General features: G+C 43.7%; 5 protein-coding genes and 1 non-coding gene across 14 annotated transcripts; 2 read left to right on the forward strand and 4 right to left on the reverse strand.

Annotated features, from left to right (window-relative positions):
- Positions 1 to 35,873: 35,873 nt before the first annotated feature.
- Positions 35,874 to 37,404, reverse strand: cenpx (centromere protein X). Of its 2 annotated transcripts, XR_004206798.1 has the most exons (6): positions 37,297 to 37,404; positions 36,977 to 37,028; positions 36,779 to 36,832; positions 36,405 to 36,493; positions 36,230 to 36,299; positions 35,874 to 36,128 (listed from the first exon to the last, which is right to left on the reverse strand). XR_004206798.1 is itself a non-coding variant. In XM_031813831.1 (5 exons), exons 1-5 carry the CDS (start codon positions 37,330 to 37,332, stop codon positions 36,285 to 36,287), a joined length of 246 nt encoding a protein of 81 aa, XP_031669691.1. In that variant the 5' UTR covers positions 37,333 to 37,404; the 3' UTR covers positions 35,874 to 36,284. The 2 variants fall into 2 exon arrangements, 1 of the variants encoding a protein (XP_031669691.1); XM_031813831.1 differs by having other exon boundaries at positions 35,874 to 36,299.
- A 6,981-nt stretch (positions 37,405 to 44,385) lies between these two features.
- LOC109876673 (heterogeneous nuclear ribonucleoproteins A2/B1) lies at positions 44,386 to 47,339 on the reverse strand. 2 transcript variants are annotated; one of them, XM_020469059.2, is made up of 5 exons: positions 46,821 to 47,339; positions 46,447 to 46,532; positions 46,023 to 46,118; positions 45,488 to 45,643; positions 44,386 to 45,183 (listed from the first exon to the last, which is right to left on the reverse strand). In XM_020469059.2, exons 1-5 carry the CDS (start codon positions 46,843 to 46,845, stop codon positions 45,109 to 45,111), a joined length of 438 nt encoding a protein of 145 aa, XP_020324648.2. In that variant the 5' UTR covers positions 46,846 to 47,339; the 3' UTR covers positions 44,386 to 45,108. The 2 variants fall into 2 exon arrangements, with proteins under 2 accessions (XP_020324648.2, XP_020324651.2); XM_020469062.2 differs by having other exon boundaries at positions 44,386 to 44,889; positions 46,821 to 47,330.
- Positions 47,340 to 48,391: 1,052 nt separating this feature from the next.
- LOC109876672 (transmembrane channel-like protein 6) lies at positions 48,392 to 92,580 on the reverse strand. Of its 3 annotated transcripts, XM_031813785.1 has the most exons (21): positions 92,501 to 92,580; positions 88,990 to 89,098; positions 86,549 to 86,655; positions 85,451 to 85,594; positions 84,496 to 84,651; positions 82,748 to 82,856; positions 82,491 to 82,566; positions 82,076 to 82,333; positions 81,487 to 81,689; positions 80,947 to 81,091; positions 79,999 to 80,145; positions 73,746 to 73,918; positions 69,611 to 69,701; positions 54,095 to 54,192; positions 52,209 to 52,304; positions 51,952 to 52,027; positions 51,407 to 51,540; positions 50,913 to 51,089; positions 50,681 to 50,759; positions 50,477 to 50,575; positions 48,392 to 49,985 (listed from the first exon to the last, which is right to left on the reverse strand). In XM_031813785.1, the coding sequence occupies exons 2-21, from the start codon at positions 89,040 to 89,042 to the stop codon at positions 49,980 to 49,982; spliced, it is 2,427 nt and encodes an 808-aa protein (XP_031669645.1). In that variant the 5' UTR covers positions 89,043 to 89,098; positions 92,501 to 92,580; the 3' UTR covers positions 48,392 to 49,979. The 3 variants fall into 3 exon arrangements, with proteins under 3 accessions (XP_031669645.1, XP_031669646.1, XP_031669647.1); XM_031813786.1 differs by lacking the exon at positions 88,990 to 89,098 and having other exon boundaries at positions 92,501 to 92,576; XM_031813787.1 differs by lacking the exons at positions 86,549 to 86,655; positions 88,990 to 89,098; positions 92,501 to 92,580 and adding an exon at positions 85,723 to 85,778.
- A 1,182-nt stretch (positions 92,581 to 93,762) lies between these two features.
- LOC116359894 (synaptogyrin-2) lies at positions 93,763 to 99,838 on the forward strand. 2 transcript variants are annotated; one of them, XM_031813816.1, is made up of 4 exons: positions 93,763 to 93,996; positions 96,324 to 96,561; positions 96,904 to 97,040; positions 97,731 to 99,838. In XM_031813816.1, the coding sequence occupies exons 1-4, from the start codon at positions 93,898 to 93,900 to the stop codon at positions 97,944 to 97,946; spliced, it is 690 nt and encodes a 229-aa protein (XP_031669676.1). In that variant the 5' UTR covers positions 93,763 to 93,897; the 3' UTR covers positions 97,947 to 99,838. The 2 variants fall into 2 exon arrangements, with proteins under 2 accessions (XP_031669676.1, XP_031669677.1); XM_031813817.1 differs by having other exon boundaries at positions 93,782 to 93,996; positions 96,324 to 96,441.
- Positions 99,839 to 100,497: 659 nt separating this feature from the next.
- cant1a (calcium activated nucleotidase 1a) lies at positions 100,498 to 113,198 on the forward strand. 4 transcript variants are annotated; one of them, XM_031813802.1, is made up of 4 exons: positions 100,498 to 100,628; positions 108,798 to 109,460; positions 110,479 to 110,682; positions 110,834 to 113,198. In XM_031813802.1, the coding sequence occupies exons 2-4, from the start codon at positions 108,809 to 108,811 to the stop codon at positions 111,202 to 111,204; spliced, it is 1,227 nt and encodes a 408-aa protein (XP_031669662.1). In that variant the 5' UTR covers positions 100,498 to 100,628; positions 108,798 to 108,808; the 3' UTR covers positions 111,205 to 113,198. The 4 variants fall into 4 exon arrangements, with proteins under 4 accessions (XP_031669662.1, XP_031669661.1, XP_031669664.1 ...); XM_031813801.1 differs by lacking the exon at positions 100,498 to 100,628 and adding an exon at positions 106,267 to 106,428; XM_031813804.1 differs by lacking the exon at positions 100,498 to 100,628 and adding an exon at positions 107,331 to 108,249.
- An 8,244-nt stretch (positions 113,199 to 121,442) lies between these two features.
- Positions 121,443 to 121,596, reverse strand: LOC116360031 (5.8S ribosomal RNA). Its single transcript, XR_004206873.1, has one exon. It is a non-coding gene; the product is annotated as a 5.8S ribosomal RNA (ribosomal RNA).
- Between the last annotated feature and the right edge of the window lie 3,609 nt (positions 121,597 to 125,205).

Genomic DNA, 125,205 nt, shown 5'->3' on the forward strand with positions numbered 1-125,205 from the left:
TCACCTCAAACCAAACCATCAAACCACTTTTTCCATCATCCACCACTAAAAAGGCTATCGTTACTCACGAATTCCTCTCTGAGACGTCTATGTTTACTTTGACAATTAATCGACGTATGCCCTTAACCAAATCATTCTTCATTTGAGATATCCACAACTCAGGTCTCCCTCCTGTCTGTCTGTCTCTCTCTCTGTGTTCGTCAGAGTTCCATATGCAGGGGTTTGGCAGGTTTTGATTAAAAGACGGTAACATTTCCCCCCTAACCTCACAGAAGATAAAATAAGTAAGGGGGTGTGTCTGAACATTTGTGCTCCGTTGTATTCTCTTCATTAGTGTATACATATAATCCCATCACTGTGCAGCATGTCTCTGCTGAGTGCTGTGGCCTTTGGAAGGGCCTTCATCCACACCAGAAAATAGAAAACAGCAGTGCACTTTAGAGGTCCTAAAACGAAAACACATTCCTGTTGCCTTGCATTATCACTCCTACGATTAAGATAATCGCTACTTGTTTTATTAACAGTTTGTTGGTATACTGTATGACACGATACAAACCAGTCCATGTACAGACCAGACATATAGTCGGATGGGTTTTTACCATATGGTTCCATTGCCCATACCTCTGTTTCTATAGAGCACCATGTCCCTCCACATGTTTTTGTTTTCAAACTATAAATATTCCCTTTCAACTTTATATTGAAGTCTCATGATCCGGCAGCTATTGTCTCCCCAGCACTCATCCCTCGTCCTCCCATCCATCCATCCCCTCATCCATCTAACCACCCCTTCCCTTCCATCCCACCCAGCTTTACACACCACTGGTTAAGATCACTGTGCCAGAGGGTCAGAGCTTTATGAAGCCATTGGTGGGCAGGATCAGTACTGGTGGGAGGAGGGCTAGTCTTGTGCCTTGGGGACACCTGGCCTTTTCTCTTGGGTCACTCAGTCATGGCCTGGCCCTATCCCTCTTGCCAGAATCAGGATGCAGGATATTGGTTGTATCCCATTGATTTCCTGTTCTGAGTCTCCTCAGACCATGGAGTGTAAAATTGTAATATCCACCCAAGATTTTGGTGTAGCTGGTCATCCAATGGATGAAAGCAGTGTGTCCAGCTTATAGTCACTTCCTGTGGGTGAATTAAAAAAATATTTTATTTGATTCCTCACGTTTTCTCTCGTTGCTTCCTCAAATCCTCAGAGGGAAGCATTGGTGATGTTCTCCTTTGATGTTCTCATCCAATGCTTTCTTCACTTCCCTCTCTCTTTCCTCTCTCTTTCCTCTCATCCCTCTCTCTTTCCTTAATTCCCTCTCTCTTTCCTCAACCCCCTCTCTCTTTCCTCACATCCCTCTCTCTTTCCTTAATTTCCTCTCTCTTTCCTCAACCCCCTCTCTCTTTCCTCACATCCCTCTCCTTCCTCAATTCCCTCTCTCTTTCCTCACATCCCTCTCTCTTTCCTCACATCCCTCTCTCTTTCCTCACATCCCTCTCTCTTTCCTTAATTCCCTCTCTCTTTCCTTAATTCCCTCTCTCTTTCCTTAATTCCCTCTCTCTTTCCTCAACTCCCTCTCTCTTTCCTCACATCCCTCTCTCTTTCCTCACATCCCTCCCTCTTTCCTCACATCCCTCTCTCTTTCCTCACTTCCCTCTCTCTTTCCTCAACCCCCTCTCTCTTTCCTCACATCCCTCTCTCTTTCCTCAATTCCCTCTCTCTTTCCTTAATTCCCTCTCTCTTTCCTTAATTCCCTCTCTCTTTCCTCAACTCCCTCTCTTTCCTCAACTCCCTCTCTTTCCTCAATTCCCTCTCTCTTTCCTCACATCCCTCTCTCTTTCCTCACATCCCTCTCTCTTTCCTTAATTCCCTCTCTCTTTCCTCAACTCCCTCTCTCTTTCCTCAACTCCCTCTCTTTCCTCAATTCCCTCTCTCTTTCCTCACATCCCTCTCTCTTTCCTCACATCCCTCTCTCTTTCCTCACATCCCTCTCTCTTTCCTCACATCCCTCTCTCTTTCCTCACATCCCTCTCTCTTTCCTTAATTCCCTCTCTCTTTCCTCAACTCCCTCTCTTTCCTCAATTCCCTCTCTCTTTCCTCACATCCCTCTCTCTTTCCTCACATCCCTCTCTCTTTCCTTAATTCCCTCTCTCTTTCCTCAACTCCCTCTCTCTTTCCTCAACTCCCTCTCTTTCCTCAATTCCCTCTCTCTTTCCTCACATCCCTCTCTCTTTCCTCACATCCCTCTCTCTTTCCTTAATTCCCTCTCTCTTTCCTTAATTCCCTCTCTCTTTCCTCAACTCCCTCTCTTTCCTCAACTCCCTCTCTTTCCTCAATTCCCTCTCTCTTTCCTCACATCCCTCTCTCTTTCCTCACATCCCTCTCTCTTTCCTTAATTCCCCCTCTCTTTCCTTAATTCCCTCTCTCTTTCCTCAATTCCCTCTCTCTTTCCTCCCTTCCCTCTCTCTTTCCTCAACTCCCTCTCTCTTTCCTCAATTCCCTCACTCTTTCCTTAATTCCCTCTCTCTTTCCTTAATTCCCTCTCTCTTTCCTCAACTCCCTCTCTCTTTCCTCACTTCCCTCTCTCTTTCCTCACTTCCCTCTCTCTTTCCTTAATTCCCTCTCTCTTTCCTTAATTCCCTCTCTCTTTCCTTAATTCCCTCTCTCTTTCCTCAACTCCCTCTCTCTTTCCTCACTTCCCTCTCCCTTTCCTCACTTCCCTCTCTCTTTCCTTAATTCCCTCTCTCTTTCCTTACTTCCCTCTCTCTTTCCTCAACTCCCTCTCTCTTTCCTCAACTCCCTCTCTCTTTCCTCACATCCCTCTCTCTTTCCTCACTTCCCTCTCTCTTTCTTCAACGCCCTCTCTTTCCTCACATCCCTCTCTCTTTCCTTAATTCCCTCTCTTTCCTCAACTCCCTCTCTCTTTCCGCAACTCCCTCTCTCTTTCCTCAACTCCCTCTCTCTTTCCTCAACTCCCTCTCTTTCCTCAATTCCCTCTCTCTTTCCTCACATCCCTCTCTCTTTCCTCACATCCCTCTCTCTTTCCTTAATTCCCTCTCTCTTTCCTCACTTCCCTCTCTCTTTCCTCAACTCCCTCTCTCTTTCCTCAACTCCCCCTCTCTCTCCTCACATCCCTCTCTCTTTCCTCACATCCCTCTCTCTTTCCTCACTTCCCTCTCTCTTTCCTCAACCCCCTCTCTTTCCTCACATCCCTCTCTCTTTCCTTAATTCCCTCTCTTTCCTCAACTCCCTCTCTCTTTCCGCAACTCCCTCTCTCTTTCCTCAACTCCCTCTCTTTCCTCAATTCCCTCTCTCTTTCCTCACATCCCTCTCTCTTTCCTCACATCCCTCTCTCTTTCCTCACATTCCTCTCTCTTTCCTCAATTCCTTCTCTCTTTCCTCAATTCCTTCTCTCTTTCCTCAATTCCTTCTCTCTTTCCTCAATTCCCTTTCTCTTTCCTCCCTTCCCTCTCTCTTTCCTCGCTTCCGCCTCTCTTTCCTCAATTCCCTCTCTCTTTCCTCGCTTCGCTCTCTCTTTCCTCAATTCCTTCTCTCTTTCCTCAATTCCTTCTCTATTCCTTCTCTCTTTCCTCAATTCCTTTTCTCTTTCCTCAATTCCCTCTCTTTCCTACCTTCCCTCTCTCTTTCCTCAACTCCCTCTCTCTTTCCTCAATTCCCTCTCTCTTTCTTTGCTTCGCTCTCTCTTTCCTCAATTCCTTCTCTCTTTCCTCAATTCCTTCTCTCTTTCCTCAATTCCTTCTCTCTTTCCTCAATTCCTTCTCTCTTTCCTCACTTCCCTCTCTTTCCTCACTTCCCGCTCTCTTTCCTCACTTCCCTCTCTCTTCTCTCGCTTCCCTCTGTCATTTTGAGACGGAGGCAAGGAGAGAGGAAGTAAGAATTCAAGGAAAATACTTTCGAGATTCACCCCCAGTTCATCCTGGTGGAAGTGGCACCAGCGTTCTTCAGAAGTCAGCACAGTGCATATATTGGGACATACATGCTACAACAGACATCACACAAAGATGACATGATACATGTATGGTGTACATATTAGGACATACGCGTGTTCTTCATCTGGAGGACCTCAGAGGAATGATTTTGTTCCAACGCTCGTCAATGTCTGGCTTGGTGCTCTTTTGGTCACCTCTCTCTGAATGTCTCTCCGACTGTCTCTCTCTCTCTATCTCTCTCTCTCTCTCTCTCACACAAAACACTACAGTAAGACACCACTGCTGCAAGCCTGACAGACACACACACACAATGGCCTAAAAAAATGAGAAAGCGCTTGTTCAGTCAACAGCCCTCCTAGTCTGATACCATAAAATCCTCCATAAATCAAATTGAAAGGTGGCCTTTCTCTCTTCCCTCTCCTGTCTTCTCTCTCTACATCTCATGGTCTTTGTCTCAGTATGTTGTTAGATGTGTTTTCCATCGTAGGGGGGAGCGATTGAAGTGGTCTCAGAACAAGCGGTACTTTTGTTTTATGTACAAAAAGGTAAGCGCACAGGCGGCTCTTTTGAAGGCCTTCGCAAATTTATCGTTGTTTTTCCAGGGGAGACGTTTTTTAAATTACAGCTCGTTGAGATTGGATCTGCTCTGTTGCTGTTCTTGGAGGGGGTTTACATTTTGAGTCTGGACATGAGTGGCTAAGCACTCGGAGAAGGAGAGAGTGTTAGAGCATGATGGAGTACCGTGCATGCAACCTAATGGAAGGTCAGAACCTCACTTCAACTCTGTCTGTCTCTCTCTCTCTCTGTCTCTGTTTCTCTGTCTCTCGCTCTGCCTCTCTCTGCCTCCCCTGCTCTCTTCCTCTCCACCCCCCTCTCTCTCCACCCCTCTCTCTCTCCACCTCTCTCTCCACCTCTCTCTCTCTCTCTCTCTCTCTCTCTCTCTCTCAAAGAGAAGTCATTCATGTCAACAGTTCCAGAATAACAGGCCATAGTGTTGCCAGCCAGTCACATTACACTCTGCTGTTTAACCTCTTTGGTACAAGTGGGACGGTAGTGTCCCACCTCGGCAACAGCCAGTGAACTTGCAGGGCGTCAAATTCAAAACAACAGAAATCCCATGATTTAAATTCCTCAAACATACAAGTATTTTACACCATTTTAAAGATAAACTTCTTGTAAATCCAGCCACAGTGTCCGATTTCAAAAAAGCTTTACGGTGAAAGCACACCAAACGATTATGTTAGGTCAGCACCTAGTCACAGAAAACCATACAGCCATTTTCCAGCCAAGGAGAGGGCTCATAAAGTCAGAAATAGTGATTAAATGAATCACTAACCTTTGATGATCTTCATCAGATGGCACACACAGGACTTCATGTTACACAATAAATGTGTGTTTTGTTCGATAAAGTTAATCTTTATGTCCAAGAGCCTCATTTGAAATTAGTGTGTTGTGTTCAGAAATACATTGTCTCAAACAAACATCTGGTGAAAGTGCAGAGAGCCACATCAAATAACCGAAATAATAATCATAAACATTGATAAAAGATACAAGTGTTAAACATACGAATACAGATAAACTTCTTCTTTACTTCTCTAGGGTAGGGGGAATTTTGGAATTCTTCTACTAAGGCCCAGAAGATAGGATATGCATATAATTAGTGGATTTGGATAGAAAGCACTCTAAAGTTTCCAAAACTGTTAAAATAATGTCTGTGAGTCTAACAGAATTGATTTGGCAGAATTGATTTAGATTTTTTGTTGTTGTTGTAGTATTCTATTCAATGCCAATACAGTATCCATTGACTTAGGACTCAAATCGCAGTTCCTATGCCTTCCACTAGATGTCAACCGTCTTTAGAAATGGTTTCAGGCTTGTATTCTTACAAATGAGGGAGTAAGAGCAGTCTGAATTTTATTTATTTATTTATTTTACCTTTATTTAACCAGGTAGGCAAGTTGAGAACAAGTTCTCATTTACAATTGCGACCTGGCCAAGATAAAGCAAAGCAGTTCGACAGATAAAACGACACAGAGTTACACATGGAGTAAAAACAAACATACAGTCAATAATGCAGTATAAACAAGTCTATATACAATGTGAGCAAATGAGGTGAGAAGGGAGGTAAAGGCAAAAAAGGCCATGATGGCAAAGTAAATACAATATAGCAAGTAAAATACTGGAATGGTAGTTTTGCAATGGAAGAATGTGCAAAGTAGAAATAAAAATAATGGGGTGCAAAGGAGCAAAATAAATAAATAAATTAAAATTAAATACAGTTGGGAAAGAGGTAGTTGTTTGGGCTAAATTATAGGTGGGCTATGTACAGGTGCAGTAATCTGTGAGCTGCTCTGACAGTTGGTGCTTAAAGCTAGTGAGGGAGATAAGTGTTTCCAGTTTCAGAGATTTTTGTAGTTCGTTCCAGTCATTGGCAACAGAGAACTGGAAGGAGAGGCGTCCAAAGAAAGAATTGGTTTTGGGGGTGACTAGAGAGATATACCTGCTGGAGCGTGTGCTACAGGTGGGAGATGCTATGGTGACCAGCGAGCTGAGATAAGGGGGGACTTTACCTAGCAGGGTCTTGTAGATGACATGGAGCCAGTGGGTTTGGCGACGAGTATGAAGCGAGGGCCAGCCAACGAGAGCGTACAGGTCACAATGGTGGGTAGTATATGGTGCTTTGGTGATAAAACGGATTGCACTGTGATAGACTGCATCCAATTTGTTGAGTAGGGTATTGGAGGCTATTTTGTAAATGACATCGCCAAAGTCGAGGATTGGTAGGATGGTCAGTTTTACAAGGGTATGTTTGGCAGCATGAGTGAAGGATGCTTTGTTGCGAAATAGGAAGCCAATTCTAGATTTAACTTTGGATTGGAGATGTTTGATATGGGTCTGGAAGGAGAGTTTACGGTCTAATCAGACACCTAAGTATTTGTAGTTGTCCACGTATTCTAAGTCAGAGCCGTCCAGAGTAGTGATGTTGGACAGGCGGGTAGGTGCAGGTAGCGATCGGTTGAAGAGCATGCATTTAGTTTTACTTGTATTTAAGAGCAATTGGAGGCCACGGAAGGAGAGTTGTATGGCATTGAAGCTTGCCTGGAGGGTTGTTAACACAGTGTCCAAAGAAGGGCCGGAAGTATACAGAATGGTGTCGTCTGCGTAGAGGTGGATCAGAGACTCACCAGCAGCAAGAGCGACCTCATTGATGTATACAGAGAAGAGAGTCGGTCCAAGAATTGAACCCTGTGGCACCCCCATAGAGACTGCCAGAGGTCCGGACAGCAGACCCTCCGATTTGACACACTGAACTCTATCAGAGAAGTAGTTGGTGAACCAGGCGAGGCAATCATTTGAGAAACCAAGGCTGTCGAGTCTGCCGATGAGGATATGGTGATTGACAGAGTCGAAAGCCTTGGCCAGATCAATGAATACGGCTGCACAGTAATGTTTCTTATCGATGGCGGTTAAGATATCGTTTAGGACCTTGAGCGTGGCTGAGGTGCACCCATGACCAGCTCTGAAACCAGATTGCATAGCAGAGAAGGTATGGTGAGATTCGAAATGGTCGGTAATCTGTTTGTTGACTTGGCTTTCGAAGACCTTAGAAAGGCACGGTAGGATAGATATAGGTCTGTAGCAGTTTGGGTCAAGAGTGTCCCCCCCTTTGAAGAGGGGGATGACCGCAGCTGCTTTCCAATCTTTGGGAATCTCAGACGACACGAAAGAGAGGTTGAACAGGCTAGTAATAGGGGTGGCAACAATTTCGGCAGATAATTTTAGAAAGAAAGGGTCCAGATTGTCTAGCCCGGCTGATTTGTAGGGGTCCAGATTTTGCAGCTCTTTCAGAACATCAGCTGAATGGATTTGGGAGAAGGAGAAATGGGGAAGGCTTGGGCGAGTTGCTGTTGGGGGTGCAGTGCTGTTGTCCGGGGTAGGAGTAGCCAGGTGGAAAACATGGCCAGCCGTAGAAAAATGCTTATTGAAATTCTCAATTATGGTGGATTTATCAGTGGTGACAGTGTTTCCTATCTTCAGTGCAGTGGGCAGCTGGGAGGAGGTGTTCTTATTCTCCATGGACTTTACAGTGTCCCAGAACTTTTTTGAGTTAGTGTTGCAGGAAGCAAATTTCTGCTTGAAAAAGCTAGCCTTGGCTTTTCTAACTGCCTGTGTATAATGGTTTCTAGCTTCCCTGAGCAGCTGCATATCACGGGGGCTGTTCGATGCTAATGCAGAACGCCATAGGATGTTTTTGTGTTGGTTAAGGGCAGTCAGGTCTGGGGAGAACCAAGGGCTATATCTGTTCCTGGTTCTAAATTTCTTGAATGGGGCATGTTTATTTAAGATGGTTAGGAAGGCATTTAAAAAAAATATCCAGGCATCCTCTACTGACGGGATGAGATCAATATCCTTCCAGGATACCCCGGCCAGGTCGATTAGAAAGGCCTGCTCGCAGAAGTGTTTCAGGGAGCGTTTTACAGTGATGAGGCAATGAGGCAGTGATCGCTGAGATCTTGGTTGAAGACAGCAGAGGTGTATTTAGAGGGGAAGTTGGTTAGGATCAAATCAAATCAAATCAAATTTATTTATATAGCCCTTCGTACATCAGCTGATATCTCAAAGTGCTGTACAGAAACCCAGCCTAAAACCCCAAACAGCAAGCAATGCAGGTGTAGAAGCACCTGATGATGATATCTATGAGGGATGATATCTATGAGGGTGCCCGTGTTTAAGGCTTTGGGGAGGTACCTGGTAGGTTCATTGATAATTTGTGTGAGATTGAGGGCATCAAGTTTAGATTGTAGGATGGCTGGGGTGTTAAGCATGTTCCAGTTTAGGTCGCCTAGCAGCACGAACTCTGAAGATAGATGGGGGGCAATCAGTTCACATATGGTGTCCAGAGCACAGCTGGGGGCAGAGGGTGGTCTATAGCAGGTGGCAACGGTGAGAGACTTGTTTTTAGAGAGGTGGATTTTTAAAAGTAGAAGTTCAAATTGTTTGGGTACAGACCTGGATAGTAGGACAGAACTCTGCAGGCTATCTTTGCAGTAGATTGCAACACCGCCCCCTTTGGCAGTTCTATCTTGTCTGAAAATGTTGTAGTTTGGAATTAAAATGTCTGAATTTTTGGTGGTCTTCCTAAGCCAGGATTCAGACACAGCTAGAACATCCGGGTTGGCAGAGTGTGCTAAAGCAGTGAATAGAACAAACTTAGGGAGGAGGCTTCTAATGTTAACATGCATGAAACCAAGGCTATTACGGTTACAGAAGTCGTCAAAAGAGAGCGCCTGGGGAATAGGAGTGGAGCTAGGCACTGCAGGGCCTGGATTCACCTCTACATCGCCAGAGGAATATAGGAGGAGTAGAATAAGGGTACGGCTGAGTGGACCCTGCTGTGTCACAGAGCTTTTTCATGCGCGCGGCCAGAGAGAGTGCCTTTCATGTTTACCTATTATATTGACAACGTTATTGTCCAGTTGAAATATTATCGATTATTTAGGCTAAAAACAACCTGAGGATTGAATATAAACATTGATTGACATGTTTCTATGAACCTTACGGATACAATTTTGATTTTTTTTTTATCTGCCTGTTGTGACTGCATTTGAGCCTATGGATTACTGAAGAAAACGCGCAACAAAACTGAGGTTTTCGGATATAAAGAGAGACTTTATCGAACAAAAGGAACATTTATTGAATAAATTAATGTCTTCTGAGTGCAAACATATGAAGATCATCAAATGTAAGTGATTAATTTTATCTCTATTTCTGACTTGTGTAACTCTTCTACTTGGCTGGTTACTGTTTGTAATAATTTGTCTGCTGGGCTATGTTCTCAAATAATTGTAAGGTATGCTTTCACCGTAAAGCATTTTTAAAAATCTGACACCGTGATTGGTTTCATAAGAAGTTAATCTTTAAACGAATGTAAAATAGTTGTATCTTTTATGAATTTTTATAATGAGTATTTCTGTCATTGAATTTGGCGCTCTGCAATCTCACTGGATGCTGGCCAGGTGCCACATACCCTAGAGGGGTTAATGCAACCGCTGTGTCAGATTTCAAAAATGCTTTACAGCGAATGCACACTTTGCGATTATGTTAGGTCCGCTCCTAGCCACAAAAACCCGTACAGCCATTTTCCAACCAAGGAGAGTGTCACAAAAGTCAGAAATAGCATTAAAATTAATCACTTACCTTCGATGATCTTCATCTGGTGGCACTCCAAGGTCTCCATGTTAGACAACAAATGTTCGTTTTGTTCGATAAAGTTCATCTTTATGTCCAAATACCTCCGTTTTGTTGGTGTGTTTTGTTCAGCAATCCAAAGACACAATGTGCCCTCTCCAAACCAAGACAAAAAAATTTAAAAAGTACAATAAAAGATAGTAGAAACATGTCCAACGATGTTTAAAATCAATCCTCATGTTGTTTTTGTCATAAATAATTTAAAAAATATTTCAACCGGACAAAAGCTTCGTCAATGGAAAAGGTAAACAAGAAATGCGCGCTCCCGAATACGTGCTTGGTTCATGGATGGAAATTTCCACTGTCCTCTCATTGAAAGCGGTGTATCTCCCTCATTTTTCAGAGTAAAAGCCTGAAATAATGCTTAAAGACTGGTCACATGTTGAGGAAGCCATAGAGCTCGTGAACTGGGTCCTAAGTCTTTGTATGGTGGATAGGCTTTCAATGGAAAAACTGCCTTTCAAAATAATAGTACTTCCTGGTTGGATTTTCCTCGGGTTTTCGCCTGCCATATCAGTTCTGTTATAATCACAGACATTATTTTAACAGTTTTGGAAACTTTAGTGTTTTCTATCCAAATCTACAAATTATATGCATATCCTAGCTTATGGGCCTGAGTAGCAGGCAGTTTAATTTAGGCACGCTTTTCATCCAAAATTCCGAATGCCGCCCCCTACCCTAGAGAAATTAAGTCTCAACACTTTAACGCTTAAAAGTTCAAATAAACTCTGGTTTATTTCCACTAAGGGTTTTATGACATCAGCCGGCGTGTATTCACAGTTCTTGGTCCTCCTTATACAGGACAAGGCCAAGCAGCAGCTGTGTACTGTATGCTGCAGGCAGTGTCCCTCCTTGGCCAGCTCCAGTTGTGATGTCTCTGTGATGTGAGAGTGTTGCGCCGTGCTTTCTGAGCCACGTGTGTAATAACCACCCTCTTCTCCTCCAGGTCAACCTGTTTCCAGCAGCTCTGGTTTATTTCCACTCTGATGTCAAGACAGATTGGTAAATCACCTCGCTCTATTCCCTCTTTGTTTCATTCGATTTCCTGCCAAGGAGGGAGACCAAAAGAGGCTTGAATTGCCTCTCCCTTCCTCCCTCCCCATGAGAAAGAAAGTTTGCCCTTAAATCGGCTACCCTGCTGCTCTTCCTATTGACCCTAGCTTGGGTTTCACTACTGCTCCTTTCCTCTGTTGCGTTGGCTTGATTTGAACGGGGCAGTATAACAGGTGCACTTTCATGTCTGGTGGTGAATGTTAGAAGCTTGTCAATCTGTCCCATCCTACACAGCTCAATTCAACGTGTGTTTATCGATGTATTTTATGTTTGAAGAGACACTATAAAATAGTACTTTATGTGTATGTTATGGGTTTCATTTATTTCCCATGTATAAATGAAGGGTTTGGATGACCCTATATCTCCTACATAATATAAATATACTATCCCTATATATATACTATCCCTACTACTATCCCTACTATCCCTATCCCTACTACTATCCCTACTATCCCTATCCCTACTACTATCCCTTTCTATATATTCTATAATCTATATCTCATATAATCTATATCTTCTATAATCTATATATTTTATTATCTATATCTTTTATCATCTATATATTTAATAATCTATATCTCTTATAATCTATTTCTCCTATAATCTATATATTCTATAATCTATATCTTCTATCATATATGTCTTCTATAATCTCTATCTCCTATAATCTATATATTCTATCATCTATACATTCTATAATATATATCTTCTATCATCTATATTTTCTATAATTTATATCTCCTATAATTTATATCTCCTATAATCTATATATTCGAGAATCTATATCTCCCATAATCTATATCTTCTGTCATCTATATTTGAAATAATATCTTTATATAATCTACATCTGCTATAATCTATATAGTCTATACTTTCAATATTTATAATAATAATCTACATGTCCTATAATCTACATCTCCTATAATCAACATCTCCTATAATCTATATGTCCTATAAATTACACCGAGTGTACAAACATTAGGAACACCTTCCTAATATTGAGTTGCACCCCCTTTCCCCTCAGAATAGCCTCAATTCATTGGGGCATGGACTCTACAAGGTGCCGAAAGCGTTTCACAAGGATGCTGGCCCATGTTGACTCCAATGCTTCCCACAGTTGTGTGAAGTTGGCTGGATGTCCTTTGGGTAGTGGACAATTCTTGATATACACAGGAAACTGTTGAGCGTGAAAAACCTAGCAGCTTTGCAGTTCTTGACCTGTGCGCCTAGCACCTACTACCATACCCGGCTCAATGGCACTTAAATCTTTGGTCTTACCCATTCACCCTGAGCGGCACACATACACAATCCATGTCTCAAGGCTTAAACATCCTTCTTTAATCTGTCTCCTCCCCTTCATCTACACTGATTGATGTGGATTGACATCAATAAGGGATCATAGCTTTCACCTGGTCAGTCTATGTCATGGAAAGAGCAGGTGTTCCAAATGTTTTGAACAGTCATTGTATCTCTCCTATAATCTCTATCTCCTATCTCCCAGTGATATACCATGATTATGCTCCCGAATGGCTCAGCGGCCTAAGGCACTGCATCTCAGTGCAAGATGCATCACTACAGTCCCTGGTTCGATTCGTCCGGGTTTGGCCGGGGTAGGCCGTCATTGTAAATAATAATTTGTTCTTAACGGACTTGCCTATTTAAATAAAGGTTAAATAATATATTTAAAAAAATTATTATACTGTAGCAGTACAACTATGTGGTTAGGTTTTGGTAAGCGTAATAGGCACACGGGTACATCACATCTAGCTGTTCTCATTCAGGTGATGTGTTTCTGTTTCACCCAGCCTGGTACCTCAAATTGTGTCTGTTGGACTCCAGGGTCTCTGTTCTACGGGCAAAAGAGGCCATCACTGGGTGGGTCAATCAATCAATCAAAATGATTTATAAAGCCATGTTTGCATCAGCAGTTGTCACAGGTGTGCTTTTACAGTACATGTCATCCTGGGTCCCTCACACCATACACACACCTCTACCAATTGTCCCATGTCACCCCACTCCTTCACACCCTCCACTGGGTCTCAGTTGAAGCTCGCATCCAGTTCAAGACCCTGGTGCTTGCCTATGGAGCAGCAAGGGTCCGCCTCTCCCTACCTTCAGTCTATGGTCAAACCCTAAACCCCAACCCGAGCACTTTGTCCTGCCACCTCTGGCCCTTCCAGCCAGTGCTTCATTTAAACAGGATCCGTCAACTCTCCGTTCTGGACTGTTTCGTTCTGGAACCCGTTTGCCAGGATCCGGAACCTCTCCATTCTGGACTGTTTCGTTCTGGAACCCGTTTGCCAGGATCCGGAACCTCTCAGTTCTGGACTGTTTCGTTCTGGAACCCGTTTGCCAGGATCCGGAACCTCTCAGTTCTGGACTGTTTCGTTCTGGAACCCGTTTGCCAGGATCCGGAACCTCTCAGTTCTGGACTGTTTCGTTCTGGAACCCGTTTGCCAGGATCCGGAACCTCTCGTGGCATGAACAAAAATTGTCACGGTTTGTAATTTAAAAATTATAATAAAAGCAATTTTTCAATGTGAAAATCTGTCTGATATTCTAAGAATTGATAAGTGTTGGGCCGGCCCAGCTTTACGGTTTGCTCAACATTGTAGCCTACAGACTATAGACCAATGGGTGGCCATTGCTGTGGTGAGAGAGAGAAGTGTGCCTGTATCTCTCACAGAACTAGAATGAGATTCACCTTCTATGATCTCTCTCCCTCTCCCTGCTCTGATAGACATGAGCCTGCAACTCTAACCTCTCCAGCGTTGCACTTCGTCATTCATTTCCTTAAAGAATCATAGCCACGGGAAAGGTGCCGCAGCACCCCTGATAAATTCAAATACATTTTCCAAAGTTACAGAATTACTACTGTCTGTTGAGAAATACATGCTACTATTCTGAATACACCAGGTGTAGGCCTATAAATTAGTTACAGAGGATAAATAGCTTCATCTAAAAAAAATAAAGCCTGGCTGTGGATTGTGTGTAGCCCAATCGAAAGGCAAGCCTACAGTTGTGAACACGCTGAAAATCTGTCAGTGAAGAGCATAAATAAGAATTTGTTCTTAATAACTTCTTATGGCTGGGGGGCAGTATTGAGTAGCTTGGATGAATAAGGTGCCCAGGGGTGCCCAGAGTAAACTGCCTGCTCCTCAGTCCCAGTTGCTAATATATGCATATTCAAAACTTGAAAAAAAAAATTTCAAGTTACAGTGGGATATTGGTAATCTTCAACTTCCTAAGGCTTCCGCTAGATGTCAACCGTCATTAGAAACTTATTTGATGCTTTCTACTGTGAAGTGGGGCCGAATGAGGTGATTGAGTCAGAGGTCTGGCAGCAGTCACGAGCTGGTCATGCGCATTTCACATGAGCGGTATCTCCCTCTTTGATTTTCTGAAGACAAAGGAATTCTCCGGTAGGAATATTATTGAAGATTTATGATAAAAATAACCTAAAGATTGATTCCATACATTGTTTGACAAGTTTCTACGGTCTGTAACGGAACTTTTTGACATTTCGTCTGCAACTAGTGAACGCGCTTTGTGAGTTTTGATTTGTTTACCAAACACGCCAACAAAAGTAGCTATTTGGACATAAATGATGGACATTATCAAATGTAAAAATCAAACATTTATTGTGGAACTGGGATTCCTGGGAGTGCATGCTGATGAAGATCATCAAAGGTATGTGAATATTTATATATATGTATTTGTTCTCTGAGCGCTCTTCTCAGATTATAGCATGGTTTGCTTTTTCCGTAAAGCTTTTTTGAAATCTGACACAGCGGTTGCATTAAGGAGAGGTATATCTTTAATTCCATGTATAACACTTGAATTTTCATCAAATTTATGATGAGTATTTCTGTAAATTGATGTGGCTCTCTGCAAATTGACCGGATGTTTTTGGAACTACTGAACATAACTCGCCTAATGTATACTGCGAATTTTTTAAATATAAATGTGAATTCTACCGAACAAAACATACATGTATTGTGTAACATGAAGTCCTATGAGTGTCATCTGATGAAGATCATCAAAGGTTAGTGATTCATTCTATCTCTATTTCTGCTTTGTGACTCCACTCTTTGGCTGGAAAAAGGTCTGTGTGTGTTTTTGTGACTTGGCTCTGAACTAACATAATCGTTTGTGGTGCTTTCGCTGTAAAGCCTATCTGAAATCGGACACTGTGGTGGGATTAACAACAAGATTACCTTTGAAATTGTATAAGATACATGTATGTTTGAGGAATTTTAATTATGAGATTTCTGTTGTTTTGAATTTGGCGCCCTGCACTTTCACTGGCTGTTGTACTATCGATCCTGTTAATGGGATTTCAGCCCTAAGAAGTTTTTAACTGACTTGCCTAGTTAAATAAAGGTTAAATTTAAACAAAGAAAGAAATACACATGGTGATACATACAGGTGATGATCGTGCAGTGTGTTCATGCATTAAAGGTAGACAGCGATATGACGTAGATGCAGAAAGTAAACAACATAGAGCGTCATTTGCTGCAACAACTGAGAGCATTGAAGCGTGAGGCTCAACTTCTCCACTGTTTTCGTGCCCTGGCTACCAAGCGAACCCGTGCACATGCGCAGATACTGTGTGTGACTGTGCTAGAGCGAAGTCTTGCGTCTCGCTCATCTCAATATGTGCAGTGCTGCTTGTGTCAATGTCATTTCGCTGAGACTACCTTTAATGCAAACATCCACAACATTAATTGCTCTCAGGCATCTGCAATGTTTCCCCTATAAACCTGAACCCTGATATAGAGCTGGCATGTTACTCTAGTCAGGCATCCTGGTCTCAGCATTTCGTATCAGTATTATTATTATTATTATTTGTTTACTATGTTACGTCTAGTCTATGAGACCAGGCTGAGTCAGGGGGGAAACTTTGATTTGAAGAAATATTGTAAAAGCCTGAAAGCACGGCATGACATTTTCCAATAGTGATAGACATCTGTCAGTCAGCTTCAAGCCATGTTTCCTTTTGCCCCTGAAATGAAAAGAGTGAGATATGACTGTTGTTTTGAACCATTCTTCTGGACACAGCATTCACAACATTCTGCTTGAAATCATTGTTTGAAAGCCCCGCCCACACTTTAAGAACCACCTTCACCCAATCATGATTGGTCCAAATGAACCAGTGATGGAAAATGTTTCTCAAAATGTGTCCTCCCTACTGACCACTACCCTGGTCCTGGTGTCTCTGACAGGTGGAGTGCTCAGACTAGGGTTCATATTCACAAGACATCTCAGTGTAGGAGTGCTGATCTAGGATCAGTTTGGCTTTTTATATAAAAATGAACAAGATCATAGATGACCAGCAGAAGAGGACTGGCCACCCCTCAGAGCCTGGTTCCTCTCTAGGTTTCTTCCTAGGTTCCTGCCTTTACTAGGGAGTTTTTCCTAGCCACCGTGCTTCCTCATCTGCATTGCTTGCTGTTTGGGGTTTTAGTCTGGGTTTCTGTATAGCACTTTGTGACATCGGCTAATGTAAAAAGGGCATTATAAATACATTTGATTAAATTTGATTGATTACATAGACGCTCGTTCTGTTCCTTCTTTGAACACACGACACAGTGGGATTACTGCAGTGCGTTTGTAGAACTCACCACACAGGAAACCCTGAATGACACCACCACAACACTATGGTGTGACCTCTGACCCTTAAACCCCTGCTCTCTGACCTCTCCTGCAATCTCACATCAGCCCTCCTTGTCCACATGAAAGCTGTCCTAATGACTCACCACCAGGGCTAATCTAGAGTTCCGGTGCCCCCCCCATCTCCCCCTCACCTCTCCACCCCCTTCATCCCCCCGTCAGCTCCACTTTGAAACCACATCACCTCTCACCCCCCCTCATCTCCCCCTAACCTTTAAACTGTAGCTGCACCATCCCACATTATTGGGATCCCATCACCTCTCCACCTCCCTCACCTCTCCAACCCTTCATCTCTCCACACCCTTATCTCCCCCTCATCTCCCCCTCATCTCCCCTTCACCTCTCCCTCATCTCTCCACTCCCTTATCTCCCCCTCATCTCTCCACCCCCCTCATCTCCCCCTGACCTCTCCAACCCGTCACCTCTCCCTCATCTCTCCACTCCCTTATCTCCCCCTCATCTCCCCCTCATCTCCCCCTGACCTCTCCAACCCGTCACCTCTCCCTCATCTCTCCACTCCCTTATCTCCCCCTCATCTCCCCCTGACCTCTCCAACCCGTCACCTCTCCCTTATCTCTCCACTCCCTTATCTCCCCCTCATCTCCCCCTGACCTCTCCAACCCGTCACCTCTCCCTTATCTCTCCACTCCCTTATCTCCCCCTCATCTCCCCCTCATCTCCCCCTGACCTCTCCAACCCTTCACCTCTCCCTCATCTCTCCACTCCCTTATCTCCCCCTCATCTCCCCCTGACCTCTCCAACCCGTCACCTCTCCCTTATCTCTCCACTCCCTTATCTCCCCCTCATCTCCCCCTGACCTCTCCAACCCGTCACCTCTCCCTTATCTCTCCACTCCCTTATCTCCCCCTCATCTCCCCTCATCTCCCCCTGACCTCTCCAACCCTTCACCTCTCCCTCATCTCTCCACTCCCTTATCTCCCCCTCATCTCCCCCTGACCTCTCCACCCCCCTCATCTCTCCACTCCCTTATCTCCCCCTCACCTCTCCACCCCCCTCATCTCCCCCTCACCTCTCCAACCCTTCACCTCTCCCTCATCTCTCCACTCCCTTATCTCCCCCTCACCTCTCCACCCCTTCACCCCTCCCCCTCATCTCTCCACCTCATCCCCCCACCTCATCCCCCTGGGGCGGCAGGGTGGCCTAGTGGTTAGAGCGTTGGACTAGTAACCGGAAGATTGCAAGTTCAAATCCCCAAGCTGACAAGGTACAAATCTGTTGTTCTGCCCCTGAACAGGCAGTTAACCCACTGTTCCTAGGCCGTCATTGAAAATAAGAATTTGTTCTTAACTGACTTGCCTAATTAAATAAAGGTAAAATATATATATTTTTTAAATACCTCTCCATCCTCTCGTCTCTCCACCCCCTTATCTCCCCCTCACCTCTCCACCCCTTCATCTCTCCACCCCCTTATCTCCCCCTCACCTCTCCACCCCCTCATCTCTCCACCCCCTCATCCCTCCTCACCTCTCCACCCCCTCATCTCTCCAACCTCTCATCCTCCTCATCTCTCCAACCTCTCCAACCCCTCATCTCTCCACCCCCTCATCCCCCTTATCTCTCCACCACTGTGGAGGAGACCGTAAAGAACTGATTCTGAACCTCTTGTGTTGTTGGACAGATCATTTCACTCAGGTTTGTTTGGCGCATTACGAATTCTGTGAATATACTTATCTTAGTCCAGCAGATTGGTGATAACTTTGAAGTGTATGAAACAAAATGAATTAATTCTGTCTGTGGGCTTGTCTGCCTCATGTGAATTGGGCCGGACAATGTCTTACGATCTTGAAAAGTAAATGAAGAGTGAAAATTCTCAAATGTATTTCCTTATTTAAAGTTGTGTTTAGCCCTAGTCTCTGTTGCCACTGCTAGCCAAAGCCAAATTCCATTATGTCAGTGGAAGCAAGTGTGTGACCTGCTCCCATTCACCAATCTGCTGGACCATTCACAGAATTCACAGAATTCATAATGCGCCAAACAAACCTGAGTGAAATGATCTGTCCAACAACACAAGAGGTTCAGAATCAGTTCTTTACGGTCTCCTCCACAGTGGTGGAGAAATGAGGGGGTGGAACAATGGAGAATTGAGCTGCACCATCCCACATTATTGGGACAGTAGATCCCTAATATGTTACCGTAGTAGTAGCCCTTAGACTAGTCCTTCACTTACTGGTCCAGTGAACAGCAGCCACGCGCAGGGGATAACCATGACACCTGTGGATGCCAATCCTCTCCGCAGCCTAACCAAAGGCCAAACATCACACTGTGTCTGCCCCCCTGGCAGCTAAAGACATTTCGGTCATTACTTGCTCCTTTCGAAATATCATCAAACGTTTCCCCTGCTCATATTCCCAGCCCGCTGTAAGCCTGATAGACAGGTACCCAGAGGGCCCATGCAGCACTATTTTTATTTCAGGCCCTTTGATCGTTCCTAAAAATAGGTTGATCCGCTGACCTCGGGTCCCGCAGGGCCAATCAGCTCGTTTGGAGTACGACTTGATCCCCCCCCCCCCCCCCACCCCCCCCCCCCCCCCCCCCCCCCCCCCCCACCCCCCCCCCCCCCCCACACCCCTTTTGACGTCATTTTAGACTACGCAGCACTTTATTATTAGAGGGAGGCTTCCCGACATTAATTGAATGGTCTGCTCCCATTCAGTTTGGGCACCATGTGTGTTATGTAAGTGGATTTACTCTTGTTATCGTCGACCTGTACCCTGACCATGCAGACCACAGTACTGTGTGTGTGTGTGTGTGTGTGTGTGTGTGTGCACGCCAGTTCGCAGTACAGTGTATGTGCAGTGTCTACGATAGAATCCATGGCTCCCGAAATAGCCCCAGTCCTCCACCTAATTGTCCATCCCTCCTCCTTCTGCTCCCCTCTTTCCCTCCTCTGCTGCATGCCAAGGTCGCTGACCCCATCATCCACCTCACTGGTTCCGGAAGAGTCCTTTCCGCCCCCTGCGTCGTCCAAAACCCCAGCCAATAGGGAGGGCACAGCAGCAGCCCATCCCCGGCCCAGGCCTAACAGCAAAGCGCCAAAACCAGTTAGGAGTGATCCCAGGCCGGCCCAGCCCAAGTAGCTCAAACTGCCAGGTATGTTCTAATCAGAACCACCCAGTGGGCCCAGTGGCTCCCTAACAAAGCCTGGCCTCAGGATGAGGGTCCTTCAGAGAGGCTCCGTCCGGGGCCCCTTGAACCCCCCACTGTGTTTGTGTCACGGCCGTGGAAACTGCAGGCAGAGCACACCGTCTGGGTATTTACATTCAGTGCACACACGCTAGGGCTAGGGTACACCCTCTCTCCTCAACACTAGGGTTAGGGTACACCTTCTCTCCTCAACACTAAGGTAGGGTACACCCTCTCTCCTCAACACTAGGTTAGGGTACACCCTCTCTCCTCAACACTAGGGTTAGGGTACACCCTCTCTCCTCAACACTAGGGTTAGGGTACACCCTCTCTCCTCAACACTAGGGTTAGGGTACACCCTCTCTCCTCAACACTAGGGTTAGGGTACACCCTCTCTCCTCAACACTAGGGTTAGGGTACACCCTCTCTCCTCAACACTAGGGTTAGGGTACACCCTCTCTCCTCAACACTAGGGTAGGGTATACCCTCTCTCCTCAACACTAGGGTTAGGGTACACCCTCTCTCCTCAACACTAGGGTTAGGGTACACCCTCTCTCCTCAACACTAGGGTTAGGGTACACCCTCTCTCCTCAACACTAGGGTAGGGTACACCCTCTCTCCTCAACCCTAGGGTTAGGGTACACCCTCTCTCCTCAACAGTAGGGTTAGGGTACACCCTCTCTCCTCAACAGTAGGGTTAGGGTACACCCTCTCCTCAACACTAGGGTTAGGGTACACCCTCTCTCCTCAACACTAGGGTTAGGGTACACCCTCTCTCCTCAACACTAGGGTAGGGTAGACCCTCTCTCCTCAACAGTAGGGTTAGGGTACACCCTCTCTCCTCAACACTAGGGTTAGGGTACCCTCTCTCTCCTCAACAGTAGGGTAGGGTACACCCTCTCTCCTCAACACTAGGGTTAGGGTACACCCTCTCTCCTCAACACTAGGGTTAGGGTACACCCTCTCTCCTCAACACTAGGGTTAGGGTACACCCTCTCTCCTCAACACTAGGGTTAGGGTACACCCTCTCTCCTCAACCCTAGGGTTAGGGTACACCCTCTCTCCTCAACACTAGGGTAGGGTACACCCTCTCTCCTCAACACTAGGGTTAGGGTACCCTCTCTCTCCTCAACAGTAGGGTAGGGTACACCCTCTCTCCTCAACACTAGGGTTAGGGTACCCTCTCTCTCCTCAACAGTAGGGTAGGGTACACCCTCTCTCCTCAACACTAGGGTTAGGGTACACCCTCTCTCCTCAACACTAGGGTTAGGGTACACCCTCTCTCCTCAACACTAGGGTTAGGGTACACCCTCTCTCCTCAACACTAGGGTTAGGGTACACCCTCTCTCCTCAACAGTAGGGTTAGGGTACACCCTCTCTCCTCAACACTAGGGTTAGGGTACACCCTCTCTCCTCAACACTAGGGTTAGGGTACACCCTCTCTCCTCAACACTAGGGTTAGGGTACACCCTCTCTCCTCAACACTAGGGTTAGGGTACACCCTCTCTCCTCAACCCTAGGGTTAGGGTACACCCTCTCTCCTCAACACTAGGGTAGGGTACACCCTCTCTCCTCAACACTAGGGTTAGGGTACCCTCTCTCTACCCAACAGTAGGGTAGGGTACACCCTCTCTCCTCAACACTAGGGTTAGGGTACCCTCTCTCTCCTCAACAGTAGGGTAGGGTACACCCTCTCTCCTCAACACTAGGGTTAGGGTACACACTCTCTCCTCAACACTAGGGTTAGGGTACACCCTCTCTCCTCAACACTAGGGTTAGGGTACACCCTCTCTCCTCAACACTAGGGTTAGGGTACACCCTCTCTCCTCAACAGTAGGGTTAGGGTACACCCTCTCTCCTCAACACTAGGGTTAGGGTACACCCTCTCTCCTCAACACTAGGGTTAGGGTACACCCTCTCTCCTCAACACTAGGGTTAGGGTACACCCTCTCTCCTCAACACTAGGGTTAGGGTACACCCTCTCTCCTCAACACTAGGGTTAGGGTACACCCTCTCTCCTCAACACTAGGGTTAGGGTACACCCTCTCTCCTCAACACTAGGGTTAGGGTACACCCTCTCTCCTCAACATTAGGGTTAGGGTACACCCTCTCTCCTCAACACTAGGGTTAGGGTACACCCTCTCTCCTCAACCCTAGGGTTAGGGTACACCCTCTCTCCTCAACACTAGGGTAGGGTACACCCTCTCTCCTCAACACTAGGGTTAGGGTACCCTCTCTCTCCTCAACAGTAGGGTAGGGTACACCCTCTCTCCTCAACACTAGGGTTAGGGTACACCCTCTCTCCTCAACACTAGGGTTAGGGTACACCCTCTCTCCTCAACACTAGGATTAGGGTACACCCTCTCTCCTCAACACTAGGGTTAGGGTACACCCTCTCTCCTCAACAGTAGGGTTAGGGTACACCCTCTCTCCTCAACACTAGGGTTAGGGTACACCCTCTCTCCTCGAGACATACAAGCTAGGGCATGTTAGGGCCATACGCAAATGTCCATGCGACTGTGTACAGTATGTATGAAGTGTACACATGTTTGTTATACAGTGTTGTTCATGTTTGTGAGTAGCTTATGTGTTTGTAAGTCTTCATGATTTGTGATTGACTGTTAGCATGTATTGCTAGTGTTTATGAAAATCCTACACACTATGAATGTTTATATTTTGAAATGGAAAAATACTCCATGTTTTATGTGCCTCCTAAACTGTATGTGGTACATCCAGTGGTTCAGCTACAGTACTGTTACAGCAGGCCAAACAGTCTGAGACAGAATCCTACAGGGTGTAGAACTGTAGCTCAAACTTATAGTCTGGGCCTGAGAAGAAAATTGTTGGAGGAGTGAAGACATAATATTGGGAGGCTGAGTCATCGTGGGCTCAAACAGAACGCTGGAAACCGGTGGGGGGGGGGGGGTCCTGACGTACCCTCAAAGGGACAATAAAGTGATGCTGACGTCCAGACTCACTCCACCCTAAAAACTGACATGATCCTGACCTCAAAGGGACAACACAGATTGATGCTGAAATCCAGACTCACTCCACCCTAAAAAAGGGTGGAGTGAGCCAAGGCCCAACTCCATCACCCACTGTCACCACCACTATTATCACCAACGACACCTGTCGTTGATAGCCTTAGATTTGTGCATGCTGGCATAGGGTGTTACCATTATTCTCTCAATGTGTTTTTATTTGCTGTTGTTTACAGAAAATGAGTGTTACTATCAAATTGTGTGTGTGTGTGTGTCAAACCTTGGTTACAGTGTAGATTCTGTTTTGTGTGTTTCCTTTCAGGTAAGACAAGAGAAGACTAGCAGTCCAAGCATTAGAGTACATCACGATGAATATGAAGGAGACAACCTTAACTCAGAACCAGAACATACAGCATCACACATCAGAAGAACTTTCCAAGTTTCTCATCACTGACCTCAACCCTTTTAACACAGTCAGAATGACTACCTTAATGATACGAAGGACAACATATTGTAGTGACCTCAACCATTGTAATTTCTGACTCTGTTGAAACAATATCAAGCCTACCTTAATGAATGACATCAACCCTTCCGTGTAGAATGACATCAACCCTTCCTTGTTGAATGACATCAACCCTTCCTTGTTGAATGACATCAACCCTTCCTTAATGAATGACATCAACAGTACCTTAATGAATGACATCAACCCTTCCTTAATGAATGACATCAACAGTACCTTAATGAATGACATCAACAGTACCTTAATGAATGACATCAACAGTACCTTAATGAATGACATCAACAGTACCTTAATGAATGACATCAACAGTACCTTAATGAATGACATCAACAGTACCTTAATTAATGACATCAACCCTACCTTACTGAATGACATCAACAGTACCTTAATGAATGACATCAACCCTACCTTAATGAATGACATCAACTCTACCTTACTGAATGACATCAACAGTACCTTAATGAATGACATCAACAGTACCTTAATGAATGACATCAACAGTACCTTACTGAATGACATCAACAGTACCTTACTGAATGACATAAACCCTACCTTACTGAATGACATCAACCCTACCTTACTGAATGACATCAACCCTACTTTAATGAATGACATCAACAGTACCTTAATGAATGACATCAAATCTACCTTGCTGAATGACATCAACTCTACCTTACTGAATGACATAATACCTACCTTACTGAACGACATCAACCCTACCTTATTGAATGACATCAACAGTACCTAAATGAATGATATCAACCCTACATTACTGAATGACATTAACCTTACCTTACTGAATGACATCAATCCTTCCTTAATGAATGACATCAACCCTTCCTTAATGAATGACATCAAGCCTCCCTTACTGAATGACATCAACAATACCCTAATGAATGACATCATATCTACCTTACTGAATGACATCATACCTACCTTACTGAATGACATCATGCCTACCTTACTGAATGACATCAACAGTACCTTACTGAATGACATCAACCCTACCTTACTGAATGACATCAACAGTACCTAAATGAATTATATCAACCCTACATTACTGAATGACATTAACCCTTCCTTAATGAATGACATCAAGCCAACATCACTGAATGACATCAACCTTACCTTACTGAATGACATCAACAATACCCTAATGAATGACATCATATCTACCTTACTGAATGACATCATACCTACCTTACTGAATGACATCATGCCTACCTTACTGAATGACATCAACAGTACCTTACTGAATGACATCAACAGTACCTTAATGAATGACATCAAACCTACCTTACTGAATGACATCAACCCTACCTTAATGAATGACATCAACAGTACCTTAATGAATGACATCAACAGTACCTTAATGAACGACATCAACCCTACCTTAATGGATGACATCAACTCTACCTTAATGAATGACATCAACAGTACCTTAATGAATGACATCAAACCTACCTTACTGAATGACATCAACAGTACCTTAATGAATGACATCAACCCTTCCTTGTTGAATGACATCAACCCTTCCTTAATGAATGACATCAACAGTACCATACTGAATAACATCAACCCTTCCTTACTGAATGACATCAACAGTACCTTAATGAATGACATCAACAGTACCTTAATGAATGACGCCAACCCTACCTTAATGAATGATATCAACAGTACCTTAATGAATGACATCAATCCTTCCTTACTGAATGACATCAACAGTACCTTAATGAATGACATCAACTCTACCTTGCTGAATGACATAAACCCTACCTTAATGAATGGCACTGCTTCTCAGTGCAAGAGGTGTCACTGCATTACCTGATTTGAATTCAGGCTGCATCACATCCGGCCATAATTGGGAGTCACATAGGGCACAATTGGCCCAGCGTCGCCCGGGTTCGGCCAGGGTAGGCTGTCATTGTAAATAAGAATTTGTTCTTAACTCACTTGCCTAGTTAAATAAAGGTTAAATAAAAATGATAAAATATAACTTAATAAATGACATCAACCCTACCTTAATGATACAAAGGACAACATATTGTAGCGACCTCAACCCAATGCCTAACAACCTCATCAAGAGGCTCGGATATCTTGGCGTGACAGCTAAGGTGTTGAGTTGACAGTTGCTGAACCTGGGTTTGTATCTTGGTCGGGCTACCCCCACATTCGCTATAATATTTATTTGGTTATTATCATAGATATTGGATTTTGAGTACGTTATTCTGGAAAAAGCTTATTGAAATTCCTGTCTTTAAAGGCCCCTCTTGGGCCGGAGAAGAGGCCCCCAAACATAGCAGTCTGACATTATCTCACTTAATATATATATCTCTCTCTGTCTCTCTTTCTCTACTTGTTTGTGTAGAGAACAGAGCTCGAGGAGAGGCCAGGCATGGCTACTGCTGCTTCCATAACGTCAGTACAGATCATGACGACCACCATCACACTAATAGCCACAGCCACGAGCAGGGCCTTTATCCCACGTGTGTCCAAGAGCAGTCATCGGGATTGGAGACGGATCAGTGCGTGTCTCCTGGTAAAAGCCTCCTTGCTCCGGAGCTTCTCCAATGCGTCTGGAATGGGCTGTGTCTCAAATGGCACCACCTTATTCCCTACGTAGTGCACTACTTTTGACCAGGGCCCAGTAGTGCACTGTGGAGGAAAGGGTGCCATTTGGGATACAGACATGGGCTGTCGACACTCCCTAGCCTTTAATGTACGATCTTGAAAACCTTCAACTCATTACTCTCTTCCACGATCCTCCCCAGTCTCGTCCTAACTGCTTTCAGATGTTTAGTAATGCTGCCTTCAGATGTCATTAGTTCCACTAAGATGCAGAAGGAGAAAAGTGGTGGGGTAGCACCACTACTTCACTACCATTACAGAGATCTTCCAAGAACACTTCAGTGGAGATTTGCAATAGTACTCAGTATTGGAGGTTGACTACAGTTAATGTTAATGCATCTCAAACATCTCTGGACAGTAGGCACAATCATTATATCAAAGGGAACTGTAAAGTTAACTGTCTCTGTGGAATCATGTCTTCTCATATAATACACACATTGTGAATTGACATCTTTATGATTAGTTACAGTATATTTGTGGCAATTGTAATGCAATACTTTGAAATTGTTCAGTTTGTTACACATTAGGAAACTAAATCAATAGTTTTACATATGCAGTGCATTGGGAAAGTACTCAGATCCCTTGACTTTTCCCACATTTTGTTACGTTACAGACTTATTCCGAGTGGCTATAGAGTTACTCCCAGCGTCTGCCGACGTAACTCCCTCCGTTGTGCCCTCAACCGGCCTTGGCCGGACGTCGGAGCAGACGCTTCTACTAGCCCCGGCCCTGCTAACTTTGAACGCCGTGTCTCCTGCTGGCTAGCGTAGCAACGACTACCCAACGGCTTCCCTGTTTCATCTATTGCTGTTCACTGGACCCTATGATCACTTGGCTACATAGCTGATGCCTGCTGGACTGTTCATTAATCACGGTACTCCATTTAGTTTATTTTTTGTTTATCTGTCGGCCCCAGCCTCGAACTCAGGTCCTGTGTGTAGTTAACTGACACTCTCTGCCCATTGATCGCCATTTTACCTGTTGTTGTTGTCTTAACTGATTAGCTGTTGTTGTCTTACCCGTTGTCTTAGCTAGCTCTCCCAATCAACACCTGTGATTGCCTTATGCCTCGCTTCATGTCTCTCAAATGTCAACATGCCTTGTATACTGTGGTTTAAGATAGTTATCATTGCTTTAGTTTACTGCGGAGCCCCTAGTCCCACTCAACATGCCCCAGATACCTCCTTTGTCCCACCTCCCACACATGCGGTGACCTCACCCAGCTTGACTAGTGCATCCAGAGATGCAATCTCTCTTATCGTCACTCAATGCCTGGGCTTACCTCCACTGTTCCCACACCCCTGTCTGTACATTATGCCCTGAATCTATCCTACCATGCCCAGAAATCTACTCCTTTTATTCTCTTTCCCCAATGCACTAGATGACCAGTTTTGATATCCTTTAGCCATACCCTCATCCTACTCCTCCTTTGTTCCTCAGATGATGTGGAGGTAAACCCAGATCCTGCGTGTCCCCATGCACTCATTTGTTGACTTCTGTAGCCCAAAAAGCCTTGGCTTCATGCATGTTAACATCAGAAGCCTCCTCCCTAAGTTTTTTTTACTCACTGCTTTAGCACACTCCTCCAACCCTGATGTCCTTTCCGTGTCTGAATCCTGGCTTAGGAAGGCCACCAAAAATTCTGAGATTTCCATCCCCAACTACAACATTTTCCGTCAAGATACAACTGCCAAAGGGGGAGGAGTTGCAATATACTGCAGAGATAGCCTGCAAAGGTCTGTGATACTTTCCAGGTCTATGCCCAAACAGTTCGAGGTTCTAATTTAAAAAATTAATCTCTCCTGAAATAAGTCTCTCACTGTTTCCACCTGTTATATACCCCCCTCAGCTCTCAGCTGTGCCCTGGACACCATATGTGAATTGATTGCCCCCCATCTATCTTCAGAGTTCGTTCTGTTAGGTGACCTAAACTGGCTTAATACCCCAGCAGTCCTACAATCTAAGCTAGATGCCCTCAATCTCACACAAATTATCAAGGAACACACCAGATACAACCCTAAATCCGTAAACATGGGCCCCCTCATAGATATTATCCTGACCAACTTGCCTTCCAAATACACCTTCGCTGTTTTCAATTAGGATCTCAGCGATCACTGCCTCATTGCCTGCATCTGCTATGGGTCCACGGTCAAACGACCACCCCTCATCACTGTCAAACGCTCCCTAAAACACTTCTGCGAGCAGGCCTTTCTAATCGACCTGACCCGGGTATCCTGGAAGGATATTGACCTCATCCCGTCAGTCGAGGATGCCTGGTCGTTCTTTAAATGTAATTTCCTTACCATCTTAAATAAGCATGCCCCTTTCAAAAAATGTAGAACTAAGAACAGATATAGCCCTTGGTTCACTCCAGACCTGACTACACTCGCATCGAATAGTCCCAGCAATACACAACTTTTCAGGGAAGTTAGGAACCAATACACACAGTCGGTCAGGAAAGCAAAGGCTAGCTTTTTCAAACAGAAATGTGCATCCTGTAGCTCTACTTCCAAAAAGCTGTGGGACGCTGTAAAGTCCATGGAGAATAAGAGCACCTCATCCCAGCTGCCCACTGCACTGAGGCTAGGAAACACTGTCACCACCAATAAATCCACGATAATCGAGAATTTCAATAAGCATTCATTTACGGCTGGCCATGCTTTCCTCCTGGCTAGCCCAAAAAAGGCCAACAACTCCGCAGCCCCGCAGCTACCTGCCCAAGCCTCCCCAGCTTCTCCTTCACCCAAATCCAGATAGCAGATGTTCTGAAAGAGCTACAAAACCTGGACCCGTACAAATCAGCTGGGCTAGACAATCTGGACCCTCTCTTTGTAAAATAATCTGCCGCCATTGTTGCATCTACTATTACCAGTTTGTTCAAACTCTCTTTCATATCGTCCGAGATCCCTAAAGATTGGAAAGCTGCCGTGGTCATCCCCCTCTTCAAAGGGGGTGACACTCTAGACCCAAACTGTTACAGAACTATATCCATCCTGCCCTGCCTTTCTAAAGTCTTCGAAAGCCAAGTTAATAAACAGATCACTGACCATTTAAAATCCCACCGTACCTTCTCCACTGTGCAATCCGGTTTCTGAGCTGGTCAACCACGCTCAATGTACTAAACGATATCATAACCGCCACCGATAAAAGACAGTACTGTGCAGCCGTCTTCATCAACCTGGCCAAGGCTTTCGACTCTGTAAATCACCGTATTCTTATCGGCAGACTCAACAGCCTTGGTTTCTAAAATGACTGCCTCGCCTGGTTCACCAGCTACTTCTCAGACAGAGTTCAGTGTGTCAAATCGGAGGGCCTGTTGCCCAGACCTCTGGCAGTCTCTATGAGGGTACCGCAGGGTTCAATTATCGGGCCGACTCTTTTCTCTGTATATATCAACGATGTCGCTCTTGCTGCGGGTGATTTCCCTGATCCACCTCTACGCAGACGACACCATTCTGTTTACATCTGGACCTTCTTTGGACACTGTGTTAACTTATTCGGGATAGGGGGCAGTATTCGGAAGTTCGGGTGACTGAGGTGCCCAAAGTAAACTGCCAGTTACTCAGGCCCAGAAGCTAGGATATGCATATAATGGTATTGGATAGAAAACACTCTGAAGTTTCTGAAACGGTTAAAATAATGTCTGTGAGTGTAACAGAACTGATATGGCCGGTGTAAACCCGAGGAGAATCCATCTGGAATCTTTTTTTTTAGTTGTCTGCCCATTAAAATGCTTGTTTATGGGGAAATCAAAGGAATATCTCCCAGATTGCAGTTCCTAGGGCTTCCACTAGATGTCAACAGTCTTTAGAAAGACTTTCAGGCTTGTTTTTTTTCAAATGAGCTAGAATTTGTAGTTTTTCTATGTGGCTTTCATTTTGACTGTAGTCTTGTGGCGTGCATTAACAAGCTGGATTAACAAGAAGTTAAGCTTTTAAACAATGTAAGATACTGATATTTTCATGAATGTTTAATATTACGATTTTTGTATTTTAAATTTCGTTAGCGCCCCACCTATCCCAAAAAGGTTTTAACAAACATCCAAACGAGCTTCAATGCCATACAACACTCCTTCCGTGGCCTCCAACTCCTCTTAAACGCTAGTAAAACTCAATGCATGCTTTTCAACCGTTCGCCGCCCGCACCCACCTAGCATAACTAATCTGGATGGTTCTGACTTAATTAATATGTGGACAACTACAAATACGTAGGTGTCTGGCTAGACTGTATACTCTCCTTCCAGACTCATATTAAACATCTCCAATCCAAAATTAAATCTAGAATCGTCATCCTATTTCACAACAAAGCCTCCTTCACTCACGCCACCAAACGTACCCTCGTAAAACTTACTATCCTACTGATCCTCGACTTCGGCGATGTCATTTACAAAATAGCCTCCAACACCCTACTCGGCAAACTGGATGCAGTCTATCACAGTGCCCTCCGTTTTGTCACCAAAACTCCATATACCACCCACTACTGCGACCTGTATGCTCTCGTCGGCTGGCCCTCGCTACATATTCGTCACCAGACCCACTGGCTCCAGGTCATCTATAAGTATTTGCTAGGTAAAGCTCTGCCTTATCTCACCTCACTGGTCATGATAACAACACCCACCCATAGCACGCACTCCAGCAGGTATATCTCACTGGTCATCCCCAAAGCCAACACCTTCTTTGGCCGCCTTTCCTTCCAGTTCTCTGCTGCCAATGAAGGGAACGAATTGCAAAAATTACTGAAGCTGAAGACTTATATTTCCCTCACTAACTTTAAACATCAGCTCTCTGAGCAGCTAACCGTTCGCTACAGCTGTACATAACCCATCTGTAAATAGCCCATCCAATCTACCTACCTCATCCCCATATTATTTTTATTTACTTTTCTGCTCTTTTGCACACCCGTATTTCTACTTGCACACTCCAGTGTTAATCTGCTCTATTGTAATTACTTCGCTACGATGGCATATTTATTGCCTTACTCCTCATTTGCACACATTATATAGACTTTCTTTTTTTCTATTGTGTTATTGACTGTACGGTTGTTTATTCTATGTGTAACTCTGTGTTGAGGTTTGTGTCGCACTGCTTTGCTTTATCTTGGCCAGGTCGCAGTTGTAAATGAGAACTTGTTCTCAACTAGCCTACCTGGTTAAATAAAGGTGTTCTCAACTAGCCTACCTGGTTAAATAAAGGTGTTCTCAACTGGCCTACCTGGTTAAATAAAGGTGAAATAAAATAATACTATTCTAAAAGGTTTGCAGAAATGTTTGCAATTAAAGGAATAAGTGGTTTTGGGCTGATTTTTTTTCCTTTGACTAATCAATCAGGTACAAGGAAGGAGTGAAAACCAACAGACACTGCCTTCCATGGAATGAGTTGGACACCTGCACTTTAGGAGAATTGTCACCTATACCTACCAAAATGTGTGGCTGACCCTTTTCATAGTTTAGTTTAGTCTCTGCTGTGTGGTGCACTGCAGACATACACTCAATAAACACATCACTTTTAGGTTGCTAAGGAAAAATGGTTCCATAAATGTGCAGTGCTGGACATGGAATTGTCTAGATCTAATTCACTACCTAAATGGGGCTGGGTCATGTTATGTTCTGTTAATTACTGATGCCCCTTTAAGAATGGTCATGCCCAGTGTTGTTCTGTTATTCTGGTACTAACTTGTTTTAGTAAATGTGAAGCTCCAGTTCAACTCCTGGTATTCAGAGTCTTTCTTATTATATAAATAAGTAATAAGAGCTAAGACACTACAGGTCAAATGCCAGGTGTTGTATCCTTGAGCACCCAGCAGGGCTAGCTATGTCTCAAATCCCCCCACTTTACATCCAGCTGTATATGTTAGCAGCAGTTGTAAGCCCAGTGAGTCATTCATCAGCTCCATAAATAAAGTGTGAGGTGCTGTACAGCTATGCTGACTCACAGTGAAACCATGCTGGCTAGGGCCTGTCCCAAATGGCACCCTATAAAGCTCTCTCAGGTTAGAATAACCCAGTCATCAGACACTCTCAGGTTAGAATAACCCACAGTCATCAGGCTCTCTCAGGTTAGAATAACCCACAGTCATCAGGCTCTCTCAGGTTAGAATAACCCAGTCATCAGTCTCTCTCAGGTTAGAATAACCCACAGTCATCAGGCTCTCAGGTTAGAATAACCCACAGTCATCAGACTCTCTCAGGGTAAAATAACCCAGTCATCAGGCTCTCTCAGGGTAAAATAACCCAGTCATCAGGCTCTCTCAGGTTAGAATAACCCAGTCATCAGGCTCTCAGGTTAGAATAACCCAGTCATCAGACACTCTCAGGTTAGAATAACCCACAGTCATCAGGCTCTCTCAGGTTAGAATAACCCACAGTCATCAGGCTCTCTCAGGTTAGAATAACCCAGTCATCAGTCTCTCTCAGGTTAGAATAACCCACAGTCATCAGGCTCTCAGGTTAGAATAACCCACAGTCATCAGACTCTCTCAGGGTAAAATAACCCAGTCATCAGGCTATCTCAGGTTAGAATAACCCAGTCATCAGACTCTCTCAGGGTAAAATAACCCAGTCATCAGGCTCTCTCAGGTTAGAATAACCCACAGTCATCAGGCTCTCAGGTTAGAATAACCCAGTCATCAGACTCTCTCAGGGTAAAATAACCCAGTCATCAGGCTCTCTCAGGTTAGAATAACCCAGTCATCAGACTCTCTCAGGTTAGAATAACCCAGTCATCAGGCTCTCTCAGGTTAGAATAACCCAGTCATCAGTCTCTCTCAGGTTAGAATAACCCACAGTCATCAGGCTCTCAGGTTAGAATAACCCACAGTCATCAGACTCTCTCAGGGTAAAATAACCCAGTCATCAGGCTCTCTCAGGTTAGAATAACCCAGTCATCAGTCTCTCTCAGGTTAGAATAACCCACAGTCATCAGGCTCTCAGGTTAGAATAACCCACAGTCATCAGACTCTCTCAGGGTAAAATAACCCAGTCATCAGGCTCTCTCAGGTTAGAATAACCCACAGTCATCAGACTCTCTCAGGGTAAAATAACCCAGTCATCAGGCTCTCTCAGGTTAGAATAACCCAGTCATCAGGCTCTCAGGTTAGAATAACCCAGTCATCAGACACTCTCAGGTTAGAATAACCCACAGTCATCAGGCTCTCTCAGGTTAGAATAACCCACAGTCATCAGGCTCTCTCAGGTTAGAATAACCCAGTCATCAGTCTCTCTCAGGTTAGAATAACCCACAGTCATCAGGCTCTCAGGTTAGAATAACCCACAGTCATCAGACTCTCTCAGGGTAAAATAACCCAGTCATCAGGCTATCTCAGGTTAGAATAACCCAGTCATCAGACTCTCTCAGGGTAAAATAACCCAGTCATCAGGCTCTCTCAGGTTAGAATAACCCACAGTCATCAGGCTCTCTCAGGGTAAAATAACCCAGTCATCAGGCTCTCTCAGGTTAGAATAACCCAGTCATCAGACTCTCTCAAGGTAAAATACCCCCCCCCCCCCCCCCCCCCCATGCCTAATTTATTTACCATCACAATTACACCCTGCTCTTCCCCTGTGGGCCATGTTCCAATTCCTTCTGTTTTGCTTCTTCTTTTCAAATGGAAGATCTATGCGTGTGGTCTCTGCAATGGTTTGGCTGACACACACACAGAGAGACAAAAACACACTCATGCACGCACACTCCATTCAACTTTCCTCTGGCCTGTACCTCGAAGTCCCATTCCTCCCCTCCCTTCCTAACTAAACATCGCAGGACAGCAGAAGGGACCTTCAAAGGGTCTGGAGGGGGTACTCCTTTTTTCCTGCCACTTGTCATCATCCAAGGGCCTGGCTGCTCCCCTTATTACTCTAATTGCTTCCAACTGCTCCAGGAGCCTTTGATGGGGGGGGGGGGGGGCGAAGCCAGCCAGAGAGCATGCTGCAACCACCTGTTGTTGCAGAGCCAGACACAGGTGGGCTGTAGTGTGGCGGTGCTGTATAGAAGAGGACTGCACCACTGGGGTGTATTCATTTATGCTAAACTTTCTGGGGTGAAGGTTCCCAAAAACATAAAGATCATCTTTAGAGCTAAGATCATCTGAATTCTATTGATATGCAATGTACAAACAATGACCTTAATGCATAAGACAATCATATCTGTTCTACATAGAATCTATCTAAATGTTCTGTGATGTTTCTTAGTCCTGAACATGGCCCCTGGTTTCTGTTTCTATTGTATTAAATATATATAAACATATTCAGTACACTCCGTAATTATTGTTGTTTTGGCTTTGTACTCCAGCACTCTGAATTTGAAATGATACAATGACTACGAGGTTAAAGTGCAGACTGTCAGCTTTAATTTGAGGGTATTTTCCACATTAATGTGGATGATACCATGATTACGGATAGTCCTGAATTAATAGTGAATAATGAGTGAGAAAGCTGCACAAATATCACAACCCCCCCAAAAGTGCTAACCTGCCATTATTGTAATGGTGTCGTATTATTATTGTTAGCATTTTTGGGGGTTATGATATTTGTGCAGCTTTCTCACTCATTATTCATGATTAATTCAGGACTATACGTAATCATGGTATCATCCACATTAATGTGGAATGAAAGCTGACAGTCTGCACTTTAACCTCATTACTCAGGATTCATTCAGGACCATTGCATAATCATGGTCACAACCATTAAAGTTTTAATAAACATTCTATTCTTATTTACAATTAAAGGGACTCCAAATTGACACAATACATTGTTTACCATTCACTTCTAATGGGCAGAAAATGAATCTGAAACAACCAAAACTAACAAATGCATCCAACAAGTTAGTCACAAGCTTTTGCTCCCCTACAAAAAGGGGAACTATGTACAAAAACCACTGTCATTTAAAGCGGCCCGTCTGCACCTTAACCATTAAAGCAGCCCATCTGCACCTTAACCATTAAAGCGGCCCGTCTGCACCTTAACCATTAAAGCGGCCCGTGTGAACCTTAACCATTAAAGCGGCCCGTCTGCACCTTAACCATTAAAGCAGGCCGTCTGCACCTTAACCATTAAAGCAGGCCGTCTGCACCTAAACCATTAAAGCAGGCCGTCTGCACCTTAACCATTAAAGCAGGCCGTCTGCACCTTAACCATTAAAGCAGGCCGTCTGCACCTTAACCATTAAAGCGGCCCGTCTGCACCTTAACCATTAAAGCGGCCCGTCTGCACCTTAACCATTAAAGCGGCCCGTCTGCATCTTAACCATTAAAGCGGCCCGTCTGCATCTTAACCATTAAAGCGGCCCGTGTGCACCTTAACCATTAAAGCGGCCCGTCTGCACCTTAACCATTAAAGCGGCCCGTCTGCACCTTAACCATTAAAGCGGCCCGTCTGCACCTTAACCATTAAAGCGGCCCGTCCGCACCTTAACCATTAAAGCGGCCCGTCTGCACCTTAACCATTAAAGCAGGCCGTCTGCACCTAAACCATTAAAGCAGGCCGTCTGCACCTTAACCATTGTATAATTTCAAATCCAAAGTGATGTCCCAATAAGGTCACCGTATATGTTTTATGGTCAAACACCTGATCCTCCCCCAATGCTGCTGGAGTACTAGGTGTGAATTCCTATCACACAACTGATTACAATAAAACGCTTTTAGGTTTACAATACATGTTTCCCCAAGGAAATAGGTGTCACAGACTGATGTAATAAATAAAAAAAGCACGCAACAACTTTTATTAGTTAGCAATGGTTTCAAATCATTTCAAACAACAAACGAAGGCAAAACCACAGAGCAAAATGTACAGAGTTCGAGAGACCGTGTGCAATGTAACTGAAATAAAGGACTAATTACAATAGAATATCCTAAATGGGCTGAATGTAGGACCGGTGGAAGGGATCCCTCCCTCTCTCCAACCAAGGTGCATGAATTAAGAAGAAGTAGATTCAGACACTCTTGGAGGACAATAGAAGTAAATAAAGTGCTTCTTTACGTTTACAAACAAAACAGAAGCCTTTTTCTTTACTTCCATTGTCCTCCAAGAGTTGGTCAATCTCTCGAATTCTGAATTGAGGACTGGATAGCTCTCTGGCGCCATCTTCTGGCCTGAAGTCATACTAGAAATCCAACAGCTGGGGAAGAAATGAAATATGTTATGACTGTTGATTCTTATACTGTCATTCCTTGACAATAATAGGAGAGGATATTTAATAGAATTCATGGGTATATTTACACACCAGTTGAGGCAGGATCTTCTCAAAGTGTTCTATGTCCATTCGGTCACAGTCCTCTGCCTCAGCCTGTTTTATCGTTCTTTGTGCAGCTTCTGAGAAACAAAGAGTCAGAGTCTGTATTCCTAAAGCAACTCGGAGTAAAGACTGCTGATCTAGGCACAGTTTTGCATTCAGCATTTTAGATCATAATGAATACGATTATATGGATAGGGGGACACATCTGATCCTAGATCAGTATTCCTACTCTAAGATGCTTTACGAATCCTGATATCTTCATCTCATATTGAAGTTATATAAAACACCATCATCTCAGCCTGTATAAACACCTCCATTGATTTCCATGTACATTACAGCCACAATCAATCGTTTGAACTTACCTTGAACAAACACATGTAGCATCTCTGCCATAAGGAGGACAGCATCGGCACCGACTTGAGAAAAACAAAGAAACAAAGGTCAAAATGCGATGACTTAGTTAACAGCCTACAACTGCTGCTTCATTTGACTAAACATGATCAGGTCCAACTCCTTTCCAGGATAGTTACATTAAACAACTCCACTAGCTAGCAACTCGCCTTTAGTTTTCTCGTCCTTGAAGAAGCTTGACAGGACTTTGCTTACTGTCTCCTAAAAAGAAAGAGAAAACCCATGATTCTGAATAACAGTATGCACGATAACAGCACGTTAAAGTTACTGTAGTGAACTGCTTCCAAAAACAACTGCCAGTGTTGTCAGAAGTATCCAGTAGGCTGATGATTTAGCGCGCTACCCCGCTGAATTAGCTCCATACAGTCTGCTCAGTCTAATTTGAAAATGTGGCTTGTGATCTTGCTTTAGTCGGAATTATGTGACTCACAACATATAACAATTAATAGTATTGGCTACTTTCTCTTACCTTTTTGAATGTGACTTCCGCGCTGCTTTCCGCCATTTTCAGTTTTTGTCGATCAACGCGCTCTCAGCAGTGATTGGCTGCATCGAGTCCGTGATTATTTACGTAAAACGCATCGCGCAACGCTTCTATTCCAAAGGAAAAATAGTACCAAATAGAAATGTGGAAAATAGTAAATGTCTTAAGAAAATGTGTGTGCTTGCTAGTTTAAAGTGCATTTACAGTGTTAACAGATGAAACTATCCAAGCAGAAGATAAATCTCCTTCAACCAAACTCAATATCACTTTTGAAATACAATAGCCTATTTTTATTTATTTTTATAAATAGCCTATTAACTTTTCGACAAGTTAACAAATGACATGTTGGATTAACGTCTCCAACTCAACCAACAATAAAAGTTAAAGAATGCTATTAGTGGCTCAGATGGAACTATCCATGCAGTAGACACATCTCTTTTATATGTTGATATGTGGTTGCCTTGTCAACCAAACACAATTCAATAATACTTTTGTAATACAGTAAAGAGCCTAAAGTTAAGGCTATCTTCCAAACTAATGAGTAACACACCCATAGTTATTGTAACTATACATTTCTTCTTATGTAATCATATAAAGCGTGCAGGTTGAAGATAGCATACATACTGTAGGTCGTTGAAGGTTTGTGGGGATCTTCACAAATGTGAAAAAAATCTGTGGAAATTTCAAATGGCATTGATCACGTGCACTTTTAATGTCATTTCAACTGCAATCCAGGTCATTTGGTTCTGCTAATAAATGAAGCACAGTGATAACACATTAATCTGTTGTATAAATAAACTAAATATAATTGAAATTCCCATTTGAACTTTGCTGTGGTTTTAAATGGTTGAAAGCGCAGTGATAGATATTTGGTTGACAACTAAACCAAAAATCAGACATTGTTTTTCCATTGGAATTTTGTTGTGCTTTTAGATGGTTGAAAGCATAGTGATGCAACATTGGAAATTCAACCCATTTTTAGCTGTCCTTTTGAGTGGGTAATCGCATTGATTAACGTCTCAACCCAATACTACCCAATTATCCACATTGAAAATATGTGGTGATACCAGTGGGATACAGAGGTGAGTGTGTTTCAGTGTGTGTGTGTGTGTGTGTCACAGCAGCGGTTTTACCAGGTAGGTGTGACAGGGTTTGAATTTGATGTTTGCCCTTGACACCTCTTCTGACAGGTGAACCTTGTAGTGAAATATCTTCATATCCACCTTCAGAGACACAGAAAAGTCACAGGGTTAGAGGAGAGAGAAATAAAAGATGATAGAGAGAGAGAGAGAGAGAGAGAGAGAGAGATAAAAAAAGAGGTGAGGGATGGTTGAGTTTCATTTTACAGCCAGTAGGGGGTACAATGTCTCTACTCCTGTAAAGTTATAAAATAATCCACAAGACAGCTTTCCCAAGGACAACCAGTCAGATAAACATGCTGTATTAGAGGCAGGGAATTACACTGGCCAAAGAGATCACAGCAATCACAGCCACCAATTATCATACACCATCTAAAATATACACAGGAATCTAATTGTTTCTTGTTGTATTTGTTGCAAATTCATCAACTCAAAGTTCTCTCAAAGTCCAAACTATTTTTTGTATGTAGCCTAGTTTTAATGTAGGCCCATGAAGCACTGTTGGCTGACTGGTAAGATATTTTGAGGATATTATAGCCTAGTGAAAATGGAATTCATTAGCTAATAACCCGCTAATTGTGTTGACTGGTGAATATCCCATGCATGCTGCGCTAAACAACCAGACAAGCAAATGACTGCTATAGTGGAGTTTCAGCACCATGGACATAGGTCAATCAATTCCCCTCTAATCTGACTACAGTTAGACCTGTGCTCTCGCTTTTATTAGTAAATGTCTATTTCCTATTGTAGAGGAGAGTGGGGTAAGTCAAGCAACGTTTTTTGCATTCAGCATCACCCCATCAAGGGAAACATAGTATTCTTTCTAACAAATATATTTGCATATTTTTCAGGATGATGTGTATCCCTGGAAATAATCAGAATTCATGTAAATATTACAGTTTTGAAAACATAGCTTGTTAAAAAAAACTTCTTGTGGCACAAAATACCCCTTACCCAGGGAAAATTGAGCTGCGGGACAGGGTAAATTAAGCTGCTTACTTGGTGAAAATCTGTTTTTAGGACACAATGTAAAAACGGAGCGCTGGAGCTCATCTGAGCGGTTGGGTTCTCTTTGATGTTTGAGTTTGAGTTTATTTTTATTTTTACAGGGACAGTGCACATTAATCAACATTTCAGTAAAAGTGCCGGTTTTAGCCAACCGGCTCATTTTCAACCGCAGTCCCTGGGCAGGTTATTAAAAACAATTACAATATAGACAATAGCAACATAGAACAAGCAAGACATAGCATACAGACAGAGCAACATAGGACAAGCAAGACGTAGCATACAGACAGAGCAGCATAAAACAAAAAGCAGCAAGACAAAATTCATAAAAGCAACAAAGTGTTTCCACACCTCACAAGCTACAGACAACAGACAACATGGAGTGGCAACACACAGCTAGGGACCATGTTCACAAATCTGATTGACCTTTAGCCATGTCTTCAAGCATTTTGTGAAAGTGTGATATGTGGTGCAGTTATGTGTGTCTGATGGCAGTGTATTCCAGACATGGGAAGCTCTCACAGAGAATGCAGATTTACTAAAGGTGCTTTTCCTTAGGGGAACTATACAGTCACCTCTCATGGCAGACCTTGTGGATCTGCTGCCATATGTCTGGGTTTTCTGTTTAACAAAAATATTGAGTGCAGGGGGAGCCAGGCCATTGAGGATCTTGAATACAAGACATGCGTCTTGTATATATTGTTATGTTATATTGATATGTTAAATAAATGTGTAATTCGTGATTCCGTCGAACCTACACATGAACCTGTTTTTAATTGGTTTTGTTTATTGTATATTAGCTGTGTTCTCCTTCACTTTAACCAGGCAAAAAATTGAGAATCTTGAATGATTAAGGTTTTATACTAATGGTGAAGGAGAAATAAAACATGTAAACTGTTATAGACTTGTTTATTTTGCCACTCAACCCAAACTTTAACAACCTGTATGTGTGTTAGGCAGAGCACCCCATGCTCTTTAACAACCCGTATGTGTGTTAGGCAGAGCACCCCATGCTCTTTAACAACCTGTATGTGTGTTAGGCAGAGCACCCCATGCTCTTTAACAACCTGTATGTGTGTTAGGCAGAGCACCCCATGCTCTTTAACAACCTGTATGTGTGTTAGGCAGAGCACCCCATGCTCTTTAACAACCTGTATGTGTGTTAGGCAGAGCACCCCATGCTCTTTAACAACCCGTATGTGTGTTAGGCAGAGCACCCCATGCTCTTTAACAACCTGTATGTGTGTTAGGCAGAGCACCCCATGCTCTTTAACAACCTGTATGTGTGTTAGGCAGAGCACCCCATGCTCTTTAACAACCTGTATGTGTGTTAGGCAGAGCACCCCATGCTCTTGTATAAACCTGGGGTGGCGTAGTGTGGCAGTTTGACTTATGCATTTGGTGTTCTTTCAAATTAGCCAACAGTGGCATTTTCTGATGTTTTCAACGTGATTCTTCTTTGCTTTCACCACAAATGGGAAGAGAACAAAAACATCTCTGCATGAACCAGAGAGCGCACATTGTTCCAAAAAAATCTGGCTCTGCCCAAGTACACACAGGTGTGAAGAACTACATGTTAAGCTGTATCGGCCCTTACCCAGAATCACCAACCCACATTTTTAATGATCATGGTCACAGTATGGATAAGGTCCACGTGGGGCAAAATACATTGATCCTTAGTGGTTTTGGAACACTCAGCATTTCATTAAAACAAACTAGCAACATCTGAAAGCTAGTATGCCCTTTTAACCAAAGCAGTAGAGCAGAGCTTCATATTTCACTACCTAACCAGTTTGTCCAGAACCCATAGCCTATGAAAACCCAATTAGTACCATGAGCATACCACCGTGCATCCTGCTGCTGGCTTGCCTATGAAGCCAAGCAGGGTCTTTCCTGGTCGGTCCCTGGATGCGCTGAAAGTGGTGTTGGAGGGCCAGTAGGGGGCACTCTTCCTTCTAGTCTTAAGATCAACATCCCAATGCTCCAGGGGAAGTGATGGGGACATTTCCCTGCGTAGGAGGCTCTCTTTCGGATGAGACGTTAACGTGTGACCTTACTCTCTGTCACTACATATCCCATGGCACTTATCGTAAGAGTAGGAGTGTTAACGTCCTGGCTAAATCCGGGCGGCAGGTAGCCTAGCGGTTAAGAACGTTGGGCCAGTAACTGAAAGGTTGCTGGTTTGAATCCCTGAGGTGATATCTGTTGATGTGCCCTTGAGCAAGGCACTTAACCCTATTTGCCCCTGTTCTGGATAAGAGCATCTGCTAACATGTACATTTACATCATGGCACACCTAACCTTCCCCACATTTCTAATTGGCATGTATCACTCCTCACCTCTCCAGCTGTGGTGAGCGTTTTGGCACAAATGATTGTCATCATCTGGAAAGGCACTACATAAATGTTGGGCCCTGTAAAATCAGTATTTTTTTTGTTGTTGCCTGATTCCAATTAGTCTTAATTCCAAATTCCGTTTCCTCCATTTTGTTTAAGGTTTCCGTTCTCACGTTTTTTTCCTTCAGTTTATCAAGAAAAAAACAACAAGAAAACAACATTTTAATAGAAGACAACTAAATTGGACATGGTCCAAGCACACCAAGAGAGTCGTTAAGAGGGCACGACAAAACCCATCCCCCCTCAGGAGACTGAAAATATTTGTCATGGGTCCTCAGATCCTCAAAAGGTTCTACAGCTGTACCAGAGAGCAATGGTTGCATCACTGGCTGGTATGGCAACTGCTCGGCCTCAATCCACAAGGGTAGTGCGAACGGCCCAGTACATCAACGGGGCCAAGCTTCCTGTCATCCAGGACCTCTATACCAGATGGTGTCAGAGGAAGGCCCTAAAAATTGTCAAAGACTCCAGCCACCCTAGTCATAGACTGTTCTCTCTGTTAGGTCCAAGAGGCTTCTAAACAGCTTCTACACCCAAGCCATAAGACTCCTAAACATCTAATGAAATGTCTACCCAGACTATTTTCATTCCCCCCCATTCTACACCACTGCTACTCTCTGTTGCCACCTATGCATAGTCACTTCAATAACTCCTACATGTACATACTACCTCAACTTACCGGTACCCCCCTGTATATAGTCTCGCTATTATTATTTTACTGCTGCTCTTTAATTACTTGTTACTGTTATTTCTTATCTGTATTTTTTTTAACTGCATTGTTGGTGAGGGGCTCATAAATAAACATTTCACTGAAAGGACTACACCTGTTGTATCCGGCGCATGTGACTAATACAATTTGATGTTCTGAAGTCCAAAGCAAAACAACATCAAGAGACCACTTTTGAGGTCTGGATTTCTTTTGCAAATGTTTGATTTTGGGGTGTATTTACCCTTTAATTCCAGTGTGCACCTACAGTAGCAAGAGGCAGTTTAGAAGTGTTTTTGTAGTGCAGACGTGATGGCAGAGTTTGCTAAACAAATACCCACTGATTGATTAGTAAGGTAAGCATAGGCTACTTTGTAGTTAACATCTAATTGCAAAGGTTTATGGGAAAGCCTTTCCATCTACCAGAACACTTTTCATTAGAATCCTCACTAACAGCTACACAAAGTGGCAGGCTTGCGCACCACACATACAGACAAGGAATTCAAATCAAATCAAATGTTATTGGTCACATACACATGGTTAGCAGATGTTATTGTGAAATTCTTGTGCTTCTAGTTACGACAGTGAAGCAATATCTGCAATAACAAGTAATCTAACAATTCCACAACAACTACCTTATGCACACAAATGTAAATAAAGGAATGGAATGAGAATATGTAAATATATGGATGAGCGATGACAGAGCGGCATACGCAAGACGCAATAGATGGTATAAAATACAGTATATACACATATGAGATGAGTAATGCAAGAGATGTAAACATTAAAGTGCCATTATTAAAGTGACTAGTGATCCATTTAAAAGTGGCGAATGATATCGAGTCTGCAGGTAGGCAGCAGCCTCTATTTGCTAGTGATGGCTGTTTAACAGTCTGGTGGCCTTGAGAAATAGCTTATGTCTCCCAGTCCCAGCTGTGATGCACCTGTACTGACCCCGCCTTCTGGATGGTAGCGGGGGGAACAGGCAGTAGCTCGGGTGGTTGTTGTCTTTGATGATCTTTTTGGCAAACCTGTGATATCGGGTGCTGTAGGTGGTGTCCTGGAGGGCAGGTAGTTTTCCCCTGGTAATGCATTGTACAGACCGCACCACCCTCTGGAGAGCCCTGCGGTTATGGGCGGTGCAGTTGCCATACTAGGCGGTGATACAGCCAGACAGGATGCTCTCAATTGTGCATCTGTAAAAGTTTGTGAGGGTTTTAGGTGACAAGCAACATTTCTTCAGCCTCCTGAGGTTGAAGAGGTGCTGTTGCGCCTTCTCACCCCACTGTCTGTGTGCATGGACCATTTCAGTTTGTCCGTGATGTGTACGCAGAAGAACTTTAAAAAACGTTACACCTTCTCCACTGTGGTACCGTCGACCCAGGGCCTCAAGCTTAATGACGGGCTTGTAGAGTACTATGGTGTTGAATGCTGAGCTGTAGTCAATGAACAGCATTCTTACATAGGTATTCCTCTTGTCCAGATTGGATAGGGCAGTGTGATGGCGATTGCAAGTATCATTGCCCTCTAGAAGTTTGCAGAAAATATGAATCATTGATGCATTGTGTTCATGACTTATGACATGATAAACGTGGGCAAATGTATTACATTTTCAATAGGCTACATTTTGTTGATACTTACTAAGTTATAACCACTGGGTGGCAGGGTAGCTTAGTTGTTAGAGCGTTGGACTAGTAACTGGAAGTTTGTAAGTTCAAACCCCCGAGCTGACAAACCCCACTGTTCCTAGGCAGTCATTGAAAATAAGAATTTGCTAACTGACTTGCCTAGTTAAATAAAGGTAAAATAAAAGATATACATTTTTGAACATTGTTAAATTCTGCTTTAATGTCTGGATTCCGTCAGCATATCGCAGATTTACAGGGCCCTATAAATGTAATCAATCAATCATTACTACTATTGCTGTCACGATCATAAATACTTATAGAAAACACATTCTCTTTAGGAAATGTCCCTTTCTAGTAATATCTTCGGTTATTCTACTAAAAGTTAACGCAACATAGGCCTTATAATGTTCACAACATTGAAAACAATTGGCATTTCATTACAAATCAGTAAATCAAGGTACATAAGACATCTGAAAACAGTTTGTTACAATCAAACCAAATCATAGAAAAAAAATTAAAATCTACATTTACTTTCAACAAATAATCCATGTATCCCATCCAAAATTGCTTAAAAAATAATAACGTAGGTACAGTATCATCCGGCTTCTGATACATTCGAGGAGATGCTCAATTGATGAACAGACCCATAGTCACGTCTGCGGATAGACCTGGCTGGGATGACCTCAACCTTCTGGGTCATCCATCTATATGAAAGATTAGATTTTAGCATGGTAAAAGAGTTGCAAAAACAGTGACTCGTAACTTCTGTTGGACTCTTGCATATGACTTTAGACTTGACTCTGTGTTTTAATAGTCAAGTATTGAATCAAAGTATATACATTTTCAAACAAATTGACCTTTGACCTAGAAGAGTCTAACCTGCAACGCAATGTTACCCTGCATGGATCAGAACACACATCTGTTTATGAAGAGAGAGACTTGAGATTTGACTCAGACTCGCCCTGCTGAGACTTAAGACTTGACTGGTGCTGAAAGACCTGTGACCCAGACAGTGACATATGGATAAGACTGGCTGCATGTGCTGGATAAAAGCAACCTACACACAACCATGTCAACACAGCACTCATTAAAACATGTTTCCAATGTGTAATCACAACAACAACAAGTCAGTGGATTGAAGTGAAAAAATATGATATTCTCTTATGTTGATGACTTTTTGTAAATCCAATCAGTTTTCCACATTGATTCAACATGATCGTATTTACTTTATTGGTTGATATGACATAGAAACATTGCTGATTCATTCAACAAGTCTTTGCCTAATGCTCTGTTTTGATTTACCTTCAGACTGACAACTCTCTTGGCCTCCACTTCCATGCCTCCTATATAGTGAGGACCCGCCCAGTCTGCCGTATCTGCCTCCTCCTCAGAGGAAAAACTCACGTATCCCAACGCACTGGCACTCTTTGAGTCAGAGTCCTGTGGACTCTTCTTGATCTGTTTTCAAAGGACGGACCATTACCATAACCAATAAAAACACCAATAATCCAAGATAATAAAGTTGTTTTAAAGGGGTCAATCTGTAATAGCTACATCCATTTATGGACTTTTAAATTACTGATATACAGCCATTGACTCTTGAGGAATATAACTTATAAATACCTTGTGAGATTAGTTCAACTGTCTTACTGTCTTGTCCCATTAGAATGCAAAATATAAGCTTGTTTTACTCCACTGACTGCAGTGTAAAAAAAAGGTGGAGGGGTGGATGCTATGTTGTTTAAAACTACAGATTGCCCCTTTAAAAAAGGTATGGTTTAGGCCTTATCCACGTGAGGCTAATATTACAATAATTGATATGACTTAATCAGCCTACCGTGCATGCTGTAATGCTGCCCCACTGTCGGAAGTAAGCTTGTAGGATTCCTTCATTTACGTTAGTGCTGAGATCCTTAATGACAAGCCCGTGATCCTGTCCAACAGATAAAAATATGAATGGCATCATTTTGTATTTTAAAATGTTATCATGGTAAAGTAACTATATTGTGTGTCTGTAATAGGAATACTATGAAAAATACACTACATCCATTCATAGGCAGATATCATACAGATATCGAACCTTAATTTGATAACCCTGTTGTTGCAACAAATCAAAGACTTGATTTGGCATAACTAAAAAATGTCCATTAATTATAATCCACATTTCCTGTTGCTGCAGGATTATTTTCCTGCTGTGACAAACTGGTCAAATGAAGATCCTGTGTGTTTTAGGATGGTCAGAAAAACAAGTGTTTGTTTACCAGTTTGTACTTTTTGGCCAAAGCGGTCCTGTGTTTTTTAGGGAGAAATATGTACACTCTCCTTTGAGGCTCCATTTTCTCCATAACTAGAGGGAAACAGAATAAATCAAAATTTCATTTCATTTGACCCTGTGAAATGCTGTAGTCTTTGGATATTTGCTTCAGACAAAAACAAAAAACAAAAATCGATCAGTGTAACTTATTCTATGCTTTATAAAATATATTTAAAAAAATGTATCAGTCATAATTAACTTAACCTGTTCGAGCAAGATACAACTAATATTTCCAGAGTAGACTTTATTTTCTGCAATAAAAAGGTCAAAATGTGATCTTTCACTAGTAGTATAATGATATATATATATTGTCTTACATACCAACAGAGGTCGTAGAGATGTACATCCACCTGTTTGTTTGGTAGCACTAAGAGCATTGCATAGGAAAACCCATCATAAGATATAACTCAACAGGTGGATTCGGGGTGGGTACAAGGTTTCTCTTCCTGCTTCACAAGAAGATGATGCAATCCTACTCTTGGCTTTCTACAAGTTCCATGTGACTCATCCTGCAGCATAACTCACATATTACTGGATTGAGTTCCACAGAAATTTCTGAGTAAATGGGCATTGTTCACCCCTCCTTCCCTTTGTGATATGTCGCCTCCTAGCAATGAATGTTAAGTAACAATCTAGGCAATGATGCGGGTCATCTTGGGGTCATGATAGGGGCTGCACAAAATGATTGATGTATTCTAATAATTGATAATGCTTATATTGTGTTAATAGAAGGGGAAGGGCTATAAGACCCTCCCCCACTACATTTATAGGGTCCTGGACCACAGATTAGCAATATATGCATTATAAGGTTTAACTTCTTATGGCTGGGGCAGGGTAGAGTAGCTTGGATGAATAAGGTGCCCAGAGTAAACGGCCTGCTCCTCAGTCCCAGTTGCTAATATATGCATATTAGTACATTTGGATAGAAAACACTCTGAAGTTTCTAAAACTGTTTAAATGATGTGAGTATAACATAACTCATATGTCAGGCAAAAATAATATGGCGGATATCTTTTTGGGTTGTTTGGTCTGAGTGCCGTACTCAGATTATTGCATGGTATGCATTTTCCGTAAAGTTTTTTGGAAATCTGACACAGCGGTTGCTGTGAGAAGTTTATGTAAAAAGAAGTTGCTGTGAGAAGTTTATCTACAGTTCTATGTATAATAGTTGTATCTCTTAATGTTTATTATGAGTATTTCTGTAAATTGATGTGGCTCTCTGAAAAATCACCGCATGTTTTGGAACTACTGAACATAACACGCCAATGTAAAATGAGATTTTTGGATATAAATATGCACTGTATCGAACAAAACATACATGTATTGTGTAACATGAAGTCCTATGAGTCATCTGATGAAGATCAAAGGTTAGTGATTAATTTTATTTCTGCTTTTTGTTACTCCTCTTTGGCTGGAAAAATGGCTGTGTTTTTCTGTGACTTGGTGGTGACCTAACAATCGTTTGTGGTGCTTTCGCTGTAAAGTCTTTTTGAAATCAGACACTGTGGCTGGATTAATGAGAATTTTATCTTTAAAATAGTGTAAAATACTTGTATGCTTGAGGAATTTTAATGAGATTTTTGTTTTGAATTTTGCGCCCTGCACTTTCACTGGCTGTTGGCGGGGTGGGACGCTACAGTCCCACATTTCCCAGAGAGGTTAAACTGATTAATCATGTAACTGTAATTAACTAGGAAGTAGGGGCGCCAAGGAAAATATTCAGATTACAAAATTATAATTTTCCAAATATAACTTTTAGATATTTTAATATCTGATCAATCAGTCTTGATTAATTAATCATTATTTACCTCATGTTAGTCTCATTCCAAACGTCGTAAATTGTTGGTTATCTACATGAACCCAGTCTTCACTATGAGTCATCCATACATCAATTGTCTTAAAATATTTATTTACTAAGTAATTCACAGAAATGCATAAACAAACAGTAGATAGTTACAAGGAAATAACGGAGGTTCCCTAGTGGGATAAACCGGTATTGCAGCTTGGTGGACAAAAAGGAAAGTGGGGGTCAACTGAGACGAGAGACTACAAAGTTAAATATTATAACAATTGAAATGCTAATCCTTTGCACATGAACGCTCACTTATTCGGGAACAATTGCAATCAATATATATATTTACGCTCAGTGTGTCGTCTTGATCTCTGTTAAAAAGTTTGTTTCTGTTGGAGAGTATGTCCGCCTTCTCTCTCTCTGTTGTGGTTAGAATGGATAGTTCAGAGTGACATTCATGTCGTTATAGGGCAGATGTTTCGGCGGTTGTCGGTCTTCGTGTTCAATGATACCGATTTCCTAGCTGCAGACTAGTAATTAATATCAAAGACGTGTTCTTATTCTGTCGGTATCGATAGTCTATGAGTTTAATGACGTGGGATGGTTAAAAGATTCAGCAGTCTGGTCTCAAACCTTGGCCCTCTCGTTATCGAGGTAAACTGGTCTGCAACCTTTGTCCTCTCGTAAGTTAGAGAAATAGGGTTTGTTGAGAATTCTCAAGGAGGGGGTTTTATTCGGAAGAGCAGAAAAAGGCTGTCTCATGATGCCAGGTCCCAACTGTGTTCATGGGGGCGTGCAGTGACTTAAGTGAAACTTTAAACAGAAATACAATTCTCTCACATTACATAGCATCCCACAAATAGTTTAATCTTTCCTCATTCATCCTGTACAGCAATTAGATGCAAGCCTCATAACTGAGGCTATTATATAAACAGCGCTATGGTAATGTGGCCGTATTGTCTCCCATGAGTTTCACAAAATTGTACCAAACGGACCAATTCATAGTTGGATTCTTCACCGATCTTTTATACGTTCTCCAGAACATAAATGTTGTTCGGACCTCAAGTTCTGTGAGGTGGAAGAAATTCCTTTGTTCTCTCTATGAAAACTCACTCTGTCTTTATACTGTGGCCATGAGGAGATAATCTCCTCCAGGAATTTACAACCTCTCTCTGACCACAGCAGCCTGGGTGTAGGAGACAGGGGGGTAGGGGGATGGTGCATAGAAAAGGGCTGGTGCAGAGGGAGGGGTGCTCGCTGTACCCAAAGACTGCAACGTCATGACAAACAGTAACTCAGTAAAATCGTTGCATGTTGCGTTTATATTTTTGTTCAGTATACATTGAAGCTTGAAAGCGGTGACAGGCAGCCTAGATACAATAAATATATATTAACAAAAGGCAAATTAAACAGTTATACTACCATACTAGTATAAAACACACCTCGGATGGTCTTGAATATATATCAGTCTCAGTTACTTTACATTCCAATAGTCTTGAACACATATCAGTCATAGTTACATTCTACAAGAAATGTCTCAATGTCCTTCACCACACACATTACTCCACTTTGAGTTCACTTTAACTGGTTGATAGCAGCCAAATATCCTTGATGTGATGAGAGTCGAAAATTTAACATGCAGCATCCAATGAATACTCTGGAATAATTTAATCTTCCACTAAAACATATTAAACCTGAAATGACATAAGGGAAACCAATGTAATATTTGACAGAAATGACCTGAATCTGTTTAGACTAACACATCAACCTGAATCTGTGTTTGCAGGACAAGACAGATCTGTCAGAAGACAACACCATGGTTTTGGTACAGACTAATCACAGCAGCAGCTCTTGGAGGTCATACAACAGGGTCATGTTCATTAGGTACCAAACAGAAGAAAGCACACAGACAGGGAGGGCCTACCTGGACTTCCTTTTCTGTTGCTGAACATTTTAAATTTTCTGTTGCTGAACATTTTAATTTTCTGTTGCTGAACATTTTAATTTTCTGTTGCTGAACATTTTAATTTTCTGTTGCTGAACATTTTAATTTTCTGTTGCTGAACATTTTAATTTTCTGTTGCTGAACATTTTAATTTTCTGTTGCTGAACATTTTAATTTTCTGTTGCTGAACATTTTCCTGTTGCGTACGCTAATGAACACGGCGCAGTCAGGGTCACTCACCTCACTGCCCTGTGGCCTGGAGGAAGGGGACAGTGGATACTGCCTCTTCTCATGGATGGCCTGCAGACTAGTAATTAAGAACTTCTTGTCCTTCCCCTCCTGGTGATGAAAAATAACAGATGAGTAACCATCAACACACAGATCGATCTTAGTAAGAATATTAAATGAAACAGAAGTGTTTTGTCTATACATTTACACACACACATTTTCTATTTGCTTCTGTAGCAGACTGATTGTTTTCCTTTGGCCGTCTAAAACTTGGGTGTGAATGTAAATGACCATTCTGAAAAAGAGAGAGGAAAAATTAACTGCCAGGTAGGTGAACATAACATACACTGTACTGTTAGTGGCTTTGCATAATAGTGTCAGCCAAACGGCACACAACAAGAAATATCCAGAGCAGTCCAAAGAATGTCCTTGTTGGATGCTGACTCACAGAAAGACACCTGCCAACAGGAACAGGAAGAGGGGGTTCTCCACCAAGCAGTGGTGTACCCAGTTGAGCCAGGCCAGCTTGTGGTTGGTACTCTTCAGCTCCTGGGCCCACTGTTTGCCTGAGTGGAACATGAAGGGGAGGTTCCTGAAAGGACCACAGCCAGAGGAGGGCTTAATCCTATGGGTGGAGGCAAAGGGAAGAGTGGAAGAAACATTTGGACCACAACATCCTTTTCATACTGCAGTGTCAACCTGAAGTGTACTGTTCTGGCTGAAATATATTTTCTGTTCATGTTGTCCTTCCCAGGATAATTCCAGAGATGTGTACTTTTCAAGGGATGTTACATAGCAACAGACTCAAAAGTGAAAAGGTGCATGTACTGTATGCATGCATACTTGCGCCTACATTGGTACAGGTTGATATATTTGTGTGTGTGTGTGTGTGTGTGTGTGTGTGTGTCAGACACCGCTCATGTGTGTGTTGGACAGACTCACGTCAATATGGTGTAGGTCACAGACACGATGGCCCCGAGGAAAGAGGGGAAACACAGCAGAGAGATGAAGAGGGTGCTCATCTGACTGGCTCTCCACGGCTTCCTGGATGCCTGGCAGTTCACCAGTAGACTGCTCTGAGGGAGAAAAGCAACAAGAGAGTTCACCAGTAGACTGCTCTGAGGAGGGCAAACAGCAACAAAAGAAGAAAGACTAATGAGTCTAACACCGCTGGGGTTTCCACTGAGTGCGATAGCTGGCAACAAAATGGCGGATCCTATTCATTTTCAATTGAAGGAAGTGCCTCGGGTCAAAGTGAACAAGGTCATAGAAGGCAGGCGAACAGGGCATGAGCGGGTGGGAATTAAGTTGGGGACCATACGTTTCTGGACGGGACCTTTACTTACCTAATCGTTTGTCAACACTTTTTGGGCCTCTGGTTATGACAAGTGCAGAGTTTGGACATGATAGTTTGACCTCTTTTAAGGAGTGTACCACTGTCACTGAAATAGTCACACTGGTTGAGCTCTGAGCTGGGACCTACCTACCTTTTTCATATGGAACAACAACAACAGCTTGAGGATCTGCACAGCTGGCAGTAAAGGAGTGAAGAGCAAGCCTAGCCTGTGGGAAAAGATGACAGAGAAGGAGACATAAATACCACAGAAACCTCTGACATTATCATCAAAAGAAAGAGACGTCCCAGGGCTGACGGCACCTGCAGCATCTAACGAAGCATGACAAAACAATTATGTCACAGAGATACGAGGTGAGACGACTCATGGCATGCCAACAGGCATTTTACCAGGTGAGGGTTTGCCCATAGATGAGCTCGAGTACGTTACGGGCGATATCAAACACTGGCTTCCTCCTTCTCCTCAGCACTCCTTGAGAAAACCGCCTATGGGGGGAAACAGAGTGGAGTATCAGTACATTTTACAGGAATTCTAAACATGTTCAGCAGGTCTGCCACGTACAACTTCTATTAAAAAAAAGGTATACTTATTTACACATTTCCATTTCACAAATACACTTTGGAAGTTACAACTTGAACATACTATACAGAATGACTGCTAATATGACAAGAACAGAAATACAAATATTACAAAAACCTGTATTGGTTACTGTTTAGCTGTCTGGCTAATGAAGGTAATGGACTCTTGAACCATCCTTCAAAAGACTGTAGAACACAGTCAACATTAAAATAGTAGTGTTAGTACATCTCACAGTGAATGTGAAACAAACAAAATGCTCAAGCAGTTCTGGCACTCACAACTTCACGACCGACTTCCTCACAAATTACCCAGAGAGCATGTCAGCACAGTGAAAATAGAATACCAGTTACATTGCACATGAATTATCTACACAAACATCTTCAAAATATGCTCAGCTGGTTAGTCACTCAAATATTTCCAGATAGAATCTCCAAAGAGCAAGTAGAGCGAATATGAAAATAGTAGAATACACAGTACCAGTCAAAAGTTTAGACACACTCATTCTAAACCTACTCATTCAAGGATTTTTCTTTATTTTTACTAATTTTCTACATTGCATAATAATAGTGAAGCCATAACTATGAAATAACACATATGGAATCATACAGTAATCAAAAAAGTGTTTTAGATTCTTCGAAGCAGCCACCCTTTTTCTTGACAGCTTTGCACACTCTTGGTATTCTCTCAACCAGCTTCACCTGGAATGCTTTTCCAACAGTCCTGAAGGTGTTCCCACATATGCTGAGCACTTGTTGGCTGCTTTTCCTTCACTCTACGGTCCAACTCATCCCAAACCATCTCAATTGGGTTGAGGTTGGGTGATTGTGGAGTCCAGATCATCTGATGCAGCACTCCATCACTCTCCTCCTTGGCCAAATAGCCCTTACACAGCCTAGAGGTGTGTTGGATCATTGTCCCACTAAGTGTAAACCAGATGGGATAGTATATCGCTGCAGAATGCTGTGGTAGCAATGCTGTTTAAGTTTATTTGGGCTGCAATTTCTGAGGCTGGTAACTCTATTGAACTTATTCTCTGCAGCAGAGGTAACTCTGGGTCTTCCATTCCTGTGGCGGTCCTCATGAGAGCCAGTTTCATCATAGCGCTTGATTGTTTTTGCGACTGCACTTGAAGAAACTTTCAAAGTTCTTGAAATGTTCCGGATTGACTGACCTTAATGTCTTAAAGAGTAATGGACTGTCGTTTCTCTTTGCTTATTTGAGCTGTTTTTGCAATAATATGGACTTGGTATTTTACCAAATAGGGCTATCTTCTGTATACGTCCCCCTACCTTGTCACAACACAACTGATTGGCTCAAACACACTAAGAAAATAAATGACAGAACTTTTTAATTGAAATGCATTCCAGATGACGACATATAGAATGCCAAGAGTATGCAAAGCTGTCATCAAGGCAAAGGGTATCTACTTTGAAGAACCTCAAATATATTTAGATTTGTTTAACATTTTTTGGGTTACTACACGATTCCATATGTGTTATTGCATTGTTTTGATGTCTTCACTCTTATTCTACAATGTAGAAAATAGTCAAAATAAAGAAAAACGTGTCCAAAGTGGTAGGCGTGTCCAAACTTTTGACTGGTACTGTAGGTTAACACATACAAATCTCCACAACATGGGGTTAGAGGGGAGTGTCAGTACATCTTACAGGAATTATTACCATAAAACACTTCTTACTTCCAAATAAATTCTCCGAAGACTGTGTAGAGAGCCGTGAATATGAAATCCACGAGCAGGAAACGATACAGCTCCTGACCAACAAAGCTCTCCCAGCACTGTAGAGACAGACCAAGATACCAAAGTCAAAATATACTACATTACAACAACTGTGGTGGGAACTCATTAACATCTGAAGAGAGTCTATACTATCCCAAATATGGGAACTCATTTTGTGGGAGAGCAAAATTGCTCCACTTGCAAGGCCTACTAGGGGGGGTCCAAAATAAGGGAGGGTTTTCCAACACATTTTTTTAAAGTGCTTTGGGGAGGGTTATGCATTTAAAAACATTTTTGTATTGGGCACAGGGGAGGGTAGTGTGTTTTATATATGTGTTGTATTGGGCACAGGGGAGGGTAGTGTGTGTTATATATATATGTTGTATTGGGCACAGGGGAGGGTAGTGTGTTATATATATGTGTTGTATTGGGCACAGGGGAGGGTAGTGTGTTTTATATATATATGTTGTATTGGGCACAGGGGAGGGTAGTGTGTTTTATATATGTGTTGTATTGGGCACAGGGGAGGGTAGTGTGTGTTTTATATATGTGTTGTATTGGGCACAGGGGAGGGTAGTGTGTTATATATATATATATATGTGTTGTATTGGGCACAGGGGAGGGTAGTGTGTGTTATATATATATGTTGTATTGGGCACAGGGGAGGGTAGTGTGTTATATATATATATGTTGTATTGGGCACAGGGGAGGGTAGTGTGTTATATATATATATATATGTGTTGTATTGGGCACAGGGGAGGGTAGTGTGTTTATATATATGTTGTATTGGGCACAGGGGAGGGTAGTGTGTGTGTTATATATATGTTGTATTGGGCACAGGGGAGGGTAGTGTGTTATATATATATATATATATATATATGTTGTATTGGGCACAGGGGAGGGTAGTGTGTTTATATATATGTTGTATTGGGCACAGGGGAGGGTAGTGTGTTTTATATATATATGTTGTATTGGGCACAGGGGAGGGTAGTGTGTGTGTTATATATATGTTGTATTGGGCACAGGGGAGGGTAGTGTGTTATATATATATATATATGTGTTGTATTGGGCACAGGGGAGGGTAGTATGTTATATATATATATATATATATATGTTGTATTGGGCACAGGGGAGGGTAGTGTGTGTTATATATATATGTTGTATTGGGCACAGGGGAGGGTAGTGTGTTATATATATATATATATATATATATGTTGTATTGGGCACAGGGGAGGGTAGTGTGTGTTATATATATATATATGTTGTATTGGGCACAGGGGAGGGTAGTGTGTGTTATATATATATGTTGTATTGGGCACAGGGGAGGGTAGTGTGTGTTATATATATATGTTGTATTGGGCACAGGGGAGGGTAGTGTGTTATATATATATATATATGTTGTATTGGGCACAGGGGAGGGTAGTGTGTTATATATATATATGTTGTATTGGGCACAGGGGAGGGTAGTGTGTGTTATATATATATATGTTGTATTGGGCACAGGGGAGGGTAGTGTGTTATATATATATATATATATGTTGTATTGGGCACAGGGGAGGGTAGTGTGTGTTATATATATATATGTTGTATTGGGCACAGGGGAGGGTAGTGTGTGTTATATATATATGTTGTATTGGGCACAGGGGAGGGTAGTGTGTTATATATATATATATATATATATGTTGTATTGGGCACAGGGGAGGGTAGTGTGTTATATATATATATATATATGTTGTATTGGGCACAGGGGAGGGTAGTGTGTTATATATATATATATGTTGTATTGGGCACAGGGGAGGGTAGTGTGTTATATATATATATATGTTGTATTGGGCACAGGGGAGGGTAGTGCGTTATATATATATATGTTGTATTGGGCACAGGGGAGGGTAGTGTGTTATATATATATATGTTGTATTGGGCACAGGGGAGGGTAGTGTGTGTTATATATATATATATGTTGTATTGGGCACAGGGGAGGGTAGTGTGTTATATATATATGTGTTGTATTGGGCACAGGGGAGGGTAGTGTGTTATATATATATATATATATATATGTGTTGTATTGGGCACAGGGGAGGGTAGTGTGTTATATATATATATATATATATATATATGTGTTGTATTGGGCACAGGGGAGGGTAGTGTGTTATATATATATATGTTGTATTGGGCACAGGGGAGGGTAGTGTGTTATATATATATGTTGTATTGGGCACAGGGGAGGGTAGTGTGTGTTTTATATATATGTTGTATTGGGCACAGGGGAGGGTAGTGTGTGTTATATATATATATGTTGTATTGGGCACAGGGGAGGGTAGTGTGTTATATATATATATGTTGTATTGGGCACAGGGGAGGGTAGTGTGTGTTTTATATATATGTTGTATTGGGCACAGGGGAGGGTAGTGTGTGTGTTATATATATATGTTGTATTGGGCACAGGGGAGGGTAGTGTGTGTTATATATATATATGTTGTATTGGGCACAGGGGAGGGTAGTGTGTTATATATATATATGTGTTGTATTGGGCACAGGGGAGGGTAGTGTGTTTTATATATATGTTGTATTGGGCACAGGGGAGGGTAGTGTGTGTTATATATATGTTGTATTGGGCACAGGGGAGGGTAGTGTGTGTTTTATATATATATGTTGTATTGGGCACAGGGGAGGGTAGTGTGTGTTATATATATATGTGTTGTATTGGGCACAGGGGAGGGTAGTGTGTTATATATATGTGTTGTATTGGGCACAGGGGAGGGTAGTGTGTGTTTTATATATATATGTTGTATTGGGCACAGGGGAGGGTAGTGTGTGTTTTATATATATATGTTGTATTGGGCACAGGGGAGGGTAGTGTGTGTTATATATATATATATATATATGTTGTATTGGGCACAGGGGAGGGTAGTGTGTTATATATATATATATGTTGTATTGGGCACAGGGGAGGGTAGTGTGTGTTTTATATATATGTTGTATTGGGCACAGGGGAGGGTAGTGTGTTATATATATATATATATGTGTTGTATTGGGCACAGGGGAGGGTAGTGTGTTTTATATATATGTGTTGTATTGGGCACAGGGGAGGGTAGTGTGTTTTATATATGTGTTGTATTGGGCACAGGGGAGGGTAGTGTGTTATATATATATATATATATATGTTGTATTGGGCACAGGGGAGGGTAGTGTGTTATATATATATATATGTGTTGTATTGGGCACAGGGGAGGGTAGTGTGTTTTATATATATGTGTTGTATTGGGCACAGGGGAGGGTAGTGTGTTTTATATATGTGTTGTATTGGGCACAGGGGAGGGTAGTGTGTTTTATATATATGTGTTGTATTGGGCACAGGGGAGGGTAGTGTGTTATATATATATATATGTTGTATTGGGCACAGGGGAGGGTAGTGTGTGTTTTATATATATGTTGTATTGGGCACAGGGGAGGGTAGTGTGTTATATATATATATATGTGTTGTATTGGGCACAGGGGAGGGTAGTGTGTTTTATATATGTGTTGTATTGGGCACAGGGGAGGGTAGTGTGTGTTTTATATATATATGTTGTATTGGGCACAGGGGAGGGTAGTGTGTTATATATATATATGTTGTATTGGGCACAGGGGAGGGTAGTGTGTTATATATATATATGTTGTATTGGGCACAGGGGAGGGTAGTGTGTTATATATATATATATGTGTTGTATTGGGCACAGGGGAGGGTAGTGTGTGTGTTATATATATGTGTTGTATTGGGCACAGGGGAGGGTAGTGTGTGTGTTATATATATGTTGTATTGGGCACAGGGGAGGGTAGTGTGTTATATATATATATATATGTTGTATTGGGCACAGGGGAGGGTAGTGTGTGTTATATATATATATGTTGTATTGGGCACAGGGGAGGGTAGTGTGTGTGTTATATATATGTTGTATTGGGCACAGGGGAGGGTAGTGTGTTATATATATATATATATATGTTGTATTGGGCACAGGGGAGGGTAGTGTGTGTTATATATATATGTTGTATTGGGCACAGGGGAGGGTAGTGTGTTATATATATATATATGTGTTGTATTGGGCACAGGGGAGGGTAGTGTGTTATATATATATATGTGTTGTATTGGGCACAGGGGAGGGTAGTGTGTTATATATATATATATGTTGTATTGGGCACAGGGGAGGGTAGTGTGTGTTATATATATGTTGTATTGGGCACAGGGGAGGGTAGTGTGTTTTATATATATGTTGTATTGGGCACAGGGGAGGGTAGTGTGTGTTATATATATATGTTGTATTGGGCACAGGGGAGGGTAGTGTGTGTTATATATATATGTGTTGTATTGGGCACAGGGGAGGGTAGTGTGTGTTTTATATATATATGTTGTATTGGGCACAGGGGAGGGTAGTGTGTTATATATATATATATATATGTGTTGTATTGGGCACAGGGGAGGGTAGTGTGTGTGTTATATATATGTTGTATTGGGCACAGGGGAGGGTAGTGTGTTATATATATATATATGTTGTATTGGGCACAGGGGAGGGTAGTGTGTGTTATATATATATGTTGTATTGGGCACAGGGGAGGGTAGTGTGTGTGTTATATATATGTTGTATTGGGCACAGGGGAGGGTAGTGTGTTATATATATATATATGTTGTATTGGGCACAGGGGAGGGTAGTGTGTGTTATATATATATGTTGTATTGGGCACAGGGGAGGGTAGTGTGTTATATATATATATATATGTGTTGTATTGGGCACAGGGGAGGGTAGTGTGTTATATATATATATATGTGTTGTATTGGGCACAGGGGAGGGTAGTGTGTTATATATATATATGTTGTATTGGGCACAGGGGAGGGTAGTGTGTTATATATATATATGTTGTATTGGGCACAGGGGAGGGTAGTGTGTGTTATATATATATGTTGTATTGGGCACAGGGGAGGGTAGTGTGTGTTATATATATATGTTGTATTGGGCACAGGGGAGGGTAGTGTGTTTTATATATATGTTGTATTGGGCACAGGGGAGGGTAGTGTGTTATATATATATATATATGTTGTATTGGGCACAGGGGAGGGTAGTGTGTTATATATATATATGTTGTATTGGGCACAGGGGAGGGTAGTGTGTGTTATATATATATATATGTTGTATTGGGCACAGGGGAGGGTAGTGTGTTATATATATATGTTGTATTGGGCACAGGGGAGGGTAGTGTGTTATATATATATATATGTGTTGTATTGGGCACAGGGGAGGGTAGTGTGTGTTATATATATATATATGTGTTGTATTGGGCACAGGGGAGGGTAGTGTGTGTTATATATATATGTTGTATTGGGCACAGGGGAGGGTAGTGTGTGTTATATATATATGTTGTATTGGGCACAGGGGAGGGTAGTGTGTGTTATATATATATGTTGTATTGGGCACAGGGGAGGGTAGTGTGTTTTATATATATGTTGTATTGGGCACAGGGGAGGGTAGTGTGTGTTATATATATATATATGTTGTATTGGGCACAGGGGAGGGTAGTGTGTGTTTTATATATGTGTTGTATTGGGCACAGGGGAGGGTAGTGTGTGTGTTATATATATATATATATGTGTTGTATTGGGCACAGGGGAGGGTAGTGTGTGTTTTATATATGTGTTGTATTGGGCACAGGGGAGGGTAGTGTGTGTGTTATATATATATATGTGTTGTATTGGGCACAGGGGAGGGTAGTGTGTTATATATATATGTTGTATTGGGCACAGGGGAGGGTAGTGTGTGTTATATATATATGTTGTATTGGGCACAGGGGAGGGTAGTGTGTGTTATATATATGTTGTATTGGGCACAGGGGAGGGTAGTGTGTTATATATATATGTTGTATTGGGCACAGGGGAGGGTAGTGTGTTATATATATATGTTGTATTGGGCACAGGGGAGGGTAGTGTGTTATATATATGTTGTATTGGGCACAGGGGAGGGTAGTGTGTTTTATATATATGTGTTGTATTGGGCACAGGGGAGGGTAGTGTGTGTGTTATATATATGTGTTGTATTGGGCACAGGGGAGGGTAGTGTGTGTTTTATATATATGTTGTATTGGGCACAGGGGAGGGTAGTGTGTTATATATATGTTGTATTGGGCACAGGGGAGGGTAGTGTGTGTTATATATATGTTGTATTGGGCACAGGGGAGGGTAGTGTGTTATATATATGTGTTGTATTGGGCACAGGGGAGGGTAGTGTGTTATATATATGTGTTGTATTGGGCACAGGGGAGGGTAGTGTGTTATATATATGTGTTGTATTGGGCACAGGGGAGGGTAGTGTGTGTTATATATATGTTGTATTGGGCACAGGGGAGGGTAGTGTGTGTTTTATATATATGTTGTATTGGGCACAGGGGAGGGTAGTGTGTTATATATATATATATATATATGTTGTATTGGGCACAGGGGAGGGTAGTGTGTTATATATATATATATATATGTTGTATTGGGCACAGGGGAGGGTAGTGTGTGTTATATATATATGTTGTATTGGGCACAGGGGAGGGTAGTGTGTGTTATATATATATGTTGTATTGGGCACAGGGGAGGGTAGTGTGTGTTATATATATATGTTGTATTGGGCACAGGGGAGGGTAGTGTGTGTTATATATATATGTTGTATTGGGCACAGGGGAGGGTAGTGTGTGTTATATATATATGTTGTATTGGGCACAGGGGAGGGTAGTGTGTGTTATATATATATGTGTATTGGGCACAGGGGAGGGTAGTGTGTGTTTTATATATATATGTGTTGTATTGGGCACAGGGGAGGGTAGTGTGTGTTATATATATATGTTGTATTGGGCACAGGGGAGGGTAGTGTGTGTTATATATATATGTTGTATTGGGCACAGGGGAGGGTAGTGTGTTTTATATATATATATATGTTGTATTGGGCACAGGGGAGGGTAGTGTGTGTTATATATATATATGTTGTATTGGGCACAGGGGAGGGTAGTGTGTGTTATATATATATATGTTGTATTGGGCACAGGGGAGGGTAGTGTGTGTTTATATATATATATGTGTTGTATTGGGCACAGGGGAGGGTAGTGTGTGTTATATATATGTGTTGTATTGGGCACAGGGGAGGGTAGTGTGTGTTATATATATGTGTTGTATTGGGCACAGGGGAGGGTAGTGTGTGTTATATATATATGTTGTATTGGGCACAGGGGAGGGTAGTGTGTGTTTTATATATATATATATGTTGTATTGGGCACAGGGGAGGGTAGTGTGTGTTATATATATGTGTTGTATTGGGCACAGGGGAGGGTAGTGTGTGTTATATATATGTGTTGTATTGGGCACAGGGGAGGGTAGTGTGTGTTATATATATATGTTGTATTGGGCACAGGGGAGGGTAGTGTGTGTTTTATATATATATATATGTTGTATTGGGCACAGGGGAGGGTAGTGTGTGTTATATATATGTGTTGTATTGGGCACAGGGGAGGGTAGTGTGTGTTTTATATATATATATATGTTGTATTGGGCACAGGGGAGGGTAGTGTGTGTTATATATATATGTTGTATTGGGCACAGGGGAGGGTAGTGTGTTATATATATATATATATGTTGTATTGGGCACAGGGGAGGGTAGTGTGTTATATATATATATATATGTTGTATTGGGCACAGGGGAGGGTAGTGTGTGTTTTATATATATATATATATGTTGTATTGGGCACAGGGGAGGGTAGTGTGTGTTATATATATATATGTTGTATTGGGCACAGGGGAGGGTAGTGTGTTATATATATATATATATGTTGTATTGGGCACAGGGGAGGGTAGTGTTTATATATATATATGTGTTGTATTGGGCACAGGGGAGGGTAGTGTGTGTTATATATATATGTTGTATTGGGCACAGGGGAGGGTAGTGTGTTTTATATATATATATGTTGTATTGGGCACAGGGGAGGGTAGTGTGTTTTATATATATATATGTTGGTATTGGGCACAGGGGAGGGTAGTGTGTTTTATATATATATATGTTTGTATTGGGCACAGGGGGAGGGTAGTGTGTGTTATATATATATATATGTGTTGTATTGGGCACAGGGGAGGGTAGTGTGTGTTATATATATATATATATGTGTTGTATTGGGCACAGGGGAGGGTAGTGTGTGTTATATATATATAATGTGTTGTATTGGGCACAGGGGAGGGTAGTGTGTGTTATATATATATATATGTGTTGTATTGGGCACAGGGGAGGGTAGTGTGTGTTATATATATATATATATGTGTTGTATTGGGCACAGGGGAGGGTAGTGTGGTGTTATATATATATATATATGTGTTGTATTGGGCACAGGGGAAGGGTAGTGTGTTATATATATATGTTGTATTGGGCACAGGGGAGGGTAGTGTGTTATATATATGTTGTATTGGGCACAGGGGAGGGTAGTGTGTGTTATATATATATATATATGTTGTATTGGGCACAGGGGAGGGTAGTGTGTGTTTTATATATATATGTGTTTGTATTGGGCACAGGGGAAGGGTAGTGTGTTATATATATATGTTGTATTGGGCACAGGGGAGGGTAGTGTGTGTTATATATATATGTTGTATTGGGCACAGGGGAGGGTAGTGTGTGTTTTATATATATATGTGTTGTATTGGGCACAGGGGAGGGTAGTGTGTTATATATATATGTTGTATTGGGCACAGGGGAGGGTAGTGTGTTATATATATATGTTGTATTGGGCACAGGGGAGGGTAGTGTGTGTTATATATATATGTTGTATTGGGCACAGGGGAGGGTAGTGTGTGTTATATATATATGTTGTATTGGGCACAGGGGAGGGTAGTGTGTGTTTTATATATATGTTGTATTGGGCACAGGGGAGGGTAGTGTGTGTTATATATATATGTGTTGTATTGGGCACAGGGGAGGGTAGTGTGTGTTATATATATATGTTGTATTGGGCACAGGGGAGGGTAGTGTGTGTTTTATATATATGTTGTATTGGGCACAGGGGAGGGTAGTGTGTTTTATATATATATATATATGTTGTATTGGGCACAGGGGAGGGTAGTGTGTTATATATATATGTGTTGTATTGGGCACAGGGGAGGGTAGTGTGTTATATATATATATATGTTGTATTGGGCACAGGGGAGGGTAGTGTGTTATATATATATATATGTTGTATTGGGCACAGGGGAGGGTAGTGTGTGTTATATATATATATGTTGTATTGGGCACAGGGGAGGGTAGTGTGTGTTATATATATATATGTTGTATTGGGCACAGGGGAGGGTAGTGTGTTATATATATATATGTGTTGTATTGGGCACAGGGGAGGGTAGTGTGTGTTATATATATATGTTGTATTGGGCACAGGGGAGGGTAGTGTGTGTTATATATATATGTTGTATTGGGCACAGGGGAGGGTAGTGTGTTATATATATATATATATATATGTGTTGTATTGGGCACAGGGGAGGGTAGTGTGTGTTATATATATATATATATGTGTTGTATTGGGCACAGGGGAGGGTAGTGTGTGTTATATATATATATATGTGTTGTATTGGGCACAGGGGAGGGTAGTGTGTGTTATATATATATATATATATGTGTTGTATTGGGCACAGGGGAGGGTAGTGTGTGTTATATATATGTGTTGTATTGGGCACAGGGGAGGGTAGTGTGTGTTTTATATATATGTTGTATTGGGCACAGGGGAGGGTAGTGTGTGTGTTATATATATGTTGTATTGGGCACAGGGGAGGGTAGTGTGTGTTATATATATATGTTGTATTGGGCACAGGGGAGGGTAGTGTGTGTTATATATATATGTTGTATTGGGCACAGGGGAGGGTAGTGTGTGTTATATATATATGTTGTATTGGGCACAGGGGAGGGTAGTGTGTGTTATATATATATGTTGTATTGGGCACAGGGGAGGGTAGTGTGTGTTATATATATATGTTGTATTGGGCACAGGGGAGGGTAGTGTGTGTTATATATATATGTTGTATTGGGCACAGGGGAGGGTAGTGTGTGTTATATATATATGTTGTATTGGGCACAGGGGAGGGTAGTGTGTGTTATATATATATGTTGTATTGGGCACAGGGGAGGGTAGTGTGTGTTTTATATATATATGTGTTGTATTGGGCACAGGGGAGGGTAGTGTGTGTTATATATATATGTTGTATTGGGCACAGGGGAGGGTAGTGTGTGTTATATATATATGTTGTATTGGGCACAGGGGAGGGTAGTGTGTTTTATATATATATATGTTGTATTGGGCACAGGGGAGGGTAGTGTGTGTTATATATATATATATGTTGTATTGGGCACAGGGGAGGGTAGTGTGTGTTATATATATATATGTTGTATTGGGCACAGGGGAGGGTAGTGTGTTTTATATATATATATGTTGTATTGGGCACAGGGGAGGGTAGTGTGTGTTTTATATATATGTTGTATTGGGCACAGGGGAGGGTAGTGTGTTTTATATATATATATGTTGTATTGGGCACAGGGGAGGGTAGTGTGTGTTATATATATATATATGTTGTATTGGGCACAGGGGAGGGTAGTGTGTGTTTTATATATATGTTGTATTGGGCACAGGGGAGGGTAGTGTGTGTGTTTTATATATATATATATGTTGTATTGGGCACAGGGGAGGGTAGTGTGTGTTATATATATGTGTTGTATTGGGCACAGGGGAGGGTAGTGTGTGTTATATATATATGTGTTGTATTGGGCACAGGGGAGGGTAGTGTGTGTTATATATATATATATGTGTTGTATTGGGCACAGGGGAGGGTAGTGTGTTATATATATATATATATATATATGTTGTATTGGGCACAGGGGAGGGTAGTGTGTTATATATATATATATATGTTGTATTGGGCACAGGGGAGGGTAGTGTGTTATATATATATATGTGTTGTATTGGGCACAGGGGAGGGTAGTGTGTTTTATATATATATATGTTGTATTGGGCACAGGGGAGGGTAGTGTGTGTTATATATATATATATATGTGTTGTATTGGGCACAGGGGAGGGTAGTGTGTGTTATATATATATATATATATGTGTTGTATTGGGCACAGGGGAGGGTAGTGTGTGTTATATATATATATATGTGTTGTATTGGGCACAGGGGAGGGTAGTGTGTGTTATATATATATATATGTGTTGTATTGGGCACAGGGGAGGGTAGTGTGTGTTATATATATATATATGTGTTGTATTGGGCACAGGGGAGGGTAGTGTGTGTTATATATATATATGTGTTGTATTGGGCACAGGGGAGGGTAGTGTGTGTTATATATATATATATGTGTTGTATTGGGCACAGGGGAGGGTAGTGTGTGTTATATATATATATATGTGTTGTATTGGGCACAGGGGAGGGTAGTGTGTGTTATATATATATATATATATGTGTTGTATTGGGCACAGGGGAGGGTAGTGTGTGTTATATATATATATATATGTGTTGTATTGGGCACAGGGGAGGGTAGTGTGTGTTATATATATATATATATGTGTTGTATTGGGCACAGGGGAGGGTAGTGTGTGTTATATATATATATATGTGTTGTATTGGGCACAGGGGAGGGTAGTGTGTGTTATATATATATATATATGTTGTATTGGGCACAGGGGAGGGTAGTGTGTTTTATATATATATATGTTGTATTGGGCACAGGGGAGGGTAGTGTGTTATATATATATATGTTGTATTGGGCACAGGGGAGGGTAGTGTGTTATATATATATATGTGTTGTATTGGGCACAGGGGAGGGTTAGTGTGTGTTTTATATATATGTTGTATTGGGCACAGGGGAGGGTAGTGTGTGTTTTATATATATGTTGTATTGGGCACAGGGGAGGGTAGTGTGTGTTTTATATATATATATGTTGTATTGGGCACAGGGGAGGGTAGTGTGTGTTATATATATATGTTGTATTGGGCACAGGGGAGGGTAGTGTGTGTTATATATATATATGTTGTATTGGGCACAGGGGAGGGTAGTGTGTTTTATATATATGTTGTATTGGGCACAGGGGAGGGTAGTGTGTTATATATATATATGTTGTATTGGGCACAGGGGAGGGTAGTGTGTGTTATATATATGTGTTGTATTGGGCACAGGGGAGGGTAGTGTGTGTTATATATATGTGTTGTATTGGGCACAGGGGAGGGTAGTGTGTGTTATATATATGTGTTGTATTGGGCACAGGGGAGGGTAGTGTGTGTTATATATATGTGTTGTATTGGGCACAGGGGAGGGTAGTGTGTTTTATATATATGTTGTATTGGGCACAGGGGAGGGTAGTGTGTTTATATATATATTGTATTGGGCACAGGGGAGGGTAGTGTGTGTTATATATATGTGTTGTATTGGGCACAGGGGAGGGTAGTGTGTTGTTTTCCACTGGTTTACATTTGTCTTTTGCAAGTTTTATAATATAATTTCTTCCATCCTTGCCAAATATCCTCATGCAAGCAGATGAGCCTCCCCTATGTCAAGGAGTTTTGGTACTTCCCTTATGCACTAGGCTTTTCTGAGCTCTATCCACCATTCAGTGATAAGTTGTAGTTGGATCGTATGTCCATATCTGCAATAGGCAATCATACCACACATAAAAGCATTAACAGCTGCATACATTTTCAATATGAATCCAGAAGAACAAAAAGGAATAGCTGATATGCACCAGGCCTCTCTGCTGCCTCGTTGCGCGTGAAAGAACAGTGAAGCCATGAAACAGGTCACCTATTGATCTTGTTATTAAGGGAATGATTAATAGAATGATCCCACCTACACTACAACACAATGAATAATTGCATAATTTTTTTCCAGTGAGTACCTCATTCTACTCTAGGCTGCAGTGAATTTGTACAGTAACTTGAATAATGGAACAAAAGCCCTGTGATTTGAATGTTTAAGTGGGCATCCAGCCAGAATGGGTTGTGCCAGCTCTGCGCTCGAGACCCCCAGTGCGCCTTCAAGGCCCGCCCCACGCCTCCTGTGTGTCTCCTCAGCCTGGTGAGTCCTGTGCCCAGGAAGAAGCCTCCAGCGACGATCCATGGCACGGAGCCTGCAGCGACGATCCATGGCACGGAGCCTCCAGTCCGGGGCCCGCAGAGAGGTTGCCCAGTCCGGGGCCCGCAGAGAGGTTGCCCAGTCCGGGGCCCGCAGAGAGGTTGCCCAGTCCGGGGCCCGCAGAGAGGTTGCCCAGTCCGGGGCCCGCAGAGAGGTTGCCCAGTCCGGGGCCCGCAGAGAGGTTGCCCAGTCCGGGGCCCGCAGAGAGGTTGCCCAGTCCGGGGCCCGCAGAGAGGGTCCTCACACCAGAGGCGTCACCAAAGCGGGGTGAGCCAGAGGTGGAGCGGGTTCTAGGTCCCGCACCAGAGCCGCCACCGTGGATAGATGCCCACCCAGACCCTCCCCTATAGGTTCAGGTTTTGCAGCCGGAGTCCACACCTTTGGAGGGGGGTAAGGTCACGCCCTGACCTTAGAGAGCCTTTTTTATGTCTCTTTTTGGTTTGGCCAGGGTGTGATTTGGGTGGGCATTCTATGTCCTTTATTTCTATGATTTGTGTTTCTGTGTTAGCCGGGTATGGTTCTCAATCAGGGACAGCTGTCTAACGTGGTCTCTGATTGAGTATCATACTTAGGTAGCCCTTTTCCCTCCTTTTAGTGTGGGTAGTTGACTTTGTTAGTGGCACTATAGCCCTCTTAAGCTTCACGATCGTTTTGTATTGTTTGTTTTGTTGGCGACATTAGAAATAAAGTAATGTACACTCACCACGCTGCGCTGCGCTTTGGTCCACTTATTCGTTCCAGGAAGACGGCCGTGACAATAGGCGTACGGAGGCCCATTATCAGCAGCTATCACTCCTGTGTTCCAATGGCACGTTGCGTTAGCTAATCCAAGGTTATCATTTTAAAATGCTAATTGATCATTAGAAAACCCTTTTGCAATTATGTTAGCACAGCTGAAACCTGTTGATCTGATTAAAGAAGCAGTAAAACGGGCCTTCTTTAGACTAGTTGAGTATTTGGAACATCAGCATTTGTGGGTTCGATTACAGGCTCATAATGGCCAGAAACAAATAACTTTCTTCTGAAACACGTCAGTCTATTCTTGTTCTGAGAAATGATGGCTATTCCATGTGAGATATTGCCAAGAAACTGGAGATCTCGTACAACGCTGTGTACTACTCCCTTCACAGAACAGTGCAAACTGGCACTAACCAGAATAGAAAGAGTGGGAGGCCCCGGTGCACAACTGAGCAAGAGGACAAGTACATTAGAGTGCCTAGTTTGAGAAACAGATACCTCACAAGTCCTCAACTGGCAGCTTCATTAAATAGTACCAGCAAAACACCCGTCTCAACGTCAACAGTGAAGAGACAACTCCGGGATGCTGGCCTTCTAGGCAGAGTTGGAAAGAAAAAGCCATATCTCAGACTGGCCAATAAAAATAAAAGATGAAGATGGGCAAAAGAACACAGACACTGGACAGAGGAACTCTGCCTAGAAGGCCAGCATCCCGGAGCTGCCTCTTCACTGTTGAAGTTGAGACTGGTGTTTTGCGGGTACTATTCAATGAAGTGACTTGTGACAAAAAAAATATCTATCAATCCAAACAGTGCAGCGGCCATTTGACAAATGGAAAGAGACATTGTTACAAAACACCAAAATGATTAATGACAGTCAGAGACTGTCAACACACACCTTCATACTGGCTAGGCCTACAAGGTAGGGAGGGATGTGTTTCCAGTTGTCAGTCTATTTGTTGTGGTGCTGAAAACGCTAATCATGATATTGAGGTGCTTGGAATTGGTATGTTTTGTTTATTGGTTGTGTGGTGCATTGGGACAGAAACCTGTTGGTGGAAAATGTGTCACATATTTGACATAGTTATACATATGGCATTAAAATGTATATCTGATTTCCCCCTAGCTGATCATTGTCTGCATCCGGCAATGATTGTAGAGTAATGAAACAGGCAGGGAGAGTGAGCTCCTCTGTGGTGGTCGGCCAACCCTCAACCTGCACAGCATCAATCGTGCCACAAAAGCTGAAGTGGCAAAGTTGATATCCATGTTAATAAACAGTGTTGCTACAGTTATCTGTGGTCGTAAACATTATTTTTGAGTTAATTCTATGAGGGGGGAGGGGGTGCAATTTATTTTAGTGAAAAGGGGGGTGTCATGTGTAAATAGTTAAGCTGAGAAGGGAGGTACATTTTTTGTATGACACCTTGAGTTGGACCAGCCTCCCCAGTAAATATAGAACTGTCCCCTACTACTACTTTGGGCCATAAATTCTTAGCTACTAATGTTTCAATGAAAGGGGACCTTAATTTGAAGGTGACATCTTGTTTTATGACAGACAGCATAGTGACAAGTATCAGGTGTCTTACCTGCAGACCATGTTGCTCTGGTTCAGCTGCAATTTTCCCCAGCCAATGGTAGCACAGTACACCAAGAATGCTCACCTTCAGCAGTAGGTTCCTGTATAAAAACAGGATGTACATTATCAAGTGTCTCAGAGTAAGAGTGCTGATTTAAGGTCAGTTTAGCCCAGCCATACTGAAATGGAGGACCGTGGTCCGGACTTAGTCAGGCTTTCAACTTGCTGCTGTTGAGTTATAATAGAATGCACAAGGTGCAATTTGGAAATGTCTAAGTGCATGGACAGTTTTCTTCTTATGTCATTCACGGACTGACCTACAGCTATTTACAACTGACAAATGTTCCGTTGTTAAACTACTAGCCCATGTAAGCTAGACACAGTGCATTCAGAAAGTATTCAGACCCCTTGACTTTTTACACTTTGTTACGAATTTATTCTAAAAATGGATTAAATGAATAAATCTCGTCAATTTACACACAATACCCAATAATGACAAAGTGAAAACAAGTTTTTACATAAATAATTTGAATTCGAAATTGAGCTCAGGTGCTTCCTGTTTCCATTGATCATCCTTGAGATGTTTCTAAAACTTGATTGGAGTCCACCTGTGTTAAAGAGTCTATATAAGGTCCCACAGTTGGCAGTGCATGTCAGAGCAAAAACCAAGCCATGAGGTTATAAGAATTATCTGTAGAGCCGTGAGACAGGATTGTGTTGAGGAACAGATCTGGGGAAGGGTACCAAAAAAATGTCTGCAGCATTGAAGGTCCGCAAGAACACAGTGGCCTCCATCATTCTTAAAAGGAAGGAGTTTGGAGTTCTTCTGTGGAGATGGGAAAACCTTCCAGAAGGACAACCATCGCTCCAGCACTCCACCAATCCGGCCTTTATGGTAGAGAGGCCAGACGGAAGCCATTCCTCTGTAAAAAAGGCACATGACAGTCCGCTTGGAGTCTGCCAAAAGGCTCTCAGACCATGAGAAACAACATTCTCTGGTCTGATGAAACCAAGAGTGAACTCTTTGGCCTGAATGAGAAGTTTCACGTCGGGAGGAAACCAGGCACCATCCCTACGGTGAAGTATGGTGGTGGCAGCATCATGCTATGGGGATGTTTTTCAGCAGCAGGAACTAGTCAGGATCAAGGGAAAGATGAACGGTGCAAAGAACAGAGAGATCCTTGATGAAAACCTCCTCCAGACCGCTCAGGACTTCAGACTGGGGTGAAGGTTCACTTTCCAACAGGACAACAAACCTAAGCACACAGCCAAGACAATGCAAGAGTGGATTCAGGACATCTTGAACCTGATCGAACATCTCTGGAGAGACCTGAAAATAACTGTGCAGCAACGCTCCCCATCCAACCTGACAGAGCTTGAGAGGATCTGCAGAGAAGGGAGAATCTCCCCAAATACAGGTGTGCCAAGCAGAAGAATCAAAGCTGTAATTACTGCCAAAGCTGCTTCAACAAAGTACTGAGTAAAGAGTCTGAATACTTATGTAAATCTGATATTTCAGTTTACATTTTTTATACATTTCAAACAAATTCTAGAAACCTGTTTTTGCTTTGTCATTATGGGGTATTGTGTGTAGATTGAGGAGGGAAAAACAATTGAATCAATTTTAGAATAAGGCTGTAACGTAACAAAAAGTCAAGGGGTCTGAATACTTTCCGAATGCACTGTAGGTAAGTTAGGCTAACCAGCTACATGTCAGCTAGATAACTGGTTAGCCTAATTTACCTATCTAAATCTTGCAGTTATCGTGGCTGGATTACGTGCCCAGGGCCCCCCATTGATTTTGTTGAGTCACTCAGGTATCATTTGAACACACATTAGACATGTAGAATTGCAGGAAATTGGCTTTACAAACAGCAACATTTTCTCTCTGCCAACAAGAGAGGTTTGAACAGTTTGGGGTCGCACTGTGAGGGGGTTTGTCACTACGGCAACAACTGACAATATCCATCCACTGGTTTAGCCTTTCAGATCACAAATAATAAGATTATATTTACAGGGAGGAGCTGAACCTAGATCAGCACTTCTACTTTGAGAAGCTTGATACATGGCTCCAGATATTGTTAGAGGAAGGAACATTTGGTGAGTTTGTTAGGGCACGCGTTTTAAAAACGTTTTGCAACGTACAGCAAATATGAGCATTTCTTATTGGACAAGACCAAGTAGTCCCTCTGTTTCAGTTCATATCCTTCCGTTTGATGCCTAATGAACATGACCCTGCTGTACTACTGTGGCCATTGGATGGAGAGCTTTATTACACACACCCACACACCCTCCTATTGGGCCTCTGTTAACCACTTTGATAGGAGCAGCTAAAATGGTTTACTCTGAAGTTATGGTATCTGTAGTATACTTTTGTGAAGGGCTCCATCCCTTTGTTGGTGCATTGACAACACCCTCCCATTTGTACTTCTTGTTTACACATGGAGGGAGCATACTAGCTCACTAACTGTTGTCCAAACCAGTTGTTAGCCCTCTTTGCCTAAGCTGTTGATGGTTTCTTTGTTGCTATCCCTAGTTTTGCTTAGCCCTGTTTATTTGCCAATATCCAACATGTATTTGATCAATTTCACCTCCTGTGGTTGAAAAATAAAATAAATAAAAAAAACGTTCCCAGTTTTCCAATAGATTTTTACGTCTTCCACTTCTGTATTTCATCACTATTGACCATAGTAACCCACACCTTGAGTATCACCCTGTATGGTCCACCACGGTCTCTTATTAGCACCATAAGCTGAAGCGGGTCCTCCCTAACTGTCTTCCCCCTGCCCTATATGAAACTTGTCCAGTCCCTTTGATCATTTTGAAGGCCGAAATGTCAATATTTTAAACTTGCCTAATAAAACTAAGAATTTTGAGTGGTGAGCCAATGGTGTTTACTCATTTTTAGGTTGCACCTTGACTCACGTTGGTTGAGCACACTCTACGCCTTTCCAAATTCTCTTTTTTTTTATATGGTGAAAAGTAAACAAGACTCAATGGTAGTGTCTGTGTGAAACATCTTGTGATTGTGTTATGGGCTCATGTACAGAGGGCGGCAGGGTAGCCTAGTGGTTAGAGCGTTGGACTAGTAACCGGAAGGTTGCAAGTTCAAATCCCAGAGCTGACAAGGTACAAATCTGTCATTCTGCCCCTGAACAGGCAGTTAACCCACTGTTCCTAGGCCATCATTGAAAATAAGAATTATTTTAAATAATCGTTAAATAAAAAAGGTAAAAAAACAAACAGGAGAGTTAACTTGACCACCGAAATAACCCCCCACTTAACTCAAGACGAAACGTCACAAGACATTCAGAATACCTCCCATTAGTTTCCGCTGTGCACCATGTGCAGGCTCACTTGTTGGATTGGCTTTCTGTCCACGTAGGAGCCAACAAAATGTTCCCTGTGCTACTTGATTACTGGGGAAAGATGCATACATTTCAACGTTTGTTGCATGCTTTGAATTAAAAAGGGAAATTACACTCGACAGTAGTTTTTCTGTAGTCTAATGTCAAGATTTGTCCACATTCCACACTACCGGTTGTATAGAGCTATCAGTATGCTTCAACCCCAAAATTGTTTTAAAATGTAACCTTTATTTAACTAGGTAAGTCAGTTAAGAACAAATTCTTATATTCAATGACGGCCTACACCGGCCAAACCCGGACGATGCTGGGCCAATTGTGCGCCGCCCTATGGGACTCCCAATCATACCCGGTTGTGATACAGCCTGGAATCGAACCAGGGTGTCTGTAGTGACGCCTCAAGCACTGAGATGCCGTGCCTTAGACCGCTCTGCCACTCGGGAGCCCGTTAATGTCACAATCCAAAATTAAATATAGGCTAAGCAACATGTCATTTACATATTTCCATTCATATTGAAATGTGACATTAGCTTTGGTAAGATAATTCACCAACTTAATTTGTTGGACAACCAGGGTTGTCATTTTCACCAAAATTGGCTGTTTTTCCAGAAATCCCAGTTGGAAGATTCCCAGAATCAGGAGGGAATAAGCAGGAGATCCAGAATCCTTCAACCAGGATTTCTGGGAAAAATGTTGGAACTCTGGAACTTACCACAATGCTAATGTACTAATATGTGTCAAACACTGAACATCTCTGAACGCAGTTCTAGTCGTATTTACCTGAAGATGGAAACATAGAGACGTACAATGGGCGAGTTGAAGTTCTCCATCCAAGACACGAGGTTGAAGAGACCAGGGAGGAGGAGGTTCCCACAGGACACAACCCCAGGCAGAGCCAGCAGACGAGCCTCATGCAGCACACTGACCTCCCCCTCTGCATCCTCAAGTCTCCTCTGGTCACATTGAAGGAAAAACATTCAACAAAGGACTGTTGTCAAGAAGAGAGAGAGGAACAAAATACCAGGGGTGTTGCATAGGCCTACAGTAGTGACCAGGGGTGTTGCATAGGCCTACAGTAGTGACCAGGGGTGTTGCATAGGCCTACAGTAGAGACCAGGGGTGTTGCATAGGCCTACAGTAGAGACCAGGGGTGTTGCATAGGCCTACAGTAGTGACTAGGGGTGTTGCATAGGCCTACAGTAGTGACTAGGGGTGTTGCATAGGCCTACAGTAGAGACCAGGGGTGTTGCATAGGCCTACAGTAGAGACCAGGGGTGTTGCATAGGCCTACAGTAGAGACCAGGAGTATTGCATAGGCCTACAGTAGAGACCAGGAGTGTTGCATAGGCCTACAGTAGTGTTGCATAGGCCTACAGTAGTGTTGCATAGGCCTGAAGTAGAGACCAGGGGTATTGCATAGGCCTACAGTAGAGACCAGGGGTATTGCATAGGCCTACAGTAGTATTGCATAGGCCTACAGTAGTATTGCATAGGCCTACAGTAGTATTGCATAGGCCTACAGTAGTATTGCATAGGCCTACAGTAGTATTGCATAGGCCTACAGTAGAGACCAGGGGTGTTGCATAGGCCTACAGTAGAGACCAGGGGTATTGCATAGGCCTACAGTAGAGACCAGGGGTATTGCATAGGCCTACAGTAGAGACCAGGAGTGTTGCATAGGCCTACGGTAGAGACCAGGGGTGTTGCATAGGCCTACAGTAGAGACCAGGGGTGTTGCATAGGCCTACAGTAGAGACCAGGAGTGTTGCATAGGCCTACAGTAGAGACCAGGAGTGTTGCATAGGCCTACAGTAGAGACCAGGAGTGTTGCATAGGCCTACAGTAGAGACCAGGGGTGTTGCATAGGCCTACAGTAGTGTTGCATAGGCCTACAGTAGAGACCAGGGGTGTTGCATAGGCCTACAGTAGTGTTGCATAGGCCTACAGTAGAGACCAGGGGTGTTGCATAGGCCTACAGTAGAGACCAGGAGTGTTGCATAGGCCTACAGTAGAGACCAGGGGTGTTGCATAGGCCTACAGTAGAGACCAGGGGTGTTGCATAGGCCTACAGTAGAGACCAGGGGTGTTGCATAGGCCTACAGTAGTGTTGCATAGGCCTACAGTAGTGTTGCATAGGCCTACAGTAGAGACCAGGGGTGTTGCATAGGCCTACAGTAGAGACCAGGGGTGTTGCATAGGCCTACAGTAGAGACCAGGAGTGTTGCATAGGCCTACAGTAGAGACCAGGGGTGTTGCATAGGCCTACAGTAGAGACCAGGGGTGTTGCATAAGCCTACAGTAGTATTGCATAGGCCTACAGTAGTATTGCATAGGCCTACAGTAGTATTGCATAGGCCTACAGTAGAGACCAGGGGTGTTGCATAGGCCTACAGTAGTGTTGCATAGGCCTACAGTAGTGTTGCATAGGCCTACAGTAGAGACCAGGGGTGTTGCATAGGCCTACAGTAGAGACCAGGGGTGTTGCATAGGCCTACAGTAGAGACCAGGAGTGTTGCATAGGCCTACAGTAGAGACCAGGGGTGTTGCATAGGCCTACAGTAGAGACCAGGGGTGTTGCATAAGCCTACAGTAGTATTGCATAGGCCTACAGTAGTATTGCATAGGCCTACAGTAGTATTGCATAGGCCTACAGTAGAGACCAGGAGTGTTGCATAGGCCTACAGTAGAGACCAGGGGTGTTGCATAGGCCTACAGTAGAGACCAGGAGTGTTGCATAGGCCTACAGTAGAGACCAGGGGTGTTGCATAGGCCTACAGTAGAGACCAGGAGTGTTGCATAGGCCTACAGTAGTATTGCATAGGCCTACAGTAGAGACCAGGAGTGTTGCATAGGCCTACAGTAGAGACCAGGAGTGTTGCATAGGCCTACAGTAGAGACCAGGAGTGTTGCATAGGCCTACAGTAGAGACCAGGGGTGTTGCATAGGCCTACAGTAGAGACCAGGAGTGTTGCATAGGCCCACAGTAGTATTGCATAGGCCTACAGTAGAGACCAGGGGTGTTGCATAGGCCTACAGTAGAGACCAGGAGTGTTGCATAGGCCTACAGTAGAGACCAGGGGTGTTGCATAGGCCTACAGTAGTATTGCATAGGCCTACAGTAGAGACCAGGGGTGTTGCATAAGCCTACAGTAGAGACCAGGGGTGTTGCATAAGCCTACAGTAGAGACCAGGGGTGTTGCATAAGCCTACAGTAGAGACCAGGGGTGTTGCATAAGCCTACAGTAGAGACCAGGGGTGTTGCATAAGCCTACAGTAGAGACCAGGGGAGTTGCATAAGCCTACAGTAGAGACCAGGGGAGTTGCATAAGCCTAGAGTAGAGACCAGGGGTGTTGCATAGGCCTACAGTAGAGACCAGGGGTGTTGCATAGGCCTACAGTAGAGACCAGGGGTGTTGCATAGGCCTACAGTAGAGACCAGGAGTATTGCATAGGCCTACAGTAGAGACCAGGAGTGTTGCATAGGCCTACAGTAGTGTTGCATAGGTCTACAGTAGAGACCAGCAGTGTTGCATAGGCCTACAGTAGAGACCAGGGTTGTTGCATAGGCCTACAGTAGAGACCAGGGGTGTTGCATAGGCCTACAGTAGAGACCAGGGGTATTGCATAGGCCTACAGTAGAGACCAGGAGTGTTGCATAGGCCTACAGTAGTGTTGCATAGGCCTACAGTAGTGTTGCATAGGCCTACAGTAGTGTTGCATAGGCCTACAGTAGTGTTGCATAGGCCTGAAGTAGAGACCAGGAGTGTTGCATAGGCCTACAGTAGAGACCAGGGGTGTTGCATAGGCCTACAGTAGAGACCAGGAGTGTTGCATAGGCCTACAGTAGAGACCAGGGGTGTTGCATAGGCCTACAGTAGAGACCAGGAGTGTTGCATAGGCCTACAGTAGTATTGCATAGGCCTACAGTAGAGACCAGGAGTGTTGCATAGGCCTACAGTAGAGACCAGGGGTGTTGCATAGGCCTACAGTAGAGACCAGGGGTGTTGCATAGGCCTACAGTAGAGACCAGGAGTGTTGCATAGGCCTACAGTAGAGACCAGGGGTGTTGCATAGGCCTACAGTAGAGACCAGGAGTGTTGCATAGGCCCACAGTAGTATTGCATAGGCCTACAGTAGAGACCAGGGGTGTTGCATAAGCCTACAGTAGAGACCAGGGGTGTTGCATAAGCCTACAGTAGAGACCAGGGGTGTTGCATAAGCCTACAGTAGAGACCAGGGGTGTTGCATAAGCCTACAGTAGAGACCAGGGGAGTTGCATAAGCCTACAGTAGAGACCAGGGGAGTTGCATAAGCCTACAGTAGAGACCAGGGGTGTTGCATAGGCCTACAGTAGAGACACGGGGTGTTGCATAGGCCTACAGTAGAGACACGGGGTGTTGCATAGGCCTACAGTAGAGACCAGGGGTGTTGCATAGGCCTACAGTAGAGACCAGGGGTGTTGCATAGGCCTACAGTAGAGACCAGGGGTGTTGCATAGGCCTACAGTAGAGACCAGGAGTATTGCATAGGCCTACAGTAGAGACCAGGAGTGTTGCATAGGCCTACAGTAGTGTTGCATAGGCCTACAGTAGTGTTGCATAGGTCTACAGTAGAGACCAGCAGTGTTGCATAGGCCTACAGTAGAGACCAGGGTTGTTGCATAGGCCTACAGTAGAGACCAGGGGTGTTGCATAGGCCTACAGTAGAGACCAGGGGTGTTGCATAGGCCTACAGTAGAGACCAGGGGTGTTGCATAGGCCTACAGTAGAGACCAGGAGTGTTGCATAGGCCTACAGTAGAGACCAGGGGTGTTGCATAGGCCTACAGTAGAGACCAGGGGTGTTGCATAGGCCTACAGTAGTATTGCATAGGCCTACAGTAGAGACCAGGGGTGTTGCATAAGCCTACAGTAGAGACCAGGGGTGTTGCATAAGCCTACAGTAGAGACCAGGGGTGTTGCATAAGCCTACAGTAGAGACCAGGGGTGTTGCATAAGCCTACAGTAGAGACCAGGGGAGTTGCATAAGCCTAGAGTAGAGACCAGGGGAGTTGCATAAGCCTAGAGTAGAGACCAGGGGTGTTGCATAGGCCTACAGTAGAGACCAGGGGTGTTGCATAGGCCTACAGTAGAGACCAGGGGTGTTGCATAGGCCTACAGTAGAGACCAGGGGTGTTGCATAGGCCTACAGTAGAGACCAGGGGTGTTGCATAGGCCTACAGTAGAGACCAGGAGTATTGCATAGGCCTACAGTAGAGACCAGGAGTGTTGCATAGGCCTACAGTAGTGTTGCATAGGCCTACAGTAGTGTTGCATAGGCCTACAGTAGTGTTGCATAGGTCTACAGTAGAGACCAGCAGTGTTGCATAGGCCTACAGTAGAGACCAGGGTTGTTGCATAGGCCTACAGTAGAGACCAGGGGTGTTGCATAGGCCTACAGTAGAGACCAGAGGTGTTGCATAGACCTACAGTAGAGACCAGGGGTATTGCATAGGCCTACAGTAGAGACCAGGAGTGTTGCATAGGCCTACAGTAGTGTTGCATAGGCCTACAGTAGTGTTGCATAGGCCTACAGTAGTGTTGCATAGGCCTACAGTAGTGTTGCATAGGCCTACAGTAGTGTTGCATAGGCCTACAGTAGTGTTGCATAGGCCTACAGTAGTGTTGCATAGGCCTGAAGTAGAGACCAGGGGTATTGCATAGGCCTACAGTAGAGACCAGGGGTATTGCATAGGCCTACAGTAGTATTGCATAGGCCTACAGTAGTATTGCATAGGCCTACAGTAGTATTGCATAGGCCTACAGTAGAGACCAGGGGTGTTGCATAGGCCTACAGTAGAGACCAGGGGTGTTGCATAGGCCTACAGTAGAGACCAGGGGTGTTGCATAGGCCTACAGTAGACACCAGGGGTGTTGCATAGGCCTACAGTAGAGACCAGGGGTGTTGCATAGGCCTACAGTAGAGACCAGGGGTATTGCATAGGCCTACAGTAGAGACCAGGGGTGCTGGAGGCGTTATCCGTTGGGCACAATGTTCAGTTCTTTGTTGCTATGAATATTAGTTGGGTGGGCAGTGGATGCAGATCAGTCTTCTCAACTCCTATGGTCATTGTCAAACGTACAACCATAGGAGTTGGCTATACAGAACAAACAGATCTGTGACCTGGCTATAGAAACACTGCAGTGCAGACAGACATTAAGGTAAGAACAAGCAAGGCTCTACATCGCAGACTATAGTCTGGTCCTCCCAGATCTGTTTGTGTTATTTGGCATGACAAAGTCCATAGGAGTGGGCTATACACCACAGATCTGGGACCAGGCTTCTGACCTACTCCAACATTGAGAATGTTGCATTCCCTTCGAGTAGGCCCCGAGACATCTCCCCATCTTGTTTTGCAGGCAACAACATGTCTTAAGATGCTTTCTGATTTCACAATGTGATTTCCTCTGTTGACTCACCAAAGTATAATTCTGCAACAAACAAAAAACGTTCCTGTCTGATTCTCAGAGAAACTCAAAAAACCTTATCCCCAAAAACTGTGGCAATACTTGAAAGTAAAGTGGCGATAGTCCTCTTCCAATATCCACCCACTAACTTACTTAGAAGGAAGTTATGTATTGCCAATATCCACCCACTAATTTTCTACTTAAAAAGGAAGTTGTGGTATGCTAGAAAATGGGAAGGTACCTAATGGGCTGGTGTGCCAGCAGCAGTGGGTTAGTGACAGAGTAAGCTCTCTCTCCTTCCTTGGTAAAGGCTCATCTATCTACCTTTGAGAGAGCAGCCACAAGAAACTCTGGCAGTAATACCCCTATTGTGCAAACCTGAACCATGCTGGTCCGTATAGCCCATTTTCTTTCCACATTGTCCTCTCCAGCACAGTTCCAGAAGCTATAGAGGATGCCTAACCAGGCCAGTGCAGTACAGCTCATGCTTGGCTCAGCAGTATGAAAAAGGTGCAACAGTTTAGCTGGGGTTGGATTTGCATAGCGTTCTATGGTGTGATACGAGCCCCCCCACACACACACACTAACCAGGTGCATGTACTTGGCAAAGCAGTGGATGCCGAGTGCACAGAAGAAGGTGCTCCCCAGAGAAATGCTCCATGCTAGCAGGTGCACCGCCATCCCAGACAGCCTGCCCTTCTCCTCCTCTCCGCCTTTCACCTCTGATAACAGCTCCTGGAAAGAACGAAGAGAGTTTATTTATTTATTCAACAAGGACAGTACACAATAACCAACAATACAGCTCATTTTCATCAGTAGCCAAACAGTGTTTGTGAATGTAGAGTCAGTGAAACTACTGAAAAATAACTTCCCCAGTCAGTATTTTAATCTGCGTCATAATGTAGTTCCTTGTAGCTAACTTAGTCTTATTTGTACATCTTAAAATGGTTGCATATTCTTGTTCATTTTCTGTTGACACTAGAAAGCTACATTCTTGCCCATAGGCATGCTACACCACAAATACCAGCTAGAACAGTTGTCCTTTAGATACTGTAGATATGCAGATCTATCCGAGGCAAATTGACTGACGGATGGGCGGCGGCCTTCAGCCTCTGACTTAGCATAGAATATGAGCTTGATCAGGCCTCTATCTGTTCTATTTTGTTTGTTATAGTCTACGCAGGATTTTGCTCCTGCCCATCACTAACATTCCTGATTCAAATGATTAGCAAATAAATCATGGCTCATCACACCTAAAACAAATGGTCAGTGAATCATGGACCACATTTGGCTGAATAAGGTGTATTAGTGATGGACTTGTGCAAAAACTTGAACACCTGTTGACGTTAGTTCTACAGCACTAGAGTTGGAAACCCCTGGGTCGTGTTCATTAGGCACAAAATGGAATAAACAGACTGAAACAGGGAGGGACTACCTGGATTTGTCCAATAAGAAATGCATATTTGAGTTTTTGGGCTGGAATTGTATTTACATTTTTTCATTGTGAGCCCTAATGAACATGATCCTGTCCCGTACCTTGAGCTGGGTGGTGATGTTCTCCGACTGCATCCTGACAGACATCTTCTTGCTGACTTTGAAATCCCAGGAGCAGAAGACCTTTATGGCCATGTTTCCCTGAGACTTGAACACACGGAAACTCCTCCCAAAGGACTTGGACATGCTAAGACAAGTACAATGAAAACATTTTATTATTCCCATGAAAGACCAACAAGGAGAAAAACGTCAAAGATCTGTCCTGCCAACTCTTATGGGCATTTTCACACCAACACGGACCATAGCAGTTGGCTGTAGAGCACAAACAGATCTTGGACCAGGCTAACAAAGAGATTCCAAATGAGTAGATCAGGGTCATATTCATGTTATGATCAATGGTTGCGTTTACAGGTAGCCCAATTCTGATATTTTGCTGGTAATTGGTCTTTTGACCAATCAGATCAGATCTTTTGCCAATAATTGGGCAAAATATCAGAATTGGACTGCCTGTGTGAACGTAGCTTAAAAATGATAATCTGATCCTATATCAGCACTTGAAAAGGTTTGAGAGGGTTGTTCAACCTGTAAACGAGGACGATGCCGGTGATAAAGAATGTTATGCCGATGGTGAAGCAGTAGGCTAAGGGAATGTTGTAGGCCATCATGTGAGGGTCACTGGTGGTACCGCAGCCAGTCCCAGCGGTGGCTTCATCTGGTCTACAACTGGTGTTGATGGTGGAGTTGGTGTAGTAGCCATAAAACATTAGAGAGTTCGAGAGATAACCCTGAAAAGGAAGAGAGGTGATGTGGTTTCAGAAACAGACTGACAACACTGATGTAGTGTTTTGATATAGAAGTGCTCTTGCAGGTGCTTTACATTTGTATGGGTGGGCATTGCATTGTGACTTAGCTAGGTATGTCAGCAGCAGTTGTTTTATTGGCATAGGCTGGATTTACACTCCACTAGGTGTACTCTGTAGAGGCTCAACAACCACGTCGTGCTTTCACCGCACACAGCAGAGATTTTGGTACATGCCAGAAATTGTAACTTAACCAATCAGTGACATTTCGCTGGACGATCAGTGAAGTTTAAACTTTAGAGTGAATCACATTAAGGTCAAAACCTTGTGGATGAACATAATCAACCAATCAATCATAAACCTCATCTTACTGTGCCGGTGAACAGCTCCAGGCCTGTGACTCTGTGGGAGCTGGGGGTGTGAAGGGGCGGGTAGATGGCCTGGGGGAGGACCAGGAACAGACCGTTGATGAGGAAGAGAAAGACGTTGAAGAGCAGAAGAGTCCTGATGAAGAGAAAGTAGGAGAGCACACCAGTGCCAAAGCGGCCACCCAGCCTCTTCAAAGCCACCTGCCACAACTGCAGGGAACTGAGGATGAAGAGACATCCGAACCAGATGTGACACAAAGCCTGTGGACACAGGACGCAGAGTAACTTTCATGCCTAACATCTCTGTGCAGAGATTAACGTCAGGAATGGAGCACTTTCCTCAGATTTGACATCTGAATGATAGTTGTGAAATTGCCAACAGCATGTTTTATGCTCGTGATAGCTTGGTTATACTCACTCGCTTAAGGAGGCTACAGCAGGGAACCTGGCTGCTCAAGAGGGACTGTCCAACTTTGTCACTGAATACAAGTTTCCTAAGGAGAGATGTTGACTGTAAAAGGGGTCTTTGAAGATTCAGCAATGATGAGAGAGAAGGGTTTAAGTAGCTTTGGTGTAATTTGTTTGTCAAATTTTACATTGGCATCATGTAAAGCAAATGGTGTCCTGGAACAATTAAGATAATCAATTAAACAATGAAGAGAATATGGCACACACCTCAGTTTAGTCTTCTCAGCCAGACTAAGGGGCGTGGCACGCAGCAGACGCACACGGTCACCGGCCGACAGACTCTGAAGATTGTTGACCAGCTCCTGTCTCTTGGTCTCTGTAATCCACACAAAGTTAAAAGGATACCATAAAACTTCAATTTAATAGTCCAGGCATTTATTTGCTTCAATCACTGAACACAACCACAAATAAGAGACCGGCTTGTATTTGCCTGGCTATTAAGAGAGCATGCAACTGGCATGCTGACTGCAGAAATGTCCAACAGAGCGGTTGCCAGATAATTTTATGTTCATTTCTCTACCATAAGCCACCTCCAACATTGTTTTAGAGAATTTGTCAGTAGGTCCAACAGGCCTCAACCACAGATCACATGTAACCACAAAAGCCCAGGACCTCCACATCCGGCTTCTTCATCTGCGGAATGAAACTGGTCTCATCTGAGACCGGCCACACCGACAGCCGATGAAACTGTGGGTTTGCACAACCAAAAAATTTCTGCACAAACTGTCAGAAAATGTCTCAGGGAAGCTCATCTGTGTGCTAGTTGTCCTCACCAGGGTCTTGACCAGACTGCAGTTTGGCATCGTAACAGACTTCAGTGGACTAATGCTCACCTTCGATGGCCACTCGCATGCTGGAGAAGTGTGCTCTTTACAGATGTATCCCGGTTTCAACAGTACCAGGCAGATGGCAGATGAGGGAAAGAGTTTTGTTGATTTCAACGTTGTGAACAGAGTGCCCCATGGTCGCGGTGGGGCTATGGTATGGGCAGACATAAGCTATGGACAACAAACACAATTGCATTTTAATCGATGGCAATTTGAATGCACAGAGATATTGTGACGGGATTCTGAGGCCCATTGTCGTGCCATTCATCCATCACCTCACGTATCAGCATGATAATGCACAGCCCCATATCGCATGGATCTGTACACAATTCCTGGAAGCTGTACATGTCCCAATTGTTCCATGGCCTGCATACTCAGACATTTCACCCATTGAGCATGTTTGGGATGCTCTGGATTGACATGTACGACAGTGTGTTCCAGCTCCCGCCAATATCCAGCAACTTCGCAGTCATTGAAGAGTGGGACAACATTCCACAGGCCACAGTCAGCAGCCTGATCAACTCTATGTGAAGGAGATGTGTCACGCTGCATGATGCAAGTGGTTGTCACACCAGATACTGACTGGTTTTCTGAGCCACGCCACTACCTTTTTTTTAAGGTATAGGTTACCAACAAATCTGTAACTAACAAAAAAAATGTGTTTGATACCATTCCACTTATTCCGCTCCGCCAATACCGCCACAAACCTACCGTGGTTCCCAGTCATGTGAAATCCATAGATTAGGGCCGAATTAAATGGATTTCAATTGACTGATTTCTTTATATGAACTGTTACTCAGTGAAACCTTTGAAATTGCTGCATGTTGATTTATATTTTTGTTCAGTATAACATTTTCTAACCAAACCTTGATATCTTTAACTTTTAACAGCGGAGTCATTCTTGTTGGTACAGCCCATCTCAGCAGAGCACACAAAACAGACACTGACTCCCAGCGGAGGGACAGTCAGGGAATGTTCACTCTGTTCAAAGGTTGATCTAAAACTGTCTGGTTTCAAATGCCATACACATTGTCCTGTGTCTGTAGTGAGGGTGGTAGAAGGCCCCTCAAAGCTGGTGAAAGACTATTGCCTTCAGGGGTGGATGGTGAAGTGGGTTTGGGGATTCACCTTCCTCACAGACATCCTCAGAGTCTGCCTCGATCCCATAGCCACGGATACTAGGTCTGGAGGAGAGGGAAACGTCTTGGGTCTGGCGGTGGTACCTGCGCAGCTGAGTAGAACGGATGTTGCACTGGGAGATGATTTCAAGACGACTCTGCTGCCCTGAGTGAGGAGAGACCATTTCCTGAGGTTTAAAAGGAGGAAGTTTACATTTACTACCTGGGTGTATTCACTAGGAACCAAACGGGAAAAAAAAAAATGGCCAAAACATTTGTCTAACCTGAACTTGTCCAATAAGTATTCTGTTGCACAGCATACATGGTTCGCTACGGTGTGCACTAATGAATACACCCCAGCAGTTTATTCAAATGTCAACCACTTGTGAGGTCAGTGGCTTTTGCGTAGGTCATATTCTCCTCCAGTAGTTTTCTGAAACTTCTGACACAGTAAGACAAGAGACAGGAAACTCATCTAATGACTACTTCATGTTCTTAGACCCCCCATTTGACCATCCACATAGATGTAGATTTCCAAACCATTGTACATATTTAAAATGTGTGTGGTGCGTTTACACTTATCCAAAGCGACTTACAGTAGTGAGTGAATACGTTTTCATACTGATTCCCGGTAGGAATCGAACACACAACCCTGTGTGCTATGCTCTACCAACTGAGCCACATGGGTAACAGGGCAGATACAAGAGGAACTGCAACATTTTTGTATGCTCTCAAAATATCACCCATAGTCTCTTTATGAGTCACAAAAGCCTTTGACCTGGGTCTTGTTCATTAGAGCACAACGTGGCAAAACCATTTTCAACAAACGAAAACAAGCATTTATTTGAACAAATTCGGGAAGTACCGCAAGGTTTCAAGCCGTTTTCTTCCCTTCTGTGTCTATTAAAAACAACCCTGAGGTTTCCCCTTAACAAATCGGCTTGTGACTGAAAGGATGGTCTCACCGATGCTGCGACTGGGCATGGAGGACAGGACCCTCAGGGTGGTGGTAGACCAGCGCTTCCTGACCAGAAGGTTGGTCTGTATGGATTCCTCACTCCTCTCATCTGCCCGCTCTCTGACATCACTCATCTGGCTGGCCAGCCTATCTGTGGGGAACATATGATTGAATATGTTACAGTTTTCTTCCGTCGAAGGAGAGTCGGACCAAAATGCAGCGTGGTTAATAATATACATCTTTAATAGACGAATAAACACGATCGATACAAAAACGTACGTGAAAACCGAAACAGCCTAAACTGGCACAAACTAACACAGAGACAGGAACAATCACCCACTAAACACTCAAAGAATATGGCTGCCTAAATATGGTTCCCAATCAGAGACAACGAGAATCACCTGCCTCTGATTGAGAACCGCCTCAGGCAACCATAGACTTTGCTAGAACACCCCACTAAGCCACAATCCCAAAACCTACGAAAAACCCCAATACACAAACACACCACATACAAAACCCATGTCCCCCCCTGGCCTGACCAAATAAATAAAGAAAACACAAAATACTAAGACAGGGCGTGACAGAATATGATTAATCAGATGATAAAATATATTCAGTAAGACACACTGTAGTGGCCTTGGTCGTGTTCATTAGGGCATGCAATGGAAAATTATTATATTATTATGTTTCAACTGCAAACATTTCTTATTGAACAAGTCCAAGTAGCCTCTCCTTGTTTCATTCAGTTTTGTTACATTTGGTGCCTAATGAACATGACCCTGGTGGTAGTCTGCTTGTGCTTTATCCAACTCCTCTGTGTATTATGTTCTTTGTCATACATGTAGGCATGGCAATGATAAAGACACGTTGGCTACAGCACAGTATGGGACCAGTCTAACACTGTTATGGATGTAGTGGTTATCAGAGGGAGTTCGAAGATATCAGTCCTCACCTCAATGAGCATATCAGTTCACTGGAAAACATTCACTTGTAACAAACTGGCTACGTCCTAAAAGGCAACCGATTGCCCACATAGTGCACTACTTTTGACCAGGGCCCATAGGGAATAGGGTGCCACTTGGGATACAACCACATATAGAAGTACCTCTGCCTTCTGTTGTAAGGACCTCCATTTCCAGGGTTTCACGACTGCCACTCTCCAGACCTGTTCCCTTCATAGAGTCCTGGGCCGTATCATCACCCCTAAGACTCCTGGTGAACGTTGAGCAATGGAATAGAAGAGGTTTATACCAGACAGAGGGCTATGGTACACGTGCATGCATCAACAGACGGCTGTACAGATGAATGGACAGATACTTGTAAATGTGTAAACAAATTCACACACACACAGCAGTGTTATTCTAGTGGTTAGAGCGTTGGGCCAGTAACCGGAAGGTTGCTGGATCGAATCCCCGAGCTGACAAGGTAAAAATCTGTCATTCTGCCCCTGAGCAAGACAGTTCACCCACTATTCCCCCGCACCTCTCTGATTCAGAGGGGTTGGGGTAAATGCGGAAGACACATTTAAGTTGGACAACTGACTAGGTATCCACCTTTCCCTTATTCTTGGTTTTATCTACATATAAAAACACATTCAATATGAATTATGCAACGATTGAGGAAGAAATAGCCAGTGCTTGTCGATGTTATGATTTCCTATTCTCAGGACAATGATTAATCGAACAAAAGGCTCCAATGTGGCCAAGGCAACTGGGGTCACTGGAACATATCCAAAAGAGAGAAACAGACCAGAGGACAAATAACTGCTTCTAAATGCTAGTAAAACTAAGCACATGCTCTTCAACCGATCGCTGCCCGCACCCGCCCGCCTGACTAGCATCACTACTCTAGACGGTTCTGACTTAGAATATGTGGACAACTACAAATACCTAGGAGTCTGGTTAGACTGTAAACTGTCCTTCCACTCACATTAAACATCTCCAATCCAAAATTAAATCTAGAATCTGCTTCCTATTTCGCAAACAAACACCTCCTTCACTCATTCTGCCAAACATACCCTCATAAAACTGACGATACTACAGATCCTTGACTTCGGCGATGTCATTTACAAAATAGCCCCCAACACTCTACTCAGTAAATTGGATGGAGCCTATCATAGTGCCAACCGTTTTGTCACCAAAGCCCCATATACTACCCACCACTGCGACCTGTACGCTCTCGTTGGCTGGCCCTCACTACATATCCGCCGCCAAACCCACTGGCTCCAGGTCATCTACAAGGCTCTGCTAGGTAAAGCCCCGCCTTATCTCAGCTCACTGATCACCATAGCAACACCAAACTGTAGCACGCACTCCAGCAGGTATATCTCACTGGTCATCCCCAAAGTCAACATTTACGTTGGCCACCTTTCCTTCCAGTTCTCTGCTACCAATGACTGGAATGAATTGCAAAAATCTCTGAAACTGGAGTCTTACATCTTCCTCTCGAACTTTAAGAATCAGCTGTCAGAGCAGCTTACCGATCACTGTACCTGTTCACAGCCAATCTGTAAATAGCACACCCAACTACCTCATCCCCATATTATTACTTACCCTCTTGCACCCCAGTATCTCTACTTGCACATCATCATCTTTACATCTATCACTCTAGTATTAATGCTAAATTGTGATCATTTTGCCTATATGGCCTATTTATTGCCTACCTCCCTAATCTTCTACATTTGCACGCACTGCACATAGATTCTTCTATTATTTTTTTCTATTGTGTTATTGACTGTACGTTTGTTTATGTGTAAATCTGTGTTGTTTTTGTCGCACTGCTTTGCTTTATCTTGGCCAGGTTGTAAAAGAGAACTTGTTTTCAACTGGCCTACATGGTTAAATAAAAGGTGAAATAAAAATAAAATAAATAAATAGAAAATCATTTCTGTAAAATAAATTCTGTGTACACTTTAACTACTAAAACCACGTATAACGTATGTAGAACAGATAATGGAGCTATATATCTTAAATAAGATTGTCTTTGAGAACTAACATTCACTAAACAAACACTAGACAGTCTGGGAGAAACTAAAATTCCTAAATGTCACTGCAATAAAGAAGCACTTTTTTTTTATCAACTTCCACTGTCCTCCAAAAGCTCTTTGCTTCAGTTTGCTCCTCAAATCAACCTTGGTTAGAGAGCGGCAGTGTTCCCTTCCCTTACAACCAGACAGTAGTTGGACAGCGATAAAGGAGCTTTTGAATGGGATGTTTAGACCTTGACTAATCTCACGTGAACAGACTGCATAAACATAAATGGTACCATCATCCAGTATCTGACCAAATTACGCAATAATGTTGTTCCGGGTTAACTGAGATTAAACCTTGACCTATTCCAAACTAATGATGTCCTATGCACCAACTATGTACAACCAGACAGAGAGAGTGTTTGTGAAACTAGAACTAACAACGAGGAACAACAATGCACACACAATAATGCAGTATCTCCTGCAGAATATGCAACTGTGGACAGACATGGGCTACAAAACACAGCTCTACTTTAACATCCCGCCTAACAGAGAGATGAGAGTAAAGAGCAACTTACTCTAATTCAAGCTCCATTATAGGTCTCAGATTGAAGTCCACACTGTATGCCATCCTCCTGGTCTTCACTCTGCGGGGCCACACCTGTCTGTCTGTATCATGGACTTACCCTTTTCCAATCACAGACAGAAGCATAGGGGAGCACACCAAGAAGAAAGGATTGGTGGAACAGAGGTACTGTTGCGTTATATACTGTAGTTAGTGCATCGTCCCAGTCTTGTCTTCCAGTTCCCAGGAGAGGGAGCTATTAGGAGCTCTTAGTGGGTGGGTTTAGGAGTTAGGACTTTGTCTGACCAACTTACACTCTCAACTCATTATCTACCAAACCCAAAATATGAAGAAGAAAAAAAAGACTGACGGAAGGGTTGTTTCACAATCAAAAGAAGACTATAGGGGAAGTGGTCCCTCCCACAGACCAGTAGTGTACTGCTTCCTCCATCCTCCATCCTCCCAAAGATCCTTATCACAGGCAATGTGCCATGTTCACATGTTATCAGGAACCTCCCACAGACCAGTAGTGTACTGCTTCCTCCGTCCTCCATCCTCCCAAAGACCCTTATCACAGGCAATGTGCCATGTTCACATGTTATCAGGAACCTCCCACAGACCACTAGTGTACTGCTTCCTCCGTCCTCCATCCTCCCAAAGACCCTTATCACAGGCAATGTGCCATGTTCACATGTTATCAGGAACCTCCCACAGACCACTAGTGTACTGCTTCCTCCATCCTCCATCCTCCCAAAGATCCTTATCACAGGCAATGTGCCATGTTCACATGTTATCAGGAACCTCCCACAGACCACTAGTGTACTGCTTCCTCCGTCCTCCATCCTCCCAAAGACCCTTATCACAGGCAATGTGCCATGTTCACATGTTATCAGGAACCTCCCACAGACCACTAGTGTACTGCTTCCTCCGTCCTCCATCCTCCCAAAGACCCTTATCACAGGCAATGTGCCATGTTCACATGTTATCAGGAACCTCCCACAGACCACTAGTGTACTGCTTCCTCCGTCCTCCATCCTCCCAAAGACCCTTATCACAGGCAATGTGCCATGTTCACATGTTATCAGGAACCTCCCACAGACCACTAGTGTACTGCTTCCTCCGTCCTCCATCCTCCCAAAGATCCTTATCACAGGCAATGTGCCATGTTCACATGTTATCAGGAACCTCCCACAGACCACTAGTGTACTGCTTCCTCCGTCCTCCATCCTCCCAAAGACCCTTATCACAGGCAATGTGCCATGTTCACATGTTATCAGGAACCTCCCACAGACCACTAGTGTACTCCTTCCTCCGTCCTCCATCCTCCCAAAGACCCTTATCACAGGCAATGTGCCATGTTCACATGTTATCAGGAACCTCCCACAGACCACTAGTGTACTGCTTCCTCCGTCCTCCATCCTCCCAAAGATCCTTATCACAGGCAATGTGCCATGTTCACATGTTATCAGGAACCTCCCACAGACCACTAGTGTACTGCTTCCTCCGTCCTCCATCCTCCCAAAGACCCTTATCACAGGCAATGTGCCATGTTCACATGTTATCAGGAACCTCCCACAGACCACTAGTGTACTGCTTCCTCCGTCCTCCCAAAGACCCTTATCACAGGCAATGTGCCATGTTCACATGTTATCAGGAACCTCCCACAGACCACTAGTGTACTGCTTCCTCCGTCCTCCATCCTCCCAAAGACCCTTATCACAGGCAATGTGCCATGTTCACATGTTATCAGGAACCTCCCACAGACCACTAGTGTACTGCTTCCTCCGTCCTCCATCCTCCCAAAGATCCTTATCACAGGCAATGTGCCATGTTCACATGTTATCAGGAACCTCCCACAGACCACTAGTGTACTGCTTCCTCCGTCCTCCATCCTCCCAAAGATCCTTATCACAGGCAATGTGCCATGTTCACATGTTATCAGGAACCTCCCACAGACCACTAGTGTACTGCTTCCTCCGTCCTCCATCCTCCCAAAGACCCTTATCACAGGCAATGTGCCATGTTCACATGTTATCAGGAACCTCCCACAGACCACTAGTGTACTGCTTCCTCCGTCCTCCATCCTCCCAAAGATCCTTATCACAGGCAATGTGCCATGTTCACATGTTATCAGGAACCTCCCACAGACCACTAGTGTACTGCTTCCTCCGTCCTCCATCCTCCCAAAGACCCTTATCACAGGCAATGTGCCATGTTCACATGTTATCAGGAACCTCCCACAGACCACTAGTGTACTCCTTCCTCCGTCCTCCATCCTCCCAAAGACCCTTATCACAGGCAATGTGCCATGTTCACATGTTATCAGGAACCTCCCACAGACCACTAGTGTACTGCTTCCTCCGTCCTCCATCCTCCCAAAGATCCTTATCACAGGCAATGTGCCATGTTCACATGTTATCAGGAACCTCCCACAGACCACTAGTGTACTGCTTCCTCCGTCCTCCATCCTCCCAAAGATCCTTATCACAGGCAATGTGCCATGTTCACATGTTATCAGGAACCTCCCACAGACCACTAGTGTACTGCTTCCTCCGTCCTCCATCCTCCCAAAGACCCTTATCACAGGCAATGTGCCATGTTCACATGTTATCAGGAACCTCCCACAGACCACTAGTGTACTGCTTCCTCCGTCCTCCATCCTCCCAAAGATCCTTATCACAGGCAATGTGCCATGTTCACATGTTATCAGGAACTTCTTCAACAGGAAATGAGAGGAACTTGTGGAGGTTAAAGAAAATAAAAACAATCAAGGACTAACCATCCATTATATCAACATTATTGTTGTAAGCATACATTGTTTACATTTAATTCATTTACAAACAGAGTAAAACAAGCTTTCGGGTTCTGACGGGGTAGTACAGTTGAGCTCAGCCCATGAGGCATTTAAGTTCTATTCTGCAAAAATGGATGTAGAAATTGCTTACTGCCCCTTTAAGCTCCCTCTTGGATCTAGTTGAGTTCATTTTACGAAAGAAAAACAACAACACAGTATGTATATTTCTAATAACTCGTTTCTGGAATACCTTTGGATTTTATATAAAGCTATCCAACAAAATGTATTAAATAAATTCATCCAGAGTTTCTAAGTGATTGACAGCAGTGGAGGCTGGTGGGAGGAGCTATAAGATGACAGCTCATTGTAATGGCTGGAATGGAATCATTGAAACAGTATGAAACATATGGAAACCTCATGTTTGACTCCGTTCCAATAACTCCATTCCAGCCATTACACAGAGCCCGTCCTCCTATAACTGTTCCCAACAGCCTCCACTAATTAACAGCTGTGAATTGATTCAATGTGTTAGTTCCATTTCCACAGGTTTCCAGATGGAAACACAATAGAAACAACACCAGTCAATACACTAAACTTCTTAATCATTATTCATAGTCAGTAGCCTATGACTTAGCAAAACTGCATATGTATTGTAACTGCAAAAAGTAACTTCAAATTGAATAGGTTGATGTATAAGACTTGCATTATCGATGTATGTTCTACCCCTCACCATTTCTGAAGACTTCATTTTTTCAAGACTGCCATGCACAGCCCCAAATCACCAATCAACTTTCAGCTCGAGCGGCTTTCTCTGGCGCAGACTCAACCAATGAAATACATTCTCCTCATTAGAGGTGTGTTCATTATGCGAAAAGTTTCAAAAACGTTAATAAAATATTTCCAAATGAATGTCAAGTTTATTCTAGACAGTTTGAATACATTTTGTAAGTCAATGTAACATTCTAATTGCAATCCTGCATTACAGTGGTGCACAACTAAAATGCATTGGCACATCACTAAAGAATAAAATGAAGTGAATATATCATTCATAATAAGCTGTCTGTCTCTCACAGCAGGAATCCCTTGTGTGCTACTGCTGCCCTCTAGTGGTAAACCTACATTATGAATGGAGTTTAGTGGAATATGATAGCAGTTGTTTGAGACGATATTAATTAGAGAATCTAAAATATTGAAGTGAATAACAGTGATATGCAGACCTCACAACAACACCAATAAATGTTTTCTATTTGGTGGTCAATATGCAATGTTTTCATGTCCAAAGCACATTACACAGCCTGTGTCCCAATCAAAAGGCAGCATCCTTGCTGATTGGGAGGCCAGTCGAGGCTGCTGGGGGAAGAACGGACCATAATAATGTCTGGAACGGAGCAAATGGAATGGCATCAAACATATGGAAACCATGGAAACCATGTGTTGGATGTATTTGATACCATTCCACCAATTCTGCTCCAGCCATTACCATGAGCCTGTCCTCCACAATTAAGGTGCCACCAACCTCCTGTGGATGCCACCATCATTAGCCTATGGACGGTGGTTGTTCCTAGGGGTATCATTGCAAATACTGCCTTGATGATGAGCTATAGCCTTGACAATAACGATGAATTATATATTATACACTATAGCCAGAATGATATTTTATCTTGCTCTCTTCCACACCATAATGTCAGCCACTAGGCTACATACGCCTATCTATTCTCAAAGCTTGTGAAAATGAAGTTGATAACAAGTTAATAAAGATACAAGCCATTGTGTACACAATGGGGTGTGTGTAAGGGGACACAGACACATAGAGAGAGGATAGATGCTTATTTATTTTGTACAAACCCTTTGAAAATGTGTGATAATGTGACAATACTGAACACTATGGTCAAAAGGTCACTGTGAGAGTAGCAGTACGCCCATTTATTTGAAGCAATTCTTAGTCCTATGAAGAAAAAAAATCATAGAGATGACGTGGTCATTGTCCGGGGCGGTTCTTTAACTTTTCAGGAAATGAGAGTGAAAACAAAACCACAGATCTGCAACTTCACAAATGAGACCTGCGCATAGTCATTTTCTAGCTGAAGTTGGGACATATTAATCGGCATAAAAATATATATATATAAAATGGAATCTGGCGCCTATGGGGCCTCGCTGGCCGGAGGTGACTTCGATTTTATGAGCTTTGTTAAACAACCTCAAACCATAGTCCGCATCTTGAGCTGGGTGAGTGATTTACTCTAGGTTGACAGCCAGCTAAGCGTGTTATCTTTGGAAACTTTTGAAGTAGCTAACGTTAGCTAGTTAGCAACCATAGCTAGCGGTCTGTTTAACTACAGTGCACATCACCGTTGTATTTTCTTTTTATGGAAAAGCTTTGCGCATTAAGGCAAGAAGACAACATGAAAGAGTTGTTGACCTGTTTTCTAGTTTGTGATGTTGTGGAAAAGTTGCGAATGACACTTGGCTAATGCTAGCTAACAGGTTATCCAGCTGTGTTCTAGTAGGGAACTTTTACTCGTGACCAGTTTAGCTGTGTCAACCAAACTAAGCGTTTTGCCAACTGTTGATGATGATAGTTGTAAGCCTGCCAACGGCCAGCTTTTGAGCTACAGATGTTAGTAGCTTGCTGCTGTGACTTTAGCTCGCTGGCATGACGTGGAAGAGGTTTGTTTAGCTACTATCTGATCAACTGTCAGTCTGACAGATCCACCACACCACACGGTCATCCCATCAACTTCCGTACCCCTGTAAAAGTTCTGCAAGGATAGCTGTGATGACAATTTGTTTGCATACAACTATCTATATTATTATAAGATGGACAATATGTTTAGTTTAATGGGGTAAAACATGTTCATTGATGTTGCATTACACTTCAATGTCAAGAAGAGATCTTGGATGCACTGAGCTAGCTAACCAAAAGCTGAAGCCCTTGTGGAAAAGTCCCATTGGATACCAATCGGAAATCATCACGGGATACAGGTCATGGGGCCCCAGTTTGGTTGTTTTCACTTAAAAACCCCAATGGGGTGACCGAGGAGCAAGCTCAACGCAACTTGCAACTGCTCAGTTCACTTGCCCCAGGCAACCCAAAAAATTGACCCAGAAAAAAGATACATTTATTTTTTGTGTCTCTGTTTCACAATTTTCCTTCAATTCAGCAAGTGGCTGATGTGTCTCACCGGAGAAAGCATCCCATCGAGTGAAACAGGCTACACATACAGGAGACAGAGGAGCACTATCTATCTGATGCTGTCTGGTCAAAAGGAGCATGACATTGTTGCCGCCTGTAGCATTGAATGCAAGGGAAGCCAGCAAGCATTTGGCTTCCCTTGATACAAATAAAATAATAACCAATCAGCGTTGCGCTAAACTGAGTGAGCCCACACATTTCACCCACGCACTGCTATAGCTGTCCAAAGGGTTTCAATGGGAACTCCAATAGAATGCACATTTTGTGGTTGATAGAGTAGCGGGTGGGTGTGGGCTGTCCACATCCACTACAGGTCGGCTTCATAAGGCTGTCCACATCCACTACAGGTCGGCTTCATAAGGCTGTCCACATCCACTACAGGTCGGCTTCATAAGGCTGTCCACATCCACTACAGGTCGGCTTCATAAGGCTGTCCACATCCACTACAGGTCGGCTTCATAAGGCTGTCCACATCCACTACAGGTCGGCTTCATAAGGCTGTCCACATCCAATACAGGTCGACTTCATAAGGCTGTCCACATCCACTACAGGTCGGCTTCATAAGGCTGTCCACATCCACTACAGGTCGGCTTCATAAGGCTGTCCACATCCACTACAGGTCGGCTTCATAAGGCTGTCCACATCCAATACAGGTCGACTTCATAAGGCTGTCCACATCCACTACAGGTCGGCTTCATAAGGCTGTCCACATCCACTACAGGCCGGCTTCATAAGGCTGTCCACATCCACTACAGGCCGGCTTCATAAGGCTGTCCACATCCACTACAGGTCGGCTTCATAAGGCTGTCCACATCCACTACAGGCCGGCTTCATAAGGCTGTCCACATCCACTACGGGTCGGCTTCATAAGGCTGTCCACATCCACTACGGGTCGGCTTCATAAGGCTGTCCACATCCACTACAGGTCGGCTACATAAGGCTGTCCACATCCACTACGGGTCAACCCCTGAAATCATACCAAACATACACAATGGCTTGAAAGTTAAGCATTTCACTGTACTTGTGCATGTGACAATAAAACTTGAAAACACTCCCCTTGAAGTTATCCTCTACCGTTACGCCTCCCTCCAGACATATTACCTTTCATTTTTCTTTTCCCAGGACGTACTGTATGTCCTCGTGATTGGTTACAGGTTGTCTAACACTGTGCTACACCTGTCTTCTATGATAACAGGCCTATGTGATAATATGATAACAGGCCTATGTGATAATATGATAACAGGCCTATGTGATAATATGATAACAGTCTTCTATGATAACAGGCCTATGTGATAATATGATAACAGGCCTATGTGACGGACCCCAAGGTGTTCTAACCGACATGTTGTTGTCTCTTCAGATCTTTTCCATAGTGGTGTTTGCCACCATCACTGGAGAAGGCTATGTCAACCCTTCACTCCTGCCTGACACCAAATGCATGTTCAACAGGAATGACAGCGCATGCGGCTTCGGAGTGGGTATCGGAATTTTGTCCTTTCTCGCCTGCGTGGTCTTCATCATACTGGATGCCTACTTCCCTCAGATCAGCAACGGCAAAGAGAGGAAGAACATTGTCACTGTTGACTTGGTCTTCTCTGGTTAGGGGAAAACATTTGTTTTCTGATACTCCAATGCTAAATCTGTAAGGCTGTAGTTTGGCACCCAGAACTGACACTTATGGACAGATTTTTCAATGATAATCTTGGCAACACTTGAATAGCTTCCTTACAATGCATTACAAGCAGGTTTATAATGCCTTATGCCATATGCACAATTCACTATACTTGACAAGTTAGGTACTAAAGGTGCACTGCTTATAAACATCTATAACTACACTCATAGTGTAGTTGCTCATATGGTGTTATGAATGCCCTTATAATGTATTAGGAAGAGGGAATTCGTAGGAAATGTTACCATAAACTTTACTTTCCCTCTGTCAGGAGTGTGGACGTTGTTCTGGTTCATCTGCTTCTGTGTCCTGGCCAATCAGTGGTCTCACACCACTGAAGTAGCAGGCATCCCTGTCGATGCCGCCCGAGCCGTAGTGGCCTTCTCCTTCTTCTCCATTGTCACTTGGGTGAGTCAGTCTTTCTCTCTCTCTCTCTCTCTTTTTTGTCTCTTTCTTTCTCTCAACTGGCATGTAACTATTTGAAACTGCTAGCTGCAGCTGGTCTGAGCGGTCGACAGTGAATGCCCTAACCCGCTAGTAATTAATGCTGATTGTTAGTGTTCTGACTTGCTACAGGCTGTCAGGCAAGAACAAGGCAGATGTGTCCTTTTCCAGAGATGTTTTATCTCTTGGTCACCACCACACAGCTACACACACACACACACACACATAGAAGTAATCTTTGTGGTTCTATAAGGAAAGGAGAATACATATTAACATATTAACTCTGATAATGCAGCTATATAATATGACATGTATATAGATAGTGTAGCATAGCATTTCAGACCCATATTCACATATAACTACAGATGGGGAGAGGCTAATCACTGATGAGGCTGCCAGTCAGGATTCATGGCTCTGTCTCTTGTCCAGCTAGAGGTTTTCTAAATCAAGTGTGCAAGCGCCAGCGCACCAGACATTCTAGAATCTTCTACTTATCATACACATAACACTCTCTGGCAGTAATTGTAACATGCACATAATGCTCTACATCTGCATTGCTTGCTGTTTGGGGTTTTAGGCTGGGTTTCTGTATAAGCACTTTGACACGTGTTATGGGATTTTTAAAAACGTATTTACCAATATTTCCTCTCACAGGCTCTATTGACTACATTTGCTTATACAAGATATCGCCAAGGAGTGAGTGACCTTGACCAGGGCTACACAGACCCAGCCAAAGACTACAGCACTCCTTACCCATCCACCTCTGCCTATCCCCCGTACCCCACCAGTGGGCCAGAGGGCTACCAGCAGTCCCCTTTCACCCCCCAAAACCAAGAGGATCCAGCACCATACCAGCACCCGTCTTACTGAGGGACTGGACCATTGACCAGATTTGGGGGGGTGGGTTGAGTTTTTAAGTTGCCATTGGTGCCTGTAGCCTGGTCCCAGATCTGTTTGTGCTGTCTTGCCAACTCCTACGGTCATGCCAAACACAAAAAGATCTGGGACCAGGCTATGTTGCCTCAGCTATGTGGACTGATCTCAGCACTCCACTGGTCCTCTCCTTTCACCTAACTGTTTAAGTCTTAGCTGGTGTTGCGCTTACATGATGAAGGGTGTGTTGACATGATTTCAGTTGGTATTCATATTGTAGTTTAGGTTGTGAATGGATATTTTGCTGCATTTTTATACATACAACTAGAGTGCCTGAGCTGAGCTTCAGGTAGAATCTAAGGAAAACTGTTACTAGGGTAAAACCTAGAATGCCATGGAAAAATATGAGATTCAGAGTGCCATGACCACTTGAGGTAACTGCCATATGTTCTTTCTGTTGTTCTCTGCACTGTTTGTCTTGTAACATATGTAATGCAGTCATGTGGACACTGAAGTTCAGATCAAACCACTAAAATATATGTCGCTGGGAACATTGCTTTGTATTGCAATTAATGAGGCTATGCTATGCTATGCTATGCTATGCTATGTTATGCTATGCTATGCTATGGACACACTGTATTTTTCTATGCTGCCTAATCCAGTTATATGGTATAGTGCCTATACAAATACCTTTTGATAATTTCAATGTATTTCAACGTTATAGCAAGCCCAGGATATCAGAACGTATTGCCATATATCTAGAAATCAAATGTATTGCTAAATTATTGACAAACGAAGATTGTTTTTGTTTTTCTCTGCAAACCCATACTTTTATTTGTCCCAATAATGGGTGCACTGTCTGAAAAATGCTACCTTTAACGACTACTGTATATCAGTGCTTTTAAAAACCACCACTGAACTCACTCAGAGCCTATTTCCTGTACCCAGTTTAAACCTACTTCTGGACTGAAACTCACGCTTAATGGAAAAGCTCCATTGCAAGTAGATTTTTGTCCAGGAATAGGTTTCTTAATCTTGGTCTGGGAAACCAGCCGTACATTTTTGGGGGGTAAATTGGATAATACGTTATCTTTCTGTCATGTGAATGTCATTTGTAGTACATGCTCCCAAGTCATGTTAACCCTTTCATTTGATCTTTTTTATTGTAGTTTCAAACAAGTCTGTAATATAGTTGGTAAACGAGGGTGTGTGTTTAGTATCAGGAACGCCCTCTCCTCAACTTCTTTGTCTCCTACCTTCATCTATTCTGAACGTGCCTGGGAACGGTTTTATTCAGTTCTTGTCCATGACACACACCTTTTCAGACAAACTCATATCAGAATTCTCATAGATGAGTTTAACAAAATACCATCTAGTAGGTAATATATACAGTATATTGAATTGTAATGGTAATGGTATTGAAAGAAAATGAGTAGGCTGCCAGTACGTTTCAATAAACTAGTGAACTATTAACAAAATATCTTTACAAAATAATACATATGGGAGCAGTCAGCATACTACATTAGGACACACAACTGCAATGTGTTTTGACTACTAGTCTTCCTCAGGCAGCGTTGTGATATTAGATTGAAAATTGTTTTGTAAATGACCTATGCCTTTTAACCCTCCTGGGCATGACAATGACTTCCATACAGTACCAGAGTAAGAACCTTCATCAAAAACGACATATGGTCCTGCCTTTGTTCTTGGTATATCTTTGGTACAAGCTCATTTATTTACGTTCTCTCTGATGAAGTGATCTCACCAATTATTATGCCCTCTGTCTTGGGTTTCAAGATTGCTTTGCAGTCTGTTGCACAAAGTGCCTTATAAAAGCCTACTACACCACCAACCGAACCTTTGCCAAATAAAGGCTTTTCCTGTTTGGAGACTGGCCCTTTTTTTTAAGAAGGGTGTATTCCAAAGGCAAATATTTGAGCAGCCGCTAAGTAGCGAGAGTAAAGGAGCCGGTGAAAAGTAGACAAGGTTTACAACTATAACTAGTAACGCTATTTGTGCTCTCCCTCTCTGGGTGGGCCCTGTGTGTCACCTCTAGTTATTATGTTTCACATTGGACGCGGAGCTTACTGAAAACACAGACATTGTGCAACATAAACATCCCATGACTCTTGTCAATTTTTCAATGTATGCCAATGCCAGGAACCTTTCACTACTAACATAGTGTGTGGTATTTGAAGTCTAGCACCGTCACTGCTATCATGGACATGAGCTTGTTCGACATTGCATGCGATTAAATTACCGACTGACTGATCTACAAGAAACCTTGCATCATAAATAACTACTGATCAGTCAGTCACTCTTTACCCTGATACATTACGTTTTTTTTATCCTCTCGAACACGGCAAATGATTTCAGATGTGCTGTTGCACCTGCATTGCAATAAAAGTCACATATTAGATATGTTTCAACGTTGCAAACAACAAACAGTTTACGCAAGCAGCGCATAGTAATCCAGAATACTTTTCAATTCGTAGGCTAGGTAGATTTCGTTGCCTGGGCGGGACTTATTTTATACTGTCACTGAACAAGGAAGTAGCCCATGGTTTCCCCAATGATGCAAACGATGGAGACTGAACACTGTAGCCTAGATTTAAACGAAGCGGTGTTGTCGCCAATCAAACCATTATCGGACTGTTATTTGGCGGCATATCACTTGTAGTGAGTATCGTTCTAACATTATTTGTAACAGTTGCGCATCCATGAAGCTTCGTGTCGCCTTTATTTAATATTATCCGACAATTCTAGAGCATATCCTAGTTAAACGGGAGCACTCATATGTTGTCACATGTACTTCCCCTTTTCATGTTCGAATTAGGCCTACTCACTAATCTGTCAGTAGTGTGATGATGGGGGCTCGAGTTGGCATGTTTTAAAATGCACTATAGATATATACATAAAGGTATGTGGACACCTTCAAATTAGTGGATTCGGCTATTTCAGTCATACCCGCTGCTGACAGGTGTATATAACATTGGCAGTTGATTGGCCTTACTGAAGAGCTCAGTGACTTTCAACTTGCACCGTCATAGGATGCAACCTTTCCAACAAGTCAGTTGTCAAATTTCTGCCCTGTCAGAGCTGCCCCTGTCAACTGTAAGTGCTGTTACTGTGAAGTGGAAACATCTAGGAGCATGGAGCAGCTGAAAGTAGTATTTTTAAGCACATAGCGTGTAAAAAATAGTCTGTCCTGGTTACAAAACTCCACACCAAGTTCCAAACTGCCTATGGAAGTGTAACAGTATAACTTTAGACCGTCCCCTCGCCCATACCCGGGCGCGAACCAGGGACTCTCTGCATACATCAACAACAGTCACCCTCCACAAAAGCCGCGGAGCAGCCCTTGCAGAGCAAGGGGAACTACTACTTCAAGGTCTCAGAGCAAGTGATGTCACCGATTGAAACGCTATTTAGCGCGCACTGCTAACTAAGCTAGCCGTTTCACATCCGTTACAGAAGCAATGTCAGCACAATAACTGTTAGTCAGGAGCTTCATGGATTGGGTTTCCATGGCCGAGCAGACGCACACAAGCCTAAGATCACCATGTGCAATGCCAAGTGTCAGCTGGAGTGGTGTAAAGCTCACCGCCATTGGACGCTTCACCATCTGGCAGTCCGAAGGACAAATCTGGGTCAGGAGAACACGAACTCAACCCCATTGAACACCTTTGGGATGAATTGGAACTCTGACTGCGAGCCAGGCCTAAGTGCCCGACCTCACTAATGCTCTTGTGGGTGAATAGAAGCAAGTCCCCGCAGCAATGTTCCAACATCTAGTGGAAAGCCTTCCCAGAAGAGTGGAGGCTGTTATAACAGCAATGTTCCAACATCTAGTGGAAAGCCTTCCCAGAAGAGTGGAGGCTGTTATAACAGCAATGTTCCAACATCTAGTGGAAAGCCTTCCCAGAAGAGTGGAGGCTGTTATAGCAGCAAAGGGGGGACCTACAGGCGCAATGCCAGTGGAAGTCTGCCAGTCTAACACTGCTGTAAAACCCATTATAAACCAACCACATGATCACACAGCACTGTAGGTAGAAGCAGTATCTAGTCTTGTCATTTATAACTGCAGGAATGTAAAAGACAAGGTCATACATCAGTAGGAAGATAGGCCTACTTTGAATAGTGACTGCTTGTATGTGAATATTGTCATTCAACACCATTTATCTACAGCAGAACATATTCAAAACAATTAAAATGCATAAACTATTGCAATCAGACCTATTATAGTGACCTTAACCTGTCACCTAGTAGTCTCTAGACAGCTGGGATGCCTCCCACAATGTTGCTACCCGAGGTTAATCACCTGGCAACATTGTCAAGAGGTTCGGATCTCTTGGCCTAACAGCTAAATTATTGAGTAGCTGGACCCGAGTTTGAGTCCCGGTCAGGGCTACCCCTGAATTTGCTAGCAGCAGGTACCATGACATGGTATGCTCAGTTGAAAGACCGAAAACAGTTAGTCTATGCTCATTCTGCAACCCCTGCCCAACAGCAGTCACTGTGAACCATTTATTGTCTTGACACACATGTCCTTTAATGACATATAAACTTTGTAGCGCCAAAGTCCATTATATGGGGCGGCAGGGTAGCCTAGTGGTCAGAGCGTTGGAGCCTAGTGGTTAGAGCGTTGGACTAGTAGCCGTTCATATCCCCGAGCTGACAAGGTAGAATTCTGTCGTTTTGCCACTGAACAGGCAGTTAACCCACTGTTCCTAGGCCGTCATTGAAAATAAGAATTTGTTCTTAACTGACTTGCCTAGTTAAATAAAGGTAAAATAAATATATGGCTGTTGAAGACCGTTTCTGCAGATGTTGCCTTTCTTTGAAAATGTGCTAAGAGACAGTGGTTTACAATTAAAACCGATATCTGCGTGTAACTAACTTTCTCCTTTGCTTTATCCTGACATGGATGAAATTCTAAAAATCATATTTATTTAAAGTAACTGTCCACTGAAAATCACTTTTAAAATATAACTAAATAACTAAATAATGTTGTTGACTCATCCTATACTCGTATTTGTGGCCAAAGAATAAATTGGAGAAGAAGAAAATATATATATACCCACCTCAAACAGATTGTTTCATATATGCTGGCTATATCCTCATAGAGGATAATGTAGCTGGCCAATCAGCAGTCTACTCATGTGAATATTTTTCATGACCAGCATACGCCCACACCATTCTGTTGTTGAGGTACGCCCACACCATTCTGTTGTTGAGGTACGCCCACACCATTCTGTTGTTGAGGTACGCCCACACCATTCTGTTGTTGAGGTACGCCCACACCATTCTGTTGTTGAGGTACGCCCACACCATTCTGTTGTTGAGGTACGCCCACACCATTCTGTTGTTGAGGTACGCCCACACCATTCAAAAACAGAAAAGCTGCTTTTTAACATACTATTTCAAAAAAATACTCATATTATAATTAATTATGAGTCAAATTGAATAGACATCTAGACACAATGGGCAATTACTTTAAAGTGGATTGGTGTGCAGGGAAACATATCATAAAGGCTTTAAAATTACACAAAGACCATTCAAATGGATGATCAGAGTGGGTGGATAACAACGCAGACCTATTATAACGATATAAAACATGTTATAGTCCATGCATTGCAGACTTCCACTGTGGGTTTACCAGTCAACACTCCGCAGGTAACCTATTTGATTAATATAGCCTGCTCCCAGGTCTGTTTTTGTTGTCTTGCTAACTGCTATTGTCATTGTCTTGGTAGCACGAACAGATCTAGGGCAAGGCTACTTTGAAGACACCGCCATCATGACATGCTGTAATTGCATCGCAGACACACCTTGGTGTGTCCTCAGGTCTAAAGTTGTCATAGTGATAGGAGATTGTCTTTTGGGTAATGGCTGATACTAGATCAGTGAATTTTCAACCTTGACCTTTGTGCATGTGTGCACTGCAAGCATAGGTAAAGTCAACAGATTGTGCCTCTAGTCTGGCCTCATCCCATACTGTCTGTTCTGTAGCCTCTAGTCTGCGATCGTCCAATACTGTATGTTCTGTAGCCTGGCCTCGTTCCATACTGTATGTTCTGTAGCCTCTAGTCTGGCCTCATCCCATACTGTCTGTTCTGTAGCCTGTAGCCTGGCCTCGTTCCGTACTGTATGTTCTGTAGCCTCTAGTCTGGGATCGTCCAATACTGTATGTTCTGTAGCCTGGCCTCGTTCCGTACTGTATGTTCTGTAGCCTCTAGTCTGGCCTCATCCCATACTGTATGTTCTGTAGCCTCTAGTCTGGGATCGTCCAATACTGAATGTTCTGTAGTCTGGCCTTGTACTGTATGTCCTATAGCCAACTCTTTAGCCTATCATTCGTTGTCATGTTGAAAAGTTAAACAATATAAACCTTTTCAGCAGAACATACAGTTTGGAACGAGGCCAGACTACAGGCTACAGAACATACAGTATGGAACGAGGCCAGACTACAGGCTACAGAACATACAGTATGGGACGAGGCCAGACTACAGGCTACAGAACATTCAGGTTGGAATGAGGCCAGATGAAAGGCTACAGTACATACAGTATGGAACGAGGCCAGACTACAGGCCACAGAACATACAGTATGGGACGAGGCCAGGCTACAGAACATACAGTATGGGACGAGGCCAGGCTACAGAACATACAGTATGGAATGAGGCCAGGCTACAGAACATACAGTGTGGAATGAGGCCAGGCTACAGAACATACAGTATGGAACGAGGCCAGACTACAGGCTACAGAACATACAGTATGGGACGAGGCCAGGCTACAGAACATACAGTATGGGACGAGGCCAGACTACAAAACACACAGTATGGAACGAGGCCAGGCTACAGAACATACAGTATGGAACGAGGCCAGGCTACAGAACATACAGTATGGAACGAGGCCAGGCTACAGAACATACAGTATGGAACGAGGCCAGACTACAAGCTACAGAACATACAGGTTGGAATGAGGCCAGACTACAGGCTACAGAACATACAGTATGGGACGAGGCCAGACTACAGGCTACAGAACATACAGTATGGAACAAGGCCAGACTACAGGCTACAGAACATGCAGGTTGGAATGAGGCCAGACTACAGGCTACAGAACATGCAGGTTGGAATGAGGCCAGACTACAGGCTACAGAACATACAGTATGGGACGAGGCCAGACTACAGGCTACAGAACATACAGTATGGGACGAGGCCAGACTACAGGCTACATAACATACAGTATGGGACGAGGCCAGACTACAGGCTACAGAACATACAGTATGGGACGAGGCCAGACTACAAAACATACAGTATGGAACGAGGCCAGGCTACAGAACATACAGTATGGAACGAGGCCAGACTACAGGCTACAGAACATACAGTATGGGACGAGGCCAGACTACAGGCTACAGAACATACAGTATGGGATGAGGCCAGACTACAGGCTACAGAACATACAGTATGGGACGAGGCCAGACTACAGGCTACAGAACATGCAGGTTGGAATGAGGCCAGACAGGCTACAGAACATACAGTATGGGATGAGGCCAGACTACAGGCTACAGAACATACAGTATGGGACGAGGCCAGACTACAGGCTACAGAACATACAGGTTGGAATGAGGCCAGATGACAGGCTACAGTACATACAGTATGGAATGAGGCCAGATGACAGGCTACAGTACATACAGTATGGAACGAGGCCAGACTACAGGCTACAGAACATACAGTATGGGACGAGGCCAGACTACAGGCTACAGAACATACAGTATGGGACGAGGCCAGACTACAAAACATACAGTATGGAACGAGGCCAGGCTACATAACATACAGTATGGGACGAGGCCAGACTACAAAACATACAGTATGGAACGAGGCCAGACTACAGGCTACAGAACATACAGTATGGAACGAGGCCAGGCTACAGAACATACAGTATGGAACGAGGCCAGGCTACAGAACATACAGTATGGAACGAGGCCAGGCTACAGAACATACAGTATGGGACGAGGCCAGACTACAGGCTACAGAACATACAGTATGGAACGAGGCCAGGCTACAGAACATACAGTATGGAACGAGGCCAGGCTACAGAACATACAGTATGGGACGAGGCCAGACTAGAGGAACAATATGTTGACTTTACCTAGGCTTGCTTTCTATACATGCACAAAGGTCAAGCAAGACAAGAGTGGTGAAGAGTAGTTGTCAATTACCTTGCTAGGTTTTCCCCTTTGGACTTGCGGTGGTTAATCAATACTAATCCCCCAAGTCTAGTTAAAGTTCACCACCGTTGTTGTTACCCTTAGTCACGGTTGCACAGCCAATCCCTTTCAGCTGATAACTAAGGAGTTCACTGCTCAGCATTCAATTAACTCTGGGCAACGGAAGAGTGTAGCTGGTCCATTGGTGCGGTTGTGGAATTGAGATGACAGTCGGCCAGCATTCAGGAAGGAGGAGGAGGAGAAGAAAGGGTAACTCCATACTACCAGAGCTCTTGTTTGTTTCAGTGACAGCAGATCCTGCATGGACTCTGTGATTTGAGGAGTTTGTTGTGAGGTACTATATGGAGAAGAGGTAACTAGGTCCCAGATCAGTTTGTGCGTGCTTGCTTATACCTCACCTACTCCTATGTATGGCATGACCATGACCATAGTATTTGCTCTAGAGCCCGAACAGATCTGGGACCTGGCTAGAGGAGAGACATGTTGGAGATATGTACTATAGTGTGTGATGTCTGTAGTGTCTAGTTGGGATTCCATCCATCACAGATACTTTACCCTGTAATTGATGCTGTGTGTTTGAGGACCTACATGCTCACACCTCAGGCACTTCTTAGTGTGGGTGCACAAACAACAATCTGTTTTCTGGTGATTTAGTTTCAACCAGCTGATGTGTGCGTGCCTGTGTGTTAGACTAGCATGCCGGAGAGGGAAGTCTGCCACAGAGCAGAGAGTCTCAGGGTGTCATAATGGACTTCTGTTTGGCTGGGGGCCCTGGTCACAGTCCTGGTATAAAAGAGCCTTTGAGCAGAAGAGAGGCTGCTGCTGCTGGCTTTAGAGACATTATACCCTGGTCACAGGATGTGTCGCTCCTGGAACCGACTCAAAGTGAGGTCACAAAGATTTTCTTGAGGGTGTACATGTTGGTGTATTTCTGAGAGCGCATTTCAAATGGATGCTTCATTCGATTTCGATACTGCCTTTCTCACATTTGAGATTTTTTCAGTTAACATTTAGGCTATGCCACATGTATTTGTTTCTTCTCCGTAATTAATCTAGATCTGAGTACCTCCATGACGATATCAAGAATAGAAAAAAATTCTAAAAGTTCTGATTGGTCTAATTAATTCTACACTCAACCAATGAGTTGAGCCAGAGTCAGAATACTTGAAAATTCGTCATTGGTTTTGCTTCCCTGATTGGTTAGAGATGATCCAATTACTGATTACTATGTTCTGTACAATACCCATCATTTTGACATTACCACAAATGACTTCAACGACGGCGGTCTCAGACTGAAGTATGTATCAAACATAGAGAAGCTGAAGAATTCAGTTTGAATCATCAGCCAACATTTAGGCTACATTGAGTGTAGAATACATTTTTTCAGATGTATGGAGACAGTTCTATCAAAAAAGCCACCAATAATGCTGTGGCAAACTGTTTCTTATTTAGATGTACCAAAACGTAGGCAGGATTGCATTTCCTTATTCTGTCGCCTGTTGGCTTTCTCTCTCACGAGTGATGTTGATTGAGTATCTGATAAGCAGAACACATGTACACATGAGATTTGCTACTGAGATGAGGTCCCTCTGGGATAATGAATCCAAATCTATTTTTATTGGTCACATACACGTGTTTAGCAGATGTTATTGCGGGTGTAGCGAAATGCTTGTGTTAAGACTACTCTACATGTACACCACTTGTTAGCTTAGCCAAATCCTAAAAGTAGGCCAGTTAACACCCTCATCTGACTGAGAGTTTTGAATGACAAGGTTTTTGGGGTGGTTTCCGGGTGTCTACTTGCTACCTTTCCTGTTTTACCTGTTCAAAAACGACATATTGTCCCATTTTACGTCACTGAATGGGCCACTCCCAGGCTCCACGTCGACACACTGCCTGCACACCTGTGGCCAGCTTCTATTGGTCTCACCTGTAGCTACCGCTTCTTCCTCCTTCACAGCAGGACTGAGCATTGGTTGTACATAGACATTCTCTTCAGGATCTGCAAGCTAGTGTTCTTTCAGTGGTCTGCTACATGGACAGACGTGAGCCTTAAAGAAGAACGTCCTTGTGAGCAGAGATTCTATAATTATTTTCAGTTTTTTACAGGCAAACTGGATCTGAATGAAGCTGGTGTGTATTGTATACAATTGTCTGGTGTGAAATCTCACACATTATTTATTTGAATGTTAATGTACTGATTTGATGTTTCACTGATATTAGTCTCTTGTGAAAGACTTAACAAATGTTAAATCAAGACATCTAATCCATGTGACATCTTCAAGGAGTTCTTCAGCGGTTGTGGGGTTGTTATAGTGCCGTCAGATTCTAAAGCTGCTACATCTCTCTCAATTGCACTGAGATACACATGATGATTGAGAGTCATGAGACTCAACACTGATTGTCTATAGGATCGAGGCCAAAGTCATAACAACAATACATGGTTATCTAACTACTGGTGAGGGTGAGTGCGTTGAGTGAGTGGGTGAAAAGGAGGCGAGGAGAGGAATCAAGGAAATACAATTGAGATTCTACCTGTGTACTGTAGCTGAGGAGGGCAGCCTTTCCCTCAAATCAGACCTCTGACAACTCCATTCTCCTCTCCTTAACCTTTTCAGATCCCTCCCCCATGCCTGTTTCTCCAGGCTACACCCAACTGGAGCAGAATGATCCGTCTATGAACCCCCTGCGCATCTCAGTCGGAGGACTTCCCATGTTGGCCTCCATGACCAACACCTCAGACCCCCGATTCCGCCTCAATTTGAAGGCCATCGTAGCCCTGGTCCTGGCCATTGCCCTGGTCCTCCTCTACATGCACCTGAACCCGGGCTCCTACTCCGAGGTCCCCAGCTCCCGTAACTGGAAGTCTGGCCACACGGGGATGGCGATGGACGAGGTGGCCGACCGCTACAATGACACTTACCCGCTCAGCACCCCCGAGCGGACGCCGCAGGGCACGCGCTACCGCATCGGGGTCATTGCCGACCTGGACACGGACTCGCGCAGCGACAAGAAGCTGACATGGTTCAGCTACATGCGCCGGGGCCACCTGCTGGTGTCGGAGAGTGGCACCAAGGTGGCCGTGGAATGGGACACGGAGAGGGTCCTGCTGGAGAGCCACCTGGCGGAAAAGGGCCGGGGCATGGAGCTGTCAGAGCTGGTGGTGTTCAACGGGAAGCTGTACAGCGTGGATGACCGAACGGGCGTGGTCTACCACATCGACGGCAGCAAGGCTGTGCCCTGGGTCATCCTGCCTGATGGGGACGGCTCCGTCTCCAAAGGTCAGTGAGGTAGATGAGCCAAATTCAAGTGCAGAATCGATTCCTAGGCACTCCTGTAGATCTGAAAGGATTGAAGAAGTATAAATTCTATGGTAATTGCTTCATCTTGCCTTCTAATAGGGTAGATTGCATTTTCACCATATTGCTGACACCTATTTAATCCCTCTCAGATATCCATAAGTGAATATGGAGTAGGTGTTAGGGGTCGATTTGGCATTGTGTGAGTGTCTCACTGTGTAGACCAGGCAGGCAGATTTGGAACTTAATCTGTTTATTTACTCTAAGGGGTCTGTTGAAGAACCTCATCTGGGGTAGACCACAACCATGGAAATGGAATTCGTTGGATCTCATTCTCATTTGTAAACACTTGAGTGTACAAGACATTAAGAACACCTTCCTAATATTGAATTGCACCCTATTTTGCCCTCAGAACAGCCTTAATGCATTGGGGCATGGACTCTACAAGTTGTTGAAAGTGTTCCACAGGGATGCTGGCCAATGTTGACTCCAATGTTGTGTCAAGTTGGCTGGATGTCCCTTGGGTGGTGGACCATTCTTGATACACACTGGAAACTGTTGAGCATGAAAAATCAAGCAGCGTTGCAGTTCTTGACACAAACCTGTGGCAACTACTACCATACCCTGTTCAAAGGCACTTAAATATTTTGTCGTGTCCATTCACCCCCTGAATGGCACACATACACAGTCCATGTCTCAAGGCTGAAAAATCCTTCTTTAACCTGTCTCCTCCCCTTCAGCTACACTGATTTGAAGTGGATTTAACACAGGACATCAATAAGGGATCATAGCTTTCACCTGGTCAGTCTATCTCATGGAACAAGCAGGTGTTCCTAATGTTTTGTTCACTCTGTGTATGTGTCCTTTATATGCCAAGTGGGAGAGTATATTTCTCTTAAATACTTTTTTACTCTTTGGTGCATTCAAAAGGTCTGTACAGTAGTTCAGTGAATCATAAAATCTTGATGTGTGTCCCAATGACCCTCTTTCCCTCTTTCAGGGTTCAAAGCGGAGTGGCTAGCAGTAAAGGACGAGCACTTGTACGTGGGTGGCCTGGGGAAAGAGTGGACAACCACCACGGGGGAGGTGGTCAACAACAACCCTGAGTGGGTAAAGGTGGTGGGCCATCGGGGGGACGTGCAGCACCAGAACTGGGTCCCCAAGTACAACCTCCTGAGGTCCGCAGCTGGGATCGAACCTCCAGGTGAGAGCTGCAGGGTTGAAAATGCTAACTATGCTAATGCTAACTACAAAGGCTATGCTGACTATGTTAGCCTAGCATATACAGTTAGTTACCCCTGCAAACTATTAGCATTCTCTATGATATTCAGATTCTCATGACATTCTCTCCCCAGGTTACCTGATCCACGAGTCGGCCGCGTGGAGCAACAGCCTGCAGCGCTGGTTCTTCCTCCCACGCCGCGCTAGCAAAGAGCGCTACGACGAGACGGCCGACGAGCGTCGTGCTGCCAACCTCGTCCTCAGCTGTTCGCCGGACTTCAAGGACGTCACCGTGAACCGGGTGGGCCCGCATAACCCCACACACGGCTTCTCCTCTTTCAAGTTTGTCCCCAACACGGACGATCAGATCATCGTGGCTCTCAAGTCGGAGGAGGATGCTGGGAAAATCGCCTCGTACATAATGGCATTCACACTGGACGGCCAGATCCTGTTACCTGAAACCAAGATAGGAGACGTGAAGTATGAGGGTCTGGAGTTCATTTAGGAAACAAGGACATATAGTAGCTATGTGGAACATAGTTGTTGACATTCCATGCACTCAAAAGTTAACTTGCTGCTTGTTAATTGACTGTGAAGACGACACGCAGCCCAATCGATCAATCACTGATCAGAAGCCATTTTGGTGACCTGAGGTAAGCATCAAACGCAAGAAAACAGACTGAAACAGACTTTAAAAACCTGTCATTTTTTTCATTTTATGTTGCAAAACATTTAAAATAATAATTTAGTTGCATTCCCTAATGAACTCAACTCAAGGTTTCAGGGCCAAGACATTCTGTTCAGTAAATGGGAGCCGAGAGTAGCCTAGGCTACCTGAACAAAGTCCTCTAGTTGAGGATGCCCTCTTGATGGCCATCCTCTACCTAGGCCAACGGCTGTCTTGTAAAGTAATGTAGACTTTGTCAGAATGAATGTACAAATTTACAATGCATCTTAAACTGTGATTTAACTCATAAAACTAATGGATTTGTTGTATTTCCCCCCCAATGTATATCACAGTTTCGTCTTACATTTTACTACATAAAATCATATACTTCAGGACACTATACCCTACGTCAGGGATCATCAACTAGTTCAGCGGTGGGATGATTTTGTTCTTGAGCGGATGGTCGGTGGGCCGGAACATAATTACAAATCATTTGTAGACTGGAAATTGACCACATGAAGCCCAAACGGATATATTTGACTAAAACGTGATCATTTCAAACCCTGCTTACATTTGTATATGATCACGTGTCTCTCTATTGTGCAGGGGAATACCTGGGAACAGATTTCCACAGTGAAGATCACTTGGAGATGATTGGCTGTGTTTTTAGTCTTTTATGTCCAACACTGAAAATACAAAAAATAAAACCCTGCTTTATGTGACTCCATTCACCTTTATGAAAATATGGTTTTTAATGGAATATAGAACAAGAGCAGAATCTCACATCATCCTGTTTTGTTTTACTGGTGTTTGTTGAGTAAAATCTATCTTGATACACCCTGAGTCTTTTATTGGGTGAGGTTGGAAAACATACAAAATCAAGAGACGTTAACCTCAAAGAAGATGACTATTTGTCTGCATTATGTAACTATCACATCATTTAGGTTGGGTACTATGAATATACCTTGTTATTAATTAGCATGTGTGTGTTATTATCATGTCATGTGGATGTGCACTTACAAAGCATTTGTCATTTGTTCAATGCTGTTTATTCTGAAAATTGATTGAACATAATACAAATGTATTAAATCATTTTACATTTAGGTTAGGGTTAGGATTTAGGGTTAGGATTTGGGGTTAGGGTTAGGATTTAGGGTTAGGATTTGGGGTTAGGGTTAGGATTTAGGGTTAGGATTTGGGGTCAGCCATTGTTTTTTCTTGTCCAAGGTTGATGAGATTAGGCTTGACCTAATCCTTGATCTCTCTTGGTTTAGTCAGTCTTATCTATTGGGAATCAAACTTAAACAATATCTACAAGCTGTGCAACCAGCCCCTCTGTGAGGTCACACTAAATGTAGAGAATCCAGTTGCATGCGTGCAGTTTTAATTACATTAGTAAATACTTTCACCCCTGTGGCTATAGCCTAGTTAAATAAAGGTTCAATCAAAATCTAATATATATCTAAGCAGTGTCATTTTACAAGGGTTTTAAAAGAACCACGACACGCACAGCAAGACACCAAGAGGTAAGATATTTAAGAATCTGAATGTCAAATGTCTCAAACTCTAGATGAACTATTGTCCTTAGTGCTGAATATAATGTTTGCTTTTATATTGGATATACTTGATTGTCTGTTGTACACAAATTGACTTTATGTACAGAAAATCGATTTAGTTGAAAATCAACTAAATGTGCTATGGTTTCTTATCAATACACTGTCTGGTGTGGGAAAAGCACGTTCACTAGATACAGTGATCCAGCATGGTCATTTTGGTGTAGAATACAATTTTGCTACTCTTTTACGAATAAAACACATTTGAGTTGTAATTCATTTATTGCATCAACTAAACCTATTCATGGTGGTTGTTATTGTTGGGGAAGATGGTATAATATTGTAATGACCTGACTAGATCATAAAGGAACAATTGTCCAGACAGAGGTTTGAGTTTACGAATTTACGGTTTATTACCAACTTTACACAGGCTACTGTTTGGCCGTAGTCCAAGCCAAATAAATGAAAGAGAACCCACAAGCCAATCGTGATCTTCTCTTGTGAAGTCCAGACGTAAGAGAGAGAACAAAGGCTAAACCTGGTTTTAACCTCCAATGCTCCATCCCCCTGCCCAACCCCCCTCCACGCCATTCCGCCAACCGCCAGGATGTCCAGGCATTCCCGTGATTGGCAGATAGCAGGTTGATTGGCATGTCGGACCCCGCGAACACTGGGTACTGGTAAGTGCATCACAACCACCTACTAGCCTAACACATAACACACTGTCTGTGCGGGTCTGTGCGGGTCGCTACAATATATAGACATTAAAGCTTTAGGCCAATGGTTTTGCTCCTGGATGTGGGGAGATGGGCCTATATAGAAGACCCCTTTTGGCTTAAGAGCACCCCTAGAGGCAAAAGTTAATATGGTTAATACCATGAGGCAAAAACACGTGGGCTAGACTGTGAGAACCCTCACTCAATTGCTTGTCTGTCAGTTTCCCAAGCTGGTTGGTGAAAATGCTGAGGCCTTGAATCACTCCTCTGTGGCTGCTGTTGCTTCTCCATGTCCCTGGACTCTGCAACATGGAATCTATTCAGTGAGTTCCCTGTAGCCTGGATTGTACTGTCTAGTCAACTCCTATGGTTATTGTCATGCCACATGCCATGGCCATACAACACAAACAGATGTGGGACCAGGATAAGTTCAGTTGGCCAACGACACAATGAAATCTGATATTTCCATTTCTCTATTCATCACACATAAGTCATGTTAATTTGTGAATGACGTTGTTAGTAGGACAATGACATGATTTATATTTTTGGAGTAGACTTTCCTATGATCAGGCATCAGCCAATCATGTGGTGTATTCCTCAAGCTCAAGTTCCCCTCCAGCCCCAGACTATGTCAACTCATTCACAACACCAAACCACAATAGTGTGATTTACCAGACCAAGGAAACCAACCCCATCAGTTGGTCAGCAAGAGTCTTGAAGAACCAACGAGAATGTTCCAGGTGTATTTCCTTCCCCACTGCCAGTCTCTCTCTCCAAAGCAGCCTCAGACAAAACCAGACCAACAGTGTTCACTTCAGCAACCGACTGCTCCTAACATGTGAGGGCAGGTATGTCTTTCACGTCCAGGACTTCAAGAACGACATGGCCCAGATCCCTACTAACAGCAGTCTGGCCCTGTCCTACCCCTGTCCTGAAGGCCAGTATGCCTTTCGCTTTGTGGTGAGACCAGAATACATCTGATAGCACTGCCTGGCACAGATGCAACAATGCTCCTAACACACATCCACAAATCTAATAATTCTGCCCTGCTGCCAATCGGTTTTTAATAAGAGTTTGAAATGACAGTACTTCAGTTTTGGAAATACAATATCTGATTGATTTGGTTACATATGCTGAAAGCATATCCAAATGTATCACTGTTCGTAGATTAAAATGATGCAAAAAACTATATTAACATGAAATGTGTGCATGCACTTGAATAAAACGCGTTTGAATATACATTGATGAGGATTATGCTTTTTTCATGTCGATTATTCCTCCACTAGATGGGGTCGTTCCTTCAATCATATTCAGTTGTAAATACTCCATATGGAGGCTGAAAGAGGAGTTGGGTTAAAAAGTATGAGTTCCTCTTTGACCAAACTACTCTCTGACACTCTCTGAGACCTTCAGTTTCTAGGAGCACATAATTAGCACAGTACTGGATGCCTGGATACTCTAAAGGATTAGAACCATACAATTACTGGAACAGACATTTACATTTAAGTCAACGACCCATGATGGGTGGCCCGGCGGCCATATTAAGTGTACCAGTCAAATTGCTGTGGTCTAAGGGGATTTATCCTATTTAGTAATTACATTTCTATTATTGTAACCTTGTCCACTCCAGCAGCTGTGATTGGTCCAGACTGACTGTGATCGCTGCAGGTCAAGCAAACATCTGTCAATATGACGTCAGTCATAGATGCTGTTCAGTGCTCCAGCAGGGTTGGTTAGCTCAGCATCACAGAGCAACTCTGATGTATATTTAACTGTCGTGGGAACAAAGTAGTACATCTGTTTACTACAGAACCAATGAATAAGGGTGGAGGCTTGACCACTTGACCACTTCACATTATGTGGCATTTTGTGGCATTATGTGGCATTATGTGGCATTATGTGTGATCTGTGGAAAGAGAGAGACAGTAGCTCTGCTGTACAATATTTTTATAATGGGGAATTTGTTTTTGTTTTTATAGACATTCATAAAAACACTTGGCTCTTTGTATACTTGGTAGTCATGAAGTCAAAAACGTACCCAAGAGACGGACACGTTATGGCATGTGTGCATGTAAACAACTATCTTCACATTTTCGGGTAAGTGACCATATTCTTAGGGCAACAGAAAAATACTGCTGACCAGGGCAAAGTGGAAGTGCTTTTCAGACCTTAAAGAATCTCTGAGTAGGGTATGACATAGTGATTGATCAGCATTTTTGCCCCAGGTGATTTAAAAAAATAAAAAAATAAAAAACGGTAAGGAATTCCAGTAGGCGGAGCCTAAAATGGATCTTCTGGTTCATCCCTATTGGGGCTCCCGAGTGGTGCAGCGGTCTAAGGCACTGCATCTTAGTGCTAGAGGTGTCAGTACAGACCCTGGCTCAATTCCAGCCTGTATCACACCCGGCCGTGAATGGGAGTTCCATAGGGCAGCGCACAATTGACCCAGAGTCGTCCAGGGTAGGGTTTGGCCGGGGTAGGGTTTGGCTGGGGTAGGCCATCATTGTAAATAAGAATTTGTTCTTAACTGACTTGCCTAGTTAAATAAAGGTTAAATAAAATAAAATATATTTTTTTAAAGTTGAGCCTGGTCTGTGGTTGTTGCAATAGGCAGGGATTTTAAGAAGTTGAGCCTGGTCTGTGGTTGTTGCAATAGGCAGGGGATTTAAAAAGTTGAGCCTGGTCTGTGGTTGTTGCAATAGGCAGGGGATTTTAAAAAGTTGAGCCTGGTCTGTGGTTGTTGCAATAGGCAGGGATTTTAAAAAGTTGAGCCTGGTCTGTGGTTGTTGCAATAGGCAGGGATTTTAAAAAGTTGAGCCTGGTCTGTGGTTGTTGCAATAGGCAGGGGATTTAAAAAGTTGAGCCTGGTCTGTGGTTGTTGCAATAGGCAGGGATTTTAAAAAGTTGAGCCTGGTCTGTGGTTGTTGCAATAGGCAGGGATTTTAAAAAGTTGAGCCTGGTCTGTGGTTGTTGCAATAGGCAGGGGATTTAAAAAGTTGAGCCTGGTCTGTGGTTGTTGCAATAGGCAGGGGATTTTAAAAAGTTGAGCCTGGTCTGTGGTTGTTGCAATAGGCAGGGGATTTAAAAAGTTGAGCCTGGTCTGTGGTTGTTGCAATAGGCAGGGGATTTTAAAAAGTTGAGCCTGGTCTGTGGTTGTTGCAATAGGCAGGGGATTTTAAAAAGTTGAGCCTGGTCTGTGGTTGTTGCAATAGGCAGGGGATTTAAAAAGTTGAGCCTGGTCTGTGGTTGTTGCAATAGGCAGGAGATTTTTTTTTTAAACTGAAAACAACCAAATTGCTAAGAATTCCAGTAGGGGTCCGCAAAACATGTAGGTTTTTTAACCTGTTACACTGGAAGTGTAACTTTTAGTCAGGGCGAGCAGAGCTGAGCCACTTTATCCTATTGTTCTGGCTGAGATACACTATATAGGGGTAACTTGCTTAGCCATGCTAGCTTCACCCTTATGTGGGTGCTAACAAGCATGCTAAGTAGTGATACGTATCAGCAGCCTTTGTCAGCCAATCCAGCAGGGGTTGGAAACTCTGGTGAGCTTCGATTGGCTACTCACATGTCATATAACCGAAGATTTACATCAGCTGTGCCCAACTTTAGCCCAGCTGTGTTCAGCTCCCGCAGCCATGCTTGCATTGCCCAATGGTCCCCTCGCAGCTCTAGCTTTTTTGGGGGCCCCAAGCGAGATTTGGTTGAGGGCCCCCCACCTCGCAGCAAAACAATTTAGTGGCCCCCCTCTTGACGGTGGAGAGAAACATTTTACTTTTGAAGTAATTTTTTTGCAGTTCTACACATTTTGTAATGAGAATATTACAAATGTAATTGCAATTCCACTAATTTTGCCATGGGGCAGTTTTTTTTTGCAGTTTTACAGCAAATCAATGGCAATTACACATTTTGCCATGACTTATGCCATGTTAATGATATTGGAGTGAGAATGACAAACACAATCAATGCACACACACACATACTTCATTTTCTATCCTCGTGGGGACCTCAAATGTTTTTCCATTCAAAATCCAATTTTCCCTAACCCTAACCCTTACTCTAAACCAAATCCTTACACCTAACCCTAACCCTAACCCTTACTCTAAACCAAATCCTTACACCTAACCCTAACCCTAACCCTTACTCTAAACCAAATCCTTACACCTAACCCTAACCCTAACAAGGGCTTAATGCGCCCCACCTGTGGCCCAATATGGGACTAATTGGACGGGGAAGGAGAATTTGACCATAAAGCTCACCTCGTTGTCTCTTTATTCGTGAAAGGACGTTTGGCCCTGTGGGTAGCGGACTTGCCTGAGAATTGTCAGGCAAGGGTTCGAGACCCGCAAGGATCAGCGTCTTTTTTTCCCCACAGGGCCTGCTAACCCACAGCCCAAGGTGTGGGCACCAGGTGTGGGCCCCAGCAGAGGCCCAATATGGGACAAAATGGACGGGGAAGGAGAATTTGACTATAAAGCTCACATCGCTGTCTCTTTACTCACGAAAGGCTGTATGGCTTAATGGTTGGGGAGCTTGACTCACAGTCACCGGGTCAAGTGTTCATGCCAGGCCTGGGTAATCTTTTTTTTTTCCCACAGGGGCCTGATAACCCAAAAAAGGACCATAGGCCCATAGGCCCATAGGCCCATAGGTCCATAGGCCAGAAAGCCACTGGCCTGGCCTGGGACAAAACCCACTGCCCTGGCCTCAAGGCCTTATTTGACCTAACCGGTTGACATGCCTTTTTCAGAGAATGAGAGGACACAGAGAGGCTTAAAAGGTTAAACTCTCTCTCATGGGATGAAGGGACATACAGGCCTAAAGGCCAAACACCCCTAACCAGGTTATATGCCTCTATCTGGGCATCAGAGGTCACAAACAGGCCTCAAGGCCTTATTTGACCTAACCGGTTGACATGCCTTTTTCAGAGAATGAGAGGACACAGAGAGGCTTAAAAGGCTACACTCTCTCTCATGGGATGAAGGGACATACAAGCCTAAAGGCCAAACACCCCTAACCAGGTTATATGCCTCTATCTGGGCATCAGAGGTCACAAACAGGCCTCAAGGCCTTATTTGACCTAACCGGTTGACATGCCTTTTTCAGAGAATGAGAGGACACAGAGAGGCTTAAAAGGCTAAACTCTCTCTCATGGGATGAAGGGACATACAAGCCTAAAGGCCAAACACCCCTAACCAGTTTATATGCCTCTATCTGGGCATCAGAGGTCACAAACAGGCCTCAAGGCCTTATTTGACCTAACCGTTAAAAATGACTTTTTCTGGGAATGAGAGGACACAGAGAGGCTTAAAAGGCTAAACTCTCTCTCATGGGATGAAGGGACATACAAGCCTGAAGGCCAAACACCCCTAACCAGTTTATATGCCTCTATCTGGGCATCAGAGGTCACAAACAGGCCTCAAGGCCTTATTTGACCTAACCGTTAAAAAGGACTTTTTCTGGGAATGAGAGGACACAGAGAGGCTTAAAAGGCTAAACTCTCTCTCATGGGATGAAGGGACATACAAGCCTAAAGGCCAAACACCCCTAACCAGTTTATATGCCTCTATCTGGGCATCAGAGGTCACAAACAGGCCTCAAGGCCTTATTTGACCTAACCGGTAAAATGACTTTTTCTGGGAATGAGAGGACACAGAGAGGCTTAAAAGGCTAAACTCTCTCTCATGGGATGAAGGGACATACAAGCCTAAAGGCCAAACACCCCTAACCAGTTTATATGCCTCTATCTGGCCTCAAGGCCTTATTTGACCTTTGTTGGCAGCCATCTTGGGCTATATGCTGAAACACCAAAACGTGAATAAATCAAAAAGTACATATCCAATCTGGATGGGTTTTTTTTTAACGAAAGGGCACAAATAGACGATAATTTACATTTAATCAAAACCGTTTTTGTATAGAACATTTTAATAGAAAATCGTGTTTTAAGTTTTTGGAAAATAGTGGATGTTACCGGAAACATAGGTGCCTGTTAGGGCAATTTGTTTTTGACATGCTCTACTTGTTGCCCATTGAGAGAGAGGGTATGAGACGAAATTTGGGACCTCTAGCCCCTCGGGAAGTATTTTTAATCATTTTATGAAAAATACCGATTTTGGCAGGAAAAAATAAATAGCCGTGCAACTGGTAACCTAAAAATAATCTCCTAATTTAAAGTAGTCACCTCGTAAGGTGTTTGAAGGTAGGCACCTGGTAACCTAAAAATAAAAAGACTGTCCTAAATGCACTTGTCGGTCATTCTGATATTAATACCCACTATGGGACTATGATAGTGGGCATCTATCCACGGCCCTCTATCCATGGGCGCCCGTCCTGAGTGCTTTATGGACTGTTTAAACTATTCTGATGGATACACATTTTTGTGCACCTGGTGATTGAAAATGTGCATCTGGTAACCCAAAATGGATGGTAAATAAATCACAGAAATTGCACTATGTCCAACTCTGGGTCTGGTGATTGGGGAATTGGGCCAAAGAAAAAGGGGGACAGAGCAGCTCACCTCCACAGAGGCTGACTGCTCTGCCCCCCTTAAGGACAGTGGAACTATTGACCTTCAGACCCAAAGGCCTAACTCCCTATCCAGGAACAGGCCTCTCTCTCTGGGCATGAGAGTACACATACAGGCAGTTAGGCCCTCACTCACCACCCGGGGAACAACCCTCTATTTCCGGGGATGATTCCAGCAGGGGACCCCCCCCCACCTCCACAACCTTGCACACCAGGTGAACCAGGGCACCCACACCTAAGCACCCTTCCCCGGCAATAAAGCAGATAGCCGCGCTGTTAAGAACCGCGTGCACCTGGTCACCCAAAATGGACCTCGTGCACCTGGTCACCCAAAATGGACCTCGTGCACCTGGTCACCCAAAAAGGCCCATGTGCACCTGGTCAGCCGGCCGCTTTCCACCCAGAACCTAAGTCCACTCTGGGTTACCGGTGGTACTTTTCTACCTGTACCCACCTTCCTTAGTCCGATTGCCCACTCTCTTTTTGGGCTATCGGACTCTGACTTGCCCACTCTCTCTTGGGTCTTTGGGTTACCGGGTGCACGACGTCCGTTTTGGGTTACCAGGTACCGATGGTACTTTTCTACCTGGTACCCACCTTCCTTAGTCCGATTGCCCACTCTCTTTTTGGGCTATCGGACTCTGACTTGCCCACTCTCTCTTGGGTCTTTGGGTTACCGGGTGCACGACGTCCGTTTTGGGTTACCAGGTACCGATGGTACTTTTCTACCTGGTACCCACCTTCCTTAGTCCGATTGCCCACTCTCTTTTTGGGACAGGGATTCGGTGTTGGGCTCTTCCCTCTTCGCTCGCCGCTACTGAGGGAATCCTTGTTAGTTTCTCTTCCTCCGCTTAGTAATATGCTTAAATTCAGCGGGTTGTCTCGTCTGATCTGAGGTCGTAGTCAAAGTGAATGGATTGTGGCCGGTCGCCCGGGCTCACCTTCTCAATACGTTTCAGGTCGGCGGTCGGAGCTCCGCAGCCCTAACCTAACCCCGAGCGCTACCCCGAGAACCACATGCGTTACACGGGCAGCACGGAGAGACAAAAGTCCACCGGCAGCCGCGCCAGACCATGCAGAGAACGTGGGCGCCTCTCGCCGGAGCGAGAAGGGAAAGGAAGAGCGCACGGGGGAAGGGAGGTAGAGCCAAAGCTCATCCTCAACGCTACCCACCGAGCCGTCCTGGTCTGAACTTAGGGGGACGAAGGCTGCACGGTGGCCGCCTGCGACTGCCCCAGCTGCCCCAGCTGCGGAAACCCAGAGGTTCCGATTGATGACAAAGCGACCCTCAGACAGGCGTAGCCCCAGGAGGAACCTGGGGCCGCAAAGTGCGTTCGAAGTGTCAATGATCAATGTGTCCTGCAATTCACATTAGTTCTCGCAGCTAGCTGCGTTCTTCATCGACGCACGAGCCGAGTGATCCATCGCTAAGAGTTGTACTCTTGTTTTTCTCATTACGCACGCAGAGGCCAGAGGCCGGGCAGAGATGGGGAGGTTACCCTCCTTTCCTCCACCCGCACTTCGCCAGAGCGCCAGGCCATAAGTTCAAAGACAAAGGTTTAAGAATAGGGAGGCTTCCGGGAGCTGCGCTTGCGTCCTCGTCGCCGAAGCGCCAGGGAAGCCGCGCAGACATTGAACCCCCACCTACGCCGGGGCGCAGAGAAGTTGACTGGGTTCCCAGTGCCGCGCGAGGATACGGGGCGATACTCAAGCCGCTTACATCAGTGTTAGACCATTTTGGGAAGTCCCGGTTCACCGGACACCCCCAGTCCCCTTCGGTAGCGGCCTCTCCACCCGCCCATAGGTGAGTCATGCAACCGTGGCTAATGGGGAAAGGGGATGGAGCCAGTCGGGCACATCCCAGGCAAAGGGGGGAATGCGGGGAAGCGGGCTAGGACCGATGACACCCGCGCCGGGAGAAGAGAGAGGCGGGAGGCGTGAGCCCCCTACCCTACCCAACCCGCAGCATAGCTGGATTTTCGGCGCTCAGCCCCATGCCGGCGGCTGGCAACCCGTTAATGATCCTTCCGCAGGTTCACCTACGGAAACCTTGTTACGACTTTTACTTCCTCTAGATAGTCAAGATTGATCGTCTTCTCGGCGCTCCGCCAGGGCCGTGACCGACCTCAGCGGGGCCGATCCGAGGACCTCTCCAATCGGTAGTAGTGACGGGCGGTGTGTACAAAGGGCAGGGACCTGAGCTTATGACCCGCGCTTACTGGGAATTCCTCTCGGTGAAGGGTAGACACACGCTGATCCGCTCAGTGTGTGATCCGCTTTCAACCTGTCAATCCCGTCCGGCCCGGGTGAGGTTTTCGGTGTTGAGTCAAATTAAGCCGCAGGCCCCACTCCTGGTGGTGCCCTTCCGTCAATTCCTTTAAGTTTCAGCTTTGCAACCATACTCCCCGGAACCCAAATACTTTGGTTTCCCGGACGCTGCCCGGCCTCGGACAGACCGCTTGGGTCAACCGGGTAGGTCCACATTTGAAGACAGGGTTTGAGAATACGTGTTTTTGGTGCCGATGCGTTACGGGATGACCATCACCACATGCTTCGCAGCCTGAGTGTGCCACTCCCCGCACCGGAACACCAATGGAGGGCCACTTGGTCAGACAGTTCGGCTCGAAATCGCACGAACGTTGCGCGGCTGGAGCGTATCGAAATTAGGGGACAAAAATTCCGAAAGGGGCTCCCCCGATAGAGGCAAATCCACTTGGGTCGGGAGGGAACATCCATCAGAACACCAGCCAAAGGCCGGCCGATAGAGTCCCTCCCAGGTGGAAAACGAATGCAAATCAGTCAGAGGAAATTAAACTCCCTGGACAACAGAGGACAACCATGGAGACGCACCGTGAAACAAGTATGGGACTGGACTGGAGAGCTAGCCCTCACCGGGACTAAACAACCACCAATCGGTCGCCGAAGGGATTGGCACCTTCATTGGACCAGAACCATGGTCATTGATGAACCAAACCCACAAGGTAATAGCTGGGTGGGATAGAGCAACTGCCCAGGACAGAGCTCAATATCCTCCCATCACCAAGCTGGGAAACGTGGATCAAAAGTTAGGACAAATCGGACGCCGAAGGGTCTGACCGGGAAACAAGTATGGGACTGGACTGGAGAGCTAGCCCTCACCGGGACTAAACAACCACAAATCGGTCGCCGAAGGGATTGGCACCTTCATTGGACCAGAACCATGGTCATTGATGAACCAAACCCACAAGGTAATAGCTGGGTGGGATAGAGCAACTGCCCAGGACAGAGCTCAATATCCTCCCATCACCAAGCTGGGAAACGTGGATCAAAAGTTAGGACAAATCGGACGCCGAAGGGTCTGACCGGGAAACAAGTATGGGACTGGACTGGAGAGCTAGCCCTCACCGGGACTAAACAACCACCAATCGGTCGCCGAAGGGACGGGCACCTTCATTGGACCAGAACCATGGTCATTGATGAACCAAACCCACAAGGTAATAGCTGGGTGGGATAGAGCAACTGCCCAGGACAGAGCTCAATATCCTCCCATCACCAAGCTGGGAAACGTGATCAAAAGTTAGGACAAATCGGACACCGAAGGGTCTGTTCAAACCACTAAATCGGACGCCGGCGGAAAATGTCCAAATTATCATGGTTACGAGGGGCTCACATCCCTCAAAAGTACCCAGTACTTATTTTCTATTCGGCCTGATCAGTTTGACACCACCCCCGTCTCTCTAGGACATGGAAGTCTTGTTGTCAAAAACCAGGTTTCTGATTTCGCGCCGGTACCTGTCTGGTCGACCCACCCCCAAGTGTGTAATTGACGTTCAGGCCAATTTATCGATATAATCTCGGAACCTCACTGTTAAACACAAAACGTGAATAAATCAAAAAGTACACATCCAATCTGGATGGGGTTTTTTTTAAACGAAAGGGCACATATAGACGAGCATTTACATGTTTTTGTAGAAAACATTTTAATAGAAAATCGTGTTTTAAGTTTTGGAAAAAAAGTGAATGTTACAGGAAACATAGGTGCCTGTGAATGCGAAATGTTTTTGATATGATGCAATTGTTGCCCATCACGAGAGAGGGTATGAGACGAAATTTGGGACCTCTAGCTCTTCGGGAAGTATTTTTAATCATTTTCTGAAAATTACAGAAATTGGTCGGAAAAATGGCAGAGTCCACACTTTTCACAGCCGTGCACCCGGTGATTGAAAACGTGCATCTGGTAACCCAAAAATTACATTAGCGGTGTTACAAAAAATTCATGCCCGCTTGGGACCACCCTAATACAGACCTTTATCCATGAGGGACCCTATACCTCCGTGCACCTGGTGATTGAAAATGTGCACCTGGGAACCTAAATATTAAAATACTGTCCGGTTACAGCCATCTTGGGCTATATGGGCTATATGCCGGTACACCAAAACGTGAATAAATCAAAAAGTACATATCCAATCTGGATGGTTTTTTTTTAAACGAAAGGGCACAAATAGACGATAATTTACATTGAATTAGAACCGTTTTTGTATAGAACATTTTAATAGAAAATCGCGTTTGGGAAAATAGTGAATGTTACCGGAAACATAGGTGCCTGTTAGGGCAATTTGTTTTTGACATGCTCTACTTGTTGCCCATTGAGAGAGAGGGTATGAGACGAAATTTGGGACCTCTAGCCCCTCGGGAAGTATTTTTAATCATTTTATGAAAAATACCGATTTTGTCAGGAAAAAATAAATTGCCGTGCATCTGGTAACCTAAAAACGAACTCATAATTTAAAGTAGTCACCTCGTAAGGTGTTTGAAGGTAGGCACCTGGTAACCTAATAATAAAAATACTGTCCTAAATGCACTTGTCGGTCATGCTGATATTAATGCCCGCTATAGGACTATCATACTACGGCCCTCTATCCATGGGCGCCCGTCATGAGTGCTTTATTGGCTGTTTAAAATATCACGATGGATACTGATTGTTGTGCACCCGGTAACCCAAAAATACAAATATGGTCCTAAATGCATTTAACGGTCATTCTGATTTTAATGCCCGCTATAGGAGC

Source organism: Oncorhynchus kisutch, unplaced genomic scaffold (genome assembly GCF_002021735.2).
Source record: "Oncorhynchus kisutch isolate 150728-3 unplaced genomic scaffold, Okis_V2 Okis06b-Okis10b_hom, whole genome shotgun sequence".
NCBI classification, from domain to species: domain Eukaryota; kingdom Metazoa; phylum Chordata; class Actinopteri; order Salmoniformes; family Salmonidae; genus Oncorhynchus; species Oncorhynchus kisutch.

Bases quoted from the DNA above. Each gene is read 5' to 3' on its own strand.
- cenpx (XM_031813831.1), bottom strand. From the start codon at position 37,332: ATGGCGGAAAGCAGCGCGGAAGTCACATTCAAAAAG. The intron at 36,833-36,976 runs GCGAGTTGCTAG...GTTTTTCTCAAG, and splicing joins CAAGGACGAGAAAACTAAAG to TCGGTGCCGATGCTGTCCTC. The intron at 36,494-36,778 runs GTAAGTTCAAAC...TTTGTTTCTCAG, and splicing joins GCTACATGTGTTTGTTCAAG to AAGCTGCACAAAGAACGATA.
- LOC109876673 (XM_020469059.2), bottom strand. From the start codon at position 46,845: ATGTACATCTCTACGACCTCTGTTG. The intron at 45,644-46,022 runs GTAGGCTGATTA...CTTTGAAAACAG, and splicing joins GCAGCATTACAGCATGCACG to ATCAAGAAGAGTCCACAGGA. The intron at 45,184-45,487 runs GTAAATCAAAAC...TCTGGGTCACAG, and splicing joins AGAGAGTTGTCAGTCTGAAG to GTCTTTCAGCACCAGTCAAG.
- LOC109876672 (XM_031813785.1), bottom strand. From the start codon at position 89,042: ATGGCATACAGTGTGGACTTCAATCTGAGACCTATAATGGAGCTTGAA. The intron at 85,595-86,548 runs GTACTTCTATAT...TGTTCCCCACAG, and splicing joins CCTTACAACAGAAGGCAGAG to ATAGGCTGGCCAGCCAGATG. The intron at 51,541-51,951 runs GTAGGTAGGTCC...TTTCTCCCTCAG, and splicing joins TGTTGTTCCATATGAAAAAG to AGCAGTCTACTGGTGAACTG.
- LOC116359894 (XM_031813816.1), top strand. From the start codon at position 93,898: ATGGAATCTGGCGCCTATGGGGCCTCGCTGGCCGGAGGTGACTTCGAT. The intron at 93,997-96,323 runs GTGAGTGATTTA...TTGTCTCTTCAG, and splicing joins TAGTCCGCATCTTGAGCTGG to ATCTTTTCCATAGTGGTGTT. The intron at 97,041-97,730 runs GTGAGTCAGTCT...TTCCTCTCACAG, and splicing joins TCTTCTCCATTGTCACTTGG to GCTCTATTGACTACATTTGC.
- cant1a (XM_031813801.1), top strand. From the start codon at position 106,383: ATGACAGTCGGCCAGCATTCAGGAAGGAGGAGGAGGAGAAGAAAGG. The intron at 106,429-108,797 runs GTAACTCCATAC...TAACCTTTTCAG, and splicing joins GAGGAGGAGGAGAAGAAAGG to ATCCCTCCCCCATGCCTGTT. The intron at 110,683-110,833 runs GTGAGAGCTGCA...TTCTCTCCCCAG, and splicing joins AGCTGGGATCGAACCTCCAG to GTTACCTGATCCACGAGTCG.